This window comes from Barbatula barbatula (assembly GCF_947034865.1).
Source record: "Barbatula barbatula genome assembly, chromosome: 10".
In the NCBI taxonomy this organism is placed as follows: domain Eukaryota; kingdom Metazoa; phylum Chordata; class Actinopteri; order Cypriniformes; family Nemacheilidae; genus Barbatula; species Barbatula barbatula.
Genome location: NC_136773.1, coordinates 10,286,752 through 10,406,621, shown reverse-complemented (window position 1 = coordinate 10,406,621; position 119,870 = coordinate 10,286,752). Strand labels below are relative to the sequence as shown.

General features: G+C 38.9%; 3 protein-coding genes across 8 annotated transcripts; 2 read left to right on the top strand and 1 right to left on the bottom strand.

The window, feature by feature from the left end:
* Positions 1 to 15,859: 15,859 nt before the first annotated feature.
* On the top strand, positions 15,860 to 46,568 carry fli1 (Fli-1 proto-oncogene, ETS transcription factor). Of its 6 annotated transcripts, none has more exons than XM_079465566.1 (10): positions 15,860 to 16,086; positions 18,325 to 18,407; positions 25,821 to 26,032; positions 26,699 to 26,850; positions 27,245 to 27,448; positions 33,959 to 34,027; positions 43,275 to 43,334; positions 43,671 to 43,733; positions 43,871 to 43,918; positions 44,294 to 46,568. In XM_079465566.1, the coding sequence occupies exons 2-10, from the start codon at positions 18,363 to 18,365 to the stop codon at positions 44,821 to 44,823; spliced, it is 1,383 nt and encodes a 460-aa protein (XP_079321692.1). In that variant the 5' UTR covers positions 15,860 to 16,086; positions 18,325 to 18,362; the 3' UTR covers positions 44,824 to 46,568. The 6 variants fall into 6 exon arrangements, with proteins under 6 accessions (XP_079321692.1, XP_079321695.1, XP_079321691.1 ...); XM_079465565.1 differs by having other exon boundaries at positions 15,965 to 16,086; positions 18,325 to 18,434; XM_079465569.1 differs by lacking the exon at positions 33,959 to 34,027 and having other exon boundaries at positions 15,959 to 16,086.
* A 320-nt stretch (positions 46,569 to 46,888) lies between these two features.
* Positions 46,889 to 50,725, bottom strand: LOC306899205 (ATP-sensitive inward rectifier potassium channel 1-like). The gene is made up of 2 exons (XM_079465318.1): positions 50,487 to 50,725; positions 46,889 to 49,091 (listed from the first exon to the last, which is right to left on the bottom strand). The coding sequence occupies exon 2, from the start codon at positions 49,082 to 49,084 to the stop codon at positions 47,966 to 47,968; it is 1,119 nt and encodes a 372-aa protein (XP_079321444.1). The 5' UTR covers positions 49,085 to 49,091; positions 50,487 to 50,725; the 3' UTR covers positions 46,889 to 47,965.
* Positions 50,726 to 86,069: 35,344 nt separating this feature from the next.
* On the top strand, positions 86,070 to 118,662 carry kcnj5 (potassium inwardly rectifying channel subfamily J member 5). The gene is made up of 4 exons (XM_079466057.1): positions 86,070 to 86,182; positions 101,548 to 101,630; positions 103,859 to 104,735; positions 116,987 to 118,662. The coding sequence occupies exons 2-4, from the start codon at positions 101,568 to 101,570 to the stop codon at positions 117,328 to 117,330; spliced, it is 1,284 nt and encodes a 427-aa protein (XP_079322183.1). The 5' UTR covers positions 86,070 to 86,182; positions 101,548 to 101,567; the 3' UTR covers positions 117,331 to 118,662.
* Positions 118,663 to 119,870: the final 1,208 nt, after the last annotated feature.

Below are 119,870 nucleotides of genomic sequence, written 5' to 3'. Positions count from 1 at the left end.
GACTCTTTCTTTAGTGGAACACAAAAGATGTTTGTGAAATTTCTCAGCGGTTTTTGGGTAGACTATATCCCTTTATGGACCTAAGCATACACAACTTATTTATTGGCTATATTTTTCTGTTGCGTCATACCGGAAAGTTAAAACTGATTATTCTGTCCCATCCCTTTATTACTTTTTTCCTATCCATTGTTGGCACTCTCACAAATGTCTCTCTCTGTCTCTTCCTCTCTCCGTTCTTGTCACGCTATACATTAAACAGAGCTCAGCAGCTCTAAACGTTCATCACTCAATGTGTCTGACTGCTTTACTGCTCATGTCCGTTCTGTTGCCGTCATGGTTGCAAGTGCAAAGCAAGTGTTAAACTTAATCTCACAGATCTGTAACCCCCCAGGTCTCACCCTCTCATCGTCCTGAATAAACCTCAGCTATCACCCTCACACTTGTTGCACTGTTGGTTTTCAAGATGTAGGCGAAAGCAACATGGGGTGGGGTCTAAAGTCTTTAAGACATTTTATTACACATAAAAATATGATAGGACAACATCAAAGGCTTATCATCTATAGGAGTCTTTGACTCAATCTTGACAGAGCATCTGCCATCCTGACTGGGGTTTCATCAAAGATTCCTCTCTTAATTGTCCCAGAGCTTTGCTGAGTGCTAGCAGACCTCACATCCTCTTTTCAAGACATGTTCAAATGTCTCTGAAAGAGAAATCAAGTCAAGTCTTTTATCACAAGTCCAGTTCGAGTCTTAAATCTTTTTTGGGAAGTTGCTTTCTATATGCATATATAGTTCAACGGAGAGGAAAATTCTGTTGTTATTCATTTAATCTCCTTCTAAACCTGTACGACTTCCTTCCTTCCGCAGAACACAAAATGAGATATTTGGAAGAATGTTACCCCCCAAATTGAACAACAAAACGGGCCCCATTTACTTCCATTATACAGGTTTTGAGTGACATGAGATTCACTAAATGTTTATTGTTATTTTTGGATTAACAATCCCATTAAGAGTCTATATTATGACACTTGAGTCTGAGTCAATTTGTCTCCATATTGTCCTCATGTGTTATTTCCAAAGACACCCGCGATGGACGATATTAATGGGCTTTTATTAAATACGTCCCGATTGCTGCAGGTTCCTTTTTTTATTGTATGGGAGAAGAGCAAGAGATATTGCCTAATGCGTGAAAAAAGTCCTCCTACTCATCTCTCGCAGGAGATCTTTCCTCTCTTTGATTCAGTGCCCGGCTCTTTCCCTAAAGAAACTGCCGCACAGATGTTGCTCCAGCGACTACAAAGAAGAAGGTCTTTATGAAGAGCGAGTCTATTTTAGGCCGTTGTATTTCCGAGCTCTGCTGCTTTCAAAGGTACGGGCCGAGTTTCTGCTGAAGCCGTGTTTTTATTTCTTGCTGAGTTATTTTTAGATAAAAGCTACGGTTATGATGATAAAAGCAAACACATAATGCCCCGTGACAGTGTCGACTCAAATACCAAGTTTTGGTCCCTAATGAATAGAGAGTCTAAACTTTGGTACTACACTTGACTAAACATAGTGGCGCTGACAGGGAGACTTTATGAGGGATTTTATGCAAACGTGCAAATGAATGAGTGACTCCAAGTGCATCTGAAGAACAGTGACTTTGTTGCTCCCTGAGAAAGGCTGCATTCTTTGGAAGCAGCATTAGCCATTGATATTATCTTTAATTAAGTCCCCAATCCTTTTTATGATCTGTGCAAACAGCCTCTAAATAAGCCTGCTAAGTCATACAAACATCCCCACCATTCGACGCCCGTTGAAAATGTGCAGCCTTCTCCAGATGTTTCAAGTTTTAAGAAGGATCTAGAATGACCAGTTGCCCTTCCACAGAACTTCACGATGGGACAGAGCTCCGCCGCCCTCCATGGTCAGGACCCGAGAGCCGGAACTCAGTTAAAAGAGCATTGTTGGGAGCAGGGAGTGTCGCTCGGCCGACACCACGTGCGAGGGTCCGACTGTGAGGACTTTTGACCACGATCGGATACGGTTTTGCTCTATGGAGGTGTGAAGTTTGACCAACAGCGTCAACAAAGTCACAGCGACTCAACCCTTTTTTTGCAAGAGACACTACATGGAGAGTATTCAGTGTTATGAAAACATTTCTTACTGTATAGTACAAAAATGAAGAGAAGACTAAGAAATATTTTTAGATTTTCTGAATTTCTTATTTATAGGTACTTGTTTAGGTTAAATGATCATGTTTAATTCTGTGAACTAGTGATAACATTTCTCCCATATTCCAAATGAAAATATTGTTTTTTATTTGCATTTATTTGCAGAAAATAGAAACGTGACTGGTCAAAATGACAAAAAAAAGAAGATGAAGATGGCAAAGAAAACCAGTTCATATTCATGTACTGTAATACATGTATTTTATGATCAGTAAAAAAAAAAGACAGATATATTTTGACAACCTTTATGTATCTTTCTCATTCTTTCTCTTCACTTTGCTTTGGATGACTATCATTCCTGAAGTTTGTGACTGGAATTGTTACAATACATGCACAATGAAGGCAAACCTGGAGTGATCTCTTCATTTTTTCCATAACTGAATCAGACAACCTATTTTACAACACTTTTAAACAGGTGTTTCATCTCAGATTGAAAATGAAACACGAGTGTAACGTGTGCCAGCAAGTCTGTTGGAAAGCAAGAAAAGGGGATTATAATGAGGGAACATTTATTCTCAGTCTTGATAAGATACTGGGATCGGTGCAAAACTAACAAGCATCAACATCCAACAGCACCCAGAACTTCTCTTCATTAGCGGTATAAAATCTGGCATTAAGACACACATATACATAATCAGGATGGAAGAGAGTTGTGCGGATGACAGACACTCCCCTTTTCAGGACACAGGGTGCCTAACATAGATTAATATTTGTGCATTTGTGTGTTTCTGTGTGGTTTATGAGAGGGATGTCCTCAATATGGCCCATTCCGTGTGTGTACTGAGGGTGTATGGTAAGACTTGAGTAAGCCCAGCTGGTCTCTGTTTTTTACAGCACAGCTTTCACTGCAAATCAGAAAGTCACCAAAAGGATAGGAGATAGACCGTTCCAAAACATTACATTCGATTCAGCTCTCTGGATTTTCAACCAATGGCATTGTTTAGCTCCCATGTCAAAGTACGACACATTGCACTGATCCACTGTTACTATTCAACCTGATCTCACAGGAATTCGTAACTAATTTAAGGGGTGACTTATTCTTATGAATTTGTACATTGTGAATCGTTCAAAAACCTACGACTACTACTGAAGCCCCACCACTTCACTGGTGTGAAAGCAAATCTTTCTACAAGTTTCTACAAATGAGATCGTGTGAGGTCATACAAATAAGACAAAATGAGCCACCTCGTAAAATAGTTACGAGTTCGTGTTGCATTTTACATTTTATGAAAAAAGTGGATTATCGCTGGGGCATTGGTATATGGTTGCTAGGATGTTCCAGGTGGTCGCTAGGTCCAAGACACATTGGTTGCTTAACATGTCAATCAGATGGCCTTATGAGCGGTCATTGGTCATAAAAATCGCAATGGAGTCCAGATCTTAAAACTAGGTGAAATTATGGCTTTCACAAAAATGTTTGGATTTAAATGAGAAAAAAACTGAAGTTGTATTGTAGGACCTAGTGAATTTTATGATGGGCGTGATCTGGATCTAGGCTTCTTACGTTCTCATCTGCGAAAAACCTTGGTGTCTTATTAGACTCCCTCGGTCTTCACTCAAATATACAGATTAATTCTGCTGTCAAATCATGCTTTTCATCGACTAATCATCGACAAATATAATGGAGTTAATAATTCATAATGGTGTTGTAGTACAATTTTTTTATTATCTTGTCTCGATCTCTACTGTCTTTGGTCACGGAGTGGTCTCGGGATTTGATTTCAATAGCGGTCAAGACCACAACTGTGGGAATTACACTAAATTGCTTGTGTATTGTCTGATTTACATTTAGTCATTTAGCAGACACTTTTATCCAAAGCGACTTACAAAGAGTTCAGAGAGCAATAAGAGATATGTCATAAAAGAGCAATAGTACAATAGGTGCTAATACAAAGTTAGACCACTACCTGTTGAGAGAAAAAGAGAGGGTTAGTGTACATAATTTTTTTCTCATTTGTCTGTCAAGTATTCACAGAAGGTTTTAAGCAGTTTTTTGAAGGTTGTGAGATGTGGTTGACTGGACCGCATTAGGAAGAATGTTCCACCAGGAAGGAGTTGTGAAGGAGAATGAGCGAGAAAGCGATTTACTGCCCTCATGAGAAGGCAATACAAGACGCCGCTCGTTTGCTGAACGCAGGGTTCTTATCAGGGTTCTTAACATTATTCATGTGATCGGATGTAAATTTGTCACTCTTGCTGCTGGTAAGAGAAGAATGATGGATTGTCTTAATGAAATCGGACAACAAAATGAAAATACAGACAAAGGTCCACAATATTCGAGATGTGATTACAAAAAAGGTACTTTTTAATATTTTATAACATCTGACGTGATATTGATTTTGTATAATTCCTCAATAAACCTTGAGTTTATAAGTGACTTAAGTTTTTGACACAATTAAACACAAATATTCACATTTTGGCTATTCCCAAACAAATCATGAACAAATCCGAATAGTTGTTCAACACACAACTATTTTGCTATTGATTAGATAAAAAAGCCACTGTCACTGAATAAGTCACTGAATGTTTAGTTTTGTTGAAGGTAATAGACTTAAATTTATCTTGGGTATTTACAGTTCTTTTTATGTTTAGTTGTTGGACTGTTACAGTGTGTGGATGATAAAACATGCAACACAAAACATCCCACACATAAGTATCTGCTCAATAAACCACCGCTGTTTCTTCTATTAATATTGTATATTTAGTGTTTTGAAAGAACTTTGGGAGTGCTGATCTTGGTCTCGACTCGGTCTCGGCCTCGGCCTGCCTTGGTCTTGTTCTTGTCTTGGTCTTGTCATGATGTTTTATTAACAAGTTCGGGAGGAACCTAAGCATATAAATCAGCCCGATGTTCCATCAGCAGCAATCACCTATCAGCTGAGCACGTGATCTCATCTTAATTATCTCGGCTGGTTCATCATCAGCAATCACCGTATCTACCCTATCAGCTACAGCAAGCTCTATCATAAATAGACAAACAATTTTACCTGATGCATCTCGCCAGATAAGCATCCCTCCTCCAACCCAGTTTCTCTCATCTTTCTCTTAGTCCCGCAGGACCCTCGGGGGGAGGTGTGTTCTGGGCTCGAGCCTGTTCCGAGCCCGGCACACTTGTCTTGCCCAGGGTAGAGGGCTCCGGGTTCGGATAGATCTGGAGAGCTTGGAGCCCACTCCCTGCACAACACGCCAACTACACATAACCTTCATGCCCATGCTTTACCAATCTATCCTAACGAGGAGCTGTTTATTGGCGAGGGCGAACTCGTGAATTGGTCTCGGTTTTGGTGGTTTCGACTTCAACACTAGTTTATCCATTTCTTTCTGTCAATAGGTCTTGGGATCTTGGATTACTGTTTGTGTGCAGGACTGAGCTAAAACAAAGAGTGGACAGAGCCTTTAATTTAGGGCTAAACTATGGAAGAGCTTACCACTGTCAATTTGAATGGTGTCATCTCTCTCTTTGTTTATATTTTTATTTTCATCTATGGCGTTTAACAATTTATGTGTTTCATTGTGTCTTTTTTTATTCTGTTGAGTGTAATTTCAGGTTTGGGCTTGACTGTAGACTGTGTGTATAGGCTAGTGTATAGTGGCGCTTGTTGAAGCAAGTGTCATTGTTACTGTCACAGAGACATCCCGAGTTCTTCAAATAACACATGGAGGACGTAAAATGCCATATAAATATTTATTCCAGTTCTCCCAAGCCAGAAAAGGGCAAGGTGCTCACAGGTGCCAAAGCATCACAAAAATAAAGAAATGAAAGTAAACAAGTTCAATTAACAAACATAAATCAATCAATTAATTAATAACCTTGCATCAGGTCTAATCCCTCAGAGTACTTTACTGCAGTTACTGCATTCACTACCACCAGTCTTAGCCCTCTGGAACACTCCTCCAGGTGAGAATTTATACACCTGGGTACAACCATTTGTCAGTAATAATCACATGGGGAAGAAAATAACTATGAACAGGTGATAAATATCCCGAAAAGTTATTACCCGATCAAGTAACCCCATTTCCCTCTGCATACTGGTTTAAATAACAGTCCACACTTCAGTCAGTAAACTTCACCAATAATTAAGTTAACATGAAGGACTTCAAACAATTCCCCCTCCTTTCCCACAATATTTGGTTTCTCCCACTACCCATGATGCAACCCAGGGCAGGTATAAAAATAATGAGAAAAGTCCATCCCAATCTTTTACTTCACTCAAGATGGCCGCCGCCATGCCTGCTGATGTCAGGTGATGGTTAGCAGTTTGGGATAACTTGATGTCCTCTGAGTTTGTGCTCCGGTGGCCAGTCTGAGACACAACAGTTTAACTGTAGAAAACATGTGTGGTTAATCCATCTCTCCTGTCGCTGATCCCTCAAGGTAAATAAAGAGTTTTTAAAAACCAAGTATGTGTTCATGTGTTTTGTGGAAGGGCTAACAAGGGGTCACAGAGAACAGAGAGTAGCTCGGTGACAGTTACTATGGTCTAAATTTGTGATTTGGCTTAATACCCTTAACCCGTAGCATCATACTGTATTAGGCCTACCATTCATTCTACAGACCATGATACTTGGAATTATTTGTACCTGGGGCATATCTTTGAAATGAGGTATTAGAAAAATTAGTAGTTGAGCTATATTAACTTGGACCTAGTTAGTTAGTAATTAATTTATAAAGCACATTTAAAAACAACCCAAAGGTTGACCAAAGCTGTGCATCACAACTTTTCCTGAAATGCCTTTCAGGTGTTGCAACCTGTGTGAGGATGTAAGAACCATGCAGCTACAGAAGACTGTCATACCTTACAACGCATCTTGAGGCAGTATTTGCTGTTTCCTGAGAGTAATAGATGGTGACAGTGGGGGGATCTGAGTGCAGATGAATGGAGTTTAGATTGCAGCCACATAAATAATCAGTCGACTTTCCCATCAAACTTCAGTCTAGAATGAAGGAACTCCCAGATTCTGACACATACAAAAAAGATTGTGAGTTTATTTATGATTAAACAGCCAACCAGACAGCATGGCAATAATGCATTTTTACTCGGCGTGTCTCTCTCAAACAAGGCCATAAAATCCTTACACAAAACAACAGGAGTATTTTTAGGCTGATTTAAGGAGGAAGGGTCTATCCTGTAGTCTGATATGCAGTGAGGAAATGAACTGCTCTACTCCCTCCTCTATTCTTCATGTACCTCTCTCGCCCTCTCTTACTCTCTCCGCTGGTGATTTAGACCATTCTCTGCTCTTATCAGCAATCTTGTGAATGTGGTTGGTTCATGTCCCACTTTTAATCAGAGCTCAAATCAGAGCGCCCAACATACAGCAAAAATGTGCAGCCTCTCATCCTCAGCCCCTGTTATCTTCACATGCAACGCTCATTTATTAAATCTTACACTCAATCCTAAAGAAAGCACACGAAAACAGCAGCATTTGTAAAGATAATCATGACAGACTTATCACAAAACCTTAAAATACTCTCAATCTGTATTGTAACTCAAGACGCTTGAGATAATGCTAAAAAAACAGCAGGTGTTTATGTGAGAGAAGTGTGTCACTGCGGCTAAAGAAGCGCTAGCATGCATTTGCATGTGTGCTTATGTCACGTATGTGGGTGTTCTCACATTTGTCTTTACTTTTATGTGTGCGTGTTAGCCTTGGTTACATGTCTGTGTGCGTGCGCTTTAGAGTTTCACTCTCTTACGTACAGATGTTGTTACGTTTGTGAGTCACAGCTTGTGAAAAACATGCACAGAACAAATAGTAACAAAAAATGGCAAATATGTGCCTTAGTACATTGGCTACTTACTTTTTAGAAATGCATAGCTGAATTTGCATTATTTTTTTTTATTATGTATTAATACATGGTTTTTATTTATTCATATATTTGGTCAGACGATCATTTGAGGTTCCCTTAGATTTGTAAAAAAACACTGATGTTGGGGGGACGTTAGGTCTCGTTCGTGGCTCAACTCTGCCCTCTATCAGTCAATGGAGATTACTGCATGTCTTCTGTAGATTTGTACTTATAGGGTTAGACAAGACAAAAATAAGTAATGTTCAATTACAATACAAAAATAGTACAAAAGTCCAGGTGTAAAGGTTGTCTAAGTTTTCACATTGACAACCATACAGAAGACCATGCTAATGTGCCGTGTGTATGTTTTAGAAGAATGTTGTGGTTTTTGCCAGGGCGTTTAGAGCAGTGCCCCCGCAGTCACTCACACATGCACAGTTTTAGGCCAACTCCCTGTTTCTCATTTGTTCTTTTCTTTTTCTTTTTTAAGTTGGCTCTATCCTTTAAGAAAGACACCCCATGTCGTGTTGCAGTTCTATTTATTTTGAGCTTTTTTCCTCAAAAAATGATCTGTAAATCCTCTCACTCACCAGACAAATGAAGCACGTGACTGGATTGGTTTCTATACACATCAGCTGCTGTCCGACTAGAGTCCGATTAAATACATATTTATTTCAACAAATGTATTATCAGTGTAACAGTAATTTGAGTTCTGAGATGTGCACAAATTTATATTGTTTGGAATTTGGTATGTCTCCCTAGGAAAGCATACAATCAAGTTGCCGTGGATTAGTTTGTGCAACACCTGATGACTCTTATTTCCCCAGCACAAACAGTGAATTTTCCATGGACTGTTTAATGGAACTGAGGAAATGTGACCTTTTTTTACAAAAGAGTTAAAACGGTCACAGTCATAAATTTGCTTTTGTTAGATTACTGAGCTGGAAATTAAACAATCTTTTGATGTCACAACTTTTTTCCGTTTTTTTCACATCATGTTTATTTCAAGGTTTAAAATATGGCCAGATGTTTAATCTGCAAGTGCATATGAACTAATGCATCTGTTCGTTTTTATCCTTTTTTTCTTTTTGTATTTGTATGAATGGACATGAAATAAACCTGCTCACATGCTGAGATGTGACCAGATGTCCCGGAGAGTGATGAAAACATTGTTCCACGTGTGGTTCTTGTCACTGTACCCAATATTAGATGTAGGCCTATGTGAGTTAGGCCTTTTCAAAACAGTTGTCTCTGGTTGTAATGATATCACCTATAAACACACACATAAAGCCTCAGCTCACTGCAACATTACGTCTCAACCTGGTTCAGAGAACCCCCTAGTGGTGAGGAACCAACATGGCAAGATTGAGTGAGACAAGGGATCAATAGTATGCTTTATTGGATCCAGATTTGACCGTCGGAGGCCACAGATGAATGAGTTTTGTAGTCTGGTGAGCGGCTCACGTCGAGTTCAGGCTGTCAGACACGTCTGGTAGGGGATCGGGGGCATGGAGGGGGTTGATCTCAAAGCAAATGCTTGAGAAAAAGAGCAGGCACGGTAAACCTGAGAGTCCCGTCCCACGTCTCCGGGAACAACGCTCTCTCTCACAGGGCCGGGCCGCGGACAGAAATGAGAGGTGACAGCAGATTCATTTCACTCGCTGCTTTACTTAAAGGGCCCGCTAAAAGCTTGCTGAATGATGAGTGGTCAGAGGATTTATAGAGGAGAGATGATTGTAAAGTTTTTCAGGCGAGGTGTGCAGTCAGATGCTTGGATTTTCTACTTTCCTCCGAGGGATTTTATTTCACATGAGTAGTGATGCTCTGGAGTTACTGTACCAAAACCATGACTCCACAAATGTTTGGTTTATCTACAGTAGCCATAGTTTAACCATGCATTTGTAGTGAAACTTTAGTAATACAAATCCACCCAAAAATGTGTGTACTATGATATAAACCATTGCTATTTGTCTAAGAAACAAAGGCGTACCTACATTTATTGGTCCTCAGGTGGCTAGGCATGTGATCTACAACACAATCATTCAAGTTAGCCATGTTTTTTGGGTACATTAACCTTATAGCTTATGTTATTTGTGGCAATATTAAACACAAATAAACAACTGACCCATATTACGAGTATTATTTGGTAAATAACCAGTATATCTAAGAGTTTTGTATCAAACAGATAAGAAAACTCTATTGCCAAGCTTTAATGCACAAGGCATTTTCTTTGGTTCTTGAAGCTCCCAGAAGAGACAAATACAGCAAGACACATAATACTAAAATACAATAAAAAATGTTTCAATTATAAATATACAATGAGACAATGTACAGTTATGAATGGTTATCAAATTATCAAGGTTAAAAGCAACCATTTACTGTGTGGGGCTGTCTTTATAGTTTGCATTGATGATTCTCATTAGTTGTGTTTATCAAGTCTGTTTGGAATTGATCGTTTACTTGTGACTCTCAAATTGTCCCTTTTACACAAGAGTTTAGAGTAGTGGCTAATGCTATTTTTTAGCAATATAATTTTCTTTCCTAGCCGGGAACACCGGGGCTGCGTTCAGGCACAACAGATTGTTGCAAAACATTTTTTTAAACGGAACACCCTGTTGTGATGATGGAAAAGTTTAACTCTGGAGAAGGCCATTCCTTGTGTTCTTTTTGAAGACTTTTAACTTTTTGAAGTATTTACGGTATAAATACGTGTTGAATACGGCAAAATACCTCTCTTATAATATCTTGAATTGTTACGTATACCGAGCTGCTGCGACACATTTAAACTTCTTTACTTGGGCTCATTGTGCGAGCTGTCTCTTTAATACTGTGGTTTATATACATGTTGCTGCTGATTGGGCTGACAGTCTTGACACACCCACCAAACAAGAGTAACACTTCTCGAACCCCATTGCACACTGTTTCCAGGAAAGGTGTCGTTTGAGCACCTGTTTGAGCTTGAACATGCCCCTGTAGTAGTGCTTTTTAATAGCTCACTTGGGGATTTTGATGTCATTCGTCGTCCGGGATATGCACAGTCAAAAACACACCTAAAATCAAAGATGGCACCGACCATTCAGTTTGCTTACAACAAGCTTGGGTCAAAAAAGAGGTGCGCAATTTACCCTGCAAGCCATTAACCGTATTGAATGCATTTACAACCAATTGCGGCCTACAGCTGTCATGATTCTGCCGCATCATGTCATGTTTCTCTTTGTTTAGTGGCAGGATCATGACAGAACCTAATGTTTTGTGTGGAGAGATGTATTTATAGCCCTTTTGGCCTTCCATACACTGTCTCCGGTCTCGTCTCTGTTCCCGTCCTCTCGTTTCCTCGTTATTGCTTGTTAATTACTTCATGCCCCGCACCTCATCTTGATTATTCCCTTATTTAATGCCCTTGTGTCGGTTCATTGTGGTTTGTGTGGTGAGTTCCTGTTTTGTGTTAGTTTAGTCATGTGTAGTTTATATCAAAGTTAGTGTTTATTTAAGTTTTGTTTCAGTGTAGTTAGTATTAGTCCTGTCTTGTCATGTTATTGTATCTCTGTTTTGTTCTGTTACCCCCTCGTGGGTCTTTGTTTTGTTATTTATTAAATATCTGTTAACCTCTTACCTGCTGTCTGCTCCTGGGTCCTCTGTCCGTGTCTCACCACTCGCGATCATGACAGAATGAACCAGCCAAAATCTGACCCAGCAGACAGAGGGATCAATGTGGCAGTGGTCGAAGCCGCCTGGTTCCCCTCCAGGGTTAGAGGCTGCCGGACTTGGTAGTCTTATTTAATTAACACTGCATATAGGAATTTATTGTGTGTCTGATATTTGACCTGTGTTTTGAATTCCATAACCTTTTATGTTTTACTTATAGTCATTTTTTCTTGAACAGCTGCTTTGTAACAATGAAAATTGTAAAAAGCGCTATATTTAAAAAAGTTGTCTTGACTTGACTTGACTCCCTTCCAGGGTGGAGAACGCCGGACTCCCTTCCAGGGTTGAGACTGCTGGATTCCCGCTCAGGGCCGAGGCCGCCGGACTGCCTTCCAGCGTCGAGACCGCCGGTCTTCCCTCCAGGGTCAAAGCCGCTGGACTCCTGTGGCTGCCAAAGATCCCCAGCCCGGCATTCCAGGTCGGTGCAGCCAGGCATTCCCGCCTGGTGGAGCCGGGTATTTCCGCCCAGTGCATGCGGCCATTCCAGTCCAGTGCATGCCTGTTCGTGTCTGCCGGCTATCCTGGTTGTGTCTGCCGGCTGTCCTGTTTGTGTCTGCCCGGCTATCGTGTTCGTGTCTGCCGGCGCTTCCCAGTTCGTGTCTGCCGGCTTTCGTGTTCGTGTCTGCCGGCGCTACCCAGTTCGTGTCTGCCGGCGCTACCCAGTCCATGTCTGCCCTTGTTTGGACTTCCCCTTTTTGGACTCTTGTGTGCCCCGTTTGGTTTATTGTATTGTCATGTGGCCTAGTTGTTGCTACTTTCACATTCTGTCTTGTCTTGTTTGTGCCTTGAGGAGCATCAGGTTCCTGCTCCTTAAGGAGGGGCTTCTGTCATGGAACCAGAGTAACGTGGACACCAATTCGAATAAACCAGCATGGGACAGTAAACACAAGGGCATTAACTAGGGAAAACTAACGAGGGATTATAATAATGGGCAGGTGAGGGAAATGAAACTATGAGAAGATTACAATAAACAAGGGGATGGTACCAAGACACACGACAGGAAGCACATGGCGCAAAGTGAGAACAAAGGATATGTGCTTCCACACAAAACACAACAAGCACAAATGACCTGATACTGTCACGTCACTGTCCACAAAACTAGAAAACTCCTGACGAGGAGGACAGGATCATGATGAGATAATCTCTGAGGGAAGACAGCAACGGGATGTAATTATATCTTCAGATATCATTCTGTGAGTTATCAATAAATCACTAACGTCTGTATTATGTTACGTTCATTGTGGCCCTTGTGCGCAGTATATATCTAAACTTAAACCTTTCTGTCAGAAAGACAACGCTGAATGTGATTGAACCAGATGTATGGCGCCCGCATGAGGTTGGTAGCTTCGATCGGATTGAATTTACAGCCATGGATAACTGCGATTTGAAGTTCCTTCATCGCCCTAAGTTTACCAAATGCCCTCTTACACACCGCAGCAGTTAACTTTCCTTTGCAAATCCTAATGGACACGCATAAGTGGTCCAATATTTGCACAGAGATACTTTTCCAGGTCTGGTTTCACCCATCTGAGAATTGATATTACAAACCATGAATCTAGAGAGGTCAAGTTCAGCATATATGATATTAATTAAAAAGGTTTCCTATGCAGTTAATAGAAAACTCTATACACAATACAGTTCCTTAACAACTTTCTTCATGCAGAACAGATTTTGGTTTCTTAAAAATTTAACAAATCGCAATAGTTGTTTTGAGTAAGAATATGCTCCAGTTTGGTTTAGTTGTCCAAAGCCCCTGGGTTTATCCTGTTGCGTGTGGGCCTTGACAGGGTTAGCGTGAAAAGAGCTCCTGCCCTGCCTTCACCGGTGCCGGCATCTCAATTACCCATTCCCCCTGAGAAAACAGAGAGATGTGGAAAATGAGCTATCTCCATCTCCTCTTCATCTCTGCTGCTCTCTTGCTCCTCCAGTTAAATAAATAGACATTATGCTGGAGGACCCAAGCCTTCATTACTACATACTCAATGTAATCAGACAGTCTGTATGTTTCTGCATATTCCTAAACAGCCTTATATTAGAGGTCCCAGGAGGTGGAGTTGGAACTTTGAGATAAGTTTCCACAAATTCTGTTTGTGAGATGCTAGCTCCCATGAGGGGCAGTTACATTTAACCCTGATTTTTACCCTCTTTATTTTTTTCTATAATGAAATTCTGACCCATCTTTACATTAAGTTTCAAAATTTTCAGTCGTGAAAAATACACTAAAGAAGGTGGTAAACAGTTAATTTTACATTTCAGTCATAATATTAACCTGACTAGTGTTTTGAGCAACACTTTGCCTCCAGTTCACATTTTGTTGTCTTAACTCATAACTAAGGGCAGAATAGATATAATTTCTTGTTTCCTTTTAGTTGTATTGAGAGTTGTGATGAATGCTAAGGGAACCTACAATTTATAAGCATTTGTATTTCTCTTTATTTCTCTCTTACTTGTAAAATATATTTGTATTAGATCACTAAACACTAAGTAGGGTCTTTATAAATATATATAGGAAAAACAAATACATTTATTCAAAAAATAATGACAATACACTTGGTTTATTTATTGAAAAAAAAAAGAAAAAACAAACAGGACCATATCCGGTGCATATATTTTTTATTTAAGTCGGCAAAATTAGTATAGGAAATATAAGAAAATTATACGCATCCGTAAAAAAAACTTCACTGGTCAAAAATAATGAAAATACAAAATACTGCATATTTTACTAAAGCTATTACTATTGCAACAGTGTTCATTTGGCCCTTGTTTTACAGAAATAACATAAAGGACACATACAAATCCAAAATTGTATGTTCTCACAAAAGCACCCAGGGGGATAATTCACTTATTACTGACCTCAGATTTGCTTTCTTTTTGTGATTACTGAAAAAGCTTTAAAGAAGCAAGACAAAGAAAGAAAAAAATCAAGTTTCTGAGAACTAACTCTAACACTGTTGTTTATGTTATTTCATTCTCATCAGGAGGCACTTGGATGGAAGTGCGTCATTCAACCATTGATCCTGCTGCCCAACTGTAAGATGCCAGGAACATACTCAGACTAAATAGATTTGATAAAAAAATGCCCACAAGTTTTAAAGAGCACTGCATGTTGGTTTCAAGACTGCATTATTATATGCTCTATATGACACATGATACATCGACATACACTATAGTGATGGTTGTTGCTCGACGTGTTTCCTGTCTGGCTAAGGTGGCAGTTTCCTACTATTGTTCGAAAGAATGTATGTGATCTTACAGGGAAGTGGTGTGTTGTTCGTTTGTAAAGTTCACTTAAGTTTACTCCATTCAGGTGCATTTGCGTTTTAATAAGTCCCATTGTTTTTGAGTCAGTAGCGTTAGTCTCTAACGAAATAAATCAATTGCTATAAGGTCTTGTGCAACTTTTGGCAACTTTTATTACATTATCTTTCTTGCACATTTGAATAGTTAAATGCATTAGAAATACGTATAGACATTTCAAAAGCCATTCCTGGAATTGCATTTTAAACGTTTGTTGTTCAATTGGTGTTGCTGTTCATAGTATTGCTCAGTACTTATGCGAAACACAGTCATATGAACAGTAATGTAGGTTAACCAAACACATTAGAGCTATTAAACACTCATAAATGCGTAAATAAAATAATCGACCCTCCTTCACTTTACATCAATCTAGCGTCTTTATAAGGCTGAGCGTCATGCGTCACGCACCAGCAGCTTTCCTCGCTGTAAACCTGCGCTGTCTCTTTGAAGGAGTTTTCGGGTGAGGAAATGAAGTTAGTGAAGTGAACAGGGTCAACCTAACAGGAAAGAGACGCGTGGATCTGACATGAGCCCATGCGTTCATCCTAATGGTAATCCTCAGGGAGCCCTCAAATGGAAAAATAAATGTGTCAGTTCACGGAAGCCACGAATAAAGCTTGATTTTGATACTGTCTTGAAGGAACGTTAACAGCTAATCAAAACCACAAAGTTCTTGAGTTGTTTTATTCATACTTTATGCTCAAATACGCACATTTTTTGTAATATTTGTGGGCAGGCGCGCACATGATAGTCGGATGTCCCCCGGTACGCAGTAGGGGTTTGTGCTTGTTTTCCCTCTGCTTCTTTTTTATGGCGCTGTTCTCATTTCAGTTAGATTTCCCTTATTTCATGGTTCAGTGGATGTGCAGTTGCTTGAAGGGTGAGTTCGTGTTTGCTCATTGGTCAGCGAGCCGCCGCTCTCCCGTCTCGCTTTTACATTCATACATCCCTCCTCTCCTCCACACACGCCTCCTCGAGATAACTCACACTTATCCATGTTAACAACTTTCTCATAGACCGGACTAATTATTTAAGACTGGAAACGGTTCTATCGAAATTCACCGAGTGACAGAAACAGGACAGGTGAGTAGGGATGCTATATTCGAGGAAAACTGTGCCGCAGAAGTTGTTAGGAAAACGTTTGCAGCTCACTTTATGCATAACGTTTGTTGACATGAATTTCCTCTTTATTTATTCATGTCGCTGGGTAATCGTCTCCCTTTCTTATTGCCATTCTTGTGCTTTCGTGCATTCTTGTAACTAGTTGAGCATTGGAAAGGTTATATTGCGACGGGATAGAACAAGTACTGTGTACCTTAAAAGCACCGGATAAACGCGTCTGAATGTGCATACAAATATATGATTTGTAGGAATAACGCACGTACATTTCATTGGCAAATAATAGTTTCCGTTGAATTCCATCTGCAGTTTTGCTCTGCTCGATCCGCATGTGCTAACAACGCGCAACGCACACGCGCTTACGATTCAGATGTAACACTAGATGTCCACGGTCCTCCTCGGAGGAGAGACGATGCAGTTATTTAACAGTCATCTTGAGCCTCCAGTCGCTTAATTGGCCACAGATGCGGAATTCTATGCTCTTTTACCGTTTAGAAATTGGATGCAAGTGGGAAGGTTTATGAGGCGAGCCCAGCTCTCGCCCTCAGGAGCCCGAAGTGTAACGCAGAGATTCCCTGCGAATGTAAATCGATAAGACTCCTGATTTATTCGTTACGGTCGGTTTCTTCAGGCGTAGAACTCACGGCAGCTCGTTTCCTAGCGCGATAGCAGACACGCGTTTTAATTCCCATCATTTGTAGTTTGCTGCTGTGATGTAAACACAATAGTTCTCACCTTCTCTAATATCTGCACCTTATTCGATCTTTTAAACGTATAAACTGTATTGTAGAGCTCTATAGACTTTATAACTCTGTAGACATGGAATGGAGACAAAGCAGGCCTTTACTGCAGGCAAATGTGTATCAATCATTTTGTTAGACAGACACTCTTTAAATCATGCTATTATTGATAAATCGTCGCCTTTAATGATCACACCCCAAAGAGGGATGGCATGCGGTGGACAATAAATTGAAACAACGTGTGTTTGTAGGGAACGTGTCATTGGTTGTTATACCAAGCAGAACAATTTATGAGAAGTTTGTTTCGTTCGTTTCGATTTATTTTCTCTTTTTTTAATGGCAATCAGGGTGCCTCTGAAATAGTTAAACAATGCTATAGTGCCAGTCTTTTCTGTAATTGCACACGAAAGGAATGGGAAAAGACAACGTCCCCGAGGTGCCCTTTCACCCGAGACTTAGTAAGCTACAATAATTAAAGTGAAAAGTGTTTCAATATGTGGCTATCCTTAGCAGAAACGTGACGGGGGTGGGGTGGGCGGGTGTAAGGTTGTGCTTACATTACCTCATAAATGGACCTTTTAAAAATGTTTTATTTATTAATTTCGATTATTATTATCGATTATGAACAATGCAAATAATAATGATTAATAATAATTTGTTAAAAAATACTGTTATATCTCCACCTTTAGCAATAATTCTTACTGAATGAAAGGCCTATCAATATGGAAGCAGAAGCCAGTATTATTTTTGGAACTGTGGAGGGATGAAAGGTATAGGCAATTCTTTAACGAATAAATGCAGCTCTGTTCAACTGTGCCAATTATAAGCTTATGGACAGGAGGTTCCCTTTTTTCTTTCTGTGGCTGGATGTGCATAAACTTGGTGAAAAGGAAGGTGTACTAACTATTCGAATTGTTGCCAAAGATTTTTACTCATGCTCAACACGGCGCAAATTTATGATATACACAAATTATGCAGGCAAACAAACCCTGATGACGGTAAACGCTTTTTGTCGAAATGAAAATATCATTTTTTATTTCTTTGAATCTGCGAAGCAAATCAATTTCGAGAGAAAACGGCACGCCAGAATTCAGAAACGTAAACAAGAAATGCTCAACGAGGATTTGAGAGATGGCCCAGATATTAATGAATGAATGTCTGACAATATTTGCATTCGTTGCTTTTCCAATGTCACTGGGCCTTGAGGAAATTGTTCAAATAGTTTCCCTTCGAAATGTTTCGAGTTTAGCAGATGAATATGAAAATAAAAGTTAAATCGTCAAAGCGTTTTAGCGAGCGCTTAATTCTTTTAAAGCATTCTGCTCTAATAAGCATATTAGTAGCCTAGGCCTAATAGGCCTACTATTTATTGTTTCGTTGCATTTGTTCATTGTTGTTTATATTTATATGTTTATTCGTTCGTTTGGCTCTCTCTATAATGACCTGTGGGTTTATTTTTAAGCGGCCGTGAAGTGAACATCACACCGGACTCTCTGTCCAATGAAAATGTTTCAGACCGTCCCCGACACTTCGTCTTACGTCAAGGTAAGACAACATCGTCAATACGAGCAGGTAATGTGGGAGGAAACAGATTTAAACTTCTTAATTGTCTTTTTCCTCTTCCAAGTTGCACTGGGGACTGGCTTGGTAAATGACATGTAAAAACGCCGTTTTCCTGATTCACTCTTGACACATTTGACATCGGGAGTGCGAAATGTCTCACTTAGGCCATTGATGAAATTCTAGACAGTAAATTGTGGATAGACTAACCATCTCCGACTTTATGGAATAATTCTTTTTTTCACAATATTATATTTGACGGAGTGCAGTTTTCTGTCTTGAATGCTTCTGAAGAATGTAAACATTGCAAATGGCAGACATCTGTTTTTGAAAAGAAACGAAGAGCCCGACGCATTGGGAATTTTCCATATAGACGATTTACATTCATTCCTAAACTGTTATTGAGTTGGAATCTCTGCACATGGGATATTGGTCCACTAAACCAAAAGTGGACCCATGCTGACGTCATGCACATTGATTATGCCCAATTGACTTACGCATTTTGGTTTCCTTTTCGGTATTAACACGATGTTAGGTCTTTATGTTATACTCACTATTATATGCCACTGTTAATTATTTTTGTGACTGACGGTTATTTGGTTATTTATGGCCAAGTGCCACTGCCATAACTTAAATGTATCAAAAGGCTTAGTGCACGGCGTACAGAAAGCCATGAAAATGAAGTATTGTGCCTGCTAAAGTCATTCATTATATCTTTACAATCAGCATACTTTCCAGAGCAGAGTTGTTATGTTATGGAGACTTATTGCCCCCATGCATAAGGGAGCTTTTCATGGAGACGCTATAGTTTGTGTTCCTCCACAGAGGGGCTGCAGTTTCACAGTCCCACGAACAGTCCTCGATTTGTTTCGAGACATTAGCAGCGGAGGAATGTCGAGGGAAAACCTTCCCTTTGAAATCCAGATTCACTGAATAATAAATAGTGCCGCGCATAGCAGACGAGTTGGGCTATAGCTTACAATAAAAGATTAAATGCCAAAGTTATTATTTTCAGGTAATTTTAGTGTGTCGATCTAATACTCAAGGTATGCATACAAATGAGGCCCATTCTTGCACAGCTTGCTTTTTATAGTTGTCATTTTGTTGAGTGACAAGTTCTTGGGGGTATTTTTAATATGAACTATTTTCTAACAAATTGTAACATAGATGTGAAAATGTATGTCGTTGCTGTTTGGCAGAATTTGGGATTTACCTCAGAAATATTTGGCTTCATTCAGGCAAAGCCATGGTTCAGCTATAGTGCTTTTGTTTGGTTAAGGCCGGTCGAGACTAGGGCTCTCCAATAAAAATAAATCTCAAATTAATTATGGCCTGGAGCAGGAGGCCAGACAGTTTGCTGTTGTGTGCTTCACTCGCCGTTTTTCTCGACGTGCGTGCCTTTCTCTGCTCCTGAGAGGGACTCGTGACTGGCGTGATCCCCATCTCAGATAGGCTATCTGGACGCTTTACATTTCCCACGTCGCATCGAATCCTCACCATTATCATCACACAGATAGGAAATGTATGCGTCTATAACCCACACACACATAAGTGCTGCACAAAATATATTGTGTAGATGGAGCTACTGCATGGTTATAAAATCGTGATATCTGTAGCTGTTGCCGTCATACTAATTGTGTGGCCAATGTTTACCGCGTCATTCCCACGCACGTTTTTTTTGTCTTGCTTGTTTTATACTTGAGGAAACCTCTCGTCTCATTCCGGGTTAAGTCTTGCTCCAGCACTTCAGGGTTTTTTCCAGTAGCGTTGGGCCACTGGCTTCCCACAGGTCGTGGTTGGGAGAAATGCCTGGCTGTCAGGATCCAGCTCAGAGCCAGATGTTATGTGGCTCACTACATAAACCAACATGCATCTGTTTATTGGCCTTTCAAAATGTTTGTTACCGCTGGACTCATAATGACCTGGGCAAGTTCCACGGGGGAGAAGAGGCCGATTTTTTCTAGGTTAAATGATGAATGAAAACGTTTCAGAACAATTTCTTTTCGACGTGTTATCGTTTCAAATGGCGAATCATGGGCGAGCAATTGGACCGTTGTCAGAAAAATAGACCTGCACGTTTTTTTTCGTTCCACATAAGTTTGAGTGAAACGATTTTTGTGTTCCTTATTTATCTGATATATAGTTCAGCATCAAGTAACGAGACGTCTCATTTATAATAATCGAGATGGAGCCCATAAAACATAATTATAGTGTCATTAGTGACCCCTCTCCGCCAGATCTCCGTCTCGTCATGCGCTCAGAGATAATGGTGTTTTAATTAAAAGAATGGTGGAGTCTAAGCGGCCCCTCTAGGGAAACATATGTTTCAGCTATCAGGTCCCACGCTCTGTGAAAACGATGTCCACCCCTCCATTGTAACGCACATGTCCGAAAACCTGATACGATTATCCCAATTCTAAATTTCAGTAGTGAATAATGGTGCTAAATGGTTAAAACCCAAATCCATCCTCTTCGTACATTCTCGCCTTCCTTCTCTTGTCTTACCAGAATTCCCCATTCGCTCCATCCTAATGCAGAACGCAGAGGTGCATAAATATATGCCAACGCCGTTTATTTGAATGGAAGGGAAAACTGTTTTTTTCTGAGTAAAAGAGAGAGAGAGGCCCTTACTCGAAATGGTTAAACAAGGTGTCTCCGTTAATTACTGTGCAGGCCTCAGGCAGGAGAAGCCTTGACCCCTAGCAGGATCCAGATGTGGTGCTCTCGAGGGGGGCTCTCCCCCTCCAGACCCCCAAGTCGCAAACAGCACAAGCCAACCGGCGCAGACTCAGTCTCGCTCCCCCAGGCATTGCCCTCTCCATCAGGGGGTCTCATGATCCGCTCACGTTCTGCGTTGGCTCCGTGTCGAGTGTACCAGCGCGAAATAATTGATGAGGGTTTTTTCAATGCGCACAGAAAAATTATTTATAGGTGTGGAGATTTATTCTAGCTCATGCAAAAACCGTCTGGATATATAATGGACCATATAATTACTTTTATATAGTAACACTAAAAGGTATACAGTTTCGGTACTACTTTGTAAAATCTAGGATTTTACTGCGGCACCGTGTATACATTTCTTTTCAGGAGAAAGGTACAGCTACGTCTGCTTTATCCTATGATAAACGTATCCTATAATAAACACTGTTCCCATCATCATTCACGAAGACATACAAAATGTTGGGGCATATGCTATTGATTTAAAAAAAAGTCAAACAACAGGCAGGTATCAGCCTCTCCATATGTTCCATACAGCCTCATAGCACAAGTTTTCTGGAGATTCATGTGCGTTCAGAGGCGCGCAGGCGAACAGTCGCACACGTGTGGAGCAGACAGTCTCGGCACTGTGGGCTTCGGTTTTATTAATGGAAGCCCGTTGCGGGACTGAAAAACACTACAGAATTTGGGACAGGTTTTTCACATTCTTCACCATAGGTAGATCTAGTTCGCTTTTCCTTGACAGAGCCTAACAGGATGTTTGTTAGATTTGATCACCCAGTTTCAAAAGAGACTGCATGACCTGGTTTGCATTCGTGTAAAAGCCGTTTGTGATGTTTTAATAAATCGCTTTTCTATGTATTTATATATGTATTCATAATATTGTAGTTTTGACTGTTTTGTTGTCCAACCCGTTTTAATTGAACACGTTTCTAAACTGCTAACTTATGTGTTTTAATGTCTAATCTAAAAATGTAATGCTTTAATGTAGGGCTAATGTTTCCAAACCGACCATTACAAAGTTTAGAGGGGAAAAGACAAAGAAAAAAGCGCAACATATGTAAAGAGCTGGCAGGCGTTCTGTAAATATTTCCAGGCAAAAACATGTACAAAGGAAAGAAACACTATTGTTTTGGTGTCTTATCTCCTCGGGACAAGTATCCTGCTTTTGGGTGCCATAATGAAGGCAGGGCTAGTGACACACACACACACACACACACATACACACACGGCTTCCTTCTCAGGCGCTGTGACTTCACTTCCCAAATTTAGAGGAAAAAAACCATCCGGCGAAACTGTCTCTGTCTCTCCGCCACATATCGGAGACTGGAATTAATTCAGACGCGTGTCATGTTTGGAATATTGTCGGGATCCACTGAAAATTGCGCAAAATGGACGGAACTATTAAGGTAAGAGTGGAGGAGAAGGTTGTTTCTGAGATGTATAGACTTTGAGACCGTTAGATGTTTGAGTTCTGCCTGCCTGAGGCTTTTCAGCCGCTCCGAACAGAGATTTCCTACGGCTTTCCTCTTCTTTTCCCCCAAGTTTCCTTTTCCTTTTCGTCGAAACGTTGTTGAATGTTGAAGTCTAGAGCGGAGGATATGGGACATTCAGACAGACTCTACACGCACACACTTGGACGCGTTTAGAAAAAAACTTGGATCATACACTGGGGTAGACACGTTGTTTGTGATGGAGTAAAGCCGCTTTTTCAGTCAAAACAATCCGTATCATTTTAAAGATTATAGGATAGAAAATGTCCAGCGCTCGATGAGGCTGTTTTGGGCTTTTTGGTGTATTGTGGCGTGCGTGCGCATTTAGCGCAGTGGTTTCTATAAATCATAAAGCTTTAGTCTGGAGATGTGGCTGCGCAATTGGAGTGGCACCGTGCCGAGGTTTTCCGACCATTCATATAGTCCAAACACGGAGCCCACCCACCATAAAATATTTCTTCACAACCTTTCCCGTCTTCTTTTGGCTGACAATAATACTCTTGAATGGGTTCGTTTGCGTGAAGAATAGACTGCTTTTTTTGTCATTAAAAAATGACATCTGCTTTAACATTGTTTTAAAGATGTGAGGATCGCATCCTCATTACGCTCTGCATTTTGTCTTGTAATACTTTGTTTTGAATCAGAGTTGGGATGCGAGATCAGGTTTAAAGCGAGCGTATTTTAATAAGAATTAAAACGTAGCCTATAGAAAACTCTTTATGACTCGTGATTGTTGACTTTTGTCTGGACGGTAGGGTTGCAAATTTAAGCACTCCTCTTTTTTTGCGGTCATATAAGTGGTTTTGGGTGTGGTATATGTTTGGGACCCTACACATCAAACTTGTGTTAGATTGTATCACGTTAAATAGACTGTTTCGATCGCAGTGGGGTGAATAAGGACATCAGAAGACAGATGCATTTAATGCAACAAGTCTCCTTTTAAAAGAAGAATTGGTTGAATATATCAATATTTTGAATCAAAAGCATTTTAATCTTATTTTTTGTTTAGTTAGAATATCAAAGCTGTATTTGTTGCATTTTATGATGATGATGGTTACTATTATTAATAGTATTATTGTTACTATTGGTGATGAAATGTTAATATAATATTATGTTCACAATCTTTAAAATACTAATGAATAATTATGGAAAAAAAACATGAAACAATATTAAGTCTTTAATGCAAATACTAATTTAAGATAGAAATAAATAGATTAGAAGAATTTGGAATTTCACACAGAAAACATCTCTTGATTGATTTTAACTGTACACTGTTCCAAAATGGGGTGGGGGGTTTCAATCCACGGGTATTTCCTGTTCCACACAATCTGGTTTCCTGTCAGGTTTCCTTTTCCTCCTGAAACAAAAGACAGGAATGCCCTCTGTGTAAAATAGCACTGTGCTTTAAGTGGGATGTGTACATCCTAATTTTTATGAATCACCTACTGCAGGCATTTCAATTTTGCTGTGGGAAAAATATCCAGTAAAAATGTATCTTTAAGTAAAAGAAAAATGTACAGGCTTATCAGCAGTGCAATGATGCTGTTGGTGCCTCACCATAAATCTACAGTAGCAACCCAGTGTGTGTCTGTGGTTCTGCATGGTTCAACTGAGCCATGCAGGCACGGCCAATTAATGGCCTGAGGAAAATGGCACCTTTGTGAGTATTTTAACCTCATTGTAACAAGGTGCTTGGCTCTGAGCTTGTACGCAGACTGTTGCTAAGTTTTGCGTAAAGTTTAGACGATATTGCATTTTGACAGGGCCATCTCTACGGGTATACGAGTGTGAGCGTGGAATTAGATTTTCCTATTTTTAAAACCCTCTGTAATCTTGGGAAAGACTGACTGCCAATCATGAATTATATGGTGTAGGCTGATATGTCTGCGTGTAAGTAATGTGTAACAGTCATAATAGCAGCTCTGGCCTTATCTGGCACCGTGAAGGCATTCCTCAACTCTGCCATACTTATCATGCCACAACCCGGCTGCTGTGGCTCGACCGATACTGTCCACATCACATTGATGAAATTGATGACGACTGTCACAATATTACAAAAAAGATTGTATTTGGATTCTATATACAATTAATCATTCTTACAAAAAGCCAGAAGGAAATGCTCTTCTTTGTTTCCAATTCTTTTGTTTCTGCTTCCTAACTTAATATATCTATTTGAATACTAAGGTATTTGAGTTTTGGGTTCAACGTTCAGTCAACAGTGTTTTACAGGTGTTTATCAACTGACACAAAAATGAAAGGATATGAGATGATGCTTTAAAAAGATGTGAATAAATGTGACTTTCGGCAGTGAATGGGTTGAAGAACAACCCAATCGAATGCACGTGTAGACGTTGCTCTCTCCAGAGGGGCTGTCTGCTGCGTTTGTTTTCTTTAATAAAACGACATCACCCCAGCTGAGCGCTTGCAATGAGAGCAAATGTAGAAGTGACCTTGGACAGATGTCAGTGCCTCTGTTCGGTCTCGCGTATGAGTCATGAACAGGAAAAAGACTTAGACGTAAAGCGAAGTTTTTCAATATTAAACATGTTATAATATGAAAACTGATAATGGTTATGTTTGGCTGTGTTTATGTTCTGTTTTGCTTATTTTTTCCTCTATGTTGTCTGATAATGATATTCAGAGAATATAGATTTAAGTTAGCATAAAATTAAAACAACTTAAGAAATGCATGTTCTTTGGCTTTATCACATTATTGAAAAAAGTTGCTCGCTCCCTAAAACAACCTTCCAGTTAATGTCTCAATTTCCCCCCTTTATTTTTCAGACCCCGCCCCATTATCTACCTGCCTCCATTCTGTTTTGCAAGGCCAATTCTTCACAGGCACATACCATCCTAGATTGTATTCCCAACCCAATAAATCCATGTCCCGCCCTAGACTTTTCTCACTGAATATCCCACAGAAATACGTCAGGTTTTGTAAAAATGGTTGCGGCTGGCATTCCATGTTGACTCCAAGTTTTTAACGTTTCCATGGCAGTGGTGTGGTCATGTATAAGCAATCAGCTGTGCTGCATCGTTTGCACCCGCGCTGACGAAAGATCTGCCCTTCAGCAAGAAAGCAGACGGTCTAAAAATCTGCATTGCTTAAAATGGATCACGCGTGATGTGCTGAATGTTGCTCTGTGCTTTAATGAGAAACATTAATATGTTCCCTGTTGCCCTGCAGGAGGCGCTGTCAGTGGTGAGTGAAGACCAGTCTCTTTTTGAGCCTCCTTACGCTGCTGCCGCTCCATTACCTAAAACAGACATGACAGCGTCCGGTGCGCAGGATTACGGACAGCCCCACAAGATCAACCCTCTTCCCCCCCAGCAGGAGTGGATAAATCAACCTGTCCGGGTCAATGTCAAGCGAGAATATGACCACATTAATGGATCCAGGTACAGAGCATTGATTCAGGAAACATCTGACAATTGTTGTCATGAAACACTGTTTAGACTATTTTATTTGAGTTTTTTGAAACAGTAACGTCTTAAATGTCCAATGTGTAGTTTTTTGAAGGATCGATTGACAGAAATGCAATATAATATTCATAATGTCTTCAGAGGTGTATAAAGACCTTAAACAATGAAGCGTTATGTTTTTATTATCCTTAGAATTAGTTATTTCTTTCTACATTCACCGCTCGTCCGCCTATATGGAATTCACCATGTTGTTTCTACAGAGCGCATTTCGTAAATACATTATCGCCTTCAGCAAAGAAGTGAAAACATGTAGACATATTTGTCCTGTGTCAGCCACCGTAGTGCTTCGAAAGGGAGGGGTGCAGTGAGCCGTTGGTTGCAATTCACAGCCTCTCAACAAGATGCCGCTAAATTTCATACACTGGTTCTTTAATCTGTCGTTTTTCATCAATGATATATGTCTTACCTTGTTTGGTCTGTCTTTATAGTTAGTGTAACAGAAAGAAACTGGATAAAAAATAATTGCTTTTTCATAGTGCTCAAAAACTTCATGTGATCATTTGTCAACACTATTATTCAGCATTTGTTTTTGTTACAAGCTTTCTGTTTTTCTGATCTTTTTTCCTTCTGTATGTATAACAGAGAGTCCCCGGTGGACTGTAGTGTGGCTAAATGCATTAAGATGGTGGGTGGAAACGACGCATCTCAGATGAGCTATACTGGCTATATGGATGATAAGAATGCTCCACCCCCAAACATGACAACCAATGAGAGGAGAGTCATTGTCCCAGCAGGTATCCACTGTTTGCCTTAGATTGTTTATACATTGCTAACTAACTAATTAAAACTCTATTTTTTGTAATTATAATATGAAAAATGTGATATAATAATATTGTGCATGCTTAAGATGAATGCCTATGTTTCTATACGTTTGAAAACATATTATTGTATAAAATTACTGAAAACACATAAACATAATATTGTTTAAATACTCTGTATTACTCTGCAAGTTTTGTTAAATGTTTCTGTAAAAGGCAACAGAAACAATTTCATGGTACCTGTTCTCTGCTGTTATTACACAAACAAACAAAAAGGATGTTGCTTTTCCCACAGTTGAACCATTAAAAGTTCTGGGAAAGCAAGCTAGTGTCCATCTAATGTGGATTTGTTTTGTATTGGTCATTTCAGACCCTTCTCTCTGGTCTCCAGACCATGTGCGGCAGTGGTTAGACTGGGCCATTAAAGAGTATGGTCTTCAGGAGATAGACACAGCCATGTTCCTTAACACAGATGGAAAAGAACTTTGCAAGATGACCAAAGAGGACTTCCTGCGACTTACCAGCGTTTATAACGCAGAGGTCCTTCTCTCACATCTCAATTACCTCAGGGAAAGTAAGTCCAGCAACCTTTATTTTCTTTCTTTACGGCTAGATTTGAGTCTCTCGGTTTTCTCTGTACTTGGGGTTTGTGGAATTCAATTTAATGATTAAGTCTTTAAACATTAAATCAGAATCATGTCAGTCAGTCTTCATAATGTTAGAATATCTTGGTACTGTAAGGTAGTTTAACTTGCTTTCACGTTTTTTTACTGATCTGGCGACATTTCCGAACAAGCTGGTTATCCACCTTAGTACAATGTATTGTTTGGTTAATTAACAATACAGTTATGACTGTTTCCCGAAATCAAATTATCTCTGGCAGAGATCAATTGTTTGTTCCAAGTTGATAGCGACACATAGGTGGTAGAGTAATGACATCTACTAATAAATATGTTCTGATTGAATTATTGTCAAATTCTTGCTGTAAATAACATACATTGTATTTAAGGACTGCTTTTGTTATCCTATTTGTGTTATCTGTTGTTTTATTTCACAATATTTCATTCATTTATAACTGTCCTCCTACGTCACTCTGGCCAGGGAAGTCAAATTATATATATAAATTGATGGCTATAGAAAGTACGGCGTGTTGTTTGCTTACTCTGATCAAAAGCTTGATGCAAGTAAATCTACATGTCATAATAATAAGGAACGGTGCTTCTTACCACAGCCTAGACCTGTAGTTGCAACCACGCGATGTTGCGATGCTGCTTGCGATTGCTATTAGGAACGATGGTTTTGGGAAACACTTAAATCGCTGAACTGTGCCGGAACGACAGAACTTGCGACCATAGTTGGCTAACAATGCTATTGGGAAACGCATCCCAGGGTAGGAAAGCGGCAAATCACTTACGGCTGAGAAATAAATCCTTATTTTTAAATATTTATATGGATTGTTCTCTTTTATGGGATGTGACTTGCTAAAATGTAAGTGTGGAAAGGTCCAAATTGTCGAGACAGGGTCAGCCTTATAAAGCATGACTAAATGGCATTTGGATCAATAATCTCAGAAAAGTTGAAATAGTCTAATTATTTGATGGAAGATTGCCGCAGTGACTTCAAAACAAAACCATATGAACAGCAATTTCAAAAAAATAAGACTTTTGAGAGCCATGTTTCTATCTGTTTATGAGTATTTATGAGGTGCCAAGCAACTGACCAATAAATTGTTCCCAAACTATTTAGAAAAGCTTTTAATAATTCTACCACAACAGTAAAACAATATTGGAACTGTTTAATGCATGACTATCCACGCAAGAAACTGATCCAAGCAGTCTAGAGAGGTTGCTGTCATTGTTTTTGCCACGCCGTTGCACAGTCACTCTAGCCACACTGAGATCATCTGTTAAATTTACAACAACATTTTTCTAACTTGTATTTTAATAGCTTGCATGTTAGGCTTATTTTTATTAAACTCTAGCAGCCTTTGGTCAAGAAAAGGCTCTGTGCTCCACCTGTTTGACGTACAGAACGCATTTGGTCTGGCAGAGTCATGATTATTATGAATTGTGAGCATTGCATCCAGAGCATCTCCCTCTGAGTGCTTTCGGCCTCAGACTTGGAGAGATGAAACCCAGGTGCATGGCCTCAGGAGACTGGCCATCGAGGCCCCTGCCTACACACTGCACGAGAAAGTATATCCCTAATTTACAACAGAGGCATCTTGCCCCCTTCCCCTTCCAAGCGTTTTCTTATGTTATAGTCTGCGTGTTTTGGCAGAGATCCCCTGGCTTTTTAAAAAACGTGGTCAGCTCATTCACTTGAATACATCAATGCCATATATTCTTGCATCTGCACCGGGATCATCATCTAAACTTTACAGAAAATGCTTGCTCTCTGATCGCTCTTTGGTTTTGTTTGCACGAGAGCTATAGGCACTGCTGTGCGTTAATAAACAGACATTCTCTGAAGGGTCGCTTTAGATGCAATCCACTGGATGGCGAGACCAGCTGGCCCATCCAAACATTATGACAGCAGTTCAGTTCTGAGATGGGTGGAGTTCCAACACGGCTGAGCGGTTTAAAAACGGTCCTCCTTCAATAGTGATGGATTCAGCTGTGAGGTAATGGGAACTTTATTCCGTGGGTGTCAACAGTTTTGTGCTGGTGGCCAGGCTGTGGGCCTGCATGCAGACTCCGAGTATAACAGAGAGCCATTGTAAGTCGTAGGGCAGAACCCAGTCTGTCTGTGAGCTGTCAGTTGGGTTTTTTAAGAGAGTTTTCATTAGGGAGATTGCCGCGGGACAGAGCCAGAGCTTACGCGCGGGGCATTGTTGATCTGCCTTCCACTCTTTCTTTGATTTAGCCACTGTGTTTTTTGGAAACAGAAGAAATGGTTCGTAATCCTCCTCTCCACCATTTGTATTGGCTTGGAAAGCGTCCCGAGCAAAAATCAAATAATATGAGGGATGCAAGTGTCCTTTCTACCGAAGGCCATTTGCTTTCAAACGCAAGACATTTGGGTGCTTTACCTGCTTGGGAATTGTAAGAGAAACCACATTAATGCGTTTTTCTCTGTATGCGCCTAACTTGTTTTCATCTGTATGTCTCATGGGTCTAAGAAGAGTCTTTGGGAATGTATGTAGGGCCATACGATTTCCAGGGTTTCTCTCAACCCCTGCGGCTTGGGGTTTAAAAGAAAAGCTCATCTCTTTCCTTTTTGATACACAAACAAACACAGGCATAGATACACGCATCTCTACAATGAAACACTCATACAACAGGCATGGGTCCATACACATGCACATGCGGCATCCCTTGGCCTGCTACATGTTTCCTGTGCCTGAGGTCTGTGAATGTGACAGTCCACAAATGGGGAGATGTTGTAGTGTTTACATGGAGTCTGATTAACATTCTTGTGTGTCATTAAGCCTATACACAGAGGAGCTGAGACAGGTCCCGCCTCACACGCCAAAGTTCAAGCAAAAGCTGACTCATACGCAAAATAAACGCATCATTGCAGACAAAGTATGTATGATGTATAACAGATAAATACAGCGGATCTGTGTGCCTCATGCAGAGATGAGGTCTACAGCACTGATATCTATAAGAGGTTTTATTATAACTGCTGTTGGTCAGTTATCCACATTTTATTAGAGATTGCCGCCCACTCACCAATGTGCTTTCAATTTGGGTGCAATTTGAGAATTTGTTGGAATTTCTGTCCGGGAGTGGGGGCATGTTGAACTGCTGTTTTTATTTTAACTTACCGAATGTACTGAATGGAAAGGTGTGTGCTGCGTGTGCTGGAAAGGTCACGGAGTAAAGGATAGCTTGGATAAGCACATAGGCAGACGTAAGCACACACGTTGAGAGACACTGTATCTGTATTGACACAAGCAGTTAATATGGGTCAATGATGTGCTAATACTGTATATGCAGGCAGTGAAAGTAGTTTGGCTTAATGTTCAAGTCTAGGAGGAGTATGTAGGTTTCTGTGTAGAAAAAAGCTAAAGTTCAAGTATTAAAGTTTGAGTTTTGAATTTTGAACATCCTTTCATGAAACAGGATATGTCACAGAGAAGACTGCGGCATAAAAAGGCGAAAAAGTTGTATTTCAATAGTCTACTTTAGATTCCACTAAGTATAAGTAACTTTTCAGCCTCCTATCAACTATCCGTTATTACTGTATTAGTAGACTATACAGCCGCGGAAAGAATTAAAAGACCGTTCCACATTTTCATGAAAACATAATTTCTAGATGTATTGCGGCCATTCCAAAAAAATCAAACCTCAGGAGTGACAGAGTAACCCAACAGCAATGTGAAAGACTGACAGCATGACAAAACACATGGAAACTGTGATAAGAATCCAAGTTATCACATTTTAAAATAATTTTTGAAATCTTCCTAAATACATGAACAAATACCACGTCGTATTGCTTAAAAGTGAATGTGAAATGGTTTTCTTTGCATTATTTGAGGTCTAAAAAATACAGAGCATCTTTTCTGTTGACCTGTTTCAAATAGCAAATAGAAACAATCATTAAATATTATAATTTTACCTATACACATGGTAAATTCAGAAAAGCTGAAAATAAATTAACATTCTGACTACCTTGCACCTACATATCAACTTTTTCTCTTAACTCTAAACCAAACAGTTTACTAATAGTTAATAAGAGTTGGTTGAAAAGTTATTCTTTATAGTTGAATTTCTGAAGTGATGTGTATAGGTGTAACCAAGTTTTTTAAATACTTCCAATAGAATACATTTTATAAAAGTACATTAGGAGTACATTTCTAGATTCCTTCTAGATTTGTATCATTCTTTATGAAACACTTTTTCATTGAATCACAATCAGACCAACGGCAGTGTGTGTGTAACAGCAGTTATTCTCTTCAGTGGTGCAGATCTGCTGGTAGTTATACAGTATGTGACAGAATGGTGATAATTTAGAGTTGGACAATTCAGAGAGCGTTAATGGTTTATACAGGCCATAAACATATGGACGTATTCTCTCTCTCTCCCCTTCCCAGAAGATTTTATTGATCTTTCCTCCATTTGTGGTGGATTATCACGTGAGTTGGACATTTCAGCACCTTCTGCAGTAGAGACTTGATGTCTGTACTACTGTAAAACCCTGTGTGTTCTACCTTTTTTGGTTTTAACATTGTAAATCGGTTAGCTGTGAGTAAAAACAAGCCCAAAGTCCAAAATTATATATTTATTTCTAAATCATTAATCTGAATTAATTCTATGTTATTTCAATTATTTATACATTTTTATTTTATACATATTAATTATACTGTATATTATGCATTATATAATTAAACCCATGTTGGTGACCTTTTACCTGCTATTGCAATACAAATCTGCTGTATCTTGTGTGTTATGTATAGATGAGAGATTATAGGAAGGTAGTTTTGTGTGCAATATGTGAGGATTAATATATTGATCCAGACCTGCAACAGATGGAGTTCAAAGAGGTTCAATCAAAACTGCAAAACATTAAAATGCATCAGAGGAGCAACTCAGAACCATTAGCACACATACATCTGCACCCCCTAAATTCAGTTGCTCCTTAACAAGAATGTTGTAGTTCTGAAGTTTAAAGTGACAGATCACAAAAACGGAACTTTGTCATTTTAAACCAGAGTAGAATAAAAAGTTAATGTAGGGTTAGGTGAGCTGTGGTTGGGTTACTGCTGGGTTATTAGAAATACGGGGAACTGTTTATTTCAGGTGTAACCTTGTGTTTCTTGTGTCTTTTTCTTAGTACATTCTCGTACATGAATTTCTCTTTTCTCTCTTCCACATGGAAGTGTGGGGGTTTATTTTTGTATGGGAACAGCAGTCTTTGATTTCTGTGTGGGGATCGCACCCCACACAAAGGCTGCCCTGTTCTGTGGCCCCAACAGCATCGCTTGGGGGGTTAGGGGCCTGAAGGTTAAAATATGTGTTTAATGCTCTCTCCTCCCCCATAAAATATATATAAATGCATATAAATGTTAAAACACGTTACTATCCTTTCTTTTAAAAGAACAAAGAAACACCAAACATCAACAAATACTAGTTCCGTTTACACATCACCCCCTTTCAGCTTCTTCTGAAATCTCACTGCTGTAACCAGCAGCCCTCCATCCAGTAGAACGATGTGTTCTACCAGCGTAATTTACCCTCTGTTTTCTTTCGAACTGATTTACGAGTTGAAGCCACCGAAATGAAGAGAGAGCTTCAGGACAGGCCTGAGGTGGATCAGTGGAAACACTTTCAGACGGCACATGAATGCTTCTTTATGTGCACAGTGTAGATTGTGTTTGGACTGTGATGGATGCTCTGAGGAGCTCTTGTAGGAAAAAGATGATTTTTGAGAATTAGTGTCTTTGACAGAACAGCCAATAATTTGAATTGATACAATGTTGTTACAATGTTGTTACGTAGTTATTACACCTTTACAAACCTTTTAAATATTGTTATGTATCTGTTTTATTCAAATAATTATGTATAACATTCAGAAAATAATATTTTCTGAATAATTTTTTTTTTAAATACATGATGCATTTTCTTTCAGAATTTGGTTTATTTAAATAAAACAATACCCTCTTTTGCCAAAAACACAACTATTTTACAAAATGGCATATTATGGTTAAATCTAATGAATTTTTACCATCTCATTCGTACATTTTAGAACCATTTGCTTTCGCACCAGTGACTTTAGGTTTAGTGGCAGGGTCAGGGGTGCGGCTTCGGTATTGCTTTTTTACGAATTAGCCACCTCATAAAATAGTTACACATTCCCGTGAGATCAGGTTGAATAAAACCCATATTCCTTGATATTGTGCTGCTTTACCTAATTGCCAAATATTGTTTTCTGGTAAATAACTTATTTTTGATATATGCGTTGTGTAAATATAGTTTATATATGTGTTTCTTTAAAAAGAAAATTACAAGTTAAAGGCTATTAGATATCATGACTTGTTACGTCACCATATATAAAGACTTAATGTAACATTATATATATTAATTGATTTGTGATTGTCTGTTTTTCAAACAACTAAGAACACAATATTTGTGTGTTGCAGGCAGCTCATCAATATCATACAACACACCATCTCATACTGACCAGTCTCCACGTCTGGCTGCCAAAGAAGGTATGAAACACAATAATTGTCCTCATAATACATAATGATAGAAAGAACTCTGTAGGTCACTTTGGATCAAACCGTCTGCCATATGTACAATAGTAACAGTCATTTTATTTGTATGTACGCTGGAACATTTTAAGTATGGTCAATGGGTTACTAATTCTTAAACACAAAATGCACATAACATGAACAATGCTTATGGATATGACAGAAGGATTCATTAGAGACCTAAGTGGTCTTATCATTTCACTCCAATAATGGCTTTGCAGTGTTTTTAGTTGGCCCCTGTCCCCCGTTTCCATCTTCTTCTGTACATCAGAGCAGATCCCCAGGCCAAGGCGAGGCACGCGGCAGGTGCTGTCTTTGTGTGGTGTAAATAAAGAGCGGCAACCATTCATTTCCCACCTGAGACTGAACAGCAGCGCAGCTCTCAGAGAGACAATTAGCATGACAAAAGCCACACGCCACACTGAACTAAACCTGCAACAGAGAGCGAAGGAGAGCGAGAGAGAAAGAAAGGGTAGAGGGACAGGTGTGTCTGTCAACAATACAAGAAATAGAGAGACTTATTCTTTAACTCAAACGTGTAATTATGTTTAGATGGAGGACACGTCCATCACAACAACGAGTTGCTAGTTTTTGCTCTCAAGTAATAAAATAGTGATTAAAGTCACAGTGAACCGGAAGTTGCGATCATTTATTCTTCTGTATTTTTACGCATTTCAGAGTGAAATGGAATTTCTCATTAGAAAAATATTTGCCGTGGCTTTCATCTTTCTCTGCGACTAACAGTTGAAGGGGCGGAGTTAATGGATGCTCCGCCCAAGCCATCTAACATACATAATTTAAGATGGATAGTCATTACAGGAAGGACATGCATTTTCATTACTAAAGATTATGAGGGCATGTCAATTTTAAAAAGAGAACGATCCACATTGATAAACTATTTACAATAAATGCAGCAATATTTCATGAATAACATTTTTTTTATTTCACTGGGACTTTAAATAATAAATCTATATAAAATTAAATTCAGTCATATTATCCCTTTATAAATATATAACAAAATGTTTTTCGAAAATAATGAAGAAAGTAAAGAAAAAATATAAAATTAGACGTATAACATATATCATTGTATGTCCCTACATAAAATATCAAATACTGATCTCTTAGGAATTCTGGATTTCTTGTAGATTTTTTTAAATGCAGCTTTACTCAACTTGCCATGCTGGTAATTCAATTAGTATTATGATAATATATCAAAATAAAAAATGCAACATTTCAAAAGTGATGTAAACCTTTTAGACCCTGTAAAATTTCACAAAATTATAATTTAATTTATTATTTATGTTGAATATGAAGAGCATTTATGCACCTGTGAGGAGCATCTCTCACTGTAGTTGTATTGCAGTTAGGATGTTGTTTATATTCACTGCCGACCAATCAATAGACCTGCGAAGTATTAGCTAACTAGGTCATATAGCAGAAGTAGTCCATTTCGTGAAGTGTCTGGCATTTGAGTTCTTTTAGATTTTTTGTTGTATTGTTGATTACTCCACAACATAATTGACCACGGAGATAGTAGACAACAATTGGCGTGACTCGTAACTCAATTTACTTGTGTACTTTCCACTGATGGTACAAGATACACATCCAAATTAAATCAGGCTCTCAGACACATCAAGGAAATCGGTTTCCATAAACCATTTAACGTTTGTCAGTCTCTCTGGAGAACAGGCTGCTTTGGGCATTCCCACTTCAGCCAGAGCAATGCTGTAATAACACTGATAGCGCTGCTCTCTGGAGCTCAGGGCTATCTGGGTAAGACCAGAGGAGAGTCCAGCATGATAAAAGCCAGAAGTCAGACCACCTGTTCTGTACTCAGAACTGTTGCATGTAAGGGTCATTAGTACAGTGGGCTTTAAGATAAGATAACTCTGTGACAGCGTTGAGACCTTTGACCTCTTTCACACAATTGTCAGTCATCATGAAGTTGTAGGACTGAAGTGATGGACAGAGCTGTCGAGCTGTTCTTAGTTCGTAAGAGAGCACATTTTTTGGCAAAAAACTATTTTAAATGAATGCATTCCTTGTAAAATGGACCAATATACCTGAAGTTTACTTTAGTTAGTGATCCATACACCTCCCCTGGAGCCTCGAGCATACGCCAAGAAATAAAATGCAATGCTTATTGAAAAGTTGACCATTTTACATCTTGATTCATGAGGCAGATTTATTTTCACATCTTAAGTCATTTTTCTAAGCCAATCTCTCCCAGGAATTTAAAGATAAATAGTGATTTGTTTTGCATTTACGCCATTAAATATCATATTATTCTAATGTAAATGACAGATCTTCTGTTTAGTGTATGAATCTGTTATAAAATAACCAGCCTACGAAAGCAGCAGTTTGATGTATCGCAGCAGAGCTCACTAGGTTGTGGAAAAAAGCTTATATTACGCATCATAATAGTTTCTCAAAGTGTTTTGGTATATTCTCAGTATAGAAACTCGTATATCTCTCATTTCGCTAATGTCTTTTTTATGTTTTACTTCGAACATCACACGCAGAAACCAGAAAACAAGTCTCATCACATTCAGTTCAGGTCTTTTGTGTCAGGATTGTGGGCAGAGAACGTGGTGGAAGAACCCAAGTGCAGGCAGACACGGGGATGAAGGGGTTAACAGGTTTTAATAAATAATAAACACAAAGCAAACACCCGCGATGGGGAGAAAACACTGACAAACTAAAATCCAAAACTGAAATCAAAGACTTCCCACATGGGGGGCAAACATAACCAAACACAAGACTCACTAGATAATTTAACATTAAGCAGACCAGAACATGACATGACCAAAACTCTACATACAGTGCCGGGAACAGAACAGCATACAAGTCAAGTATAACGAACCAGCACAAGACAATGGACAAGAGGGTATTATATAGGGAGACTAACAAAGGAGATAACGATGGGCAGGAGTGGGTAATGCGACACAGGAGGAAAGCTATACTAGGAACGAGAGGGGCGGGGCCAAATGACGAGACAGGAGAGAACGCATATTATGTCCTGATTGACAATAATATGTTTCTCTCCACATAAAACACGTGGGTCTGTCATGATTCTGCCCCTAGACCAGAAAATCAAGACAAGAGCAGGCAGAATCATGACAGAACCCCCCCCTTAATGAACGCCCCCTGGCGTTCACCAAGGGAGCAGACTAACGAGACAAGACCGACTGGGAAACAGACAACATCCAATAAAACATAGTAAAACATAACAAGGGCAGACAGGCAAGAATAATTAATGGGTTGGGGTGACATAATAAAAATAACAAACAAGGGAGGGGGGGAGGGGGAACAAGAGAGTTCATGGGGGAAACAAATGAGTCCATGGGTGGAAGTCCAAAGGTGTTGGGACAAGGGGGAACAGTTCTTGTCCCTGGCGCTCGAGAGCGCGAAGTCCCAGGGGCTCTAGGAGTCCCCAGCTGAGGAACAGGACTTGAGGCCGGCTGGAAGGCCGGCTGAGGAACAGGACTTGAGGCCGGCTGGAAGGCCGGCTGAGGAACAGGACTTGAGGCCGGCTGGAAGGCCGGCTGAGGAACAGGACTTGAGGCCGGCTGGAAGGCCGGCTGAGGAACAGGACTGGGTGCCTGCGGGACCACCGGACTCGGGACCACCGGACTCGGGACCACCGGACTCGGGACCACCGGACTCGGGACCACCGGACTCGGGACCACCGGACTCGGGACCACCGGACTCGGGACCACCGGACTCGGGACCACCGGACTCGGGACCACCGGACTCGGGACCACCGGACTCGGGACCACCGGACTCGGGACCACCGGACTCGGGACCACCGGACTCGGGACCACCGGACTCGGGACCACCGGACTCGGGACCACCGGACTCGACGGGACCACCGGACTCGACGGGACCACCGGACTCGACGGGACCACCGGACTCGACGGGACCACCGGACTTGAGACCGCCCTCCGTTGCCTCTTCTTCTTCAGCCGAGCCACCCGTCTGGTGGTCGGCTGGAGGAAGGAGGAGAAGGGCACGGGCGGCTCGGGATTGGAGGCCTCGGACGAGGACCCCCAGGATTCCCGTCTCCCACGCTTGCCACCAAAGCTGACTGCGGGTGGGGAGACTGTAGGAGGTGGTGCGGTGGACGAGGTGGAGGTTACAGAGGGTGAGGAGAGGCCCACAACCCCGATTTGCATGGTACGACCCTCGGGGATGGCGGCCAGCGGGGGGGAAAGGCTGGGTTGAGCTGAGACACTGGGCTCCGGCCGATTCATGGCATACCTGATCAGGTCAGTGAAGCCCAGCGGTCTCAGCATCTTCATCTCCCACCCCGCTAGAGGTTGGTTGAGGCCGCCATTGAACAGGACCATCTGCTCCTGCTCATTGTGGACCATCTCCCCTGCTGTCTCAAAAAAACGGTCCGCAAACTCCAGGACATCAGAGTGCCCCTGGCGTAACCGTAGGAGGCGATGAGCCTGGGTTGCTCGTCTGGCCTCCATTTAGCCTGCTGGGTTCGTTGCTGGCTGGTTCGTTCTGTCAGGATTGTGGGCAGAGAACGTGGTGGAAGAACCCAAGTGCAGGCAGACACGGGGATGAAGGGGTTAACAGGTTTTAATAAATAATAAACACAAAGCAAACACCCGCGATGGGGAGAAAACACTGACAAACTAAAATCCAAAACTGAAATCAAAGACTTCCCACATGGGGGGCAAACATAACCAAACACAAGACTCACTAGATAATTTAACATTAAGCAGACCAGAACATGACATGACCAAAACTCTACATACAGTGCCGGGAACAGAACAGCATACAAGTCAAGTATAACGAACCAGCACAAGACAATGGACAAGAGGGTATTATATAGGGAGACTAACAAAGGAGATAACGATGGGCAGGAGTGGGTAATGCGACACAGGAGGAAAGCTATACTAGGAACGAGAGGGGCGGGGCCAAATGACGAGACAGGAGAGAACGCATATTATGTCCTGATTGACAATAATATGTTTCTCTCCACATAAAACACGTGGGTCTGTCATGATTCTGCCCCTAGACCAGAAAATCAAGACAAGAGCAGGCAGAATCATGACACTTTTGTATGCGCTACATTACCCATTTTGCCTAAAATATCTTAAATGGAGCTACCAAAGATAAATATAATCGATGTCTATCACATATATATAGATTGATATATAAAAGTTCAATTTTTTTCTTCTTCTCACTAAATATTTTAACATGCTGTACAGCCAGAGAGAAAATGAAGAGACCATTTTATTTTGTTATTTTCTGTTTTCCTGAATTTGAAGGTTGGTGTTTAGGTAAAATGTTTATTTTTGTTTTATTCTGTGAACTTCTAAAATATTTCTCCCATATTTCAAATGAAAATCTTGTTCCTGTTTGTATTTATTTGCAGGAAAATGAAAGTAGGAGAAACATGTCGAAATAGACGAAAAGATGCTCTGTATTTTTTCAGACCTCAAATACTGCAAAGAAAACATGTCCACGTTCACGTTTAAGAAATGCAACAGCAATGTCTTGCGTTTATTTTTTAGCAAAAGTAAAAACAATTTTGTTTTAATGTGATTCTTTTCATGTGACTTGTCATGCTGTCAGTCTTTCACATTGGTGTTGGATGACTTTGTCACTCCTGAGTTTGGATTTGGTTGAAATTCAACAGACACTGCACTGGAATGACCACAATACATCTAGAAATGCTGAATAAATGAAAACTGGGAAAGGTCTATAAATGTTTTCCTTGAAAAAAAAAATAGGATCGCACAAAAAATACAACAACTACATTTTATCTTTCAAATCTAAAAATGTTAATGTCATAACAGAAAATATGTGAATTAAACAAAAATAAATGTAAATGTTAAAATATTAAATAGACAACAGGACAATACATACAAAATCTAGAAATCACAATTCAATATCCTCAAAGCTCAAATATCCAAAGATATCACCTGACCTGTTTTCAAATGTCATGTGACATTTGCCATATCCTTTTAATAGGTGCTTAAATTACTCAGTGACCTCCCACACGGGCCGCGTTCATGCATTCTATTGAGTTCTGTTGTCGCAGGTTTCAGTCCAGTTTCTTCTGAGCAAACATACGTCGAACCTTTGAGCGTGCTGTTTAAAAACAGAGCTAGTCTAGACGGCTGGCTGGGCCAGGATTTTGTTTTGACTAGGAGCGCAGCGGCTTGGTCTCTCGAGGAGACGCCACACCCAAAGAAAGCAGAGCCGTTTAGACCTCTGCACAGAACGAGAACACAACTGTTTAAGCAAGATTGCGCCCATTTGTTTGTGTACCCTCATTGCCTCTCATTTACGGAAGAGATGAGCGTGCGATCCCAACTGGCGGAAAAGAAGATCTAAATTTACGGCCACTACATCAGGATGGATTTTAAACCGTTGTATCCATATCCCAGATGCGCGTCTGTCTCTCATTTCGCAGTTCAGTTCTGATGTGATTGGGATTGGGAATTGGGAATACAGGCCCTCTGCTTTTCTCTATTTCAGGTCTGAGAGAGAGTTGAGAGGGAAGATCTGGCGGTCATATTCATCTTTGCTTCTGTTGTGTCTCCTACCCAGTTTTGCTCAGGTCTATCAGACAGTAGCAATGACCACCACCATTGTTTTTTTTTTACTTCCGACGATGTTTTTCGTCTGCTCTTCATCTCCCACTCTCTTTCTTTCTCTGTTCTCTCCATTGGTTTGTGACCCTTCTCTTCTGGCTGCTGTGTGTTTTTTCATGGTGGAGGGGCATGAAAAAATGGGGGGAAAAGGGCCAGTAAAACAAAGAGAGGTTGTGTGAGCAGACTCAGCAGGCAGGAAACGTAACTCTCTATGGACTTTCTCTCTCTCGCGCGCTCTCTCTCGGCCCTGCTCCAGATTAGATCTGACAGACAGTGAGAGAGTGAAGAATTGATGATCACAGGAAAAGAGAGAGTTTAAGGACAGAGAACGATAGAAGATCGAAAATATATGGAAAGGAAAGTTTCTCAAGTACACTGTTCACTGTGTTTTTCAAGTAAATTATTTTGTGCAAAAGCTGGATACTAAAATGATGTATTGAAATGTACTTTTTTTAAAACTCTGTGCAAAACTTGCAAAAATGTACACAAAAACACTAAGTAATTCCTATAGTTGTTTTTTACAGTGTATTTCCTAAATTCATTGTGTTCATGATTTTATTAAATGGAGAATGTTTCGGTGTCTGTTCTCTAGAGCTCCGATATCATTTTCAAGTTATGCAGCAGCAGCTATGGTAATATCTTTATTAGAAGAAAATCTGTATATTCATTTGATGAGAGTTAAAGCTAAAGTGTGTCATTTTGTTCAGCGTTAAAATACTTCAGAAACCTCGTATCTCCATATTTTGTGAGTTATTTTGCCATTTCATTAGTCGCCTGTATGTTTGTCACTGGGTTTTGCAAATATCGACCAATAAAACCTATTAAACAATGCTTGTCAACTTTGACAACACAGTATTTAATCATTTAAAAAGTGTGAATCCGGACATCTGAGCTTTTGGATGTACAGCAAGCAACCATGTTTACAATTTTTGATATTTATAATACATAATTTGTATTTGCAATACGCCTATAAATTGGTCGATTTCCCAAGTGTAAACACTGTAGCTTGGTCACATTTTCAGAACATCCCAGCTGTCCCATCACCTTCTTCCTGTGATGTTAGTTTGGGGCTGTTTGGCTGATTGATGGATGACGAGACAGTTGTTTATGGCATACTATTAGATTACATACACTAATGAAACCAAACAAACACTTCAGCTTTAAACTAGATTAAACCTCAAATGCTAAAAACAAACTATCACAAGGTTTACTGAATACTTGGGGGTCTCTGTAGATATACACTACTGGTCAAAAATGGTCAAACACTTACTTAATCATATTTTTCAACATTTTAGATAAATATTGAGCTCGTCAAAACTGTAGAATACCATGAATGTAACTATGAGGATTATGTTGTTGCAAACAAATCTAAACAATACAATAAAATTTGTTATATATTAGCATTTTATTGCAGTGGTCTTGCCTAAAATGTGTAGAAAGGTTTTCCTTGCATTTTGTCATGCCCCTTCTTAAGGGTTCACCTTAGATGGCTTTTAAACAATAAAGTAGTCTCCTCTATTCAGAGCTCTTATTGGCCGCCCTAGTATTATAACTTATTCCAAGTCATCCATTTCAAATAATTTTTTTAATTAAAATATTTTTATATTAGTTTATAATTAAAAAAAATATATTTGCACAATTATATTTTTCTCTATAAAACTAATTTCAGACATTTAATCATACCCATTCGGATGAAAACCTTTTTAAGACAATAAGAAACATTTCATTCAAGTATTCGAAATCTAGTGTTCTGAAGTACTGTAAGCATTGCATTCAGAAACTCAATTTGTTGTGATGGATTGAATGATAACCAGACGCTTTCTTGCATCATCACGAGTTTATAATGCTTTTACAGATGAGCATCATTCTTTCTCCAAGGATGTTGCTTCAGTCGTGAAACCCTGGCTGTGATTTTGAAACATGGACCATGTAGTTTTATCAGCACATTCCAAAATAAACATTTTTCTTACTCCTCGGCGGTTCATTTCTTTGTTCCACCCAGAGCTTGGAAGTGCTTTCTACTATAATCTCCAGAAGAGGGTGCTGTAAAACCAAAGTTGAAGAAATATTGGACCATTATCCATTCAATCTAGTTGTGTATTAAAGTTAAACTCTCAGGACAGTCGTAAATCAAAGATTATTTTGAAAGCATCATTCTGTCTTCTCACATTGGGCCAACGGTTCTTTGGCAGTTTTATCAGACTAACACACTAAGGTAATACAGCGCAGTGGCGCTTTACACCTAGAGGAAACACTCAGTCCTAGGCCAAACGTCTGAGCATGCAGTCTGGAGCATATAGAAATTTTTGCATTTTCCCTCTGAGAATGATACTTGCGGCATATTATTTGCCTTCGCATTCTTGCTGGGCAGAGAAAATGTTGTCAAAACTTTTATAGGGTAAATAGTTGTTTGTTTATAGATGAACTGGAAAATCTACAGATTTACAGTATATGGAGTATTGCACATGGAAAATTTGTACCACAGGCAAAAGGAATTATTGGAAGGCATTGTTTTTAGTACATCAATTGTATTTGCAGTTATTTAATAGTTAGTTTTCTTAATTGATTTTCCAATTGTGCTTTTTCAGATGTGTCTTATGATGCTGTACGGAGAGCAGGCTGGTCAAACAACATGCACAGTGGCAAAGGTCAGTGTCATGGTCAAATTCTCCCTTGTTTCAATGATTTGTTTTTGTCTGTATCAAACACTGATCAGCATGTGATAAACGCTTTTGATTCTTATGTGTCATGAACCTGAGCAGTAATGTGGAGAGTCAGCCATAAGGCAAATGGTCAGTTTTCAGTTTAGGGACATGGAGAGCTGAAGAAGCCCATTAAATACTTAGCAGTTCGGCCAGCTACTGCACATGTTTTCTTTGGACCAAGACTGATGTGTCTGCTCGCCCAGACAAATGTGCTTAACTTTTTCATCTCTCTCTCTCCTGCCGTTTCTCGTTCTCTTATTCTCGCTTTCCATTTCTCAGGCTCTCCAACAGTGGTCTCACAGAACGTTTCCAAGAACACTGAGCAGGCTCGGCCTCAGCCAGGTGACCAGAAAAACAAAAACACACACACGCATGAACATGCACCCACACACACAAACACACAAACACACTGAAACACCAATTGAAAGATGAACTTTTCAGTTCATGGATAACAAATTCTCATTTCTCTTTTCTTTTAGACCCTTACCAGATCTTAGGACCCACCAGCAGTCGACTCGCCAACCCAGGTAACACAGAAAAGCTTAAAGGAATAGTTTTGAAAAATGCAAACTTTATCAAATCACAAAATGAAAATAAATAATTACTCACATTCCAGTCTGCTTCCTTATATAAATCTGTTATATGACTTGTCATACTCCATCAAAAGCTTCAGTTCCTTATTTATTGTATTTGCTTGGGAAAAAACTAAAAATACAAATAAACACGAGTCATTGTTTTGGTTTCCATAGAAGTAGGCGTACAAGTTAAGTGAATAATAATAAATGGTAAATATGATGACAGAATGTTCACTTTGAGGCGAATTATTCCTTAACTGTATTAGATTATTTAGATTTTTTGTAAATAACTTGAGCTAACTTGTTTAAAAATGTGTCTCCGTTCAGGATCAGGTCAGATCCAGCTTTGGCAGTTCTTGCTTGAACTTCTTTCTGACAGCGCCAACGCCGGCTGCATCACCTGGGAGGGGACCAACGGAGAGTTCAAGATGACAGACCCAGATGAGGTAGCGCGCCGTTGGGGCGAACGCAAGAGCAAGCCCAACATGAACTACGACAAACTGAGCCGCGCCCTGCGCTACTACTATGACAAGAACATCATGACCAAAGTGCACGGAAAACGTTACGCCTATAAGTTCGACTTCCACGGCATCGCTCAGGCTCTGCAGCCCCATCCCACCGAGTCGACCATGTATAAGTACCCGACCGACTTGCCTTACGTACCCAGCTACCACGCCCACCAGCAGAAGGTCAATTTCGTTTCGCCACATCCGCCCTCGATGCCGGTCACTTCCTCCAATTTCTTCGCCCACACCACCCCGTACTGGAGCTCTCCAACGGGCGGAATTTATCCTAATCCGAGCGTGCCACGTCACTCAAATTCTCACGTGCCATCCCACCTAGGCAGTTACTACTAATTTCCTTCTCCTCTCGCCCCACATGCCAAAACTTGAACTGCACTTGGAGTGAAGATAAAATGGAAGCTGATTGAAGAAAACGCAGAAGGATATTTTATGTTTGTTTTTGAAGAGGCCTGGCAAAATGTTAACAATGAAGGAAATGTTGAAAGAAAAGAAAGAGAAAGTAGAGAGAAGAAACACAGACCAAAACATGTCTGATCCTGTTCAGATGGAGTACTACTTATTCAAAGGACAAGTGACATTTTGTTCAGTGTTTGTTTTGGAGAGCGTGTGCGTGTTGCGAAATGTTCTTGTGCCTTTTTCTACAGTCAAAAGCTGCACCAAATGGGCCTTCTACCAAATAAAGACCGTAGGAATCGGCGAACGACCGAAAATATGAATCACTGTAAACTCACCCTGTGTGTTAATGCAATTGTGAACCGAGTGTTTATGTTTGTTGGACCAAGTCCATACTTTATTTAGAATTTTTTTTAACCAACCTTGGTTGCATAAGTTTAGCTTTTTTTAAATGACTCAAATATCTCTCGCTGAGGCAAATCTGGCAACTGGAAAAAACGTCACATATTCTCCAAAGTGGAGGACTGGACGGTGGATGGTTTTTATAGGAGCTTCTCAGGCTAGCTGGCACAAGCTAAACTCACTTTTCACTTTTAGCAATCCTCCATGCAGATGGTGTCGATGTGAATGTTTTGTAAACTTAACAATGAATGAATTCAAGCCTGCTTCACATTTCAGAGACAACTTGATTCGATTTCATCTCAAAATAGCCAATGTAACAAGCGTCAGTTAAGTTTAGTTCACGTGAGATTAATTTACATTCCTCTTCAAACTCTCTTGAATAGATTCTTGGATCGTTGAATAACTGAATGTGGGCATCATGCAAAGTACCTCTTTGAAAAAAAGAAAATTCAAACGTTTTAAAACAACACAAATAGTTGAAACCAGAGATTCGCGAACGCTGTGCGTTTGTCAGACCTATTTGCTAGTATTTTTTTGATCAAAGGTCAACTAGGCATTAAGCATCTTACTGTATAAATTATGCAGAGCTATTTTCATATGTGACAGTGTTAAATCATACGTTAATACGAGTTGACCTCGGTCAAAATGCAAACTTTTTTTATCAGTTCCTGAAAGTAGTTTGTAGCACGTAGGTGTTTTGTATCTGTACATATGGGCGATATGTTTATGAATGTTTTCTAGTGTTTTTCAGAAAATTCTTTTTTTGAAGGCCTCAGCGCATTTGCCACGACAATAGGAAAGTTATTTTGATATGTATTTTTATTCCTTGAAAAGCAAATGCCTTACCAAAAACCTCAAGCTTGGAGACAATCTGTTTTACATAAATCAAGGATTTCCAAAGTATTAAAATAACTTATAATGCCAATTGCCTTAAAGCCAAACGCTTATGCTGGTAAACTTAATATGTGCCAAAGATTGATTTAACAGTGTTATTCAAGTGTTCGCCTTTGTGTACAGTAACAGTAAGAAAAAAGGTAATGGAAAATTCCCATTAGTTTATCTCTGTTAAGGGATCACTCTCAAATATGAAGGAATTGTGCTTTTTTATATATGCAATGTATTTTGGATATTAAATTTATTACTTTATAAATATATATATGAAATATTGCAATTAATCATTTTGTTATTTCTGCAACTTATTAAGTATTGCCTTTTGTAAAAGGGTTTGTTGTATAGGTAAAATGTGACAAAATAAATGTTTTTACATTAAAAGGCTCTCAATTAAACTTTCAGCTGTCTGTCATTTTCTCGCTTTAAATTAAAAACGTCATCACTTTAACCCGTTAACTGTCACTGTTCCATACATAGAACACCTACATTTACATCAATACTGTGCATGTAAATTCTTATTTTATCATTACAAACTTTATATTGTTGGAAAAGCTAAATAAACTAGATTACACATTTGATCAGTGTTTAGAAGAACAATCTATTTAGGAAGATAAATGGATACATAAATGATAATTGATTCATAAATTAGTGTGCATCAAAAGCATATTATACAAAAATATTCATAAAAAATTATTGTTTTTATGTTGTTTCTGTGCTTTTGTAGTTTTTAATAGTGTCTGGTATGTGGAAGAGTAAAAAAAGCATCTCAATGTCTTTTGTGGTCAAATATTAGTTCAAGTGTTAAAACCAATGGAAGTCTATGGGCCCCCTAAAGGATTTAGGTGGTATGGCGGCAAAAAAACTTTACAGACACCCCAAATTTTATGTGTCATGACCAAACATGACCAAACATCAACATAACTAATGTTTCTGAGTCAATCTTACGGTCTAGACGTCGTTGTTTTTCACTTAATCTACTACTGACTGATCTTAAACCCCAGTGGAATTATTTCAGGACCACATTGTCCTACTACATCTGGATTGTATTTATTTATTTGGATTTTGATCCACTGTTTTGGTGAGAAGAGATATTCGATCATGCAAATATCACTGGCAGTTCTGAGGTGAATGAGCTGAGATAATAAAAGCTGAAACATTCATTATATTGGAGATAAAATATTCATTGAATAGTCCACATGTGAACAGTCATGTTTATAAAGACATCAAATCAATTCTTCTGCAACTACTTTGAAAGGCAGAAGATATCAGCCCTGGAGAAAGTTGGACAGTTTGTCATCCAATTGACTTGGAGAGCTATAGCGTTATCTTGTGCGCCCTCATGTGGTCAGAACATAAAATATTCATATTCATGAATAGATACAGAGGGATTAATACAATCAATCTCATATTATTGAACCTTCAGTTATTATTCCCACTCCCATCGCAATGACCCTGTAACAAAAGACAGCTTTCACTGTCACACTTCAGTCTTTATCTTGATTTTCTGAGGAGTAATATTGTTTTTGTTCAAGGTCAGAACAAAGATCAAAGAGGATGAGTTCATAGCCACATGCATGCCTAAATAAATACTAAATAAATAAGTTTTATAAAATACATTCACACATTCCAGCAATAACATCACTCCACGTTTTGCCTGCACTTTCACTGACGTCATTTCGTAATTTTCAAGATTTGTCCATGTCAATGTCCATGACTTCTAATAAAGGTCGAGATGGTGACATCACGGTGTTCCTCCAAACACTAGACACAATCAAACAGCGACAACGATTTACATTTTGGTACCGTTAGGTCTGTCCATGTCAATCGCCACAAAAGTCTGATTATCAATGCCATTTCTGGAGTGGTGATGATGCCCGGCCTCATTGTGGTAGCAGTAGGAACAATGAGCGGTTGGCACCGCCACCACTTTGGCAAAGTTGGAAAAGTCCACGCGGTATTTTCCTTCCTTGCTACGGGAGATGATGGGGAGGAAATCATAACCCCACATGATTTCCTGGGGGACGTAGGAAGTCCTGACCTGGCAGGTGGAACTGGTGGACTCGGCCGTGCCATCCAGGAAGACCACAAGCTCAAACTCCTGCTGATGTAAAGTGTCCACCCCCATTTCGAAGAACGGACTTGTTTTATCGATCAGGTGGTACAGGGACAAAGGGCACACGAAAAACAGATTGTCTTTCCCCGAATCCACCGTAAAATCAATGCTGACCTGATCCATGATAACAGTTTCTCCATCAGGTGTGACGGTTGTCCGGAGGAGCTTGCCGTAAATCTGACTGCCGATCATCAGGGTCTTGCGGAGGTTGGCCACGCGTATCTGAAGGCACAGGGTGCCTTTTTTGGGGCAGATGACCGCGCACTCGCTGAACGTTATGGTCTTGGCTCTCTTCTTGGGTAGGGCGATTTTTGTCATGACCACACCACACCAAAAGCAGTTGATAATGGCACCAATAAGACACTGGATTATGATCAGCGCCACTGCCCCGGGACAGACGTCAGTGATGTATCTGTTACCGTAACCAATGGTTGTTTGTGTCTCCAACGAGTAGAGAAAAGCCGTCGTCATGCCTTTGACATTCTGCACGCACGGTACGTGCTCCTCGGTGGCATTCTGCCATGTGAGGTCGCCATTGTTTCTTGCCATCCAGTACCAAACCAAACCGAAGGTGAACCAGCTGAGAGTAAAAGAAGCGACGAAGTGCAAGACCACGAAACGCCATCGAGACTCCACGAAGGTGGTCCATATGTCTAGGATGTAGGCGAACTGGTGTTTGTGCATCACTGTGCCGAATTCTATGTTGCAGCGGCCATCTTTGGTCACCAGGCGGCTCTTTCGAATACGCCGCTCTGACATGTACTCCTTCATCACCTCTCTTATGGAACGGGTCATTTTGAGTCTGGGGAAAGAAGGAAGGGATGTTAGTTGTGTGCACTTTGCAAGGGAAGATGTATTTACTGAAACTAGCTAAACAAAGGAACAGAGGCACAAATCACTTGGAGACGCGTGTCAAGGAACGTGCTGCCTAATATACAAGAGCATTTAGGGATAAACACTGTGTTGTTATGCATGAAATTGGAGACCCTCGGCTAAATTCGTCCACATATTACATGCAAGAAGAATAAGAGATCTTTGGATATATTTTGAAACATTTGTACTGATCTGTTCCAACATTATATACATATTATTCCGTGTATAGGTTAAAACTGCAGCCTCATGTTAGGTTATTAAACACAAACTATCAAAAGTTTTTGTCAATATTTATTCACCCTCATGTCTTTCAAAACCTGTATGTGAATCTTCGGGAACACAAAAGAAGATATTGTCTCTGTGGTATTGTATTTATACAATATAGGACAATGGGGTTCAACTTTGTTTGGTTACCAACATTCTTCAAAATATCTTCTTTTGTGTTCTACTAAGGAAAAAAGTCAAACAAGTTTAAAATGACAAGAGGGCGAATAAATGTGACTTTTCATTTTTGGTTGACTATCTCTTTAAATGGACATTCAAGTCTATGAGGAAGCCACTGTGTAAAACAATATCAACACTTATCACATCTCTAATCTTTTCTGGCATAAGTCCACGTACACAGATGAGATAGCTTGAACCTTCTTATAGAAATAAGTGATAGGACTGGCGATATTAAATATGGTCACAGCGGGTAGGTTTTCATTGCATTGATTCAGCCTCTTACTGTCAATGAGCTGAAAAAAAAGCGCAAGTTAAATCAATAAGTCTTAAGCTGGCATGTGAAAGCATTCTTTAATTCACCGCCAAACAAGTGCGCTTGACACATTCTGGATGTTTCTATGTACTTAATTACAACAGTAAATAAAATCTGTGATAAATGCGGGCATCGCATGGCCCTGCGTCCAGGGCGGTTGGCTGCGGGTAATCTCTGTTTATTAGTCGTTTGTGTTGGGCCTTTGAGATGGCTCTCGGTCCGTGCACGCTATCTCTGGAGAGTGCTTAATGTTTAATGCAGAGTCTATTAGAATACATATCAACTCTGTTCCAAAGCTAAATTACACTGAAGAATAGCCGGAGCAACCCGCAGTTCCCATCCGCCACTGAGCATCCGCTGAGCAGATTTATGCATTTAATGTTCCCAAATTACCTTGAGGAATATTGCCGCTGATGAGTGAACCAGACTGGAGGACGTCAAGATTCACAAATTAATCGAATCAGTCTCGCTCGGCTACAGATCAGACCCGCAGCCCACCAAAAATGAGGGGGGCTCTTGTTAACTAGTGTGTTTCTTATCACCAAAAATGTTTTGTTCTCAGCTTACCTGGATAATCTTCAGTCGAGATCCAAAAAATTAGGTGTGAAACGTAGATGTGGATCTGTCGTTATCAGTCTCTCCTTCACCTGCTTGTGTTTCTGTTGTCCCTTGTCCCTTCTTTTAAATCTTAGCTAAAGCAGGAAATTGGGAACAAACATGTGCCTGTTATTCATTAATAAGCCATGTCCCTCCTCACTTTCACACTCCGTTAGTCCCTTTTGCTTATTGCCGATCCAAAGGTGTCTGAAGCACATCTGGCCCAACTTTGCCCTTTTATATTCTCCCTTCCTACTTGCGCAGTCATGCCGTGTTGATATGTACACAACTGTCGACAAACGTACACACATAGATGCTTGACACAAGCGAGGCGTGCAGGGTGCGCTTACCTGTGAAGATCTGACATACACACACGTGCACAGATGCATGCATGCCCTTACAAGGAAGTAAGGGTTATCAGGCCTGCACGTTCAGCCGGGACACTCTGTAACAAACTGACTGTTCAGGGTACCCCCAGAATAACATATCACGCATTACTTTACTGTAAACAGTCGTCCCTATTGGTGGTGATGTGATTTCGAATGATGTACAATATCAAGTGATACAGTAAATCTGTTATGGGACAGTTTTTGGTCACTAGCTATCTCCAAAGCAAGGTCAAGGTAAAAAGCTTTCATTTTGCGGATATACCTGTAGAAGATTGAGGGTCATTCAAGATTTTGAGGTATTCAGAACGATGTCTCTAACAGGTAGTGTAATATAGTTCTTGAACTGTAAGGAGAATACAGTATGTGCAGATCCAGCGGACTCAGAAGTGATATTCGCTGAAGTATTGTAAAAAGATAACATGCGCTGAAGTATAAAGGAAGTTCCAGAAGAAATCTCACTGCATTTTGGTTGATAGAAATGAGAAGTTGTGCGAGCTCACGGACAGGCAGGCTATTCAGACTGGCTTTTTGAAAGGAATCTCAGATCATTCTCCCGTTCATCTTTTGTTCTGAGACAGTGAGAAGAAAATGACAGCAGTCGTATCTTCAGATCTCAAAGCTTTTCCCTTTTCACAAAGACTGACTGCTGATGTGAGCAGGGGATTGCAAAAGTCTACCTATTTAGTGATTTCATTTGGCATCTGTAATGAGGTAACAATGAAGCAGTTTAGAGAAATATGTATTTGTTTTACATTAAACAATTTAATGTGCAGTTGTGCAACATAACAGTTATATTGGTACATGTGTTTAGAAAAGTATATTTGACATTGTTGGAGGACTTTTGTTGAAATTTAACAGACGCTGTAATGTACATCTAGAAATGCTGGTTAAATGAAATTTTGGAACGTCTCTTTTTTTTCCGGCTGTACATATTATTTATACTATAATTTAGACTATAAGTGACACACTTCAAATATTCAAAATGTTGCTTATTATATTTTTCAACTATTTGCAAATTTAGCATGTGTTCTCAGTTTTGGGTTTTATATTGGTTCTGTGTTGACTACAAGCTCACCAAATTAATTTAACTAACCATGTTTTAGGTTTCAAAGAGCTTTGGGGATAAACTCAAAACATGCATAACCACAATTCAAGCATAACCACAATTTGGTCAGTTTGCATCAGTATTTCAAGCCTAGTTACAAGTATTACTTTAATATCAGGGGATTTTTTCTATGGCTTCTAATTTCTCTACTGTAAGAAAATTACAACAAATTATAAATACAAATAGAGTCTTTACTAGAAGTGCATGGTATTCAACTTATTATTTTGATTTAGAAAATAATTTGAAGACACTGATCTTGACCTTTCTAGTCCGCTGAATAAACTCACAGTATGTGGTACCCTGGTTCTCCTGTCATTCATGCAGCTATAATCGTCATTCAGTTCAATACCTTTATGTGCTTTGACATGCCGAAGAGCAATTTCCCTCAGTGAAGGTTTCAATGGAAAATCCATAATAAGCCTTTCAATAATAACAAACCACAAAACGTTGCCCGAGGCTCCCATTAAAGACCACTGATCCCAGACAGAAGTTTTTCCACGCTGACTTTTTTGCTGTGAACGTTTTATACTTGCGTAAGCGGTGTAAGTGCAGAATTCATTTCATACAGCAAAACGGTCCTTGCAGTTTTGCAGAAAATGCTGAGTCTCTATAACCTTATTTTGAAACTCTTTTCTTGTTCTGCATGAAAATCTGCCAGCGGGACATGCTTTTAATATAAAAATGATTCATTTTACCAATAAACCGACAAACATCAAACTTCCCAAATGCTTGACGTTTTGAACGTTTGCCTCATTCAAACAATTCAAAGGAGCGATGCCCACTTAGTTAACGTGCCAAAATAAAGGCTCAGTTCACCCTTCTATAACTGTACTGATATAATCACCTGTGCCAGGTGTCTGAGGGCGTATTTCACTACTGAAGTGTGAACGTTAATGACCAGCTTAGTTCCACTGAATAACTCCAACGAGTCACACTGACGTCACTGAATATATATTTCTCCTTTCGTTTGACTTCAAAATCCAATAGTCGTCATGACTTTTGACATGTGGCGTACAGCCATCTGTCATATGACATCAGTTTTGGGGTTTTTGTGAGAGTTGTCAAATGAAAGCCAAAGCCGAATTATCTGTGTTCTGATTTGCTGGACTATATACGTTTTTTTTAATTAAAACCTTTAATAAGTGTTTTGTGTATCATTAACTTCAAGTCCAGGAATTCATTATCATTCATGGCCAATGCACCTTAGCCACTGTTTCTTTTTAATACCGGCAAAAACCTGACTGACTCCTTAAAACAACCTTGACATCAGGACATGTGAAGGAACAGGCTATGCTTTCAATTGATATTAAATGAATGAGACCACCTTAATACCAAATTGTTAAATTGTTAAACTTAAAAGTGACCAGTGCACCAATCCATTTACTTATGTCTATCACAGGCAGATACATTTGCTTTTAAGCATATTTTACCATCCTAGTGTCTGATATGACTAAAGTTAATTGTTTCCCGTACATTAAGGTTTAGATGCAAACTACCATGAAGTCTCTGAACATAGCTCTCTGAATGCAGTTTTACTCTTTCTTACTTTTCTAACACACCAAAGCAGACATCTCACCTTAAACCGTGGGCTGTGACATTTGAGGGGAACACTGTGACTCACCGTCCTCCACTGCTGGGAAAGCATTACGTCCTAAGTCAGTTAATGTTATATTTTTTGCCAGTTAATTCATCCTTTAGATAATTCTGCCTTTGTTTTTCACTGAGTCACAGTATAAGCATGTACAACAAGTTCATTAAGCTTAAGGAAATGGGAGAACTTGCTGGGATATTTAGTTGGCTTCATGAACTATGACAGTCAGAGCTGGTGTCCAGCCAGCAGAGATAAAAACAATGCCAACAACCTTTGGCAAACATAATGCTGTGTATTAGCCAACAACACATCATTTAGGTTGTGAGGTAAAGCACCCGTGTCCAGAATATTAAAGCCTTGCTTTTAAAGTACTTGAGGATATACTGCACATGCACGTGAGACCATTGCAATTCCAGAACTTTCTAAAGGGAGACGCTACTGAGCAAACACTTTTCTACTCAGAAACAGCATATGCTTCTCATTCAGTTGTTTTATTAAGAATCCAACCATTGAATTGAAATAATTTGCAATCATAAACAGAAAAGATTGTTAAGCAGTGCACATGAGAAGAGTTCATCCACTTTTCTGCTAACATGACAAGCAGTTACGCTCTTATATGTGGGCGCTGAATAGCACTTGGAGCTAAAATGATACAGTCCTGTGTGGTTTATTATGAAACTCTGCTCAAGGGTTGAGTAAAGTGCACTGAACCATTGCAAAGTATATAAACATACAGTATATGTATGGGTGTGCTTGTACATATATTTGTATCTGTATTATTGCAAAAAACATCAGGAAAGACTTGATATTTTTTAAACGTTTCAGTTGTTTTACTATAAAGCAAACAAAAAAATCCGTCAAATCAAGTAAATGGTCAGAAAATAGCAGTCACAATAAACATTAAAAACCAGTTCAGCGCTGGAAAAGTCCACTAGTAGAAACACAAAACAATAGGTTTTCAAGGTTATTTTATAAATAATATCAGCGAGCACATTTTCCTATTGAGGGGGTGAGAAATACAAAAGCACAACACACAAGGTTATGTTGTAACATTACTGTGCAGTGATGCTTGTGTTCTTATTAAGAAAAGACAATGTTATTGTAACAAATGTTGTAATAAATTCTTAAGTAGATTGAGGTGTTGGTGTTGACACAGGAGCTCACAAGTCAGTTCAGCATATTTTTAGGGTTGTTGTCTAGCTGTTCAAATCTCTGAACGACTGAACTTGCCTTGGGGTTGGCTGTATCCACTTTCCATCTCAATCCTGATCAGTTCCTGCTTGAATCATGATTCCGCCACCATCATCCTTCACCGTGAGGATGGTAAGGCCCGATTTTGGTTTCATTGGAGCAGAGAACCTATTCTTACCTGCTTGTGGTGTCTTACATGCTATTTCGTAAATATTGTTAAAACATGATAGGCAATTTACATTCTACAAAGAAAGAAAGAAAGATGCATCCCAGTTAAATAGTTTTTTAAGATATGGCAAAATGTGAGTCCCATATGGGGAGGGACTATGAAATGCAATGAAATAAGTAAGCTTTTTTGCAACAAAAACCTGAATACTGTGAAACATTTTACCCAACAATCTATTTTCATGTTCATCAATAGGACAAGGCAAATAATAGTTGATTTTAAAAACATTAGCGCACTTGTTATTTATTTATTTTTATTTTCCTCAATAGGAAAATATGCATCATTATTATTGTTATAACAAACTCTTGGAAGTCTATGTTTAGTGTTTTCCAGACTGTTTGCAGTGCTGACAATGCTAGGGACTCTCTCTCTCTCTCTCTCTCTCTCTCTCTCTCTCTCTCTTCGGGACTCTCCAACTTATTCTCTGCCTTTTTTCTGCACTTAAAATAAATATATATCACACTAACATGATCTAATTTATCCTCTTCCCCCGCTTCCCTCATGGGAAACCCACTCTGAGGTTCTCAGCAATGCCTGAAGCCAACTACAGCCCATAATATCCATTAGCAGTGACACTGACCACTGACTGCACCTCATCAGTTATTATGGGTTGGATTAAAGTCTTGAGGGTGGGTTCTCCTGAGTCTAGTTCCTTGGGTGGGTTTCCATCAAATCATTTTTTTCTTGTCACTTATAGCTTATGACAAATTGCCTTGACCGATAACTTGTTCTCATCATTCTTTCATCTTAAATACTATATATTGTATTACAAATGGGTTAAAACTTAAAGTTGAATGCGGCAAATCCTGCTAACAAAAACCCTAAACAACAGGCTTTCAAGGGCATGTTATAACATCAAATACGACTGACATTTTCCTATTGAGAATAAAGTTTATCTTGTCATTTCAACTATGATGCACATTTTCCAATTGAAGCGAATGGAAAATGCCACACGTGACTTAAATATAGGCCCAAGTCTTCAAATATATATCGCCTCAGACTTTTTCACATTGGGTAATTGTGATTTTAACTACTAAATGTACACAACATGCACATGTTGCTAAATAACATTATTATAACAAATGCTGGATGAATTTGTTGGATGAATGTATAAAAGTGCAGGGTTTTTGTGTCCATTTGTTTATCCGCAGCTACAGCAAAATAATGATATTGAAATGTTAGTCTGGATCACAGAATTTACCCAAATATTTTAGGTTAAACTAGGCCCTAAATGTTTGAAATCAGCATTCAAAACCACTGCAAAACAAAACACATACTTTGTGCATTAATCTAGCACTCTTGAAAACTCAAAATGTATTCCTCAACTGTTTTTAAAGGCTGAGCTCGTCCTCACTGCTGGAGCCAATGCGGCACTCTTTTTCCTAGTTTAGCCATAAATCATAGCTGTGTGCATCTCTCTTTATTCAACGTAGTCATGCTTATGCATAAATACATTTATAGTTAGAATTTAGATTTTCTTTTACCGTAAAAATAAACTACTGCAAGTCTTTGTGGTATGTAACTGCCATATTGGCATAAGTCATTTTGATAGGCCTGCAGAGTTTCCGCATGGATTGCCAAATCAAATTACAAATGGTTTGAAAACCGAATTATTATTGGAAACTTTAAAGACAAATGCAATGCTGTGAAGTAGGCTGTGTTTCCTGATCACGTTGTCTCTTAAGCGCTATGAAGACCCTAAAGCTACACCTTAACTCAAGTTATAGCTTTTCCAGGCGTGTTACACGAACTATACTCAAGGTTACTTAAGGCACCTTCTTAAGTGCGACGTAGGGTTGATATCGATGCCTCGAGAATCGATTTTTCGCTCTACCTTGCGTTATAGAGTGGGTAAAGTATTGAGAAAACAATGATTATTATAAAGAAACTCTTTAGAAATAGTCGAAATTGCATGTATCAGGCTCACTGAAATAGTATAAATAAAGAAAGAAATGTGTGTGTATGTATGTATTTTTAATTTTGCACGTGTCCGATCCCGCACCCTCACGTTTCTGCGTTAACCAGCTACATTAACAGGCTGTTTGGCTTCGCTTTTTTTTAAAGGGAAATTTATATTCTCATAGTTTGCCATCGTGTGTTAATGTTCTCTACGATCTGTGTTGATTCACATTATTGGTGTAAATCACTCATTTGTGTATAGGGATAAGTGTCCCATCCAGATTGGCAATATCTCGCAGGACACCCGCAATGGCATGGAAGCCTTGATGTGCCTCCATCACGTCGTGCCTGTCGAAAGGCACACGTATGTTATCGGTGGCATGACGGAGCAGGATGTTTGTCACCGAGTAAACGCACCATCACACAGAGGTCTTTTTCAGCCCATATTCATCCCCAAAAACCTCCAGAAAACTCCCAACGGCATAAAAACTGCCATGCGGCAGCTTATTTCGGGGCTGAGGGGGTAGCACCGTCGTCTCGACAAAGTTGGGCCAACAAGATGCAAGAGCTGCAGAATTTGCTCCTATGGCAGGCTAAATCTGTGTAGAATTTTCTCTTTTGACATGGTAGCCAGGGGACTAACATGTTATCTAATGAAATTGTGCAAATACACTAAATAACTGGCTCTGCGGATGGCGGCGTCTTTGATTTAAGAAACTACGTTGTTAATGACATAAAAAAGCAGATTGAGAAGTCATTTGTAGCCACCAAATATATCCTGAACTCTGCAAATCTGTAAAAAATCTAAAAGTTTTTTAAATTTTTTGCTGTCTTTTCTGTAATTTTAAGTTTTTTTTACTCATTTAAAAAATGCATAAAAAAATCTGTATATATTTTACGTGGAAAATCTATAAAATAATAACAGGAAAATTCTATAAAATTACAGGGTTTTTTTTACTGTGTGGGGAAAACACAGTGTTTGACCAATTTGTAATTTTATTCCACAGCAAACAAATAATAAAGACATGCAATTGTTTTAATATTACAGATTTACTGATGAATCAGAGCAGGTAAGTATTAAGGATATAAAAATAAATTATGAAAGATCATTTCATATTGACAAACAGAAAAAGTTAAGTGTGTAAATTCCTAGTTGCAAATAATAGTACTTTAATAAAAATAGTTACACTCAAATCATCAATAAGTTGTTTTTACAGTTCTATTTAACAATTTATTTGGAAAACTAAAGCCCTATTCACAAGGGATAGGTATTACCTAGAGACATCTAGTCATTTATAATAATTGCAGGGGTTGTCTGTGATCTTAATCCTGTGCGCCCCACAAATTACCTACCATATTTACCTAACATACAGAAGTCCTGTGATAATATTAGTCTTGTGTGAATTGTCCACTCTGTGATTCTCTGCTCATATATAATTTTCATGGTTGTATTCTGATAATACCAATCCTGTGCGAATTGGGCTTAAATCTGTATGAATATTTAAAAAAATAAATGTTTTTGTTTTACTATTGACATGCTGGCAGTCATATCTGAGTTCCATTTAATTTATGACATTATATCGTGTTAAGCAATTGTCATTTCTGTAGGTAATCAAAACAGTGCGCCTTTAAATACCCAGTGAAGTAAAAAACTCCACTGCCTATATTTTCATGAAATATTGCAACGTTTTTTGGCAATAGTTGATCAATGTGGCTCATTCTCTTTTAAAAATGTGTGTGCCCTTATAATCTTTAGTTAATATCTGAAAATGTACTTCCTTCCTGTAATGACCATCCAGCTTTAATAACATATGTTAGACCGTGTTGTGGTTATATCTAATGCTATGATGAATCACTCTCAAAACTGTGGGTTCCATTGCCAAAAGATAAACTTTAATATCAAAGATACAAAGCCGAGTTGCCAGCAGAACAACTGAAATTCCTTGTTTTAAACCCATGCATCTTTACAGTTCCTTTGGATGACGTTGTCACCTCCCATATGTAACTTTTAGACCTCGCATACATTGCAGAATTTGTAGATTTCACAGGGCTATGGATATCTTTAGGTTGTGCCTGTCTTCACATAACGAACAAGAGAACAGTGGGAGAGTAACCTTGCATCTAAATGGTTATGCTTACCCTATAGTTCAATATTTCATGCTCGCATCACCTGACTTACAATGCACAACCCCATGCTTGAAAATCTTCCACATATTCCCTCCTTTGGGACTTTCCTAAACTCCCATCTTTTGTTCCCTTTACCCAGAGTGCCACCTCATAATCCAGTTTTGGCCAGTTAAGTCAACTATTGTCTTAATCAAGACACATTTTGCTAACAATGCCTAGATTATGCTTCTGCACTCTGGAGGAGTTTCAGGACTAAACTTCTCCACCCACCATGAAATGAAAATAAATTAAATGAAATACAAGGTAATGGGAGCTTTCGCACAAATTCTACCAGAAGGACTTAATGCCATGTCATATATTATAAGTAGTTCAAGCCAATCATCATCCAACACTGGGAGTATATAAACCCTTTTGCAGTTTTAGATACTGACATCGAAGTTTACCTCCTTCCAACCCACCACCAGCTTGGCCTCATACATGCATGAGGGGGTTGGTTCCGCCCTTGCCTACTTATGCAGGCAGCAACGGCAAGAATCTTGAACCATTCAAATTTAGGCTACAGATGGGGCGTACGCAAAATAACGTACGCCAAAAAATAATCTTATTGTTTCTATCCTGTTTATTGTTCAATAAATTCTATTGATTCACGATCTTATCTCTCTTAGTCTTTCTGGTAGAACAGATATAACGTGACATGAAATACTGAAATACATCTTCATTGTAAGATTGAAAAGGCCTTTATAGATTACATTAAATTACATTTAGGCATTTGGAAGAAGCGATTTACATTGCATTATCCTATACATTTTGTTTCTAAGTATGTGCAATCCCCTGGGATCGAACCCACGACGTTGGCGTTGTTAACACCATGCTCTTACCACTGAACTAAATTTAGTTTATCCATCTATCCATCTTGATACCTTAACATTTATTAATACCTTAATATGTTACTGTTGCCTTGATAATGAGAGACTTCAATAAAGCAAAATAATAAACCTCCTATTAGAATTGTAACCCTGAACAGCATGCCTAATTTGACAAACCAAGCACCCAATTTTTCCAGTTTGACATCACAATCAAACACATTGCACATTTGGTTATTTCTTCCAGCATTAGTTGCAGTTCCTATCCTTAAACTCTTTAATTTATTCAAAGCGTCAGTGACTGCCCCTTCTGGTGTTGTATTATTAGGTATGCAAATACAACGTTGATCTCCAAGCAGTACACATACATAAATTTTTCCATCCTGTATCTATATTCTGTGAAGTTATTTTTGAACATGAAAAATCGTTACATACTTTTCTCAATCCCTTATTGTACAATTATCCCAGAAAAGTGCACGGCACGCCCGGATTTGGAAATCGTTTGAAACTGATAAACAGAGCAGCGGTACTAGAGCTTAAAGATGCCAGACATGAAGTGCATAATGTCTATAATGAGTTTACTTCCTCCAGAACAAGTTCAATCGTCTTCTTGGTGCTCAGCCAGGCCAGCATGGAGCGAGGCCGATCCGAGGACCTTGCTAAACCATACGATCGGTAGTAGCGACAGGCGGTTGGTACAAAGGGCATAGACTTAATCAATGCAGGCTCGTGACTCGCACCTACTGGAATTGCAATCCCAGGTTACAATCACGAGCAGGGAACCGCCGATTGTGGTCCACTGCATTCCGGGACATCTAAGGGCATCACAGACGAGTGAATTTGTGTTTTCTTGGCAATACGTGCTCCCGTCCCAGGAGATAATAGCGGAGAGTGAGGAAAGCCCACCTAATCGCTAGGCATTCTTTTTCAATGTCTCTCCTTGAGAGCTTGCCACTGATGTACAGCACCGGCCGTTCCTCACCTTCTTGGGACAGGACCGCCCCAGACCTCTGTCCAACGCATTGGTCTGCAAAAGAAAGGGGAGAGCAAAGTCAGGAGAGTGCAATAACGGGCCGCCACACGGAGCAGCCTTCACTTGTAAGTATGAAGTATGCGGTCCATGAGACGCTGGAAGGTGGCCGGAGCTCTGAATAAGCCGAAAGGAAGGGTGACAAATTGGTGGATAGCGATAAGGGGATCTCCCAATAGCCCTTTGTTAAGTCCAGTGTTGAATAAAAGCAAACCGAACTGAGCCGATCAAGCAATTCGTCAATCCGTGGCATTGGATATGCGTGGAACTTCGACAAAGCATTCACCTTGTGATGGTCCTCGCAGAATCGTACCGAGCCGTCCGTTTAAGGTACCAAACTATCGGGCTCGCCCAATCCCTGCTGGACTCCTCTATTACTCCCATATCGAGCTAGGTTTAGCAGACGATTATCCAAAGCGACTTACAAAGAATTAAGTAATTTGAATTTGATACTGGCTTCAACCGGTAGCCAGTGGAGAGAGATGAAAAGTGGCGTCACATGAGCCCTTTTGGGCTGTTGGAAGACGAGGCGTGCTGCTGCGTTTTGAACCAGCTGGAGTGGTTTGATAGCCTATGCAGGAAGAACAGCAAGGATAGCATTGCAGTAGTCCAACCTTGAGATTAGAAGGGCCTGGACAAGGGGTTATGCCGCATGCTCAGTGACATAGAGTCTAACTTATCGAATGTTGAATAAGGCATATTAGCAGGATTGCGTTGTCTTTGCAATGTGATCATTGAAGAACCGCTGTTCATCAAATATGATTCTGAGGTTCCTGGCTGTTTTGGAAGGAGTGATTGTGGTATTGCCAAGTTGGATGGTGAACTCGTGTTGCACCGTGGGGTGTGCCGGAAACACGAGTAGTTCTGTTTTGGCAGGGTTCAGCTGGAGGTGATGCTCTTTCATCCAAGCTGAGATGTCATCTAGGCAGGCTGTTATGCGAGCTAATACAGTGGTATCGTCTGGGTGAAGCGAGATGTAGATCTGGGTGTCGTCAGCATAAAAGTGATACAAGAAGCTGTGTGCCCTTATGATGGGTCCCAATGATGTTGTGTAGATGGAAAAAAAACAGCGGTCCAAGCACCGATCCCTTAGGGACCCCATGGTGAGCAGTGGACAGGGAGCCCCTCCATGACACCCTAAAGGATCTGCCAGAGAGGTAGGCTTTGAACCAGCATAAAAGGGAGCTTGAGATTCCTAGAGATGACAAGGTTGCTAGCAGTATCTTGTGATTGACAGTGTCAAACACTGCAGATAGGTCTAGCAGAATCAGGACCGAGGATTTAGATTCCACCTTGGCTAGCCGCAGTGCATCTGTGACCGATAGCAGTGCAATCTCAGTCGAGTGGTTTGTTTTGAAGCCAGACTGCTTGTCATCCAGAAGTTTTTTTCTGATGATAGGTAGAAAGACACCTGGTTGAAAACTGCCCTTTCAAGAGTTTTATCAATAAATGGGAGAGAGACAGTTCTGTAACTGTCAGTAGTAGCGCGGTCCAATGTGGGTTTAAGTAGGGGTGTGACCTGGGCTTGTTTGAATGTGGATGGAAAAGTGCCAGTGAGCAGAGAGGTGTTGATGATGTGTGTGAGGAGATGGGAGGGAATTGGGTCAAGGGGACAGGTGGTGGGGTGGCTGGTGAGAAGTCTGGCGACTTCGTTGTCAGTCAGTTGTGCTAAAGAGGAGAGTTCGATGTTTGAGGTGAGGGTAGTGTGTACCGAGGTCTGAGGTGCTGAGAAGTGTTTACTGATGGATAATGATTTCTCAGTAGAAATACAGCGAAGTCCTCAGCAGTCAAACATGTAGTGGGCGGGGGAGGAGGGGGCAAGGAAGAGAGTTAAAGGTCTTGAAAAGCTGCAGAGTAATAGGTGCATTGCTCACCTTGGTGGCATAAAAATATGTTTTAGCTGTGGTAACACTAGAAGAGAAAGAGGAGGGAATTGACTGGTAGTCCCCTAGGTCAAGAGGATTCTTGGTCTTTTGCCATTTCCTTTCAGCAGTCCTGAGTGTACTCCGTTGTTCATGGAGGATGTCAGACAGCCAAGGGCAGGAGGGGGTGGCACGAGCTGGTCTGGAGGACAGAGGACAAAGGTTATCTAGACAGGATGTAACTGTAGAGCATAAGGTGTCGGTGGCAGGGTCAGCATCTAGAGATGCAAAGTTGGAGGGAAGAGATGATTTCACTTTAGCAGAGAGGGTGCTAGGGGAAAGAGAGCGAAGGTTCCGTCTAAAATAAACAGTAGTGGGGTGTTGGTGTAGTGCATGTAGGGAGGAGCATGTTGAAAGTGATGAAGAATTGGCCAGAATGTGAAGAGGTGTGACTTTAAGGTTGTCTGTGGTGCAGTTACGGAAGTAGATGAGATCAAGCTGGTTTCCTGATCTGTGAGTACTGGCTGTGGCGAGGTGCGTGAGGTCGAACGAGGCAGTAAGGGTGTGGAAGTCATTCGTGCCAGGTGGATGTTGAAATCCCTAAAAGACCACGAGAGGGCCGCCATCCTTTGGAAATAATGAGAGAAACACATCTAACTCTTCAATGAAGTTGAGCAGAGGACCTGGGGGGCGGTAAACTACGACATTACTGAGCTCAGTGGGAGAAGTGATATTAACAGCGTGGTATTCTAATTAATAGTTATGCATACGGAAGATAGTGTGGAAGTCCGTCTTGTTCACAGCTGACTGAAAGTTCCAGAGACCCACAGAGAGAGTTGGAGGTGTGGAAGTGGATGCATGAATTGGACAGGCGTGAGAGTAAACGTGACGTGCCTTGTGTCTTAGGTGAGAGTGAGAGTGTGGTTGAGTACAGGAATAAACTGGAAATCAAAACAAAAACTATGTTAAATATACTGATGTGCCTTGCCGGTGAATCTGCTTGGTAGAGCCGCAGGTCTTTACTCTAGTCACGCAGGTAGAGTCGCAGGTCTCACACTAGGGCTGACGCTTACCTCGTAAGTATGTGTTGAGATTAGTGCGAACAGAAAAGAGCATAACACGCCTTCTCGATTAGCAAAACAAAGCCTGAACAACTTGAATGGGCCACGGATCAAACAGCGATCAACTAGCGCCATGCTTTTAAGTGAAAAACGATAATGTCTAGCCGTAACAAGCGGCTAACGGCAACTTAATGTGACTTCAGTAACACAGTACTCATACGGTAGAACAAACGCTAACACCTTATCGCTCATTCAACGAGTAATTAAATAAACAAGCTCAAATAATCTTAACAACAGGCAACAGTCCAGTTCAACAGTTAAAACAAGGTAGCAGGGTAAATGGCAGACTTACGCACTACTGCAGACTTCTGGTGACTATTCGCTTCTCTTAGGTTACCAGAGTAAGCGGGTAGTTTAAATGCACTTACAGTCGCTTAAACATGCCTTCTCGATGGCATTAACGACTTTAATGGGCCATGGATCAAACAGCGATCAACTAGCTCTGTGCTTTACAGTGAAAAACTATGTCCGGTCAACTTCAGGTTCCCTTCGAACACTAAATTTCATTAACACTTTCTGTGTTTTGGTGCCCCATTAAAATCTCAAATCATAAATAGGTTGGATGTTGTGAGATAATTATTCTGCAGATCTGGGAGCACAAAAACAAGACACAAAGAGGCATCAAGCTTTTGAACTAATTTATTTTAGAAACTACAAGTCTTTATAAACTGTACCAGAAAGATATCTGGAAGGTTTTATATGTCCAGGGATTCACAGAATGACCACATAAGGTATAGCATGTAAAACAAAGAATGTTTAGCTTAGAGGATATCCCCTCCTCCACAAAAATAGCCAGAAGGAATCCCTTCCTCCAACTATTTAGCCAGGAATATATTTAGAGAGCTTAATAACTTCACAGGTCATTATTTTGCGGGCTTGTATTAATTTATGAGGAAAATAAATCTAACAATATCCAGCCGTGACGAGCGGCTAACGGCAACTTAATGTGACTTCAGTAACACAGTTCTCAAAGGTAAGAAGAAACGCTAACACCTTATCACTCAGTCAATGAGTAATTAAATAAACAAGCTCAAATAATCTCAACTAACAACAGTCCAGTTCAACAGTTAAAACAAGGTAGCAGGGTAAATAGCAGACTTACGCACTACTGCAGACTTCTGGTGACTATTCGCTTCTCCTAGGTTACTAGAGTAAGCCGGCAGTTTAAATGCACTTACGGTCGCTTGAACACGCCTTCTCGATTAGCAAAACAAAGCCTGAATGACTTGAATGGGCCACGAATCAAACAGTGATCAACTAGCTCCGTGCTTTTAAGTGAAAAACTATAATGTCTGTTAAACTTTTGGTTCCTTTCGAACACTAAATTTCATTAACACTTTCTGTGTTTTGGATCACCATTAGAAATCTCAAATCATAAATAGGTTGGATGTTGTGAGAGAATTCTTCTGCAGATCTGGGAGCACAAAAACAAGACACAGAGAGGCATCAAGCTTTTGAACTCGTTTCTTATAGAAACTACAAGTCTTTATTTACGGTATCAGAAAGACAACTGGAAGGTTTATATGTCCAGGGATTCACAGAATGACAAAATAAGGTATACCATGTAAGACAAAAGAATGTTTAGCTTAGCAGGAATCCCCTCCTCCACAAAAATAGCCAGAAGGAATCCCTTCCTCCAACTATTTCCCCAGGAATGTACTCAGTGAGCTTAACAACTTCACAATTCATTATTTTGCGGGCTTGTATTCATTAATGCAGAAATTAAAACTAACAATGTCTAGCCGTAACGAGCGGCTAACGGCAACTTAATGTGACTTCAGTAACACTCAAATGGAAGAAGAAACGCTAACTATTTATCACTCAGTCAATGAGAAATAAAAAAAACAAGCTCAAATAATCTTAATTTACAAAATCCTACAGTTCAGTTAAACAGTTTAAACAAGGTAGCAGGGTAAATAGCAGACTTACGCACTACTGCAGACTTCTGGTGACTATTCTCTTTACCATGACGTTTAATTCAGCCTGAACCACTTTTTTGTGTTTAGGAAAACTATATGGCCGCTGCGTACTACAACGCCCAGCGTTGTCTCAATATAGTGCTGGATGAGATTAGTCCGGCCAGGCAGCGCGAGAACACATTTGCCAACTCCGCTTGCAACCTGGCAACGTCAGTGACCTGGGAGGGCGAGCTGTGATCTCCTCAGGGGCCAGACCAAGAGATTGAATTTTCGCGCCCACTTCTGGCCCGAGATCTTCCTTTCTACTCACCACCGTTGCCAGCATCACTGCGTCGTGGCAGGTGGAGATCCCGTTCCTGTTGTACCCCGGGAGCTGCTCGTGGCAGTAGATCCAACCGGGACCTAGGAAAGGGAATAGGAAGGGGCGAAGAAGGTGAAGGCAATGGGTGAGAGAGAGAGAGAGAGAGAGAGAGAGAGAGAGAGAGAGATCGCAGGGGTTCGCCGACCCCTGGGCATGCCACCATTTGGTCCTCAACCAGCTAGATGGCCTGGCTCAATGACGTCGGTCGAGGGCACTGCACTCGCTTAGTGACCTTCCTTGGCAGCCGCACCACAAGCTGCTCCAGCACCAACTTATCGACGAAATATTTATTGCTTAACACAATTCTTTTGAGATTGCATAGGCTATGTGTCCGGACATTCTTTTGTATAGTTTCTTTGCATGAATCACATGGTCCCAAAACTCCCATGTGCCATGGAGTTTAATGGTCCAGTGAGTAATTTTTGGGATGCTCTATTGATTTAAATGCAATATAATATACATAGCTACGCCTTCGGATGAAAGAGTTGTTTTTATTACCTCAGAATGAGCCATTTCTATCTACATACACCGCGGGTCCCCTTGCATGTAAAGACATTGTACTGTTTCTAAAGGGAGGGGTGGAGTAAGCCTTGCAGCTAGATTTCACTGACTGGATCTTTGACTCTCTGTTTAAATGTCTCTGGGCATGTGTGATTGAGTTTTCTGTTTCACCCAGCTGTTCCTTTTTTAGTGTCCCTAGGGTCCACTCTGGCTGGAGATTCAGCGTGCCTTGCTCTGTCCAATTCAGGTGTTAAAAGTTTGCCCTTTGTTTTGTTTAACCCACTACCTCTTGTATTGACCATCAGCCTCTCAAGGCCCCATGTGGCCCCTGAACCATAATGTCCCTTTGTATTTTTACTTTGAAATAGGAAGTTTCTCAGTCAGGGGTCTAAATTATTTTCTGTAAACACCTTCCTCCATCAAACGATGACCACTGTCACTCTTCCTGATAGTACAGCATATTACTATTTCTCAATTTTATCTATATCTTTTGATTTTCTTTTCTAAAATGTTTCTCTTTACCTTCTATAATATACACTTCTGATTTACACTTCTATGTCATCCTTTTTCCTGCTTTTCAAATGGCTCATCTTTGCTTTTTCGTTTCCCTTATATTGCATTGTTACAAGTCTGTGACACGTTTGATTATTTTTTTTTGTTCTTAGGAGTAGCTGCGGGAAAGCCGCACGGGATGCAAGCTAATTGCGTCATCGGGATTCCGGATATAAAAGGGCTGTAACTCCGTAATGGCGCTCTCGGTCTCTCGGTTTCTCCCTTCCATTGCTCTCGGGCGTTTCTCCCAGTGCAGCCTTGGATTAGTTATTGTTTTGGTTCTATTCTGTTTGGAATTTTGATAATGTTGTTTTTGTTGTAAATTAGCAGTAACGGGTAAGGGTTTTCTTTGTTTAGTTCACATTTTTTATTTATTTAGTATGGAGCGAGGTAAGCTGTTAGGTGCTGCCCCTTTAAGGCTGCTGATTATGTGAGGTCAGGTGGTTGCTGGGGAGGAGCGACAGTGAGGAAATTTACTGAGAGACAATCCATGTTGTTTTACATTTTATCTTGCTGAAGTTAATAACAATTCCAACTATAATTTAAAATCACGTATTCCCCAGCATGGTGAGTTGTTCTTATGTTGTTAAGAGTGTTTATAGTTTTCTGATATGTGGCTGTATAGATCGCTATTTGTGATTAGCGCCATAGCGCCTAAGCGGTTGATGTTATACACTTGTGTTTGATGTTTGTGTAGACTTTTACCGTTTTATGTTGTTTGTTAAAATATGCATGCAATATATTCAGAATTTAGATAATAAACGAAAGTTAAGTATGCGTTTGTGAAAAAGAGATTGCTCTAGAAATATGTGTTGTTGTGATAATGCATACTATCTAAAACCGAAGTTAAAATGTTTGTAAGATTTATTGTACAACAATATTGTACAGTAATTTGTGAAATTGTTTCTGTTTACAGTTTGACCACAAACCAAAAGCACACGTACACAGACACACATGCTAAATTTCAACAATAACAACAAAGACCAAATGTGTGCATTTGTGAGTTCTGCACGAGAGGAATAAAGGACAAAATTCAAGTTAATGTTGTCATTTTGTGGGTAACATTAAAGTCAAACACGAGGAATTTGAGAAGATTAAAGAAAACATGGAGAAAGATTCAGAAACAAATACCACTTCTGATCAACCACAAATGGGTCTCAAGCGTCAACGTGGAGTGGCAAAGGCTGCTGTGACACGCTTGATGACACAGATTACAGCCGCTATGGACTGTAACCAACCCAAAGAGGTGGAAGTAAAAGTTGCTGCTTTGGATGAAGTTGTAGAACGGTTTCATGAGATTCATGACACATACCATAAAACGTTAGAAGATGAAGATGATCTTGATGCATCTAAGGGCTATTTAACTTCGGTCATGCGTGATGTTCAAGACTTACAGCACACAGTCTTGAGCTGGCTTGAGGACTTTAAGCCATCAATAGAGGACCCAGGCTCTGAATCTTCAGATCTACTTAATTTCCAAGAGGAAGAGCCAGTGATTGATGAAGCTGCTGACCTTCCAATGGCTTCTGTAGAACAGCTATCTACCCAGCTTCAAGGGCTACAAAATCTAAGACAGAAAGAAAATAAAGAGTTTTTCATGCTTATTGATCAACAGGAAGAACGTCTGCGTGCAGAGTTTAAATTACAACTTCAGCTTGCCGAATCCGAAATGGATGGACTAAAAGGCTTACTGAAACTCAAAGATGCTGAGGTGAGGGAAAGCTGAGTTAACGACAATAAATAAAGACTTTTCTACTCCTGTCTCAGGTAACCCATCCCTCAACTTCCGTCCATCACTTTCTACAGTGAATGAGAATTCTTTATGCCAACTACTAGATCTGTCAAGGCAACAATATCAGTCACACATCGATTCTACGCACCTACCACCTGTTGACATCATCAAGTTCGATGGAGAACCCTTAAAGTACTGGCAGTTCATGAGATTGTTCTCCTCTGTGATAGATAAAGAGTCAGTGCCAGATCAAGAGAAACTCACTCGACTGCATCAGTACACTTTCGGCCAAGCTAGAGATGCTATCTCACATTGCATGTACAACCCCAACTCTAGCCTGGGCTATGCGGAAGCCATGGCTATTCTGAAGAGACGTTTTGGCAATCCATATGCAATATCACAAGCATGGGTTGACAAGGTTCTTAATTACAAAGACATTAAAGATAACAAGCAGTTGCAAAGCTTTGCTGACATTCTGTGCAGCTGCAGAGACACTTTAAAGGCAATGCAATGTGAGGAAGAGCTGAATGGTGGACGCACATTGCTACAAATTGTAGAAAAGCTACCTGATGACATAAAGAAAAGATGGCTTACAAAAAACTACGAGATCGTCAAGTCTGGCCGCTTGCCAAAGTTAGATGACATAGTCAGTCTTGTTGAATCAGAAGCTGCTAAGATGGCAGATCCTATCTTCGGGAATCTTTTTTGCCCTGCCAGTCGAAATTCTCCTTCAGGTTTTAAATCAAGTACTAAGTCAAGTTTCAATAGGAAAAGGCAGACATTCGCAACAGTCCTATTGAACCAGTAGTGGTTTCAGACAGACACAAACGATTCTCTATGAATGTCTTTGCTTTGCTTGACAGTGGCTCCAATGGGACCTTTGCTTCTAAGAAGCTGGTTCATGCTCTTAAGCTAGAGTCACGTAAAATGAACATTAAACTGAACACCATGGAGACAAACAATCTCAACGTAGTCACCCTAGCAGTGGATCTACGAGTTGAAGATGCTCAACAAAGGAACTCATTCCTGATTAAGGGAGTGCTGTGTCCGGATCACCTGAACATAAGTCTCGACAATCTAGTCACACAGCATGAGGTGTTCCAGTGGCCACATTTGAAGGAAATTGCAGAAGAAATCAGTTTACCTGATGTTGACTTCGCTGATGAAGTTCACCTGCTGATAGGTCTAGATCAACCTGACATACTTGCTCCTCGTGAGACACGTTGTGGTGAGTCAGGAGAGCCTTACGCAATTTTGAGTGGTTTGGGTTGGACACTCCATGGTCCAGTCGCTGACGGTTCAACATCTATTTCTGCCAATTTCATTCAAGCTGACCACTCTCTACAACAAGCTGTTGAAAGATTTTGGAAACTGGATGATCCAGTGCATGTGAACAATAAATCATTGTCAGTAGTCGACAAGCAAGTTGTGGATCTATGGAACAAACAATCAGTCAAAGAAGAGGGTCACTACACACTACCTATCCCTTTCAAAGAACATCTACCACGATTGCCCACAACACAATGGCCAAACATCGATTAGACCTTCTAGGAAAGAGGCTAAAGAAGGACCCAACTTTACGTCAGAAGTATACAGAGAGTATCAAAGACTCTTTGCTGAAGGGATATGCAGAAGAGGTCATTGATATTGACAAAGAAGATGGTTGCATCTGGTACCTGCCACATCATCCAGTGCTACATCCACGCAAGCCAGAGAAAGTTTGTATTGTCTTCGATTGTGCAGCACGGTACCAAGGTACTTCATTGAATGACAATGTTCACCAAGGCCCAGACCTAACCAATAAGCTACTAGGAGTTCTTCTCAAGTTTAGGCAAGAGCCCATTGCCTTGAATGCAGACATCGAGAGCATGTTTTATCAAGTCCGAGTGCCATCAGATGAAGGAGATGTGCTTCGCTTCCTGTGGTGGGAAGATAATGACCCGGACAAACCACTTAAACATTATCGTATGACTGCTCATATTTTTGGAGGTGTCTGGAGTCCTAGTGCTGCCAGTTTTGCCTTGCAACGGGTAGCTGAAGATAACCGTGGAAACTTCTCTAAGGTCGCTGTGGATACAGTAAAGAGGAATTTCTACGTAGATGATTGCCTTAAGTCCGTACAAACAGTGGAGGTTGCCATCAAACTTGCTTCTGAACTAAGGGAACTACTCACCTGTGGAGGGTTTAGATTAACCAAGTGGTTAAGCAATTCTAAGGAAGTGATGAAATCAATAGCAGCTGAAGACTGGGCAAAATCCTTGCATGAGGTAAACCTTGACCAAGAGGATTTGCCATTTGAACGAACACTGGGCGTCCTTTGGAATGTGGAAAGTGACTGCTTCACATTCGATGTCAAGCGAGTGGATAAACCTGCAACTAAGAGAGGAGTATTGAGCACTACCAGCTCTATATATGATCCTTTAGGATTTGCAAGTCCATTCGTGCTCAAAGTTAAAGCACTCTTTCAAGAGTTGTGCCGTATGAAAGTCGACTGGGATGAGGAGTTGCCAGTGAACATCGCTGCACAGTGGCGCAAATGGTTAAACGACTTGCCTCTATTGTCAGCACTGACAATTCCAAGATGTCTTAGGCAAACATCGACTAGTTGTTTGTTAGCTACCCAGCTCCATCACTTTGCCGATGCTTCAGAACTGGCTCACGGTGCTGTTTCATACATCAGGATTGGTGACACTTGCAGGTTGGTGATGTCAAAGGCCAGAGTTGCACCAATCAAGCCAGTTAGTATACCACGATTGGAGCTACTAGCAGCGGTAGTTGCTACTGAGCTGGATCAGCATATCAAGCAGCACTTGGAGATTCCAATTGAAAGGACGTTCTTTTGGACAGATAGTACTATCGTACTTCAGTACATTAACAATAAGCTTTGTCGTTTCAAAACATTCGTCGCCAACCGTATTTCAAAAATACATGAGCGTTCAGAACCATGCCAATGGAGACACATTGACTCTGCTTTGAACCCTGCCGATAATGTCTCTCGAGGAATGAATATGGGAGAGTTTTTGTCGAATGAACAATGGGTATCTGGTCCCCACTTTCTACGACTTGATGAGGAAAATTGGCCTGCTCAACCCGACATAAAGGATTTGCCAGAAGAAGCAGAGATCAAAAGAGTCAAGGAAGTCTATGCAGCTAGCATAAAGCCAAATCAAGTGATGGAAAATGCAGTGGATAGACTGCTGGAGCGATACTCCAGTTGGCATCGATTGAAAAGGGCTAATGCTATCTTGTTGCGTGTCAAGGCCTTGTTACGCAAAAAGGCAAGTGTGCATCTTTCTGACCCCATCACTGTTTGTGAGCTCCAACGAGCAGAGTTAACCATTCTCAACTACACACAAACTGCATCTTTTGGACCTTTTAAAGCCAAAACCAGTTCATTTCTCAAGCTTAAACCCTTTGAGGATGATACCAACCAACTCATTCGTGTGGGAGGCAGACTTACAAACGCCCCAATTCCAATTGGGTCATGCCGGTCCAGACAGAGTACTTGCAGAAATCCGTCAACGTTTCTGGATACTAAAGGGACGGGCTGTTATTAACCAAACTCTCAAGTCATGTATACAGTGTCGAAAGTTAAGAGCTAAACCGCAAATCCAACAAATGGTAGACTTACCTAACTCTAGAGTGACACCAAGTGAGCCTCCATTCACTCGTGTGGGCATAGACTATTTCGCGCCATTCTTGGTCAAGAAGGCACGCAGTGAGCTTAAGAGGTACGGATGTTTGTTTACATGTCTCACAACAAGAGCTATTCATTTGGAAGTTGCGCACACCCTTGATACTGACTCCTTCATCAATGCCTTACAGCGATTTATCACTAGGAGAGGCCCAGCCACGGAAATCCGATCGGGTAACGGGACTAATTTTGTTGGTGGATTACGAGAGTTGCGGAAAGCCATTTGTGAATGGAACCAACAAAAGATTTCTGATTACCTGCTGCAGAACAATGTAAAATGGATCTTTAATCCACCTGCCGCCTCTCACATGGGTGGTGTTTGGGAGCGTCAAATTCGCACCATTGTTCCATTTTAAACTCTGTCCTATCGCAGCAGGCACCGGATGACGAGGGTTTGACAACATTGTTTTACTGCGTTGAGTCTATTGTCAATGGTAGACCAATCACTAAACTCTCAGACGACCCATCAGATCCTCTACCACTCACACCAAATCGTCTGTTGTTACTCCGTTCCGGTCCAATACCACCTCCGGGAGCCTTCGTAAAACAAGACCTCTACAGATGCAGATGGCGCCAGGTGCAATATCTGGCAGATGTGTTCTGGTGCAGATGGCTCAAGGAGTATTTACCTGCATTGCAACAACGTCAGAAATGGCTACAACCAAAGCAGAATCTTCGTATAGGAGATCTCGTGCTTATTCTTCATGAAAACACACCACGCAATCATTGGCCACTAGGTCTGATTAATCAAGTCTATCCAGGCGCAGACGGACTTGTGCGAACTGTGGAAGTGAAAACACAGGCAGGAGTTTTCAACCGCCCTGCACACAAAATCTGCCTCCTTGATGCAAATTTCTCAGTTGAATTTGCTTAATTGAGACATCACCCTTCCGTTGTTGGAATGACCTGTTTGGGTCATTGGGGCCGGGATGTTGGGTGCTGCCCCTTTAAGGCTGCTGATTATGTGAGGTCAGGTGGTTGCTGGGGAGGAGCGACAGTGAGGAAATTTACTGAGAGAAAATCCATGTTGTTTTACATTTTATCTTGCTGAAGTTAATAACAATTCCAACTATAATATAAAATCACGTATTCCCCAGCGTGGTGAGTTGTTCTTATGTTGTTAAGAGTGTTTATAGTTTTCTGATATGTGGCTATATAGATCGCTATTTGTGATTAGCGCCTAAGCGGTTGATGTTATACACTTGTGTTTGATATTTGTGTAGACTTTTACCGTTTTATGTTGTTTGTTAAAATATGCATGCAATATATTCAGAATTTAGATAATAAACGAAAGTTAAGTATGCGTTTGTGAAAAAGAGATTGCTCTAGAAATATGTGTTGTTGATTTGTATCACGTGTGTGATAATGCATACTATCTAAAACCGTTAAAATGTTTGTAAGATTTATTGTACAACAATATTGTACAGTAATTTGTGAAATTGTTTCTGTTTACAGTTTGACCACAAACCAAACGCACACGTACACAGACACACATGCTAAATTTCAACAATAACAACAAAGACCAAATGTGTGCATTTGTGAGTTCTGCACGAGAGGAATAAAGGACAAAATTCAAGTTAATGTTGTCATTTTGTGGGTAACATAAGCAGTTGCCCGGAAGACTCACCTGTTTAATACTTTATTCGGGAGGTAGGTAAGATTTTTTTCCCAGAGAACAGGTGTAGTTAGGGAATCTGTTTTTTTTAGTTCCCTACCTGTGAACTGTTATTGTTTTGTTTATTAATTCGTTAGACAAACCTTTTGAATTGTTATATTTGTCTGTGTTGAATTTCACGTTCGTTAATTAAAACTGGAGGTGATTTTGAACTCAATCAGGAGTGGTGTTTTTCATATGTTAGGCCTATTTCCTTTCTTTATTTACTAGTTTTGCTTGAACTAGCCAAACTGGTTATGGGCCGTAACATGCATTTTCACAGTGTTTACTAATGGTCATGCATCTCCATACAGTATCAGAATATAAACAAATGTATTGTGCTTTTTCTTTTTTCTTTGTCTTGTTTGAAATCAACATTTTCATTTTTAAATTTTTGTGAAATTTCTTCTATGCTTGTGCACCATGCTAGGACTTTTCTGTCTTTCAGTTTTTATTCCTTTCTTTCTCTTACAATTTCTTAATTATGTTTTACAATACAAACCTTTTTATCAAAGGTTAACTTTCCTTTTGGTTGCTCTTTCTTCCATCTATAATTTTTAATCTACATTATAATCCTCAATTAATGCTTATTCAATGTTCCCTCCTTTGGCAATTTAGTCATCACGTCTTTAGTTCTTGTTGCAATTTATTTAATAATAAAGGGAAACAGAAACAGGTGCCAATTATACTTTTTAATTATTATTATTTATCGCTTTCCCGCTCATTTTCCTTCAAGGTCCAGTCAACCACAGCTCTCACAACCTTCAAAAAACTACTTAGTACCCATCTCTTCTGTGAATAGTGGACAGACAAATGAAAAAAAAGTACACTAACCCTCTCTCTTTCTCTAAACAGGTAGTGGTCTAGCTTTTGTTGAAACTAGAAACTTTTTATTAGCACATATTTTACTATTGCTCTTTTATGACATATCGCTTATTGCTCCCTGAATTCTTTGTAAGTCGTATCAGATAAAAGCGTCTGCTAAATGACTAAATGTAAATGTAAACGTAGTATTTTAACATGATGGACTGCTGCCGTGCACCAGGATGCCGGAACGGGTGGGGGAAAGCAAAGGGCAAAACCCATATTCCTTAGGATCCGGAATCCCCGATTAACTGCAAATAAACGTGCTAACCAACACACGTCACTGCTATCTCTCCCTCTCTGTCATGATGCTGCCAAATCCCAAACAAGACACATGAGAGCAGCACGTTCCTTGTCCAGCTGTGCATTTGCAGTGGGCTCCTAACACAAGCCCTGTCTAACCACCACCCATGGCTTTAATGGATGTCATTTTCAACTTTAAATGTGCATTTTGATGCAGACAGAGCCACAATTTTCTATCTCAATTTCAGTTTGCAAGCTCCGGACTTTGCATGCATTCGTTGTTTTACTTATACAAACAATATATTGTTCTCATTACCAATTAATTTAAACTTTATTATGCATGCATAACCTCTAAACATTTTTAAAAACCATGAGCATTCCACGTAACGTCCCCGGACTGTGTGATTTTGAAATGACCTCCCCAGATTTATATTTCATGTGGCATATTAGCACGGATAAGTGAAGCCTGTGATTTTTTTTATCAAATTTACTGACTTATTTCCCAGATATGATGGCAAAGCTTTGCGTATAGTTTGTATAGGCGATAGTTGTATGGTGTTTCATGATATATGACCGTACCCGTCAGCTTTTGACACCCGTAATCACAAACCGGACAGAAGATCATTGTGATCGCGGGTCTCAAATGTTACGAGTGTTTCCATGATAAATAAATGAGAGACTCCCAGTCAAAACGCAAGTATTGGCAGGTATAGATATGACCCAGCACCCGAAATAATATCAAAACACTTCAAAATAGCCTCCATTATTCCCAAAGGCTGGATAAAACCATGAAAAGTTATATATGAGCCTGCCAAATCACAGAGAGGCCGATATGCAAGGGACTAATATTATCACAGAACCTTGTGTTCGTCCAAATATGGTAGGTAATTTGTGGGGGAATTTTTACTTTACAAATTACAGACATGGCCTATTCGCACGGGATTAAGATCACAGACAACCTCTGCAATTATTATAAATGACTAGATGTCTCCAGGTAATTCTTGTCCCGTGCGAATATGGCTAAAGACTAGAATCCACTCCAGTTGAAAGAATGAATAGTCATTGAGTCTCATTCATATAGACGAGCAGAACAAATGTTTGTGTAAATCATTCCTAAATTCATTTTAATGTTCCTTTTCGGATATATGAAAATGTTTGTATTTTCAAAATGTTAGTTAGTAAGAAAGAAATGTACAGCTGCTCCTTTCCACGTGCAAATAGTGTGTGCCTCCAACGTGTTCTCAGGCGTTCTCGTTTTCAACAGAGCACCAGATACTATTATTTTAGCTGGCTAACAACGTTTTGGTGGACACAGTTTAATTGATGAATTTATTAGTAAGCATACTGTATATCTTATGCATTTATGTAAGATAATGTACACAAACCAGAGAATGAAGTCCAGAGGATTCCGGCATTCATAGATACATAATTTGCGTAGCTAATATAATCAGAAAATCCTTAATGCTCTAGCGGATCTTTTTCCTGCTGCTGTCTGCACTGAACAAAGCACAGAAGTGCCGAATGTAATACTAGATAATATTAGTAATATTTAATAATAAACACAGATTGCAACTCATTCACACCAAGCTTGTTTTATCATAAGACCAGTTTATATATTCCAGTTTATTAGTAATTTTAATAATACACACATATTGCTATTCTCATTCATACCAGCTTATCATTATCATAAACCCTGTTGATCTATTCCAGTTTATTAAAATTCTATTAATAAACACAGATTGCTATTCCTATTCACTCCTTGCTTTCCTTGAGTTTTTTATAATCTCAAATGTACTCTCACTCCTCTTCTTTCAAACCCAATGATTAACACAAGACGCAAACATAAAACTAAATTTATACACAGTAGTTCAGGAATTTTCACCTGCAGGAATTTAACACCTGTTGTAGGAATTTCCGTCCCTCCATGAATTTTCACCTGCACAAGACTTTAGTCCAATGTAACAATGTAAATGTATTTGTAAAAGTTACATTCTCCCAGTCTTGATTACTATTATTAAAGTGTTTTTGTTACATACGTACATACTTTCGTCTGTGAAGACGAGATCTCCAGAAGATGGATTACTTTGGGTTCTACTCTCTAGAGCAGGGGTTTTCAAACTGGGGTCCGGGGAGCCTTCAAAAGGTTGCAAGTGGTCCTCAGAAATGGCCAACACTTATAAAACATTTAAAAGTCGACTGAACATTAGCATTGTTTCAAGTGTTTATCTTCTTTTTTCCTACGCAGATTCCAGAATGTTCGTATTCATATCTTTCTAGAGAGCTTTTCTCACCACAGTTCTTTTTTTTTTGCACTCCAAGTAAAAGCCAACAATTTAAGTTTAGAATCAATATGTTGTCTTTATAAAATCATATTTATCTAACAGTTTAAATGTTTCTTTACACATAAAAATAGTTATTTATTTTAAAATGGGGGTCTTCCGAGTCCCCAGTGCCATCAGAGCCTTCCGCGTCACCAGCTCCCTCAAAGCCTTCTGAGTCTCCAAAACCCTCAAAGCCTTCCGAGTCTCCAGAGCCTTCCTAGTCTCCAGAGCCCTCAAAGCCTTCCGAGTCTTCAGGCCACTCAGACCCTTCCAAGTCTCCAGAGTCCTCAGAGCTTTGCGAGGCTTATGAGTCTCAAAAGCTCCCCCAGAGGTCATAGTGGTGTTGGCACTGGCATGAAAATGTTTTGGGGGCTTTCACACCCATGCTGCCATGGCCGGTCCTTCTTACCTGAAAAAGTATCAGTGGACGGGCCACGGAAAGCACCTCCTCGCAGTGGTTGAACTGGCTGTTTCCAGCAGCCTTGCAGCTGCCAAGACAAACACCTCCTCCTCTACACTTGCTTCCACCGCCACGGCAGCCTCCTGTTTGTGTTCCTCATCCAGTCAACCTGCTGTGGTCTCTCACTTCTTTCCTCTCATCCATCCCATCCTCGTCGCCATTTGTTGCGGGTATTTCTAATGCTATGATGAATCACTCTCAAAGCTGTTGGTTCCATTGCCAAAAGATTGACTTAATATCAAAGATACAAAGCCGAGTTGCCGGCAGAACAAATGAAAGAGCCTTTTTTCAAACCCATGCATATATATGCAGTTCCCCTGGATGACATTGTCACCTCCCATATGTAACTTTAAGCATGCCTGATTGGTGTTGTTTCTGCCTTCTCTGCATAAGTCAGCCTAAGCATTTTAAGCTATAGTTGTCTACGTACCCTGATTGGATGTTGACCTGTGCATGAATTTAGATCTTGTATACACTGCAGAACTTGTAAATGTCACAGTTTTAATCTTTAGGTTGTGCTGGTCTTCACATAACGAACAAGAGAAAAGGGGGAGTGTAACCTTGAATCTAAATGGTTATGCTCATCCTATAGTTCAATATTTCATACTCATAATGCATAACCCCATACTTGAAAGTCTTCCACAACTACTTGGCCAGAGCATCCATTAACTCCTCCCCTTCATCTGAAGGTCTGCTGCCAGTTCATGTCAAAAAGCAACTGCTGTTTCAAATCAAATTTCAGTGAAAGACGAAAGCCACACCCACTATTTTTCACTCAGGATGCATCAGAATACGGAAGTAAACACGATCGCTTCCGGTTCACAGGGACTTTAATGTGTAGTTTTGATGTCACTGATAAACTTTATTCATCAGTTGCCAAAAACAACAGATCTAAAATAAATTTGATGATTCATTTACACACCGAGTTAAAGATTACATATCACAGGCAGTTTCTGCCAATCTCATATTAATCCTGAGTGCCTTTACAGTAGTATTGCATACGTCGTATCTTAGAAGAGTATTTAGTTTGAACAAATTCATAAAAGAGTGACAGGGATCCAGAATTTGTTTTATTATTTGTTTTATTCTTTCTGACACAAGTGGGAGTCTTGTGGAGTTGTTTTTTAACAAGTTTACCATGTTAAGCATGAGACGCCAGCATGTTTAACAATGAAAAGAAGTCAGAATGCATGACACAACCCACTGACCAAAGGTTTGGTTTCATTCACATTATTTCACTCTCTGCATGCAGCTCACACCCGGCATAAAGCACTCCCTTTATCAACAAATCCTTTTCTGCACTTTTCCATCTCTCTGCATTGCTCTTATTCCCCAATGGCGCAAATGTGCACAACGTCCACCCCCAACAACACTTAACCCTGTCCAATCGCTGACAAACTGACAACCTATTACAAATCATTCAGATTCTCCTGCTTTAATTATCACCTTGAGTGTGCAGTTAATCGAATCCTTCCAAAAGCATTTACCAATATTTTGAAACAGCATGCACACGCAGTCGCAACCTCAGGTATACTGACTGTGGGAACTGACTATAAGAATGTGGGAAGGTAGAGCGCTGCCGTAAACATGAATTATGTCACGCCACTTCTCATATTTATGTGTTTCTGAATAACACATAGAAACAAATAGCCGAACTAAAACGCCCAAATTGCATGGATAATATATTGCCATTTGCATTCCTGAGAGATGAAGAGTTAGCTTGGTCTGCTAGCTATGCTTCAGTTTGCATCACGCAATTTAACAAATAAAATACAGTAATCTGCTAATCATAGTTATGTAGTTAATAATGGCAGTGCGGCAGAACAATTATTTTGATTAGAAGTTGAAGATGAAACGCAACACAATCCTATTTTGCCACAGAGTGCTGCTTTTAGATGTCTGTCAAGCTATATAAGCTATCCTATTGCTTGCTATCTTGAAAAAAACACGAATTAGCACTATAGTTGTACTGACACCGACAGGTAATTATTTATAATGAAATGATGTGTCAGTAAAAAGGACCATTTAAATATTAAGCCATAAATATTATGTTACATATGTATTTGACTCAGTACAGCACATGATTAGCTTAATCATCACCATTACAGGCTCACTTACTAAAATCTAATATTGAGTAAAATATATTTAATGAAACACCATAGCAACAGCACTTTTTATTAATATCAATGTTAGACAATGTATTGGTGAATAGTTAAAGTTTCTCTCATTGCACTAGAAACCAAACGAAAGTTGGTTGCATGAGACAAACCACAAAAATAACAGATTTTTCATTGTGCTCTGGAATGGGTACTGTATATGATGACGGAGCAATGACTTCCTTCTGCTAAAATCTCAGCCAGTTCTGTTACATCTGGCACCATCGGGAACCGCGGCGTTTGGATCAGGATGCACATAGGATTACGATCAACAACGTAAGCCTAATTATTCCAACACTTCGCCATACGTTGACAGACAAAAAGGAGAAGTACTTCAGGCTATCCATGTCAAGGTACATCAAGTACAAAAGTGAACTTTTACACTTAGTAGCGGTATGATCCCAGAGGCACATAAATGCTCACTCGTAGTGCTGTCGGTTCGCCAAAATGTGAGCCTTTCTTACTAAACGCATTGTTATCACTTGGTGAAAAATCCCCTTAGTGCAATGAGGGCGAAAGTGACCTAGCTGGCAGAGATCTTAGTGAAAGTACGTCATCGTCCCGTGTGCATATATCCTATTTACAGACGAAAATATTTACAGATGCTAATTCTTAAACTTAATTTAACACCCCCAAAATACTTTGTATAATTTGCACATTGATAGTTGTTTTGACTAAAAATGGCATGACCGAATGCTGCTGGTGTATTTTCTTGAAAAAATGAACGACATACTGAATCCATTTCCTCCCTGGCCTTTTAGTCCACAGATCGTTCCACGATAGCTTATAACCTTCCTCTCAACCTCTAGTGATCTCCCAAGAAAACAACTAACTATCTTGGATAAATGAAGGACCAAGCCCTTTATTACACTTAGAGGATTGATAACCCATTGAAAATGTTTATTGATTTTACAATTACAGGACCAGCTGATAGATGTGGCAGCAAGTAATGCTTTATCACATGTTGAGAGCGAGAGACAAAGAGAAAAATTCCACTGGCAATCCAGGTAAAGATGGTACAACCATGTGGATGATTCTATAGGCTTGAATTATTTCTTGTTCGACCGACAACTTTTCACATACATTTAATCTGTATCTGATTGTCATTATCGTGTCAAAGAAGCAACAGAGGCATATATGGTCATATTTTGTTGTTTTGATATTGAAGGCTTTCATTTTAAAGGGGAGTGTTTGGGTAAGATAAATTGACCTTGTGGCAGTGGCATTTCCCAGACAGCTTTCCCTGACCAAACATTGCCATCATATACCGTGTTGGAGCAAGTTACTCTGGAAATGTAATTAAATGACTGATTACTCCTTTTGAAATTAATCAAGTTACTGGACTACTTTATTTCAGAAGTAATTAGTTACAGTACTAGTTACAGACTACCCCCGTAACCTCTTAAGCCTTCTCATGACTAAACTTTATTGTGAAGTGCACACTGTATCCCGCAACAAAATAAATTAAGCCTGTCTTTAATTATTTTAATAAATACTTTCTGCTTATTCCATAATAAAGATTGTCATAAACAATAATAATAATGAAACTCTTTAACATTTTGACTTAAAACTTTTTTATATGTTAACTGTAGTATCTCTAAACCTGCATGCTCCATAATATAAAGTCTCTTCTTAGTTTCTTATAACTTGTATATCTTAACTAGTGCTTCTGCATATTTCTACTTCTTCGTCATATAATAAATATAACTGCGCTTTAGCAGCAAAAACTCGTCTGACAAAACATAAGTTAATACCAGCATGGTACGCGACAGTAGAAGTTGACTCATTGCTCTCTGTGCCTGGCATTGTTACTGTCTCGACAAGTTTAACCATGCTTTACTGCTCTTTCGGGTAGTTCTCGGCTGGAGAGAGGGGTTTGCTTACCTCAACATGACCGATAACCCTTTGACGGAAATAAACTCAAAATAATTATTGTTCCAGCTACAGAACACATGTTTCTCTTTCCATGCTGAGTTTGTTTTTCGCTGGTAGTAACAAAGATTGTCTTATGATAGGGAGATGTAAGGGTCTGTAATACTTACAATTGAAGCATAAAGGCTAACATGGATCACAAGAGGCAGCTCAGCCAATCATATAACAGCATCTAGGCTCCTTGCCTGCGTTCCATCCAATCCCCTGAAGCCGCGTTGATAGCATTGGCCGTTATAAGTTTTTAGCTTAAAGTGGTAGGGTTTCCATGGAGTGGCTTTGGTAGTATTTTCTACGGAGGTGCTAACAGGTTTCAGGTCAATGACGCCATGGCATCCAAACCTTGAAAAAGCTATTTTGCTTTTACAATATAAATGATAAAACGGCATAGATGTAACGCAGCTGTAAAGTTACATGGGCTTGGAACTATAATCGAATTACTTATTACGTTAAATTACCAAAAAATGTATCAAACTTCGGCAACGGGTTACTTACTGCCCAATACTGATCATATATCACCAATGACTGAACTCACTGTGCTAAACAATTAGGTTTGGTCCTTGAATTGAGTTTATTAAGGACCTCAAAGGTAACCTCAATTGGCTAAATATTAACTTTAAATGGATACCTTATTTAGTTCAGAACATTTCAATATCTTAACTGTCTTATTGTTTTTGTTATGAAAAAAAGTCTGTTAAATTATAATGCCCACATTGATAATAGTTTTTTTATGTTTTTAACATTAATTTAAATGATATAAATGATAATGCCACACACTAAGTGGGTTGTAAGGGTACATGATTTAGAGATGTCTGCAGTTACATTCCTGCAGTAAAACACTGCTGTTAAATATGCTTGATCATAGAAGCCTGACTCAAATTTAAGGTCCAGTGTATGAAATTTACCGGCATCTAGTGGCAAGGTTGTGAATTGCAGGACAACCACTACTACTTTCCGAAACACTACGGAGGTTGATTTGACGAAGGAGATAACATATTTACAAAAAGCTGTCTGTTGTGCAGTTTGTCCGTTTAGGGCTGCTATAGAAACAACATGGTGAATTCCATGCAAGGGTACCCGCGGTGTTTGTAGATAGAAATAGCTCATTCTAAGGTCATAAAAACATAATGTTTCATCATGTAAGGTTTTTATATGCATCTGAAGACATAGTTATGCATATTATATTGCATTTCCTTAAAAAATCCCTCGTAATCTTGGAATGGTACATATCGGACCTGTTTTAAGTTTTTAAGGTGACGTTGCATGAATTCCATTGGTCTGTTTGATTTTATGCAGCGCTGAGCAAACTTTGATGTCATACGGCCAAGACAGAACTACTTGTGTTTCCGGCACACCCCACGGTGCAACACGATCTCACCATGAAACTTGAAAATTCTACAATCATTACCTCCGAATCCGCCAGGAACCTCTGAGTCAAATTTGATGAACAGCTGTCCTTCAATGATCACATTGCAAAAACAATCCTGCCCATATGCCTTATTCAAAATCTCACTGAGCATGTGGCACAACTCCTTGTCCAGGCCCTGGTAATCTCAAGGTTGGACTACTGCAATGCTCTCCTTGCTGGTCAAACCACTCAAGCTGGTTCAAAACCCAGCAGCACGCCTCGTCTTCCAACAGCCTAAAGGGCTCATGTGACACTCCTTTTCATCTCTCTCCACTGGCTACCGGTTGAAGCCCGTATCAGATTCAAGTCACTGATGCTTACCTGCAGGACAACAACTGGATCTGCACCGGCATACTTTCACACCCTCCTACACTCTTACACCCCATCAAGAACCCTGCGTTCAGCAAACGAGCGGCGCCTTGTATTGCCTTCTCATAAGGGCACTAATCCCTTTCCCGCTTATTCTCCTTCACAATTCCTTCCTGGTGGAACATTCTTCCTAACTCGGTCCGGTCAACCACATCTCTCAAACCTTCAAAAAACTACTTAAAACCCATTTCTTCTGTGAATAATTGACAAATGAGAATTTTGTATTTTATTTAAAAACAATTCAAAATGATTACAAAATATTTTGTACTCTAACCCTCTCTCTTTCTCTCAACAGGTAGTGGTCTAGCTTTTGTTGAAACTAGTAACTTTGTATGAGCACCTATTGTACTATTGCTCTTGTATGACATATCGCTTATTAATCCTTGAATTCTTTGTAAGTCACTTTGGATAAAAGCGTCTGCTAAATGACTAAATGTAAATGTATACAGCGATCTATCTGAGCAGCATGCTAGTAAAGCAGGTGAGGAGCGGCATCCACTCTTTCATGCCAATGCAGTTTGTGCTATGCCACTGAATCGGAATCTAATAATAATATGCAGAGACAAGTTTAATTAAGATATTAGCAGAGTTACCTCTGAAAAACTTGAACACGGTTAAATGATATGTTCTGACTGCAGAGTCATAAATCTCCATGAAAGAGGTGTGTAGGGAAGTGGCCTCATGTTTAACCTTGCCGTGGTTTTCCCTGCCAACCAGAAACAGCTGCTCACCATTCGAATGACCTTGCAGAGGGAAGAGAAGCAAACAGCCAACATTATCTCTCTCACTCTTGTCTGTGTCGTTCTGTCTGTCTTTCTATGTTGTATCACACTCTCTGAATCAATTCCAGTGCACTCTCTCCATGTTTTCTTCTGGGATGAAATTACTACACATACTGTATTTCTAAACATAGTATGGCTATTTCTACCAGTGTTGATTTAATTTAACCAGATGGTAAATAGTTTTTTGATTAATTATTAAATCATAGTAATAAAAAACACAATTAAAAATAACAATAATCATTATGATTATTATTAAATGGGATGGCTCAGATATCGCTCTTCTATAGCTCAGGAGATTTTGTTTAGTTCATTAAAGGGTCTCAATAAAGATGTTTCTTATAAAATTACAATGAAGGAATAAATTAGGACTATTATTATTATATGAGAATATCCATGTTAGTCCATGTTATTTTCCTAATGCAATTAACGTTCATTTATTATGTAAACAAAATTTGATTTAAAAGAGATGTTTGTTTACTTTTTCTATTGGCAGCAGTAAATCATCAAATGATGGAGGAGAGTATTTTAACCGGGCATATATCCAGACAGGCAGTGATGGAGCGATGCTGTACGACCCCTGTGCAGAATGCCATATTAATATAGACTGCAACACAAGATCAGGAATTTTCGCGCGCAAATTCAATTCATCCCTGGTTCTGTAGGAGGCGTTTGTACGACACCTGATTTACATAATTCTAAAACACCGCAGACATCAAGTGCAAAAAAACGCTGCTACCAGCGGCGGCAAATATTCCTAGCGTAATTCCTCCCACAGTATTCTTCAGTTTTTTTATTGCGCTGTGATCTGTCTTCCCACAGGCAGTTCTTAAGCTGAAATATTACAGAGATGTATTATATCTCGACCCATTCTCTCCCTCTCCTCTCCTGTGCATGCTTTTGTGTCTCTTTACACAGTTCTGTAAACCTCAGCCTCAAGATTTAAACTCGGTATGTTAAGATGCATTCACACACACATACAGAAACGACAAATCCTTTGAGGGTAGACCGAGGAACAAGGGGTGGTGGGGGAGGAAATATCCTCTCCTGCCCACTTTCTCATCTCTCTCGCTCTCGCTCTCTCTCTCGCTCTCTCTCTCTGTCTCTCTCTCTCTCTCTCTCTCTCTCTCTCTCTCTCTGGCTCGCTCGCTCGCTCTCTCATCCTCCAGGAGAGTGAGGTAAGGAGGTGGTGAGGCGCTTTGTGAACAGAATCCATGAGGCTGTTGAGATGAGCACATCAGAGCAGGAGTCGGAACAGAGCGCAGATGTCGTAACATGCCTCCCCTGACATAGCAAAGCTACCTCTGCGCTCAGATGAAGGTAAGTCTGAACCACGTTTGTTAATGGTCCTGAATGCATTCATGATTCAATAGTCTTAATGTCATCTGACCCCGTTGCTGGATAAGAGGAGATCCATGCTGCAAGCTGAGAAGCAGAGAGAGCCGAAACAAGGGGGTGAAAGGATAACTCCATCAATGACCCCTGTCCCACGGAGACTCTAGTTAGATCTGATCGATCTGATATGCATTTTACGATTTAATCAGCATAGCGGTTGTGAGGCGGCACGATATTGTGGTGGATGCGAAGCTCTGTTTAAGTAAGCGTGCTCGTGTACTTGTTTTAGTGCATTGCAGGAGTTTGCGAGTGCATCAGTGATCTTGACCGAGAAGTTGCAACGGAGAGATGCATGTGTGAATGGGGATTGCATGGGGCTCACCCTGTGAAATATGATTGGTTAGAGGTCCTTTCAGACTCTCAACTTTGTCTGCATTGAGTATACAGCTATAAAATTGATGCGGAGCTATTTGCTCAGATGATTTGAAGAAATTATTTTTGTGTACAGATGTTGGTATCAAGATTCTGTCTGTCAGACTTTGCTGTTCTCTACGAGAAACAATCAAATTATTAAACCGATTTTTCTTTCCTACATGCGTTTGTGCGTGTTGAAGAGAAACACGTGTGCGTATGTGTTCACGTGTGGGTTCACTGCAGTGTTCCTAAGACTGACTGTGGCATATGGATACACGCTTCGACAAAGCGAGAGAGGAAGTCTAGTTGTAAAGCTCCAGTAGTCGTGTAGAACAGTCAGAGGGAGTTGTATTGATTCTCTTTGATTCTTCGTTACAGGGATATTAGTCTTCTCGCCTGGGGCTGCAGCTACAAACTGCTCGCATAGAGAGATTTTCCTGCATCTAGCCTCTCTGGTCTTGTCACTTAAAGTCTCCAGATAACTCAACACACACTCTTGCATGCCAGCGCTGGGAATCAGGGAACAAAAGCAGTGAGGGCTCGATAAAGGGGAAGATAATGAATGGCAGTCCAATCGGACCTGCAAAGAGAGGGAATGTGTGATTTCTTTTTTTATAGTGTCTAACAGTGTGCTTCAAGCTTGCATGTGAAGTGCTGTAAGGTTTCATATATAAATAGGCATGTTTGTAGAAATGTTTTACAGGCATGTTTGGCACAAACATGGGGGGGGTGCAGGCTGACATCACAAAACTGCAAAAGCTGTAGTCCTGAATATCAATTACGTGTAAGGGCTGTTCAACGATTAATCGTGTGCACAGTGATTTGAAGGAGATCATTCTTAATAGATGAATACCAATAAGAGTAGTTAAATGGACGTGTTGATATATTTATTTGATCATATCTGACACCGTACTGTATGTCGCATGTTTTGAAAGGCCAATGGACACAAGCATAGATCAGCAACCAAATTTAAGCTCGCAAGCTCAGAATAATAAAGGTGAATTTATGTAAACAAACTGAGCTTGAAAGGAGATGCAAGATTGGTCGTCATTGAGTAACAAAATCATCAGACTCCACCTGACCTTAGAACTAAATGCATGACTTTGGGGGCTGGTTTTAAAATCTTTGGGATCCTTAACAAAGTATTGAAAATGTCTAGCATATATATACACATATATCTATACCACTGATCTATATAAATGACTGGATTGCGCCTAGAAGGTTAAACTAACGGCAGGGGGTGAAGCCACCGGAAGCGAACGCACCGCCATCTTGGTATGCCTAACTGACAGACAGCGTCATTGACTTACAGTCAAAGTGACGATCTAAAATAAACAGTCGTTGGATTCATAGGCGCACTACAAGCTTTTAATTCACATAACAATTAAATGAATTGTTACTTCAGATGTTTTCTCCAATGTTTATGTTTATTTATCATATGTTGAGGTGTTTGTTAGTCTGCAGATCTGACATGTGCACTATTGTAATGAAAATGAATGTAACTCACTCATATCTAATAAGTCAGGAAAATTCCAGACTTTAAATAATTAACCATTTACATGCTTTAGACATTTGCGTTGTAAGAATGTACGGTGATATTTATGGTATAAAAAGGGGTATAAAAATCATTAGTATGTGATAACTCCCTTTTAATTTAATAGAACGTTTGGGCATACCAACATGGCGGAAATCATGAGCAATAAAGTCATTTAAATAGATCAGTGATCTATAGACATAACACATACAGTATATATAACGTATATATTAGAATAGATTACTTTTTTAGTGCTGGGGACAAAGCTTATTGATTGGTGGGAAAGTAAACTTAATCCTTTTATACAATTATCATATACAGTATAATTTTTAAAAGCCTGTCATTAAAATCTCTTATCTCCATGACACAATTTCATCTCATGGAGTGACCTTTAACCCCATTAACTTCATGAAAATTCCCCCATGAGCAAATATACAACATTTCAAAACATCCCTTCCTCTATTGCGTCCTGCCAAGTCTGTCACCTTGAGGAATGGAAATAATTAAATTATATATCAATGTGAATTATTTATGCTTAGCGCATTAAGCAAAGACAACGTTTCTTCAAAGGGAAAACAGATAGATTGGGCACACAGCAGTAGCATGGTCCATTGAAGTAACGGTCCGGCATGAAAAATCCTTTAGTAGGGAAAATATTGCAGAAAAAAATCTGAATGATTTCACGTTGTGGTAAGTGCCCTTACATCACTAGAGATTGAATCGTTGTTATAATTGCTTCCAATGTTTCCTCATCTGTAAGTCGCTTTGGATAAAAGCGTCTGCTAAATGACTAAATGTAAATGTAAATGTGAATTACCTTGAAAGTAGTTTATTTTGTAAGAAGTGAGCACATAACTTGCAGACATGCTTGATGTGTAAGGATGTAAGACATTTACGCCGTCATAAGTTTCCAAATCATGTTTTAGGTTTGTATTGTGTTAGTTAAGATCTAAGCAGCAAAGATGAAGTGCTCAATCCGTCTGGTTTTTTAAATGAGATATAAATTAAGTTAAATACGTTTACTTGGCATGTCAGCTGCAGTTTCAGAAGAATTCAATTTCCCTCTGCATCGATCTGTAGACTTTGAAAGTTCTGTGCTAGCGTATATTGTATTGCGGCACATTCATGTTATGTAGTACCTTGCATACTCTGTAACTTTTGTTTTGTGTTTTTTATTAAAGTGTATATCTACTTTCAGAAATGTGCTATGAATGAGCTTAGGTACATTTTGTCGATGAATATTTTATAATTTATTTCAGTATGCAGTTTTAGTGAGTTTTTATAATCTTAGTGTCTCAGGGGGATATCATACTATATAAAATGTAATATTTTTCTATAAAAATAACCTTTCGTTTTAATAAACTATTATAACCTTGTAGGGTTGTCTTCGCCAACTTTTCCAACTTTCATATTATAACAATTCTTTGCAATTGAAATATTGACATTCTTATTTGAGTAATAAGTGAGTTGATGAGCTAGATGCAACAACTTTCACCAACCCCCCAAAAAAAACAGTCTTGCAAGATTTAGTTAAATTTAGAGGTTAATGTTAGTTGTTAATTTGTGAAAAAGTATCTGTTATCACCAACATCAAAGCCGCACATGAAGCCATTACAGCATTTTAAGGGTTGCCATGGAAACATAATTTCTGGATTTAAGGACTCATGTAATTACGATAATTCAGACCTGGCCTGAGCACAGCATCTGAATGTAGATCTTGTCTTTACACCCTAGCCTGACACCCAGCTATATCTACTCAGATCTGTAGGGTATAGTGCTGACGCAAGCAATACAACAGGGAGCTATACTGACACATCTTTACAACTAGCGATCGTAAAACAAATGCTCGGATCCGCATCGTAAGGGAGATACCTTCACCTTCAACCCCATAAACACAGCAGGCCTTTCTGCTCGTGGGTGCGTGAGAATTGTGAAACTGAGCAATAAAATCCAACACAACAGATAATGAAAAGGAAAGGAGGAGGGCCGTTGTTAAATGGCAGATTCGTAGCTGTGTTGTTTTTATATTGACATGCACACGCGCTGCCTCCACGCTGTTACGTTTTCACACGTTTGAGAAGAGATCGGAATCAAAGACACATCAAACGTTTTTCAGGCAGAAAAACAACCAGAAGCACTTTCCAAATTTAGCATGTATACTGTATATAAGCATAAAAGGAGAATTTCTCTCCTGCTTCTATAAATAAATAGGACAGCTTTGGTTGTGCGACAAAGGAAGGGCATTAAAGTCTTTACTGAAAAGTGTGTGTGGGAGAATGTGTCCGTCATTCAGAAGTCAAGGAGGTGATCAATTTCAGATCAATGAAGTGCTATATACTCGGGGCACTCCTGCAACAGTAGGAATGTCAGACTTATTTTTTGTCATGATTTGAAGTGAAGCGTCCTACAGCCAGGACTCTGAAATTACTTGAAGATGCTTTTTCTACTTTCAGGGGTCTATTACCTGAAGAAATGGCACTTGTGTACTAAGGAATAGTACAACATGTCACGTAAAGTTAATTTTTTTATGAAATTTCTCGACCAGCCCTTTAATTTTGTTAACAGACCTATAAATGGACACTTTAGGTTGCAGAATAAATTAATCGTGGGACAACTACAATGAATAAGGGGCTTGGCACAATTCATGCTCGTATGTCTCAGGAGAAAGTCATGTTACTACTGACTACTGTTGTATAACCCCCAAAAACATAAAGGAATTTACTAAGTGCAACTGAGATCATGTATCATTGTCATATTACTGTGAATAATGTCAGTAATTTGACCTGCAAATTTCAATGTTCACTCTGTATTTCTTCCGATTGCGTGCCTCAATACAGAAAAGAAATGAAATTTTAATTGAATGATAAAACAAGAATATTCTTTATACCTGTGTTTTTGTGTTTGTGCAGGATGGATTGAACATCATTGTGCGCACCTGCTTTTAAGTGTGTGTACTTAAATCACCTGAGCCTGCCATTTCCTGTTGTCTCACATTTAGATTGTTTTTCACATTCCCCAGAGATCAGATTCCATTATCACTGGATTATAAGTGTTCCCAACAGAAGAGGATTTAGCAACGTCTGTTTTTGCTCTTTTATCGACAGAATTTGATGGAGGGTGTTACAAGCTATCGTGTCGGCGCAGAGATTCAAGACCTTCCGGAATGCTAATAAGGGCAGTTCAACGCCGCGCTCGCATTGGCACACCGGTGCTCCGAAGCCGCACGGTGTAAATCACTTGAGGGAGTTGACAGGCCATCTGATAAACACAGGAGAGAGTGTTGAGGAGCATGTTCTCTACTTAACGCAACCCACCCCCCACGAACACACACGTTCACGTACACCATTCTGGAGTGTAGTACCTGTCATTGGACCAGGCATGTATGCATTCACAGACACCCCATAGAGCGATTTTGAGTGGGTGCGATCAGGTCGCCCATGTCAACTTCCTGCGGCATCGCTCGTGTCGGTGTGGCACTGTGAGGAAGCTCGTTGTCATGGAGCCAGTGTTCCAAAGGCAGGGCGGAGATGGGACGGCTTCATTTCAGCCACTGCTATTCCTGTCACTGATAGGACAATCTCTCACGCACACTCCTTTCATTAAGCTAATTGTCCTTAGTGTGGACAGGATGTCTGCTTGAATGCTCGGTGTCATTCAGAGCGATAGGGACACTCACGCGCACTTGCACGCCCGAGCACACACACAGGCGAGCGAAACGCACCGCTGGCAGTGAGCCGTGCTGGAAGGAGTTCGTTCCAGGGGCATTTTAACTCATTTGCCCTGACTAACCTCAAAGTGTCATAACTGTTTCAGATATAGACAGCCAAGCCATCATCCTGCTCTCTCCGTTGCGCGTGTGTACACGCACACGCACACATACACATTAACAGTCACAGCGAAGACAATCCCGTCATGATGATGACATTGACGAAGAGCCTGAACGCATTGTCTGTTCCATTCGTCCAATAGAGGACTTCACAGAGTATTCGGCTTAAGAGGTTTGTTAAGCCAAAATGTAAATTCTGTCGTCATTTACTTAACCTCTTGTCGACACAAGTAGAAATTTTAAAGAATGTTGATGCTTTGCTTTTGGTCGGATAGAGAATGTGAATGGAGACTGAGACTGACTGTAGCTATGTTTCCACCACCTTGGTGTTATGCACCTTTAAGTTTTGCATCAGACACGTGTAATTGAGACAGCAAAACACAAAATGTTGTTTTGCGTGAAAATGTTAGTTACCCACTATCTAAGCGTCTGTTTCAGCTGGAGGTGTCTTTTTGGTTTCTGAGTCTCATTTTATGCACAGTTGGTTACTAGGTTACCTATTGGTTACTAGGCTACCAATACCACTGCTCGAGGAACTTGATGGATACGCACCTATTTTGCATTTGTTTGTTTTTCTGTTGTTGTGAATTTTGAAAACATTCGCATCGTGTTTGGATCGATGCATCGTCTCTCATGATCTTCTTAACAGAGACAAAACTAGGAGAAGTAAATGATTACATTGATTAGTAAATGACATATATTTTATTTTCAGGTGAACTGTGTACTTTTAATAAAATATAAATTTGTAGGGTGCGTATAATGAGTCCGCGAACAACGGATACCAAGTGTACATCGATATATCGTTTGACAGAAAGCGCAAAACTTACTAATAAGTTACTCTTTAAACATTGAGCATCACCAGTATGAAACTACATTTAGCTAAAATTGTGCTCAAAATAAGTGTTTATTCAGATGAATCAACCAAATTTGCATATAGTATTTCTGTGCAATTGCTGATTTAAAGTGCTTGAGATGTGACCGTTACAGTAAAATGGCATTAGGAGGCACATTATTAGCTAACCTCTCTTTGTTTGGTGACATAACATGGTGTTTCAAATGAACAAATGTATTTGAGTAAAATATATTAATCCCTTGAACTCTAAACCCTGTGAATTTGAAGTCCCTTAGTATGACAGAGACTCTTAGGAGAAACACAAGGTTTTAACCATTTACCAAAGCCCGGTTAGCTCTTTTTGTTTTGATGACAAACGGAGAGAAGAGGAGAAGAGAAAGAAATGCATAAAACTGCAAACCCTGACTGCAAGACATGGATGAATGGGCTGGTATCTGGTAAACTGCATTGCTGCAGCACAAGCTCTGTTATTCCCCCACTACTCAACACTCCCCCATGTGATCCAGTTGTTGGACATTATTGAGACTGTGCAGTGTGTTGACAAAACAAGCCGCCTCTTCCCCAGACGTTGCTGGATATGTCTTTTCTTTGCGAGGCGCTACCAGCTGGTCCTGTTTATTCACAGCCGTTTTGGTAGCCCTGCAGTCTGATGAGAAAACTGCAGGTGTTGCAAATGAAGTGTTTCAATGCTCACAACACTGATCTGCTGTGGGAAGCAGTGATGTAATGTTGCGTTCTATTTTAAATCAGATGTGGGATATACCCAGTTGATTTCTCCGCCGTTTCATTGCCTGATCATCCAACTTGTTCTCACATGGGCTAATGTGTATGGTGGAAATTCCATGTGAATTACTAAGATGTGAACTGTACAGTTTATGGTTATTAGAAAAAAGAAAGAATTAAATTCCATTCAGATTTATTCCTGTAGCACTTTTCTCAATTCTCCATTGCTGCAAAGCAGTTTTACAAATATATAGACAGTAGCACCAGAAGTAAAGAGATGTTATTATGAAAAATAAATAAAACATAGAATACGTGTATTAGAATACATGGCTTTATTGCAGTCAGTACACGGAGACGAGGGATTATTCACCAAAAAAAAGATTTTGAGAGATGTATTGGGGGTTTCGTGTTTGTACAATGGAAGTCAATGGGGTACAATGTTGTTTGGTAACCAACATTCTTCAAAATATCTTCTGTTTTGCAGAAGAAAGAAAGTCATACAGATTCGAAATGACAACCGGATGAGTCAATTATAAAATACTTGTCATATTTGGGCAGTAAGCAGACTGTTCTATTCATAGTGCTAGTAAGTGTGTGTGTGTATTAGTAACACTAACTGTAAAAATAGGTGTCAAGCTTGACCTTTTACACCCCTAAACCAAACCATCATTGCAGAGAATGCAAAATCGTAACAAATCATGTAAATTAGCCATCTCATAAAATAGTTCAACCATAAATTAATGCGATTTTGTCAGACGATCAGAAGGCGATGTACTTGATACAATTACAGTTCAACTCGGACTCTCGTTTCAACAAAAAAATTATGTTACGGGAATAACCTGTAACATTATATAGTGCTAACTTTACTATTTCATTATGATATCGAACAATTTGACATTTTATTTGCTTACAGGTGATCATCTATCATCAATACCTGTGTCTTGGCTAAATTGGAGTTATAGACACTCTTGCAGAGTTTGAAGTTCCAGATTTTAGAGTTGAATGGAACAGTGTAGAAGAAACACATCTGACAACAGAGGAATCCACCATTCAAATGATCTCATTGAAAGAGTAATTAGTATTGGTACGAGTGCTCGCCTGATCTGTCACACAGGCAAGAGTTCAGCCTTTACTGAGTGTGAAAAGAAGCTGATGTTGACAAATTACACAGTTTTTCCCAGTGCAATTAAATCACTCAGCACAAGGGCATTATTTCAGCCACGTACAGATGTTTGCATGTTTGGGATAAACTCAACACTTCATGCATGGGTTGTTTTAACTCAACAAATTTTATGGTTTATGATGCTGGGGTTAGAGCTGGGTAGTAACGGATAACATGTAATCTGCAATTACAGTCCAAATAGAGTATTTAGGGTAAACTATAGTTTAAAATACCCTTAATAAGACTACAATTACTTTTATATGGATTATATGATTACATATTATTCACGGAACGGCAGTATGTTGTTTACAGGTCAATGATTTTCCCTTTTTCAAAATGTTCAAAACATTCCTTACACTTATGTATGTTTGTGATGTTTCAAGCATTTTCCAGAAGAGAGGGAAGGGTTGGAATCAAAAAATGGAGCGGCACTTAGCATTTAATGGCTGGATGTAGTGACAATAGGGGTGTGACGAGACTTTTATCCCGAAAGATGAAACAAGACACAAAATTGGGTTCACAATAACAAGATAAGATTTGTACACTTTTTTTAAGCAATCCTAAATGATGAAATATATGAAAACGTTGTTGCGTATTCAACTGAAAATCACAAAATGCAAAATAGGTGCAGTAATGCAAAATGTTTAGTCTAAATGAATGTAATTTTACGTCTATTTTAAATTTTATGAATTATAATGTGATTTAAAAGTGGCAGGGCATCCTCGATCTCCAAACTTCTCGCCATCAAACTCCATCATGCTGATATGCCGAGACCTTGAAAAGAAATCCTGTCACATTTTAATCCTGTGAGATCTTGTGGCACGAGACCTTGTCACACCCCTAATAGACACACTTTCATTTTTAAGGAAACTCATGGGAAATCTATTCACTGTTACTATCAGTAAACACTAACAACAAGTTACAGTATATGAGTGTAAGTATCTTGCCCGTACTTTGCTTTAAAAAGATGTTGAGGTGATAAGGAATTGAATATTTTTCCTCATTGTATCTGTCAAAAAAGTTCAAAATTATCCTGCTTCAATATAGGTAACATCAAATAAGATTTAAATCAAACATAATCCAACTGTAATCCAAAAGTAGTCCGATCACGTTACCAAAAATGTCTAATCTAAGAGATTACATTACTAACTACAAATTTTGTCATGAAATCTGTAATTGTAACTGATCACGATTACAATTCATAAGTAGTCTACCCAGCTCTGGCTGTGTTGTTGTTACCCAAACAACTCAGCATTTGGGGATTAAATATCCCAACACATGTTAATGTATAACCCAATAGTTCTGTCCATATTTTACCCCTTACACAGGCAGAATTCAAGAATGGCATCAGAAATTTGCTTTCATTTATCTCGATATATTTTTTTGCTTGGCTTTAGATGTAAATTTCACAAAATGTATGCTTACAATAAGAAAAATCGGTAACACTTTCAATAAGTAGCTATTTGTTAACAACTAGTCAATGCATTAGCTGACTTGAAGAATGAGTAATATTTCTACAGCATTTATTAATATTAATTTGTTTTTTTTTATCATTTACTAATACATTATTTAAATCAAACATCGTCACTGTTAACTTAAGTGAATGCACCATGAAGTAACATGAATAATTGTATTGACATGAATATTAACAAGGATTAATAAATGCTGAAAAACTAAATTGTTTATTGTTAGCTAATGTTAGCTAGTTCTTCTACTAATGTTAACTTATAGCACCTTATTGTAAAGTCTTACCGATACATTTACTAATAAGAAAAATTTACGATTCTGAAAGCAAGTTAATGCCTTACACAGTTTTCCTTATCAAGTAAATTCATCTTGTTTTAAAGATATTTCAATATTATTTTTCCCCATTATAACACAAGCTCGTGTCTAGTTTCTCTCTGTCTCCGCTGTACTAACCATCTGATTCGAACGCAGACACAAAAAGCACAAAAAGCGTGTTAGACTAAAAGCTTGATAAGGAGCTTGTTACCTCCTCAGAACAGGCCGATAAGCAGGAGGGAACAGACTCTGCTCTGGCTCACCTCGCCGGTGTCAAGCCATCAAAGTCACATGGAGATGCACATGGGGCCATGAGACTGCCGCGTTACAAAATGTGGAAATGGCAGCGGAGGGGACGTTGCAGAGGTCTGCTGTCTGTCTGTGATGTATTCATCATGTGCATCTGGGATGCGGGTCACGTCAGTGTGCCCTTTCGCTGCAGACCTGTCAGTCAATACTGTATTCCTGAGTGGATGGAGGCTCTGACGTGCCATCTGCGCGCGAGAGGGGCCGTGCAAATAGGGATGAATGATGTCAATGCGGTAGAGTGGAATTAGACAAATAGAAACTAGAGGCAAAAACCAAGGACTTTAATCAGTCATGAGCTCGGTCCTGCGAGTGATTTTCTACTGTTTTCAAATACAAATTGAACGTAGTTGCACTTTTTTCTAGAGTTCTTTCAAGGGTACATTAATAAATCAGAGATCTTTTGTTGGACAACACAATGCCGGGGTTGTGTGCCAAATATGTTTTTTGCCCCTGACAGTGATAACTGTTTTCCCTCGCATTTGTGTGGTCATAACCAGGCATGGAAATTAAAACATCCAGCAGAACGCTTTGTTGATTTGCTCATCGGGTTCACCGGTTCACCTGATTACTCTACATTGATTTACTTTCCTAGCGGATCAATACTTATTTAAAGGGTTTTTGGATGAAAAAGTAAAGAGGGATTGTAAAATATGCTCCTAAAATATGCTGAATTCGCTCTCTCTCTCTCACTCTCGTTCTGGTTCTGGTTCTGACTATATTCTCTCCCAATCAATATTTTTTAATTTAGATGAAAACACAGCATCAGTCTTTGAAGATGATTTAACTTATAACTAAACAGCTTTCAGGACACTTACTCAATTAGGTGAAATGACTAGGATGACTTGCAGCTGGGCCGCTGGGGAACATGGGAATTTTCCACTGTCATTAGGCACCTTATGTAACTGATTATCATAGACAAAGCTGCATGACATTACAGACAGGAGCACAGGTGCAGTGTGGGAGTGACCGGTTTCTGGAGCTGAATCATTGCTTAATGCACCATGTCATAACGTCTGAAAAAAAACGACCCGAAGTTCAGCCCCATCCACGGCTAAAGCCCATCATTTGAAACAAAAAAGTATTGATTATACTCTATACAGGGTAACATCCATATTAAACTCACAGACCCAATAAGCACACTTACATCTTTGAGCTCAGATTATAAAAAGAAAAAATTATCTATTATCCTATCTGATGTCTTCAACAATGGATATGTTTGATATTAAATCATTTTAAATAAATCAATGTTCACACTGACTGGTGCCCATTCTGAAAGCTTTCTGAAACTGTTTGCTACACTAATATATTACTTCAGAGGCGTCATTTGATTGTAGTGCAGAACATTATATATTATTTTATATATTATTTTCTTTAGTTTCACACTGCTGTCATTTTTGTAAGATTTTATATTATTTTAAGGTGCGCTTAAAGGGTGCACATCTCAGATCTTTAGTGTGATGTCAACATGAAACAATTTAATTTCATACATGTTATCAATATTAGTTGTTCATCTTTAATTATGTAAAAACAAAATACATGTTCTAGTAAATTTATTAAGTAAAATCGTAACCTTTAGGTAAGGTAAAGTGTAATAATGTTGTCCCTATTAAGCTCAGTGTGTGCTCCCTTTAAGCTCATTCACATATAAAGTCTATGTAAATACTTCATAAACAGACTTTAAATATTCACTCATGGTTATGATTAATTAATTATTTCATAACACAACTAGTTTCTCCACAGAAAGAGGCATGTTATCTGTTCAAAGAGGCAGTCATCAGAAATCTCATATGTTATGTCTGTCCAAGAAAATATAAATAAGTTCACATCCATTTAATAAGAGGCTTCCGTTGTATATAATGTAAAGAACATTCTGTGAATATATAACATTAATATTAAAATATAAATTACATTTGTGGTCTATATTTTGTGATTGACACTGTACCTTCAAAAAAAACATGAAATGTGTTCCAGAATTTTTTTTAAATAACTCATTTAAAATCAAGTTAAATATTATTATGAGAGATTATTATTTTATTTTAAAATAATTTTTTAACTCAAATCAATATATTGTGCACTAAAAATGTCTTAATGTAGATTTTTGGTGAGTTTAGGTACGTTTACATTTATGTAGACAGCGTTTATATGGGGAAAACATCACGCTTTATTAATGTAAGAATTGACCCAAAATCTTTGTCAATATTTACTCTCCCTTGTGTCATTATAAATCTGAATGACTTTCTCATGAAAAACACAAAGAAGAATGCTGGTAACCAAATAACATTGAGCCGCATAGAGTACCACAGAGATGATGTATTTTTGTATGCAATCCCCTGGAAGCGAGTTAGCATTTTAGCAATTCCGGTTTCATCACCCCAAAGTCAATGGGTTTTTTTATGTGATTTTGGTGAAAAATTTAACAAACTCTCTAAATATTTTTACCTTTTATCTTGACTTAGTAAAACACACCAGTTATAACCCGCTCATGATTTTTTGCAACAGGGACACACATCTCTAAAAACATGGATGGGGATTCATTCAGATGTAATTACTTACAAGGGAACATTTTTAATAAGGTTTGATGTTGTTATCGAGCGAGTGTAATCTTTATAGCCTCTTTTAGCTTTTTACGTGAGGCGATTGTATTTAGGCTTCAAAAGTTACAAATGTTAATTTGTTAATATTCATTTTTAAAAATTATTTTAATAGACAAAACGTGTAAACATCACAAAACTTTGTTAATGACAGATCTTATATTTTTTGCAATCTTCCAAAAGTCTACTTTCATTGTACCAAAACCCTTGAGACATTTTTTTTAAAAAATCTTGTTTGTTCCACAGAAGAAATAAATAGGTTTTCAACAGCATGAAGGAAAATAAATGATGACTGAATTTTTATTTTTAGGTGATTTTGGGTGATCTCTTTAATCTTCATTTAACCAGCATTGCATGTATCATTTGTTGCCAGGACATCGTATCCCAGAGTGCATTGCAACAAGCTCAGAGGAAAAAACCCATATAGGGAATGTCAGATAAACTTTGAGAATGTTTATTCATTCAATTTAATTCATTCACTTAAAACTTAAATGTTGAACACTTTACTCATTATTTGTGTTTCATTACATGTATTCCTATGCTTATTAGCATCATATTTTTAGCTTAGCAGCATACCTACACCTGATTCTACTGTATGTACCTGTACAGGAAATTTGTTTTAATATTAATATTTTACGAGGTTGACAGAATGTCATATAGATTAGATTAGATTAGATTAGATTAGATTCAACTTTATTGTCATTACACATATACAAGTACAGTGTAACGAAATGTAGTATACAGAACATTCCTACATTTTCCCATGAAAAATGCATTCCTATGGAACAGATAAGATTAAAAAAAAGCAATATTTTGTTGCTGATTCTTGAATAGCACTTTTGTAATCATGGGTCTTCCAACAAAAATCTTCCAAAACAAAAATACTTGTGAATATACTGAAAAATATAATTAAATAATTATATGTTTTCATATATTGGAACCTGCAATATCCTTATTTTATTCAATATATTGTAATGTATTCATAATATATTATTCTTTATATTGTATTTTCAAATATATTAAATGATTTAATATAATGACAGTGAAAGAAAAATATATTTTCTTTGCTTTAGGGAAAGCATCGAGCCTCACATTAACTAACTTGGTTCAGGAACAAAGCCTACATGAATTCGTTTTTGGCCACACTAGACCAATCCCTCTGTTCAGGCCAAATCTGCTCACAATCCAGCTTTTGAGATGTGACAGGTGAACACGACAACTGTCAGAACGGAGACACCGGGCTGCCAAAGCGGTGAGGAGCACACAGAGGCGCTCATCCAGATTGGCATTGCTCGCACCGTGTATAAGAGGGACAGCAGCAGCTTTCATGGCATGATGGTGCTGACGCAGATATTCTTTGGGGAACAAGGGAACAGCTGAGACCGCCTGCATGTTTTAGGCGCAAATTAACAAACTCAATCCGCACAGACAGTCAAAAAGCCTCACATCTCCCCTGCGAGTTGTGATTTAATCCATCAAGTAACCATCTGAGATGTTCCAACGAAGGTACACGGGGCTGGTTCTATCATGCGTCAACGTGGCATTTAAAACATCCCCTATTTAATGTGCGAGTCTGAGCAGTCAGGGTTAGTTTATCGGTTTGCCAATTAGAGATGTAGAAAGCCATGGTTGAACAGCTTCCCGGTGGTGTTTGACATGATTCATTTGTTTACTCACCTAATTGAGAGAGGTTGAGACATGGAGTGAGACATTAGCAGCTCAGATTAAACCTAATTTTCGATCCACCTGGTTTGTTCTTGTGAATATAACGGTGGAATATATTATATTTTGTTATGGCACAAATTCATATCCATAATAAGGTTAACCAGAAAACAAATTGAGGCATGAACATCCAATGTCCGGAAACATTACATATATACTGTACATGGAAAAGTATAAAAGTAAAATAGGTTACGAACAGCATATTACGTTGACTTTAACAGATGTCTATTAAAGTTTTGAAAGATGAAATGAGATGACACAAAATTTCAAGGGCTAACAAACAACTTGTGCAAGCAAACATATAAACATAATATTTTTTTGTTTTTATTGGGTTCAGCATACATTTACAATGCATTTCACTTATAGTATTGTTTTGCAGTATTTATTTGTCTTGCATTGCTACATTAAACCAGTTTTGTTTCTTTCTGTTCCAGGTTTGCAGTCGAAGCTGAGGATGGCAGGAGACTCTCGTGTCTACATGGACCACGACATGGAGATAGGAGTGACGCCACAAGAGGTCAGCTGTCACTAACCTTCTAAAGCTCCTCCCATGAAACAAACAGCTTTATTGTTTATGTTCGATGCAGCCTACACTGTAGATGACATATTTTTTAAATGAAAAAATGTCAAATGAAATACCCCATTTCAAAAGAGGCAGCATTCCATTAAAAAATTGTGTGAAAGAAATAATATTTTACTGCAGTGGCCCAAAATTAAATATTATTGTTTCCCCCCATAATATGAGAAGTCGAAACCTAATTTACTGTAGCAGTACTTTTATGTAATGACCTAATGCACATCATTCAAAGAACAAAGTCAAAAAACAAAGGTATAAGGATTTCTTAGATTAAAATTTCAACTGCTATAAGGTCACTTTATTTTGCCAATTATTTTACGTTTGATCTTTTGCCATCTGTTACGTCTAAGTATCACAGCACTCATAAGCATATTCTCTTTGGCCAAGAAAATATATGCAAATCCCTTAAGTGAGGAAAAATGTACAGGCAGCTGGTCACTACCACAAAATAATCCTTGACAGGGTGATCAGGTTGAATTTCACTGGAGGCATTTATTTTGTGTTAATGATCAGCTCATTGTCTATTGTCCAACTTATCGCATGGTTGCTTACAAATAAATAAACATGAAATATTGATTTAGGTTTGTTTATTATTCCATTTTGTGAGAACAAAAAGACTAAGAGTTGGAAACTAAAACAATGTAGAACATTTTCCCAGTAAAGCATTCATTAGATTAAAGTATTTGACTGCAGAATGTTGCATTAAATAAAAACTAAACACTATTTGACTGCTATAATTAATGATGTAAATGTAATTATTAGAGATGCACCGATATATCAGTCAATAATCTGTATCGGTTGATATAAGCAATTTGTCGCACTAACAGCTATCAGCCGATAGTTTAAGAACAGGCGATGATCAGGGCCGATATATTCTGTCAATCAAAAGAGGACAAGTAAATGGAATGAATTTGTGCTCTGTGTATAGAAAATGTTAAGAAACATCACCGGTTTGATGTTCAATATTAATAATCATTATATGAATCAATAACATAGAAAATTTACGAAATATTAATTTAATCTTCAGAATCGGTATCGGCAGATATCTCTCAGAATAATCGGCTATCGGTAAAGAAATGTAGTATCTGTGAATCTCTAGTAATTATTATTTTACGTATGGTCGGATCCCAGTTGTTGAGCCTTTTAATGGTGTTTTGTACTAAATCTGGCTTTATTAGACAGGACACAGAGGGCAGCAGGTGTGAATGCAGCAGGAGGTCTTTGTGTCAAAAAGCACTTTAAAGCTTCGCTCAAGTTCACGTAGCTTAATCGCACATTTCAATTAACAACAACCTTCAACAAATGGAGAGACAATGTGCCAACACCTCGCTGTCTCGTGGAGGGTAAAGGGGCAACGATTATTATCTTAGCTAGCCAGTGTCATGAAGAGGAATTAAATATTTTGGAAGAAAAAGGGAAAGGGATGACCTGCAACATTTGCATCATCTTCAAAGTGCAGAAGATTTCATTTGAAAGTAACATAATGAATGTACATCTGCTTGATGCTAGTGACATCCACGGCTGTCATTGCCTGGAAAAAGAGGTGGATGGGAGCTGTTGTGGATCTGCCCTGTGATTTTGATGAGGAAATTTCGAGAAAACATGACATCCCATATGTATTCTGCTGTCTCTCTGTAACTGGCACAGTTTTGTCATGCTTAATATAGGCCTACGGGTTCAGACTTGCCAATATTGTAGCCCGTTTCATCTTCATTATTTTAATCAGTTCTATTAATTGTATCTATTTTTGAAAAAAAACACTCTGCATTGTATGAAACAAGTGCCCTTTCAGGGATTTTAAGCTTCCTGTCTGACAAAGAATTTGTTTATGATTTAAAAAAATTATTGAATGTTATCTCTACAATGTAAATAATTGTTGGTTCAACTAGAAACAAATAGAAACCTGGTTGCCTTAAAATTTTTAGATAGTTCAACTTGTAATTTGATGCAAACTTGTTGTGTTTTTGAGTTGAATTAACTAAAAATATTAAGGTAACTTTGTTTTAAGTTTAGGTGTAGCTAAATTATTTAATTTCAGTTGAATGAATGAATCCAATATGTTAGCATATACATTTCCTAAGGGTAATATCCTTGTCCCTGAATATTTTACTTTGAAAGGATAATAACTTTGCTAATAATGCTTTTTGTCTTCCCAAATCTCCTAGCAGCAGGTTAAGAAACTCCCCAAGCACATGAGAGAACCGCAAATCCCTACAGATCGTACTCACCTCATCTCCGACCCCGTCAAAAAACCCCGCCAGCGCTACGTACGGAAAGATGGCAAGTGCAACGTTCATCACGGCAACGTACAAGAGACGTACCGGTATCTCAGCGACCTCTTCACAACACTTGTTGACTTGCGTTGGCGCCTCAGTTTCTTCATCTTCACTTTGGTCTATGTGATCAACTGGCTGTTCTTTGGGTTCCTGTGGTGGCTCATTGCGCTCATACGAGGAGATCTTCTACACGCCGATGAGGAGGGCTGGACCCCTTGTGTGGAAAACCTCAACAGTTTCGTCTCAGCCTTCCTCTTCTCCATTGAAACGGAGACCACCATTGGCTACGGCTACCGTGTCATCACAGAGAAATGTCCAGAAGGGATCATCCTCCTGCTGGTGCAAGCCATCCTGGGATCCATCGTGAACGCCATGATGGTGGGCTGCATGTTTGTAAAGATCTCACAGCCCAAGAACCGAGCGGAGACACTGATGTTCTCCCACAAGGCTGTGATCTCCGTGAGGGACAACAAGATGTGCCTGATGTTCAGAGTGGGCGACCTACGTAATTCTCACATCGTGGAAGCGTCCATTCGCGCCAAACTCATTCGTTCGCAGCAGACCAAGGAGGGTGAGTTTATTCCCCTCAACCAGACGGACATCAATGTTGGCTTTGACACGGGAGACGATCGGCTCTTCCTGGTGTCACCCCTCATTATCTCGCATGAGATAAATGAGAAGAGTCCTTTCTGGGAGATGTCCCGGGCACAGATGGAGAAAGAAGAGTTCGAGATTGTAGTTATTTTGGAGGGCATGGTTGAAGCTACAGGTAGGATTTTCTAAGTTTTATGTGTATGCTAAAGCTAGCCTAAGATGGTTTAATGGTCTTAGCTGGTTTAAGCTGAGCTCAACAGCTGACAGACTTGGTTTGCGCTGGTTTTCAAACTAGTGCTGATCTCTATCACAAGCCTTCCACACAACAGGTGTGGAGACCAGATAAGACCAGCTAAGTCCACCAAACCAGCAAGGCTTAATATTTACGCTGTTCTTTTTCAGTTTGCCTTGACACCAAACAGTTAAACTCCAGACTTGAAAGTGTAACAGTGTCCATAAGAGAAAAGAGAAATCTCAGGCTTTCAGGATGGCTTCAAGGAGCAAGTTGTGCATTAACTGCCAGGCTCTGCAGACCAGTTGACTTTAGAGGTCAATTATTTAAATTTACAAAACGCACTGGCATTATTCATTTATCTTCCCTGATGGTGCTGAGTCATCCCTCCAGTAAGCATACTGACTACAGGAAATAACATTCAAGAACTGGCAGGAAGGTAGATTTTTAATAATACTGATGCTAAGGCTATATTTACATTTACATGAGTGGGGTGTGTCAAGAGCCTCCTATTTTTTGACTGCCCATGTCCTTGTAAACCTGTCCAGACTGGAGTTGTGGAAAGAGGTGAAAGGTGACAGAGGTACTCTGTGTATGTTCCACCGTGCCGCAGGTGATCCTTTGGAAAGTTTATTGGAGCAAAAAGACGTTTCTTTTTCCATTCTTCATTTTAATTAGCATTGTTTTTCCAGTTCTCAGGTCAGTGAATCCCAATGACGGTCAGCCTGTATAATGAAAAAGATAAATTGCTGGCTTTCAACATTTAAAAATAAATAAACAGTATGTTGTGACATAAAAATAACCACAGCAACTCTGCATTAACAGCATTAATAATTATTAATATTGTTATTTGTCATTATTATAACAACAAAACATTAATGATAATAATAATAAAATGTTTTATGTATTATTGTTATTATATTTAAAATATGTATTATTAGTATAATTACTATTATCATTACAATAATAATATTAAAATGTATTACAATTATTCATTTTGTTTGTGAGGAATTGCTGTGGGGATTTTTTTGCATTAGATTTCTTTTAGTTAAAATGAACAGTTTGTGATCTGATGATTAACTCAAAGAGCTGAATAGATGTAAGTGGATGGATTTAACCGGGGATCTCTTCCTCGGCTGATTGACCTTGCAGAACACTGTGTGGAATATTGATTTGAGTAGATCTCATTCTCTGGGAATAACAAGGTCTCTATTGTCTAATTGCAGATTCATTCCTATACTGAAACATTTCCCTTAGATTATCAGATCTCATGTGAATGTTTGCAATTCAAAACTGTTTATTAGGGCCTTTGTCAACAGCGTACACTGCGCTGATCTAAATCCAATTCATTATACATGCTGCTGTCTGATGGCACCTCTTTTGTGCTTGTTTTGCAAGTGAATACCAATGAGAGCACACCAAAAGAGATGGTGAACAGTGCTGTAAGATAATAAAATAACATTTCATATATTTATTATTTGCTTGTTTAGATGTTTTTATATCACTCCACTGCAATTGTTGTTGGGTTAGGAATCCAGGAACCTAATGCATTGGATTTATTCTTACCTAATACTATAAAGAATTCAGATGTGCTCTTGAAGATCTATTTCAACCTGACTTGACTTGACTGCATAGCTTATATTTGTATTCATTTGGCAGATGCATATCCAAAGCGACTTTACAGTGTTTAACAGTCAAAGGTATATAGTTTTAATCAGCATGTGTGATCAAAACTTCTGCATTGCTATAATGCAATGCACTACTAGTTGAGGTAAAGGAGCAAACAGACTTCAGACTGATGGCATTTTTGGAATGTATTATACCACAATAATACAACTGGCATGAAGAACAGAAAAGTGTTTTTTTAATATATATATATATATATATATATATATATATATATATATATACGTATATTTATTTATACAAGCCTAAGATACATCAGATCTTGCCTCCGAGAAAGCAACATCTGTGACTTGGTAATTGCGTTCTTCAACTCCCAGAGTGGAGATGTCTAAGATGTCTAATAGCATGTCAACAGCTATAGGCTATGACGCCATCGATCTAAAGAGAGCTGTGTGTAAATTACGCTCAGCTCGGCCTTTGACAGATGATCAAGTATAGATCAGGATGCTATTGGCCAGGACAAACCTACAAATGGTTCTGCCTCCTGTAGATCAAAATCTACTACAACTTGCTAATGAGGGATGATGGCTTTCTCTTGATGTGCCATGGAGAGCTAATGACCTGGTTAGAGCACTAAGGTCACAAACAACCCGTGTCTGATTCGTCAAACATAGCATTGCTTTAATTTAGCTCAGGCGTGTGTCATGGATGACGGATAGCCCATTTGCTCCAGTCTATTATTTGTCCAATAGCAAGGGTCAGAAGTTCTGTGGTAGTCTCAGGGGTATCGCCGGCAAATCGCTCGAACGTGATGAGAATGCAGCGATTGTTAGATGATGAGTCTTATAAGAGTTTCTGGCTGTACTGTATGTTAACTAACAGCCCATGAGCTAGGCATCAATACCCGAGTTATGTAACTCGTGCATTACGGGGCATTGCAAATCTTCTCACATCCCCAGTCTCAGCTCAGCCCTCACCCACCGCCAACCCCCCAGGCACAAACACAACCTTTTAGATGTATCTTGCATAATATACACGCTGCAACACTGCTGATTTTTATTTTAGGAATTGGCTGTTTCTGGAATGCGGTGATCACAAACAACAGCTTTTCTTTAGTGATGGTACCGTGACATTATATATTATGTCAAATTATGCAACCCTTCACAACCTAGTGAGCAGCATTTTAAGGCTTCATAAAGATTAGTTTTTTTCAGACAAATTTTTGGAAAAGGCAATACCACAATGCATTGTAATAAGCTGAGTGGACCAACTAAAGAGTGTTACAGAGTACTCACTTATGAAGCTGAAATTATACATCCCATCATTCACAAAGTTCTAAATATTACCTGACCCTTGCAGGTACTGTATGTTTTTTATATTTTGATTAATTCAATATTTTGGATCATTTTCCACACACCAATAATACTTTAAAACTCTCAGCCCTATATAGCATATACCTAGGGCTGCACGATATCAGGTTTATCGTGGACAAAGGGATCTTGATAGCGGTATTATTCTAATATCTATTGAAAACAAGTCAAATTCATTGTTTATTATTTTTGGACCAGTGATTCATATGTAAAATTTGAAAAAGAAGGGATGCAGAGACAGTTTATAACCACTGTTGGTCTAAAGGTATAAAAAATAACAGTCCAATATTATCATATGAATAAAATCAAAATGATATTGATAATTGTTCGTTTTATTTATCATGGCTACTGTCAATACCGTTATATTGTAACACCTGATTCTTGAGAAGTGGGACAAACCTGTTAATAAAATATTGTACTCTTTGTTTTGATACAACCTCCCAACTTTTCTCTTTTTTATCAAAATGTGCTTTTACCTTGTCATCACTTGTTTTGTGTCAACACCGTCAGACACCAAAACATCAATGAACTTTCACTCACATCATGCAAGACCTATAAGGAGGTGAACAATTATATTTACCAAGGCTGACAGAGGCTAAAAATTACTTACAATATGTGTATTTATCATAAGGATTTTCGTCTCTCTTAAAATGGGTTGTGTAATATTATGACTTTATCTTAAATGGCAATTAAGATGTCTTTTACTCAAATCCTTGATTGGCTTTATTCTTCCTTCCACAACTCTCTGTTTCCACATTTGTCTCTCCTGTCTGAGAAATGAATCTTTTAAATTCTGGCTGTGTACTCATTTTGTCTCTTCACTTTTTATGAGACTCTGTACCTCCTTCTACGCTCCTTAAATGAAAGATGTTGTCTAGCCATCCTGGACTAAAATACAACAAAAGAGCTCAAGACCATCTTTATCATATTTGCCAATACTATGCAATGTTCCTTAGTTCCTTAAGCCCTGTGTTCCCTCAGCCTTATGTTCCCTGAATCTTATGTTTCCTCAGCCCAACTCTGCTAGACATTATGACAATAAAGCCACAAAAACAATATATGCTGGCAGGCATCCATTTAGAATCTATACATTATTTTTTTTAAAACAAACATTTTATGTACAATAAATCTGAAAACAATTGAAAATATTTTACGTATTTTGTCCCCTATCTCAAGAATCAGTATTTTAATCCTTGAATGTGTGATGTTTAGGTCGTTGGACCCAATTTCAACGTTTACATAAACAATAGATATGATAACTTTTTTCAACCTCAGACATTTTCATTAATTCAAGTTAAACGTGTTTTTTATCCATATCAAATATTTTTATTAGTACAAAAAAAGAATAGCACCTTTTTCTTAAATATATTTTATTAAAAATTTTAATACATTTGAATGGGAATCCACTTGACCGGTAAACATTATGGCGGGGAAACAAAAACATGAAAATCATACAACTTTAATCTGCATGCATACAGTGAGGCAGATCACTATATATATAGAGAGAGGTTTAACTCTGTATTACTTTTGAGTAGTATTTTAAAGCAGGTCACAACATTATGAATAACGCTCCATCATTACCTCATTGGAGAAAAAAGTTTGAATGCCTTCTCATCAACTTGATGCGAACCAGAAACACAACAGATTGAGCGCTCATAACCAACTACTAAGTATGTCCGGTGGCGTTGAGATAAGCATCTGTGTTTTTTTTTAAGTAAAGCCCATTAACTTTCCATGCATTTATCTATTAATGAGTCTCTTAAACCCACAGATAAGAACTTGCATTGAATTAATGTTCTATTACTAATATAGATATTTAAAGGTTGGTATGTTGAAAGGAGGAACTGAGGTGGCAATTTGAAGGTTATTGATGTGTGCTCGAGCCGTTTAAATTTTAACACTAACTGTTCTGCTGGGTTTCATTTAAAGTTCACAATGTGGAGAGCTCTGGCGTCCTCTGAAGGCTGTGACTGTCAGTTGTCTTATGCTTCATTATATAAGTGTTTGTGTATTACCCTGGTGTATTTCATTTATTTAAATTAATTTAATTATTATAAACTTACTAAGTTTTATTTTAACCCATCCAGACAATTTGTCCATTTAAATGGGGATTCATCAAATCTAACGCAAGTAAACTATGGATTACCTCAGGGATCGGTTCTAGGATCCTTGCTATTCTCCATATACAAGCTGCCCCTTCGAAACATTATTAGAAAACATGGAATTAGCTTCCATTGTTATGGAGATGATACTCAGCTATATATCTCATCAAGACCAGATGATTCCTTCCAGCTATCCAAATTGGCAGAGTGCATCGAAGATATAAAACATTGGATGACTTTTTTTAAAATAGAATAAAACAGAAATATTATTTATCGGACCAAAGACCCATAAATTCAATATTTCTAATTATAACCAGCAAATAAAAGAGGTAAGAGATCTAGGCGTTATATTAGACAACAACCTGTCATTTCGAAATCACATCTGAAATATCACAAGAACAGCCTTCTTCCACCCTAGAAATGTTGCTAAATTACGAAATATTCTATGTGTTGCTGACGCAGAGAAGCTTATTCGTGTGTTTGTGACCTCGAGACTTGACTACTGTAATGCACTTCTTAGTGGTTGTCCTGCATCATCAATAAACAAACTACGGTTAGTACAGAATGCAGCTGACAGAGTTCTAACCAGGTCCAGATAATATGACCACATAATCCCAATTATCGTATTAACTTTAAAATTATTTTAATTACTTATAAAGCCTTAAACGGTTTAGCCCCACCTACACTGTAAAAATTGTTCTGTAAAATAACGGTAAAATAATGGCAGCAGAGACGCCATTACATTTTCTGTAAATTTACGTTACTCATGCTGTGAAATTATTTCACAGTATATTGCTGTTATAATTAAGACAATACGCTACTCAACCTTTTTTAACTAAATCTTTATTGCACAATATTGTCCTTTGGGCTACACATGTCTGCTCAACATCAAATATATAACATATAAAATATTAATAAAATTATTGTCTTAGAAAGGACTACTCTTTTATTTAAAAGCAGCAACACAAAAAAAGAAACAAGCAACCAAGTCTTTCAGTAGCAAAACAAATAATCGAATCTTGGCAATACCAATGGCAATAAAACAGGATAAATAACAGAGACTACCCCCTCTAAACTTGACATATTTAAAACATGAGAGTGCATGTATTAAGAGTTAAGAGATACTGGTGCTGGCATTCAAAAATGTAAAAAGGAACAATCCATCAACCATCTGATGCAGATGACTAAAATGTTGGTTGTTTGTTTTTCTTCCTGATGTATTCCATGGAACACTGTAAAAAAGCAGAAATCACAAAGAACTCATCAAATTAATTTAGATTTACAGAAACATTGTACAACAACAACCTAGATAGCAGTGATACTTTATTCAGTGCGTGCATAATTATTACAAAAACAAACAAACATATGGAAGTAACATGGAGCAGATATTGAGTTATTGTTGACATCATGGTCATTACTTATTTTAATTAATATCAATCAATCAGTCATACAAATATTGATATTCTTGACTGTATAACTAAAACGCCTTTCAAACACAAGCCGCATTTAAACACAACAAACATCGCATTATCAAACGTCACGTTTAGTGGTGAATGGCAGCTAGCAACTGTGCAATACCCACAGTTTTGAAAATTCAGAGATGACAAATAAGCCAATAAAACACAGGGTCCGTAAAATGCAAGTAAATATGAACATTTGGGTATATCTCGGAGATGACGAGCCCTTTTTAAATCGCGTAAGTTAATAATGCTTGTTAAGCAGCTATTTCAAACATAACTTGATAATACTTCCTCTCTGAACCACATACTCTCGATAAAAGTAAAAAAGTGTTTATTGACTGTGAAATTTGAACGTGCAAATGCAGGTTGGTACAGATGAAGCGCTACGATGGTCCTCCTCGCGTGGGTCCTTCGGGCAGAAAAGTCTGACATTTGTGGGAAAACTGAACCACGCCAAAAGTACCTGAGTGAAAATGACGAAACAATCAAAACTCATTCTCACAAAAAAGTCTGATATTTTATAATTTTTAAGACCGCATGTCCACTGGGATGGACATTAAATAAATAAAATCTTGTGTTTTACAACTCTAAAATATCCTCAAATAACATAATCAAATAAAATATAACAGGGGCAAGACAATGAGGTCACCATTAACTTGGTTAACAATCTGTGAAATATTATGAAAATGATAGAAACATGCAGTTTTGTTGGTCTAAACAAAGAAAGACGTAATGTCCATTCTTGTTGAAGCAGGGTCTGAAGGGGTTAACACAGCCCATAATGCATTGCATAAACAGTAGTACAGTACAAAACCGTATTGCAGAAAAACAGTTGATTACTGTTGACAGATGGCTGTAAATTAACAGTAGTTTTTTAATCTCGATAAAAGTAAAAAAGTGTTTATTGACCGTGAAATTTGGGAAATATTGCCCAGGATGCATTGTTTTCTACAGTATATTACTGTTTGTTACTGTCAGAATTAGGCTGTTTTTTAACAGCAATTTTTTACAGTGTACATAAAAGAGATTCTATCACATTACAACCCATCAAGCTCTCTAAGATCTTAAGACTCTGGACTTTTGATAACACCTATGATAACTAAATCCACCAAACTGGGTTGAGCTTTCTCCTTTTTTGAGCTTCTCAAACACAACAAATCCATTAGAAAGATGCCAGTAACCTTTAAGAGCAGCCAAATCAACAATTTGGTACATTCTGAGGAAAAAACAACACACCACTGAGCTCAGCAACAAAATAATCATGGGCGTCCATATGAGATCAAAGTGGTAGATAATGACATTATCCATGGTAAAGAAAAACACCTTCAGAACGTCCAGACAAGTGAAGAATTAATCCAGATGCTTCTGTCTTCTGTTACATCACTAAAAAACACCAGTGACCCAGTCCCTGAGGAAGTCACGCATGGAAATGGTATCACACAGTATTTTACTGAAAATGTTGTCTGCTCATATCATGAGATTTTACAAGCCGTCTCCATATCTTTTATTATTTTTAGTCTTATGCAGGCTGAAATTAATTTGATCTCCCCTAAAAATGCTTTTTAGAGCAGTCCTTTAACATGCTTCATTTACGTTCTGGATGTGTTTTTCTTTACCACGGAGAGGATAATCATCATCTACCACTTTGATCTCATATGGACGAAGATCTACCTGAACCCCATGATGTGGGTAAACAGGAACAGCTTCCAAATGCAAACACCACACGTAGAATCAACTCCAGACCTTTAACTTGCTTCATTTATGAAGAAATTATTTAAGGAAAAGCCCATACCTGTGAATAAAACAGCTCTTGATTCAACTGTCCAATTACTTTCGGTCCCTTAAAAAAGTGGGGAGCTTGCACCTTATTTTAACCTTTATACAAAGCTAAAATAACAAAAAATGTCTTTCAGTCCAAAGATTTATGGACCGAACTGTTGTCATAACTAAAGAATTAGTTCACCCAAAAATGCTTTGATCAAGCCTGTGTTTTTCTTCTGTAAAACACAGAAGAAGATATTTTGAAAAATGTTGGTTCCCAAACAACATCGGTCCTCGTTGACTTCCAATATATTGGCACATAACTATGAGACAACTCTCAAAATATCTTCTTTTGTGACAGAATAAAGACTCATATACAGGTTTTAAAAGACATGAGCTGAAGAAATGATGACCGAATGAATATTTTGTGTGAACTGTTCCTTAATGATTTTTATCCCCACATAAATGAACAGAGAATAGTACAGTGAATTGAGTTTCCCAGCACAGATATGCACCAGTTATTCTAATAGCATGTCTTATCACAGGAGGAACAGCCCAGAATGATGGTGCTCATCTTTGTCAGTAGCTTAAAGTGTCAGTTTTGTTCTCCACAAATAGACTTAGGAACCTCTGGCCTTGAGGTGCTGTGCCCTTATTTATAGATTCAGAAAGCATGCTTGCATGAAACCGGCCATTACCAGGTTATTGAGATCAACATAGCCTATCCATCTCAACACACACGCAGAATGAAGTATACTAAATGTGATCCATCTGGCTCCCACACACTCTAACTGCTCTAAAATCTGTGAAGCAAACAGGGGGGAGTCGAAAGACTCTGAGAGCGTTCAGTTCATTTCAGTTTCCATCAGTGTTGCAGTGTAGAATATTACACGTATGGCTTCAAATGCCAGAGCTCTTTTACTCCCTGTCATATGTAATTCTAGTTTGAGCCCAAATATATGACAGAGGAACTGGTTTTTGACCCAAGTAGAAACCAAACACAGTGTTAAAATCTGCATAAAAATATACAAAGATGCACTACATAGTACACTGAAAAAAAATTTTTTTTGCTGCTTGTTCAATTTGAATTCCAAGTTACATCAACATAAATTTAGTACAGTTTTGTCACAACATGATTTTTCATGTTCAGTTATGTAATTTAATTCATTCATGTTGGCACTACATAAATGATTTGTGTTATGTTAACATATGTTTGCTACAACTAGGCAGATGATTTATATTTCCCAGCATGCTTTGCGTAAGACTGCATTTTGAGAGTTATTTTCTGAATTAAGTGTTGGTTTATGTGTTTTTCAGTAAAGAGAAAAACTTGTTGTGGTTAAAATGTTCATTTATCTTTGAGATTTAGAGGAGTTTGTAATATGTTTTTGTTTTGTGGTTACCATTGTTTAGAAAAGTGTTGCCTTTGCTTCGATAGTGGGCGGAGACATTTTTTGATTAGAATATCTGTTAAGCTTGATTAACTTCATAACTTGTTAGAGATGAAAGAAAGATTGTGTGTCACATTAACTAAAAACAAAAATCATGCTTGTTTAACATTATTTTATGTAGTAGGCCTTGCAAAATTCTTTCTATTATGCATTGCAAAACATTATTCAGTAGGTATGACACAAATGAATTTAATCAAGACTTAAAACATTCTGCTCAAACAACAAGATAATAGAGAATCGTTTCAAACAAATTAGATTTAGTTTGAGGAATGTAATTCAATTTCGTGGAAAGTTTTCCTTAATTTAATGAAGTTCGTTCAACAACGTTTATGTTGAGTGTATGCACAACATGAAATACTGTATGATACCTATTATAATTATAAACATTACCAATTTAGTGTTGTTCTCGATGTTTTGCATTATTTCAAAGGTGTTTTAAATATAAATTAGAATTTTAAAAGACAAACTCAAATTGGGGGCATTTCCTTCTATCCTCAGGAGTTCTAGTTTGCGTAATTTTGTCAAAAGAAAAAATTATGATCTTGGCGTTACTGTCTTTTGAGCATAAAAACAAAGGTGACAGATCTGAAAGTGGCAGGGCACAGCACATTAACCCAGTTTACACAACAACTTGGAGTCATGGGGCAACAAATCTGTTTCAAGCCGTGTTCAAATAACCTTAAAAAAGTGCAGCAAACAAATGAAATAGGCAGAAGCGAGATATAAAACATAAGGCTTTACAAACACACCTTACCTGCTTCTGATAGAAACTGATGTGGAATCTGAGAAGAGTGAGCTGTCACAACACGAAATTTGTCACTCACTGATGCATTTACTACTTTTCTTCCGTCTTTTATATAAGTGTCCATGCTGTTTTAGTGTCGATTGGTGCATACTACAGTCAATAATATCGCTACCTGCTAAGACACATTTTATTGTATTATTGTAATTTATTTGCATGTAGGTTCTATTACAATTCTCTCTCTCTCTTTCAATGTAAGGTAGATTGGCCCTTTGAGATAACTTTTTTTGCAATGATGCCATGTATTGTATTCTTCTCTGTTTGTATTATGCACATGTAATTCATTTAGTTTGAATAACTTTACAGAAAATGAGACTGTGATTCATGTTTTGAATTGTAATACTCTTGGTTTTATGTGGTAATATTCAAAACTGATCAGCAACACCTGCTGTTTGTGGTTGCACTGACAACCATGTGACGCTTATTTCAAGTCTTTAAAAAGAGCGCTTCACACACAGATCTTAAGTTACGACGGACTGCTCCCATGAGGGACTGTTGAGTTTTAAAAAGACGAACTTCAAAATGTGGACCGCTTATCTCAAGCAAAAATATATCAGAAACATGAAACATCACTTAGACTCAGTGTGCTCCTATTTTAAAAGAGTTTGCAGTTTTAAAAGGGAGTCCAAATAGATTCATGTAATCATCAATACACTGTATGCTCTTCAATAAAAACGCGAGACAGTAAACAGGATTTACAAGGATTCTTTCCTGTATTTTACCGACTTTTGTCCAAAATCTGCTGGAAAATATCATATAATGTGGACTACATTTCTCATCTGATACACTTTATGTAAAGTACAGTAGGTATATTCACTTCCATTTATCGTTTCATAAACAAAACGAGATAATCTTTACAAATGTAAAAGGCAGCTATTACACGTGGTCTTTAGTGTTTATCAGATTAATAGCCGGCTGACGATACAGCAGCTTTATGATATGTGCACTTTTAAAGTAAATAAATATATTAACCCACATCTTTAAATAGCACACAATCGACAAAATGTAAAGAAGTTGAAAACCCTCTATAATTTTCAGATTGCTCATTGGTTTACTGTTACAGCCACTGAATCAGTAAAGTTGCTAAATATCCACAGTCATGTATTTACATTTAGGCATTTGGCAGACGCTTTTATCCAAAGCGACTTACATTGCATTATCCTATACATTTTACATAGGTATCTGCAATCCCCTGGGATCCAACCCACAACCATGCGTTGTTAACGCAATGCTCTTACCACTGAGCTACAGGAAAGTATTAAATTCATCATCCCATTCCTCTAGGACAGAATGCTGATGTAGTTTATAAGTGTTGTCAGTGTCTAAGTTCACATTCTGCTATAAACAAATGACTTAAATGCGTCTGTTTACATTGAACCAGAAGTTTCTCCCATCTTTCGCGCAAAGCGTCAAAATATCATCCCACTTGTACTTCTGTCGGCAGCCATTGAGATCCTGTCTCTAAAATAATGAATTTTTCTTTCTGTTTTTCTCTCCCCTTCTTCATCATCTTTGTATGTGTGTAAATAACTGTGTGAATGCTAACTGCACATGCTTGCATGTGTTTTGTATGTATCTGTATTTGTGTGTGTGTGCGCCCATATTTCCCTGTGTGTATCTAGGCATGACCTGTCAGGCACGCAGTTCATACCTGGACTCGGAAGTGCTGTGGGGCTACCGCTTCACCCCGGTGCTTTCCCTGGAAAAGGGCTTCTACGAAGTCGACTACAACAACTTTCACGACATATACGAGACCAACACACCCGCTTGTAGCGCTAAGGAACTGGCCGTCAAATTTAAAGAAAGCCCGCTCCTTCCCCACCTCCCTCTCCTCAGCCCTGACCTCAGGCAGCACACAGACCCCTTCTCCATCCAAGACCCCCTGACGTTGCAAGAGAAGAAGGATGGAGAAAATGGTACAGAGACAAACAATGGCTCCGCCAATCGTTTGGATGAGAATCTGTGATGGAAAACCTCTCTCCGGACGGACTCGAGGACTGCGTAGTGATTGGCCAGCTTCTTTTTCCCTCGCATGGAGAGATTTCCTTGCAATAGCCATGCAATACGATTCCAGATTTCTCTAGAGAGCCGAGCGTATGCGTAGAGCAAGGTTAGACGCACAAACAGATGAGAATCCGCATATTTATACTGCACATGCCTACACTCATGAAACTACATGCCTACTGTATACTCTCTTTTAGCTTCGAAAACTCCGCCGTGGAATTTTTCATGCTATCAACGCCCTGTACCTCAACGATAAAACAGTAGCCATATGCACTTCAATCCTCCAACAAATGAATGACATCGAGGGCTTTGTTGGCAGGTCACACCCCTTAATGTAACCATAGAAAATGAGCTTTAATAGAATTCCAATGCAATGACTCATAGGAGATATACAGAGCCAATGTCAAAGTTACACTAATGCTTGTGTGTTTAACCACGATGGAGGCCACAGTCGTGGGCTGCTGTGTCTTGTTTCTTTATCCTATTCTCTTGTATGTTTTCTCTGTATTGTATTTATGATATCGAGTCCTCTAACTCATAACATCATTGCTGCATGTGATACGGCTTGCAAAATTTGAGCGAAATGTTTGCCAATGCACCAGATAAAAGCACAACCACTGCAGCGGTCGACGTACAGCATGTTAACCTGCAGTTAGTACTGTAAAATACGGGTGACAAGGGAGAGTCAGCTGATCTGGTTTTAGAAATGTTGCACACTCTGTTGTCTTTGAAATATACCTACACTGCGAAGATTCATTTTCTCTGTCATTGTGTTTGTCTGGGTTTTGCAGTAAAAATATCCTAAGTTCATTAAAGTTCATAGCATGATTTCTATGCAATGTTGCTTTTAAGATATTTTGACTGGAAAAAAAAGACAAAATGTTTATATTTTTTTCTTTTTGCTGTGTATGGAACATTGTTAGACCGAAGTGCACACCTCGGCTCCAGGATTTTTTTGTCTGTCACGTCTGAGTTTTGTGTGCCGGTTTGAGCCCACATACAAGACTGTCATTCCCTTTTACCACCAGCCCGAAGAACTGTGTTTAAAGCAAGCATGAACCTGACGTTCTGTACACTTTCTAAACAGGGTATTTTGTAAGGCATGCAGACTTCAAAAACACAAACACTTTCTACAAAAAACTGTAAAGAGTGATCAGTTGTTATGAGAGGAGAGCAGAATCAATGGAGCAGTATTTTTAAGATTACGCCATGCTGAGAATTTTTTTGCATTTTAGATGGAACTTACCTGATAAGTCATTTTCACAGAATAATATTATATGCAGGCTATTTACATAAATAAATAAATAAATAAATACATAAATATCTGAATACTGTTTTTGTGTGTGTGAAGGTGCTGGGCAAAACAAAATTGTATTAATTTATATGGTCTTTATTTTGTTATTTTGATCAATAGTTCATCAGAGATGAGAATAATTAGGGCAATTGAAAATGCAGCATTAATATAAGACTTTAATAGAATCAATTATTTAATGAAGTAATATGCCATGAGAATTTGTCTAGCATGTTCTTTGAGTCTGGTTCATCCAATCAGTTTGAAGTATGTGTTATAAAATACAGAATAATTATAACAACTAGATTAGAGTTTCTTTTAAATATGCTTTATAAGAATATTAATGATGGTTGCAATGGAAAGCATATAGCAGTGTATCACAAAATGTATAAGATATCATTTATGCTGAAAGCCCATGAGCTCTCTTTCTCTCCCTTTCTCCATGTTGTTCTTTTATCACAATTGTACTGATGCTTTGACAAAATGTCTTCTTAATATCATATAATTGTTTTATTTTGGATCCATTCCAATCCCAGGCGTACATTCTAACCACAGCCATAATACAATTTTTCGGTCAGGGCAAAAATATATGCAATGTATGTTAACTAATGCATGCTAACAAATTCAATTGTTAGCTACATGTGGACATACATATGTCATGTTCTCTGGTCTTCAGTATATTTATATGAAAACACACTGTCCACAGGTGTCAGAATGTAGGCTACAGTATATATTTATACATTCAATATGGAGTTGTATAGATGGATGGGTTACTGTTCAAATGAACATGTTTGTCTTTCCTTAGTTTCAAGACAATATATTCAGTAAGAGTTAGATAATGAATGTAAGGTCCCATGTGAACTTACAGTAGTTTGGCAAACAGGAATAATAAATATAAAATATTATTTATTATTTATAATTAGTTATATTTGAAAACCTACAGCCTAGGTAAAGCCCCTCGATCTGTGCAGACATTCTTCCTAAGCATTTTTGTCTTGTTTTCTAGTAAAAATATTTAAAACTTTTTAAATTACAAAATATTTACATAACAAGAAAAGGGACCCAAGATATTTAGTCTTACTTCATGAAAGAAAATATAAAAGTTTAAATTTATAACAAAGTTATAAATTCAATCTACAGTAAATTACTGGCAGACCTGCTGCAAAACTACAGCAAAGTTTTACAGTGTAATATAAAGCTGATCATTATTT

What these genes read in the sequence shown, in the direction of transcription:
- fli1 (XM_079465565.1), top strand. Translation starts at nt 18,363, where the DNA reads ATGAAAATGTTTCAGACCGTCCCCGACACTTCGTCTTACGTCAAGGTA. An exon ending in GAGAGTCATTGTCCCAGCAG is followed by an intron (nt 26,851 to 27,244) that starts GTATCCACTGTT and finishes TGGTCATTTCAG; the next exon opens with ACCCTTCTCTCTGGTCTCCA. An exon ending in CAACATGCACAGTGGCAAAG is followed by an intron (nt 43,335 to 43,670) that starts GTCAGTGTCATG and finishes TCCATTTCTCAG; the next exon opens with GCTCTCCAACAGTGGTCTCA.
- LOC306899205 (XM_079465318.1), bottom strand. Translation starts at nt 49,084, where the DNA reads ATGACCCGTTCCATAAGAGAGGTGATGAAGGAGTACATGTCAGAGCGG.
- kcnj5 (XM_079466057.1), top strand. Translation starts at nt 101,568, where the DNA reads ATGGCAGGAGACTCTCGTGTCTACATGGACCACGACATGGAGATAGGA. An exon ending in TAGGAGTGACGCCACAAGAG is followed by an intron (nt 101,631 to 103,858) that starts GTCAGCTGTCAC and finishes ATCTCCTAGCAG; the next exon opens with CAGGTTAAGAAACTCCCCAA. An exon ending in GGGCATGGTTGAAGCTACAG is followed by an intron (nt 104,736 to 116,986) that starts GTAGGATTTTCT and finishes GTGTGTATCTAG; the next exon opens with GCATGACCTGTCAGGCACGC.